The sequence below is a fragment of the Amblyomma maculatum genome, chromosome 3, assembly GCF_055883805.1.
Source record: "Amblyomma maculatum isolate TAMU_Amacu chromosome 3, ASM5588380v1, whole genome shotgun sequence".
NCBI lineage: Eukaryota > Metazoa > Arthropoda > Arachnida > Ixodida > Ixodidae > Amblyomma > Amblyomma maculatum.
Window position 1 is genome coordinate 218,325,275 of NC_139346.1, and position 144,179 is coordinate 218,469,453.

Consider the following 144,179-nt stretch of genomic DNA (forward strand, 5'->3'; position numbering starts at 1 on the left):
TATCAATGGACAGACCTCCTTCATTTATCCTGCAACCATTGGAGTTCCTCAAGGTTCTGTATTAGGCCCACTTCTCTTCTCCGTTTTTATTAATGACGTTTCCTCCGTGATCAAGAACTCCTCGTCTCTCCTTTATGCTGATGATATAAAAATATTCAAGGTAATACATTCTCTTGAAGGTTGCTTGTTGTTGCAATCGGACATATTTGCTTTTTCTGATTGGTGTGCGAAGAATCGACTTACCCTCAATTCTTCCAAAACTAGGGTTGTCTCATTTACCCGTAAAACACATAGCTTTCTCTACCATTATTCTGTGAATTCTGTGCCGTTCGACAGGGTTGATGAAATTATTGACCTTGGTGTACTTTTTGACCGCACCCTCAGCTTCTCCTCTCATACTAAACGCACTGCTCAGCGGGCTATGCGCACACTCGGGTTCGTTTGCAGACTTTCGAGAGAGTTCCGTACTCCATCTCCGTTCTTAAAACTGTACCTGTCCATATGCTTGCCGCTCTTGGAGTACGCGTCGGTTGTTTGGAATGGCACTTGCAAATCGAACTTGGACAAGGTTGACAGAATACCAAAAAAAAATTTTTACGGATATTTCATTATCGCTTTCCTTGCGCAACTTCCTCCTCTCGCTCCACCAGGAGCGCCCAATTGAATCTTCCTTCTCTTCACTGCCGTCGTATCAGAGTTGATATCACTTTTCTGTACAAACTCCTTCATGGCCACATTATGTGCCCTCAGCTCTTGTACATCCTACTGCGCGTTCCGCGAAAGAGCATGAGGGAATTCAGACCATTTCAAGTTTCTCCGTCTCTTCATTCCCATTCCCCTTTGGACAGAATGCAGTGGCACGGCCGCTCGATGGAAGCGCACTGGGTGCGGCCTGCTGCGTCGCGCCGCCGTCAATGGGCAAGCGCGTCCTTGGGGAGTTTACAGTTGCGCCCGCTATTTCTGCTGAGGGCGCCACTGTTCGGGGACACGTCGCCGCCGGGGTCGCCGGCTCTGAGCGCGCGGTTTGCTTCCTTTCTGAGCGCGTTTGCCTCGCGTCTGCGTGGTGAACGCAAACTTTTTTGTGCGCGCGTGTGCAAGCACGTTAACGTTGAGACTGGATGTATTTATTTTTTTAAGGCGAAAGCCGTTCTATGCCCATGGAACGAAAATCTATGCGCAGAAGCTGTGCCTGTTATCTGTGCGTCGCATCTGTGCACTGGTGTGCCAGTCGCAAAAGCGGACGTGCAAGGAGGGAGATTAATGGAAATGATTGATGGTGATAGGTAATCAATAAAAGTTATAGACATTGATAGAGATAATGACTAATGCTAATAACTAATTATGGGTAATAATGACTAAAATGATTTGTAACGACCAGTATATCAAACTACGACATGTAATGACCGCAATTGATTAGAAATGAGTAAAAGTGCTTAGCAATGTGTGGTAATGACTATAATAGCTAGGCATGACTCCTCATTACGGTTAATGACAACGAAATGATCAATATGTGAAACGACATGCAATGACCACTGCTGATTCTAAATGAGTAACCTGCTTAGTTATGAGTGATAAGGGCTACAATGACTACACAGGCAGACTCACCATGACTGAGAAACGACCAATATATCAAACGACGACTTGAAATGACGAACTGTGGCAAACGATGAGAGGCAAATGATAGGAGAAGAGTAGGCTTTCGCCGTCCTGCGCTTAAGAGACTTCTAAGAGACCCTCTAATTTTATCTGCTGAGCTCGTTTCAGGCAGACAGCAGCGAGGAGTGGAAATGCACTCACTTCCTCTGAAATGAAAGCGGCGTTGCGGTTAAAAAGTCCAGATGCTGAAGCATAATGCCCTATCAGCTGCCATTGAATTTGCTACAAGGGACAGCAGATTGGACTTGTTGGTGATTAATTATAGGTTAACCGTGCAAACAACGCGACGGGAACACAGGAGAAGAAGACGGCATAACCGCGCTAGTAGTGTCGTCCTCTTTTCCTGTGCTCTATTTAGTTACCAGGGAGCTGGCCAGTGAACTAGGATTTTTAACTATGCGTTGGGAAGCAGATGAACACGATGAGGTAGCACCAGAAGCTTTTCTCGCAGGTTATATTGCGAGGACATATCAGAAAAAGCTCCGAAGTTTTTTTTTTTTATATATATAAGCCTGCAATTTGTTCTAAATTTGGTCGCGCTAGTCTGAGTGGCCTTGCAAGTAAGGGAGCCTGTGCATACAACATTTGTTTATACTGTTGAGACTGTTTGAGCCGATGCGATAAAACGAAAAGCCACGTTCCACAGAAAATCCGGCGCCCGCTCTGTCGGTGGACAGTCGGAAAAAAACCTCTTTGGTAAGAGGCACTTTAGTTGGTGATATGGCCAGATACCTTTGGCGCAATGAGAACACATGACATGTTCGATGTGGCAGGAGCTGCCAAACCAGAGAGAGTCAATAAGATGTAAGGGTGAAATGGGAATTATTGAAAGCGGGAGGACCCTTAGATCCCAAGTCAGGCACACTATACTCCTATAGGGCACGTTTGTACGGCTGATGTAAAGAGGGGGTTTATATAGCTATGTGTAGGGTGCTATTTCACATAATGCGGTGGCTTAAGGCTGCATTCTAATGATATGAGACAGAGGCAGCAATTACGGGATACGGTGAATAAGCAGGTAGCAAAGTGCGGGCACTCTAACGAGGCTCCTCAAGAAGACTTAAGAACCCCAAGATTTGTTTATCACTACCAGGTTGTTGCTTAATTTATGCGATATTTGGTAATGATTTTGAGGCGACATGTCAGTCGAGCAAGAGCCTGTTGCAGGAAATATAGTCAACTGGACCAGTTACAGGTTAATGAAAACCAAGGACAATGGAGGCTTGATATACCCCGCAAAGGAAGTAATCAAGCTTTGTCAGCTTACGAGTACCTTCTTTAACAGGATGGTGGAGTCTGAAGAGGTCCGGTGAAGTAGCAAGCTGTGTAAACTTTTTTGTTTCATCATTGTTTTCTCACTGTATACAGTAACTGCAGCTAATCTATAAAAACAATGATCGTGCCCATGCCAAGGCGCTATGCAAGATATCTAAGTTGCTGCCCCCACTGATAGCGAGCTGGGCTGGAAATGTCAACTCAACAGTGGAGCGATGTGTATGGCTACGGCATAAACCTCTCTCAAGAAAGGTTTTCCGTCTGCGATTGGTAATTTTCTTCCTTTTTTTGCGTGGCCATTAAATAAGCGTACTTGGCTGCTTGCTGAATCTCGGCTGCAGTTGCGCTCTGACGCGTGAACATTCTTGTGATCACAGCTAATAGTTTCACAACAGCAACACTCGATGCGCGTTCTTCCATTGAAAATTACGAACCAGCAAAATTGTATGGGTTTGCGAGCAGCCAATAAAAATATTATTAAAAGCTTTCGGCGCATATATGTAGCACCTTGAGGCAGACCGGCTCTATCAAGCGCGCTTACTTTGTCCGGTCATGCAAAATGCGGGAAGCCATGACGGATAGCGTTCTGGCGTACAAAGTTTAAGGTCTCCAACTGAGTCGAAGATCCCAGGTTATCATCTAGATTTAACCTAATAAACATATTCATATTTGCACCGTAAAATTTGTCACAATGAGATAGAAAGGTTGGTTACATGTCGCATTTTCACAGAGGTTGCTCATAGTAGGACATTTTTTTATTGGATAGCGCTGGCAGCTTAGAACAGGTTGACATCAATGTGTGTATAAAAGCTGTATGCAGAAATGAGTAAATGGTGTGAAAATGACACACGGAATTCGCGACACCGTTAAGTGGTTATGCATTAGGCTACCATGGCAGCTGAACAGCTTCGAATTGTTCACAGCCGGGTCACATTTTCATGTGACGAGCAACTGGATCCGATGCAACATCACGGTAATGCGAGCTCTCCTTTCGAGTGGTCTTCAACCACCGTGACTAAGTTTTTCGGGGTACACTCCAGTGTACATCCTTGCTGAGCAAGCGCTAAGTGCTGACATGGTCCCACTAGACATGACAGTATATACTAATTCTTGTTGCCAAATTGTGTGAAGCGGAGCTTTTATATCCTTAAAATAAAGCGCTTCTACCACGCCTACGCCTCCCTCAAAGCGCAGCCAGGCGCAGCTCTCCGCGCGCGGCTGTCCCCGAACGGTGGCGCCGCGGCGGTGGCGACTGGAAGTAGGCGCCTCCCGCCGGTTTCGGGCGATGTAGCAGGCCGCACCTAGTGCGCTGCCATCAAGCGGCCGTGGCAGTGGTTATGTAATTCTTTTTGTCCTCACCTTGACATCTTCCAAAACTCGCTCTGTTCATTTATATTGGATGTTCGTAGCGTTGTACTCTAAATAGTATTTTATCACATATAACTCAAACTTTCTAGCCTAAAATATTGTATTTACTTCACTTTTTGCTTTTTCTCCTGTTCAATGCTGTCTGTATCTTGAACTGCTTTTTATCCGTTTCTTACTTATATTTCAACTTTGAACTTTATATTCGAATCTTACTGTCCCGGGTTCAATTCTATTTCTTTATTGTATTATTCTGTATTTCTAGCCTGTGTTTTAAGTACCACGCACTTGTTGCGCCTGGAATGGTTATTTATTTTATGTATATTTCTATATCACTATAATCAATGTCAGTTATTTGTTGTTGTTTTTTTCTCTCTCTATCTTCCGTTCTTTTTTTTTCTTTCGTGATGTGCTCAACAATTCTCTGACTGAGCATATAAGTAACGCTACTCATTGATTGCTTTCTTTCCGTGATAATTTTTGTCTCAATTTCATTTCATGTGTTATTTATTTCTTCTTTATGTTCTCTTTGTGTGTGTAAACATGTTTGTGCATTTTCATTTTTGTTTTTCTTTTTTTTTATTTGTGCTGCAGCACGAAGACCACAGGGTTGTTCCCGCGCACATTAAATAAAGATTGATTGATTGATTAAAAAGATTGATTGATTGATTAAAGAGATTGATTGATTGATTATTATTATTATTTGAAACTTTATTGCCGCCCATAAAGGAGGTTCCCCTACTGCCCCACCCAGGTACGCAGACCCGAATAGGGGGCTGGAACTCCGCGACTAGAATCGCGCAAGGATACATTGATTCTTCGCAGCCTCAGCCGCCTTTTGGGGTCTTTTTTTGCGTGTGAACTGCACGTCGCCTGCCGAATCGAGGAGCACCTTGGAGAGGTGCGGAAGATTAAAAGAAGAACGAGAAGAACCTTTTGACGTTTTACTGCCATCTTCCGATTTCCGGCGCCGTGGCCGTGAGACTGCACATGTGCAGCGCCTTAACCCGACCCGTCCCCTTAAATCGCCAGGATAGCTCCTTTTTTTCGGGGAGGGGGGGGGGGGGGGGGTGTATTGTGAGGAATATGGACCCCTTCGCTGGATGCTGACGAAGAAGAAGCAGTCTGTGGAATTGCTATCGCGCAGACCGTGCTGGTCCTGATCGCCCCGCCTCCTCGCCGGCCTCGACGCCGCCCTCGACGTGTCAATTAAAACTTCTACAACTCTAATAAAGATTTACTCGGTAACGAATATATATTATTTTTCTGTACCTTAACGCGAATTATAGCGACCTCCAGATAATTCACGGTGACGTGTCTATATTATTTGAAATGCTTTCGTATCGAAATAAGAGGCAGGTATAACAAGCGACTTGTTAACGGGACATGAACAGTGCCCTCTAGGTCGTATGTTTTACCGAGCTGGGATAAAGTAGATACAATCTCTAACGCATCTTTTAAAGCTTTCGCACATTTAACTAAGGAAAAACCATCGCTGGAGATGCCCTGTGGTTTGCGTCACAGTGCATTGGCAGCGAATGCTGTTTATGCAGCGATGCAACGCCGCGGTAAGACGAATTCTTGACGTGAAGACCGCATGGAAACACACGACTAGCAGACGATGCGGCTAACATCGCTCCTGGATTTACTTTTAACTCCGACAGCAATGGCTTAGCCGTCGCTTTGCAGATCCTGCAAATGCGAGGCGTGTACACAGTCTTTGTTACCGAAAACGGTGTCTTTGTGTTGAAAAATTGATGTGACCCACCTTCGGCAACGATGACATCGAGAAACCGTAGCGAACAAGTGTTCGTGGGACTGTGTTTTGTAGCACTCAATTTCCTCCCCATTCAGTTGAACCTCTCTAATTAAATGCGACTTGGTGGGACCTATAGAGCGGGAGATAACGCCATGCTGATCACGGTACTAGCGTGCCCCTGCTACCACCGTTTGCCTAGATCTCGCCCATGCTTTGTTTATGTAAATTCGACCCACCACGGTACGATTATTTGCACAAACACTGCAGCGCCACAGCTGAGGTTGCATGCACCGGCCGCACTAGGGTTATCTTATTGGCGTCGAACCAGCGGAGAGAGCAAGCACGACGACACATTTGACCAGCGTAAGAAATATTAGAAGTACTGTAGCACTGCACTTGTGATCAATTGCCACCCCTTGCCACTATCATCCCGAATGACGCCGCGGCCATATGAAATGTTCCCGTTCAAAACTCCGCTCCAGGTTATCTTAGTGGCATATGTTTAGAACATAGCAGGACATATAAGATGTAATACTGTGGTTAGTACTACGAACATAGGCAATATTTTAAGACATGTGCAAGGCATTATTTGAATATTATGGATATGTCTAAAGTCGTGGAAGAAAGCCAAGCACTCCACATCATGTGCATCTGCCGATGGAAGCTGGCTGTAACAAATTCGCAATCAAAGTTGCAGCTAAAGTATGTGTTACCACTAGTGCTTTCCCTGGACGGAGTAACCGCTGGCGTGTGCAGACTGCGCATGATGGCTGGATTCAGTAGTCATTGTTGTTAATCTGGGGATGTTTTAAAAGAAGAGGATGCATGGTCGCGAATTATATTGTCAATAAGTAGCGGCATCACTTTCGTCGACCAGGGGAAAGAGAATGGGGAGGGTATACGGATTGGTTACCAGGCTGGCAGCAAGCAAATCGTACGATACAGCCCGGCAGAGTGAGGACCCGCAGATAATCCAATGGCGTCAGGGCTGCTTGACGCGATGGCGCCGGTACTGCACAGCTCATATGTAGAGGCCGTGGGTGCGAGCAGAAGGCCGCCGAACACCGTGAAATGCAAAGGTGACCTTTGAAGTCAGGCAAGTCTTGAACTACGTTCCGGTGGGGCGCAGCGATGGCTGTTGTTTGCAAGTAGAGGCTTTCAGCAGGAAGCCGCGGCGGTAGTTACAGCGGTAGTTACGTTCGCGCCTCAAGATAATGATAAGGAGGAGGAGGCATCTTATGTGTTCCCGAAAAAAAATGCGACTGTCCCACATCAAGTAGCACACCAATCCATGATTCTTAGCGTGCCCATGGTGGTTGGAGTGCAGCGCTCCCCGCTTTCATCTAGATAAGAGTAAGAAACTATGCCAGTTCCCTCTCTGCATTTTGCCTTTTCTCCATCGAAGCTTCAAACGCCGCAGCCAAACCTGGACACTATCTGCGACAATTGACGTTCTTTGCTTGACCCGGCGACGAATAGTGCGGCTGGTCTGTTTCACAAATACGGGTATGACAAGCTTGTGTCCTGCACTTCGATGAACACAAAGCCAGGGTCAACCGACTGCTCTCGTCATAAATGCAGCTGGCATGCACTATGTTGTGTTCAACGGGCGTACTGTTATGTTCCACGCCTCTCTTACCAGAGGTCCATGGCACCGCAGCTATCGCCCATTTCGTGCTTAAATTTTACGTTCCGCGCACAGACGCGAAATTTCACAAAAATTGTCGCATCACTATATGCAGCGCACGGTATTCATTACACGTCCTGAATTCTTTAAACACTAGCGGAATTCGAGGAGCCAGGCTCGTCATATGTTTTCTAGCACTCGTGTTTGGTTCAGGGTGAACAGGAATGGACCAGCTCTGTTTTTTTTTTTAGTTTTGCCTGCAAATTTAGGTACAGGTAGTGAAATGCTTCTACCTTTTTACTTGCCTGAGATTTGAAACTTTTCGCTGCGCGCAAGAATATGGCAGAGCATGAAATCGGTAAAGCCTAAGACATCCGCATGACAATGAGGAAAAATATCCATGTGTGTTTTGTTCTTCGCGAGAATACTATGCTAGTGATCATCTTCTCTGGAGGGAATCAGAAGAAGATGAATATAGAGGCTGTTAGGGAGAGTAACAGGGAGCATGCGCGAAGGGAAAGACATTCTTGGGACAGTTGGTGAAAAAACCCACAGTCCAGTGTCAATTTGAATTCTAGAACATGCTCCTGATCCATACCATGTGGCTCGTACTGCATGCTCCTGAACGCAATATTTTTGGTGCTGCCTCTCCCCCTCACCCACACAAGTGGTACGACTTCCACGAAGGCCGAGGAGCCCCAATGCACTGTTTAGAAGCAAACCTCGTATGCTGCAAACGTTTGGCAAAATCTGCACATACATACAGGAAGGAGCCGTTCTTTTCTGTTCTGCGTTTACTTTGCAATACACGGATCTTCAAGCAACATGAAACTACGAGGTTAAGACTGCGCTTTACAAAAATATAATGCTTTGGTGTCATCGATAAACCCTATTACATATCCCGAAATAAATAAGTGACCATATCTTTGGAAACATACTGGTTTGTTAGGTGGATAAAATAAACCAATAAACGCATCCATTGCACTTGATTACGTGCGCAACCAAATTGACCTTCTTGTCTTTTAAATCTGATAAATTTCGGGCATGGTCCCCCAAAAGCTCGTTGATGCATCGGCCAGTTTGGCCGGCATAAAGCTTTCCACGCGTTAAGGGAATAAATAGCATAGGCCACTCCAACAGAACACTTCGTAAACGGAGAGTCGTGCTTTATCTGGCAACCCCCCTTTCTTGAGTTGCAGATTCGGGGACACAACTTTCCCAGCTTGGGAGCCGAAAAAAAGACACTCACGCCATGTCTCTTGGCTCCATCCTCTGGCGCCAGTATACGGCGCACAGTCCGACGCTGGGAGTTTTGTCAGTTTTGGTGCGACGCCATACGTTTCCCACCATACTTACGTCCTGGCCACTGTTTACCATACACTTTCTCTCTTCTCCGTCGCCGCTGTGCATGCCTTCTCCTCCACCGCCGCGGAAAAAGTAGCCATTGAGCTGGCCATTGCCGACACTCGGCCCGTTTCATATTCAGTGCCTCCAGGACTTTGCGAAGAGCCGAATCTCTTCCTCTGCGCTTATCATCATTGATCACTGCTCTCCCGTCTTATCAAAATCCTTTGGGTTCCGGCTACTCGGGGCAGCGTGGTAACCAGGCGACAAATTCCACCGCTCGCGAGACTAAGCTGGCCCTCTCCACTTCGGGAAGGACACACGTGACTTCTTCAGCAACTTCCATGACATCATCACCACAACAACCGCCTATCCTCCCCTTCAACAATTAATTACCAAGCATGTGACGTTTCTTACAGGTCTACACTTTCCGCAACTATGCTCTTTTTGCCCTAATTCACACCGCTACCTTCACACCCGAATGCCCGCGTTTCAGCCATCCACGAGGAGACTATGCTCACAATTTCTATTCATGTCCCAAACATTCCCTCCTGCCTCCTGGCACCTAACCACTCCACAGCTTTAGGAGGTTGCTTTGGCCAGCTCGTAGTCGGGTGTCCAACTACGGCATTTGACCTGCTCAGCGGAAGTTGCCGCCAGGCATGAACTGAAAACCGCGATCAGCAGCCGGAGCCACGGAATGACATCATAATTTTCTTTTCTTTTTCGGCCTTCAGTAAATAAAATTTTCACCATCAATAGGTAAAAGCGGAATTTTTTGTGAGACACGTCTTGGGAGGCTGAAGTAGCAAGGATGTAAGGTGGAAGGTTTTTGGTTAATTAGTTTATTATTGTATAGGGGTTAAATTTCGCGAGACAATGCAGCTATGAGAGACGCCGTAGTGGAGGGCTTCGGAAATTTCGGCCACCTGCATATGGTTTTCTTTTTTTTTTAACGGGTGGCTTGCTTTTCGCCTCCATCGGAAAGCGGTCTCGGCGAGCGGGATTTGGTTCCGCCTTCTTGGCTCTAGCAGTCGAGCGTCCGAACTGCGGTGCCAATGCAGCGAGAAAAAATTTTGATAGCTCCAATTATCCTTTAAGGCCGCAATTCCCGTATTTTATCAATCCCGTATTTTCATAAATTTTCGCACAATGTCAAGAGAATTGCGAAGAAAGGCGGCGTCAACATCGTTTTCTCCGCACCTTGCAAACCCTCGAAGGTGTGTGCGATGATGAAAGAGAATAGGAAGCCTCTTTGCACTGTCAAACATCAAAGGAAATTCACAGAATGTGCTTCTGGAGTAGTTTACCGCATTCCCCTAAGTTGTGGAAAAGTTTACATAGGCCAAACCGGCAGATGCTTTAATGAAAGAGCAAAAGAGCACAAGTTGAATGTGGAGAAAAATGAAAGAGGGTTTTTGGCCGAGCACTGTGCTGACTCCAAGAAAGAAAACAAACGGGAATGCGTGCCTTACTTTGAGAGGACGAAGTTTCTGGCCAGGTTGAAAGACAAATGGGAGCGCCTAGTAATTGAAACCTTCTACATCAGCACCACAAGCATTTGCGTCAGGAAGCCCTCTATTTCGTTGTCGGAAAAAGAATTTAAGTTTTTGGAAGGTCATGTATAGGCTCTGCTTTGGCCTTCTTTTATGTGTCTGCGTTGTGGGTTGCGTGTTGGTCGGATGTCATAGCTTCGCAACTTGTTGTTGTGGTTGGTATTAATGTTAGACAATTGGTTTTAGCCTGACTTGGTGCCTTTTTTCACTGCATTTATTGCTTCTGACGAGGCTTGTATATAGCTGCTTATGTGACCTGGTTTTTATACCTTGTTTCGTTGTCCAGCCTGAAGATGGTGGTATGATGTACTATGGGTTTTGTCTTGCATCACTGGGTTGTATTCGTGTATTACCATTTGATGGTTGTGCTGATAATCCGTTAGACTGGAAGATTTTGGTTTTGGTTTACTTAATGGGCCGGCCCTAGTTAAGTTTATCATATCTGCAGCAGAATTTGATATTTTGTGTTGATTTAGTGCACGTCACTCTTCGCTTGCTATTTTTTGTGATTAGATAGTAGCGGAGATCGCGTATATATGCCTTGGTTTTCTTCACGAAATAAAGTTGTCAGTCTGCGTTTGTGTGCGTCCTGCCTTTCCTTCGTCCGTGTCTTATTAGCGCAGCTTTTTATTGTTTGATAAGGTTCGGAATGGAGAAATTTATATTCGAACTCAAAATTATTGGCATAGATATACCTGACATTTTTGTAAATTGTAATGTTGCTTACCTCACTAATCGAACACAGTACTTTAAAATTAGTGAACACAGCTCGGCCATTCTCGTTAGAGGTGCCGAAAGGTAGCGTTCTGGGTCCCGTGGCTATTCCTGATATGCATCAATGACATCGTGAATGTTGTGGGTCCGGATGTTCAAATCAGACTGTTTGCTGATGGCTGTATTTTGCATAGAGATGTGACAACTCCACATGATCATATTGTCCTTCAAATAGGTTTAAAAGAATATTGAAGTGGTGCAGTGAATGGGGGATGTTGATAAGCGCTCACAAATCAGTATTCCTCCGTATTACTCGCGAAAAAGCACCGCTTATTTCTTTTTGTATTTCTTAGGTATACTTCACCCCTGCGCGGTACTAACAGCTACAAATACTTGGGTGTTACCTTAACTCCTACTCAGTCCTGGTACTTGCGTATTGATAACGCCTAAAAAATGCCCCTTCTTCTATAAAATTACTCTCTTACTTTTCAGTTATTACATCTAAGCTAGAGTATGCATGCATAGCATGGGATCCTCACACTAAGTGAAATATCAACCGCCTTGAAAAAAAAAATACAAAGAAAAGCAGTTCGATTTATATTTAATAAATTTGCGAGGTGTGACTCGCCCTCACAAATAATGATAGAAAATTCTATTCCCACACTTAAATCCCGCAGGAATCTGTCCTGATTAGTAACGAGCTTGCAATAAACCAGTCTCGTTATATATCCCCTGCAATGACACGCCACACAAGACATCATCATCCTGATTCACTGACACCCTATTATGCTCGAACTACACAGTGCTGGAGAAGCAACGAACTTTAAAAGCAAATTTTTGCTACGCATTGGAGGCTTATACTACTCCCATCATAGCAATATCTTACAATATCCCGCGATTGTTTCACAATTAGCAAGCGTCCTAGAAAGCTGGTGCTGGTGGCTGCCTGGGAACATAGAGCGCTGACACATGCTTAACGATTCCTCTTGCCTGCCGTTAAATGTAAACTCTCAGTTGGCACTCATGACGGCCACGATTTTCATTTTACCTCAAAGATCGTACCGGTGTTTCGTGGACGATATACCAGAGAGCGGCCCTCGAAACAGGAAGAGGCACTTTAATTATTACTGAATAGTTCATGCAGCCAAGTAGACACGAAAGACGAAACTCACGCCAAGTAAAAAAGAAATGTATCGGCACTCATTTTGTCGCAGCACAATCTCGCCGGAAGGAGACGAAAGGTTCGAACGCGAATTACTTCTGCATCGTAGTACAGACTGAAATTACACGTGATACCGTATCATGCAGCCAGCAGCACGACGACATAGGCATATGGCAGGTTCACGCACCGATCAAGTTTTGATAGGACGTTGATGTGGAAGACGTAGGGATTCCAGGAGCATAAACGCAGTTGATCATATATTTACTTGAGCCTGAGGGAAACTGCGCTCGACGAAAGGCATACAGGTAAGAAATTTCCATTGCATCTTCTCCCTTCCCCGTTCATGCCTCACTCAGTGTGAGCATATTTCCCATGTTGAGCGTGCATTTCAGGAGAGAAGCAAAGCGTCCATCAGGTCGACCTGTTTAGAAATGTCAGCTGCAGAGCATTCAGAGAATATTAGAAACAGAATTAGTCGTTATCACAAGTGAGGCTTAGAAAACAAAAGATAATGGTAATTCAGATTAACCCTTGGCTTTTTCAATGGACTTGCGATGAACAACACATTTCAAGTCGTGATGTATTAGCGTGGCAGATTAGGGGCTTTAAAATTGCCTCCGCTTATGAATGCGAGCTATCACAGCAATGTGTGGTACCATGTGAGATACATCTTGAAAAATCTCTCCGCCACCATTTCGTACATTTTTTTCCCGAGTCCCACTATTCGGCTTGGGGACAACAAACCTGCTCGAGGAAAAAAAAAACGATTCTTATTTCTAAACTTCTGTGTTACGTCGTGTCACTGAAACATTTCGTTAAGTACAAAACAGTTCGGTGCCGCCCGGTGCTATTATAAATTGCTCTCGAATACGAGCGTTTCTCTTGCTTGTGACCAATACAGATGAGTCTAGTACTGAGCAGACACAGCTTTTAAAAATGGACAGACTTACGAACAGCACGATAGCTATACATCTAAGCAGGCAGAGTCGTCCGCCCTGGCAGCCGAGTTTTGCGACGGCAGTGCAGTTTTGCTGACAGTGAAGACAGCCTAAGGAGCATTCCGAGAAGTACCAGTATACGCAGTGTGCAGGTCCCTTGCGACACCAACAACCATCCGGAAATAGGCTGCTCTTTTTCGGCTTCGCATATGTGGTCTTGTACATGTCCGTTGTGTTCTCCAGCTATGCATCAGAGGAACTGGCGGATCCACTCGATGAAGGCGGCCACCTTTGTGTAGCCGCCGAAGTGGTTGGGCGCCCCGCATCCACGAGGACCTCCCCAGCTGACGATGCCCTCGAGCACCCACACACGCCGGTCGCCCACCGACTCGTCGGCGAAAGCGAACGGGCCACCGCTGTCGCCCGTGCAGGCGTCCACGCGGCCTTTGACGTAGCCCCCGCAGAACATGTTGGACGTCACCGTCAACGGGAAACGGCCCTCGCGGTAGGCGCGCTCGCACTCGTGCGCCGAAACCACGGGGATGACGGCCTGGCGCAGCACGTCCGCGTAGCTTCGGTTCTCCGTCTGGCCCCAGCCAGTAGCCTAGGAAAAATCAGGGCGATGAGAACTGCTGTAAAAAAACTCCTCTATTTATTGAAATGCTGTGCAGGATCGCCCACTCTTAAAATGAACATGCAAGGATGTGGTCGCTCTCTTCGGAGTGTTGCTGCACGCAACACTGCCGCACATCACAGCAAATCGGCACAGAGACAGATAAACCTGGAGGTAGTCTTTGCATGTGTTGCCAGTTTGTTTCGAAGCACAGCTGGCTTGGACACAGTGACACCCTGAAGAAAACGGCCACGTGCTCGCATGTTCACCCTAAACGTGGACGACCCTGTAAGCTCAACCCCTCTCACCTTGCACCCCTTCCGGTAACACTCACTCACCATCACGTCTCATGCACAAAGGCCGCAGATATGTTTTCGATTGCGGCATAAAATGACTCCAACAATAATGCCGTTCATCCAGAAGAGGGAGGTCCTGTTGAAATTAGTTGGAAGACACTTTCTCATACATATATGTCAAAACAATATGGGCCAATATCTTCTTTGGGTCAGTTTTGATAGTATATATATATATATATATATATATATATATATATATATATATATATTGTAGTGTGGTAAACTTCGTCTTCATAGCCACTGCCATGCATCGCGTGCTGGCGCTCTCGAGGACGAAGAAGTTGGTCGCTGCCTTTCTGTTTCGCCACGCCGGACGCTCCGCTGCGAGTTCCTCCTGAGCGGCTATATCCATCTGAATAAACACACCCCTGCAATTGGTGCAGGTGCTGCGGGGTACATTCCCATCCACCCTGGAACTCAGAAGCCGCACATCGCCCTCTGCTTCCACCATGCCGGACGAGACCACCTCGACATCGCCGCCCATACCAGCCACGGTACTGTGTTCTGGCGTTCTACGGCAGCGTGATCCATGCCTCTTCAGTGGCACGGCTGACCAAGACGTTGATGACTGGTTGTCGGCGTATGAACGTGTCAGCAGTTACAATAGATGGGACGACACTATCAAGCTAAGCAACGTAATCTTTTACCTGACCGACGTGGCGAACCTCTGGTTTCGCAACCATGAGGCAGACCTGCCATCTTGGTCTGAATTTAAGAAGAATTTTGCGGAAGTGTTCGGCCGTCCTGCAGTTCGCAAGCTCCGAGCAGAACAACGCTTGCGTGAGCGCACTCAGCATGCCGAAGAGTCATTCACAAGTTATATAGAGGACATCGTTGACCTGTGCAAACGTGTCGACCCCCTAATGTCCGAAGCGGCTAAGATCGGACACATCTTGAAAGGTATCTCCGAGGACGCGTGTCAGATGCTCTGGGTGAAAAATCCTGCCTCCGTCAGTGATGTGATTAAACTTTGCCAGAGCTACGACGAGTTTCGAAAGCAGCGCGCTTCTACTCGGCTCTCCGGTGTTAGAGACGACACCATCTCTACACTAGCACTGGGCGGTTCTACTTCATCAGAGGACAGCCCTTTGATTCAACAGATCAAAGCCTTCGTTCGCGAAGAGGTCGCCCGCCAACTATCCCTGGTCCCTCAATTACAAGACACTGGTCGCCTTGTTCCGGACATGGCTCCATCCTTGGCCCCTACCATACGGCGTGTCGTGCAAGACCATATCGCCGATGTCCTTCCGCCCAGCCCCGTGCTGCCGCCCAGCCCTGTTCAGGCGCAAGTAACGGCACCATTGACGTACGCCCAAGTTACAGCCAGGCCGCTAATGACAACCGCACCTGTTTCCTACCAGGCCACCCCTTCCAACCATCCTTCGCCTTCGCCTGAGTCGGCGTTCCATGTCCCTATTCCAAGGGTACGCCAACGCCCTACGAACCCTTAACGCACCGCGGACAACCGGCCAATCTGCTACTCATGCGGGCTGCCGGGCCATGTAGCCCGTCTTTGCCGCCAACGCTTTCCACCTTCTCGCCCTGACCCCTGGAACTACTCGTACGACGCCGACCAGCCCTCGCCCAGAACTGAACCCGGTTCCGACTTCGTTTCTCGGGACAATCAAACGTATACCTCTCGCCGATCATTTTCCCCTCGTCGCCGTTCACCATCCCCGCTTCCCCGACGTACTACCGGCGCTGTTGAGGGAAACTAACAGTCGCAGTTCCCGGGGCAAGAACTGCGCTTGGTTCGAACTCTTCAAGTCCTCCGTCTTCTCCAACTAGCGTAATACAAGTGTTCGTCGACGGTGTCGCAATACTCGCTCTTGTTGACACGGGCGCTGCCGTATCTGTCATCAGTGAATCTCTTTGCCGTCGTCTTCGCAAGGTGACCACCGCACTACCCGACTTTTCGGTTCGCACCGCTTCATCCCAGCGCATTCATCCCTCAGCAGCGTGCACGGCCCGTGTTCTCATCGAAGACGTCTTATACACCATCCAGTTTATTGTACTGGCTCACTGCTCACACGACATCATCCTGGGTTACGATTTCCTTTCCACTCATCGCGCCGTTATTGACTGCGCCCACGCGGAAGTTGCCTTTTTTCCTGTGTGTGATACTGTTTTGTGTGATCTCCCTACCCGGTCTGCAAAACTCCTTGTCGCCAATGACACAGACATTCCTCATTTTCTGCTGCCCTCGTTCCACTCTCCTGTGAAAGTGTTACTACTTCGACTGCCTTCTTCACACCGTCCGATGCCGCTTCACGCCATCCGTACCTCCTGCTTCCATTTGCTGTTCTCAAGTTCGAAGAAGGTCTTAGTGCAATGTATGTATCGAATCCATTTTCGTGCCCATCCGTCCTGCTACGCGGTGAGTGTCTCGGTTGTATTGAAGAACTTGATCCCGTGCGTGTAAATACTCTTCCTGCCACGCCTACTTCATTAGACGTTAATATTCTCAGCTCTTGCGATATAGCGACCGCTTCGACACTACCCGATGTTCTTCAACAAGCTATTGACGCAGATCTTCCACCCGCGCAACGCGATCAGCTCTCTGCCTTTCTACGGAGCTTCACTTCTGCCTTCGACCTTCCTCACACTGCTCTGGGTCGCACGTCTGTCGTTACGCACACAATCGACACTGGTACAAATGCACCTTTACGACAGCGTCCTTATCGCGTGTCGGCCTCTGAGCGCCAAGTCATTGCTGATAACGTGGACGATATGCTTCGCCGGGGCGTCATACAGCCATCAAACAGTCCATGGGCTTCTCCGGTTGTTTTGGTCACCAAGAAAGATGGTTCCATCCGGTTTTGCGTCGATTACCGTAGGCTAAACAAGATCACGCGCAAAGACGTCTATCCTCTGCCACGAATCGACGACGCCTTGGACTGTTTAAAGGGAGCTGAGTATTTCTCCTCTTTGGATTTGCGCTCTGGCTACTGGCAGGTGCCGATGGCTGACGATGACCGCTCGAAAACTGCCTTTATAACACCTGATGGCTTATACGAGTTCAACGTTATGCCCTTTGGCCTTTGCAATGCCCCAGCTACTTTCGAGCGCCTGATGGACACTGTTCTTCATGGACTCAAGTGGCAGACCTGTCTGTTATCTGGATGACATTGTAGTTTTTTCTACCGACTTTTCTTCTCACCTTCTCCGCTTAAAGCATGTCCTCACGTGTCTCGCCAACGCTGGGCTTTAGTTGAATTTGAAGAAGTGCCACTTTGCCGCTCGAAAACTCACAATTTTAGGCCACGTAGTTTCTAAGGACGGCATTCTTCCCGACCCCACCAAACTTCGCGCAGTTGCAGAGTTTCCGAAGCCAACCTCTCTGAAGCAGCTTCGGAGCTTTATCGGCCTCTGCTCCTACTTTCGACGTTTCATCTTGAACTTCGCCTCTATCATCGCTCCGCTGACCCAGCTCCTTGCCGGCAGCTCCGACCTTTCAGCCTGGACTCCGGCCTGCGATAAAGCCTTCGACACTTTACGCCGCCTTTTGGTTTCGCCTCTCATTCTACGCCACTTTGATCCGACTGCGCCTACGGAGATTCACACTGACGCCAGCGGTATTGGGCTTGGTGCCGTCCTTACCCAACATAAGCCTGGTTACAGCGAGTATGTTGTGGCATACGCCAGCCGAACATTGACGAAAGTAGAGTCCAATTATTCAGTCACAGAAAGGGAATGTTTGGCCATTATTTGGGCTATCGGAAAATTTTGTCCCTATGTGTATGGCCGACCGTTTTATGTTGTGACCGATCACCACGCTTTGTGCTGGCTGGCCTCTCTGAAAGACTCATCCGGTCGCCTTGCTCGCTGGGCTCTCCGTCTCCATGAGTATGACATCCATGTCATTTATCGATCAGGCCTGAAGCATACGGACGCGGATGCTCTTTCCCGCTCGCCATTGCCTAGTGATACCTCGTCTGAGCACGTCTGTGCTTACGATTTGTCGACTCTTTCCATTGTCGACATGGTTACCGAGCAGCGGAATGATCCGTGGATCAGTGCACTTTTGCATCTTCTTTCAAGTCCTACTCCCGGTCATTCATCCAAAGCGCTCGTCCGGCAAGCCCACCACTTCTCCATTCGTGACGGTCTTCTCTATCGCCGCAATTATTTGCTTGATCGACGGAAGTGGCTTCTAGTCATCCCGCGTCATCTCCGCACCGACATTTGTGCTGCGTACCATGGTGACCCACAATGTGCTCACGGTGGCGTATTGAAAACCTACACGCGCCTACGTCTGCGATTTTATTGGCGTGGAATGTACCGCTTTGTACGACATTTTGTGCGCGCTTGCGAATCTTGCCAACGTCGAAAAACTCCACAGAAGTCCCCTGTTTCGTTGCAGCCGTTACCCTGCCCTGCTCGTCCGTTTGACCGCGTTGGCATAGATCTCTATGGCCCTCTTCCTACTACTTCCGCTGGAAACCGGTCGATTATCGTGGTAGTAGACCATCTTACTCGCTACACTGAAACATCACCGTTACCCTCTGCCTCCGCAAGAGAAGTTGCTTTGTTCCTTCTCAACAACTTGATTCTTCGCCGCGGGACTCCGAAGGAACTGCTTAGTGACCGCGGACACGTTTTCTTGTCCGACGCTCTTGAGGCCATACTAAAAGAATGCCGCATCACTCATCGCACCGCTACTGCTTACCACCCTCAGACGAATGGCCTGACCGAGCGCTTCAACCGTACTCTGAGTGACATGCTGGCCATGTACGTCAACGACGCTCATTCCAACTGGGACCAAGTTCTTCCCTTCGTAACCTACGCGTACAATACTGCGATACAGACCACCACTGGATTCTCTCCCTTCTTTCTTCTTTACGGGCACGAGCCAACCTGTACAATGGACGCTCTCTTTCCCTACCGCCTTGGTGTCTGAATCGACGCCACTCTCGGACGCCGCCCAGTACGCAGAAGAATGCCGTCAGCTCGCCCGTTCGCTTACAACGGAAAACCAGTGGCAACAAAAACGCCACCGCGACACCGGCGAGCCTTCTACATATGCACCTAACTGCCTGGTATGGCTCTGGGTCCCTGGCACAACCACCGGCCTTTCAAAGAAGCTTCTTGCTCGATACCATGGTCCATACCGAGTCCTCCAACAAACATCTCCTGTCAACTACGTAGTTGAGCCAGTTACGCCCTCTGCGAACATGCGTCGCCGCGGACGCGAAACAGTTCATGTGAACCGAATCAAGCCATACTACGATCCGCCTGTTCTGTCGGCTCTATAAGTCGCCAGGATGGCTCCTTCTTTACCCGGGGGGGAAATGTAGTGTGGTAAACTTCGTCTTCATAGCCACTGCCATGCATCGCGTGCTGGCGCGCTCGAGGACGAAGTTGGTCGCTGCCTTTGTTTCGCCACGCCGGACGCTCCGCTGCGAGTTCCTCCTGAGCGGCTATATCCATCTGAATAAACACATACCTACAATATATATATATACAAAGCACGTCTCACCGATGACGATTGTCATCATCACAGTCTAACTGCGACCAAAACGAAACGCCTCCTTTAATTATACACGAAACCCCGCCCTGCAGCTGCGAACTCCATATGCCTGAAAATTTGCCTAATTTTTTGCCCTGTCGTCTCCTGTTATTCCTCCTCTAAGAACCCAGTCCGCTACTGCAACATGTATATCGCCTTGCGTGCAGTACACAAAGCGAGCAGACACCAACCACGCCCAGGTGGCCGTCGACGATGTTGGCCTGCGAGGTCCTTTCAGTAGGCAGGCAGATAGGCTGTACACGGCTGGTCAACTCGATCGGTCGATCCAGCAGCACCATCGCGATGTCGGCGTCGTACTTCAGCGGGTCATAGTCGTCGTGCACGTGGATCTCTTGGGGCTAGGCAGAATGAAAGAAGGCTAGAACTCTGAGCGCACTTCGGGCGTACCTGAATGAAAGCCTGCTTACCGTTCGCACTTGCACGAAGGCGTCGTCGAGGGCGTCATCGCGGTAGTACTTTCCCACATAGAGCCGCAGGTCCTTGGGCGCGTGCAGGTTTCCGCGACGGTCCCTGGCCACGCAGTGGGCCGCTGTGACGACCCAGCTCTCGGAGAGCAGCGTGCCGCCGCACTGCAGATCCCAGGCCTTCTCGGCAGGTGACCACATGGACAATGCCACTTGCCAGGGCCATTGGCCCACTTCGCTCGCGTTACCGTGATAGATGAACGGCGAGCGTGGGGAGTCCGAGCGGCCGCACACTGCATTCAGACACTATCAGCTAGCATTCATGGTTGCCGCACATAGCACTAGTGTTTTCCTAATAGAGTAAAAAACAAACAGGAATTGGCAGAACGAAAAGATTGTTCGTATCTGTTCTGCGCTTTTTTCGTTGCTAAACCGTGGAGAAAGGCCTTCGTGCGACTGTGATCGCATACTCACCGGGGATGCAGGTGGCGGTCCTTCCAGTCCAGGTTCCATCCGGCAAGCATCTACGTACCTCGGAGCCCACCAGCGAGTAGAAGCGGTTCGTGCACGAGAAGGTAGCCCTGGTGCCCACGTGGAAGTGACCCCTGGGCAGCACGGCCCCGCGAGAAGGGTCCACGGACATCAGCGAGAGCCGAAGCCTCTGCCGGCCCGTCCTACATATAGGCGGAATGGTTGCAGTGCGAGATGTGTGCACGAGGCGTCAAACCAGAGATAGATGGATTTATTGATAGGAAAAGGCAGAGAGGTTGGCCCGAATAATTCAAATCTGGCCTGCTACTCTGCACTGGGGAAGGGGAAGGAGAGAAGAAAGAAGGTCATGATGGGTGACGATGTGGGAGAAGGCATATGAAATATATATACAGACACAGCAGCTTGCTTTACAAACGTGAATCAAGTCCACTGGCGCTCAAATAACGGCAAAGAGCGCGCACTGCCTGGATGCCCTTCCCCTTGTCCTGCCAAGCGCCCAGCAGCAGTTCCTCCGACAGAGGCCTCTTGTCTAAATGCTTCAAGGAAGCAGCTAGCACATTTCTTTCGTTCGCATACTCTGGGCACACCAATAATACATGGTCCACAGTCTCTGGGATGCCACAAGTTAAACATTCCGGTGAGTCCATCTGTCCAATTAAATGTAAGTACTTGCGCGTGAAAGCCACGTTTAAACGAAGTCGATGTATCAAGCATGCCTGATGACGCGGAATATCACGCGGAACAGTAAATTTAAATGTTCGATCAAGCTTTCTTAGACGCATGTGTCGGGCGTCTGGTTGAGCCCAGTAAGTCGCTGTAGCAATATTCATACAACTCTTTAGAAGACACGTCGTATCCGCTCTTGAAAAAGGCACAGCTGTTTGGAAGCCATTGATGAGAGCGCTTTTCGCTTCAACATCGGCCTGCTCATTCCCATGGAGGCCGCAGTGGGCAGGAATCCATTGAAACATTATCATGTGGCCTTGCAGCTGGGCAGATGTGATGAGCTCCGTAATGTTTAGTGCCAGGGACTGATAGGCAGTGTGGCGTAAGAAGTTTTCCGAAATTTGTAATGCAGTCTTCGAGTCCGTGAATATGCACCATTTTTGAGGTGGTTCCCCACATATATAGCGAATAGATTCCCGAATGGCTACAAGTTCGGCAGCGGTTGATGTAGAGTTATGTCCCAAAAGGAAATGCAGAGTCGTTTTCTGAGCTGGTATGACCACAGCTGCAGCGGATGCCTGTGCTGACACAGATCCATCGGTGTATACGTGAATATAACTGGGATATTCTGACCAGATGTGTGCCAGAGTAAGTTGTTTGAGTCCACTAATTGGTACCATAGATTTTTTTAGTATTCCGGGAACACGAAGGTGCACCAAAGGTTTATCCATCGTCCATGGTGGTTGGGTGGGACGATATGGGAGGGCATATCCTGTCGGTACTTGCGACTGATGGCAGCGGAGTGCAGTTGTAAAACTGCAGTCCGGCCTCTCATCCAGAATCTTGCTGAGTGGGTGAAAACGGTGTCTTGTAAGTGCTCGTAAATATACACGAAGTGGTTCGTGTGACAAGTATATGGACATTGGGCGAGCGTGTGCCTCTTCAATTGTGCCTTTGTTAGAGGTGCATCTGGGCAGTCCAAGACATATTTTCAATGCCTGCGCTTGCACGCTCTCTAAAGTCCGCAAGCAGGAAATGCTCATACTAGAAAGTACTGGGAGACTGTACCGGATGTAGCCAACAAACAGAGCCTCGTAAAGCCGTATTAAGGAGCGCTCAGTTGGACCCCATTTGATGCCAGCTATGTAACGAAGTACATGGCAAAAATTAATTAGCCTCTTCTTCACCATAGCAATATGTTTCGACCAAGATAGTCGGTGGTCAATAATTACTCCCTAGAATCTGTGCCTGGAGACGTATGGTATTACTACTCCATGAAGGGTAATCGGGTAGCGGCTGACACATTTTCCCGTAAACGCGATCACTGCACACTTTTCTGCCGCTAAAAATAAACCTTGACGCCGTAAGTACATCGATGTTGATGACACAGCTCGTCACACGAACCAGAGCCAGAACAACCAGAGCCGAAAGCAGACTTAGCGTGAAAAGTGACCCAAGCTAGCAGCCTCACATTCTCCTAATCTGGACGCGAATACTTAAAGCTTTGATGGAGGTTAACCTTTGCTGTTTATCAGCTTGTCACATCAGAAATAAGATGCAATAAAAAGTTGATATTCCGAAATTTGTCTCATGACCCTTTTAAGAATAATGCATTAAAGTTAAAAAAGGCACTTATATACGGATTGTGAGACGTCTATGAGTACGTTTTAATGTGACTTATGCGGCACAATCAAGTGTTACAAAACAATGAAGCCATTAAACGTCTTCTCGCTACCTATGGAACACAGTTCAGCTTCAGGGTAGAACGTTGCATTTGCCGACACGGCCAAAGCAAGCACGAATATGCTTCCTTCCTCAAGCACTCGAAAGTGCAACCTAACAGCGAAACGTGTATAGCTGGCAGATGAGTAAGTGTTTTACGCAAACCGTTACGCAAAAATACAAATCGAGTTAATCGCTCAGCGTATAGCTAAAGCTTAAAACACCAATTATGCCTCCCAGACAGTTGGCGATGTTTTCGCTTGAGTCCAGCATGCTAATAAGCAACGCACCAGATTTAAGCCTTTGATGCTGCCAACAAAGTAAAACCTATGCAACACAGTTTCTTAAACACTACGGTTTTCTGGCCTTGCAGTGGGTTCGTCAATTTTCAGAAATATCAGCGCCGTCCACCGTGTACTAGTGGCAACTCACTTCAAACCATTTCCGCTTTCTTGGACGTATTCCACTTCTCCGTAGGGTGGCACCGGAGGCTCTAGACAAGTTGTCACTGTGCATGGGAACAAAAATAACGCATATGTTCATTTTCTTTCTATACTTTCGCGCAATTAACAGGTTCATTCCGCGGTTTTAGATAATCCGGAAGGGTACGTATAGGCAACAGCGATGTTGCGTCTGTCTGTTTGCACTGACGGGAGTGCGCTTCGATGGCGAAAGATGTATGCACAGTCCTTAACTTCAATATTCGCTAGTCGGGAGAAAATGCAAATAGTACGCGACATTTATATTACGAGAAACAGCACAATGTCTGTTGTATGCAGACTATACCCTGTCAAATTCACTCGAACAAATACAACAATAAAAGTTCGCACTTTTTAGGTGGCTCTAAGTAACTGGTATATAAAAGGTGTCCGTGACTTGCACCTACCTGATAAACTGTAGGTTGGACATTAAGGGACACAAGAGAACAGTAGTTTAAACCTATTTCGCTCTGCGAACCCTGCTGGAAAGAATACGAGCTGGAATATGCCAACCACAAAGCGACAGCGTCGGAGCAATCTCTCAGTTCGCTTTCCGTCCTTTAAATAAGCTTCCTTTATAGCTCTCGTCCTACCCCCCCCCCCCCTTCCCCCCCCCCCCCCCCCCCCCCGCCCCCCGTCCTTAATTTCTCTTACCATGGGCTACGTCCCCTCTTCGTTATCATTAGTTTCACCCTCGCCTCTTTCTTCTCACTTGACAATCTCCCTTCTGTCACGGCATCGCACAATGAATAACCATTAGGAAGCTTCGGCCCCATTAATGTTGAGCATTTATTTAGGAAATGCAAGAAGCGCGGATAACGCGAAAATGTCTTCCCAGTCAGTCTCACGTTTCATGCATCGCGGCTTGGGCGCCGTCCACGTTCTGTTCCTCAGGCAGGTGATGCGGCGCTCGCCGACCAGGTAGTGCAGCTGTGCACAGCGATACTCGATCTGAGTGCCCTCAAGCATGCGGCCGGCGACCACCTGGTGCATCACCTCGGCCGTCCCGTTCTCCAGGGGTCCCGGGTCAGCACAGGTGGCTGCGTGGGCAAATTGAGAGAGGGATCTCATGCACTTCCCTCCAGTGAGGAAGGCAGGCAATGGCAAAAGCAGAAAAGATGAACTTGACATGTTTCTATTTCTTTTTTTTTTGTAGCTGCCATCGCAGTTTATCGATAACACGCACCCAGGATTCTAGGACATTCTTCAATTAAGAGGCAATTGCGAGAAGTCGCAAGACACTGTTATGCACATGCTGATGGAAATGGCCTAAGCTTCTAATAAGTGGTAAAATCCTGTTTCTAAAGTTTTTTTTTTTTTTTTTTTTTTTTTTGCGCTCGCATGGAGTAGTAAAACCTGCCCCATAAAACAAATGGGCTGCCTTATTTAAAACAACGGGGATACAGCTGTCGATTATTGTAAAATATTCTAGCATCTAGTTGGGCCTAGCTGTAATGAGAAGTTTAACCTGGTCCGTGCGGCGAACAGGAAGTAAAATTTCGTGGACCCTTAAGCTGCGCCGTTGACGGTATATAGGGCAGTAGCGTTAATAGGTCTCGTCAGCGGCTTCCCTTTCCGAGGCGAACATTCCTCTTTCGTAATAACACGATGCTCGTCCCTTCGTCAAAGCATAGTCATTACGCATATTCCCTTCTCAATGTATATTGCCGTTCGCGCATACGCTCACTCCTCACTCACATGCACACCACTACTCCCATAATCAGTATAATGCCTCAATTGATGCCTCTGTAATCAGTATATTTCTCTAATTAACGCTTCTGTAATCGCACACATACTCAATGCCCTACAGTTATAAGCTAGCACATCATGTGAGACGATCACACGCCATTCATACAATACTAGTTTTTGTAAAGCCTTGCACAAGAGTCTGCGTTGCCTTGGTGTTGCATCCCTGACTTGCAAACCGACTATCAGGGGTTCGATGCTAATTATCCCAATCTCCTTTTCGGTAGAATTCATTTTCTTTAGATATCCTAGTGACTTTTGAGTAATGTTCTACTAATCATCAGATTTCTCATTTTAATCACTTTTCATTCTACAGCTCCCCGTGTGACGTCACGACCCTCTCGACCAAACCGGATAACCTCGATACGCCGACTGGTCCTCCGTTGAATAGAACCCTTAGCACTCTCTAGTTAATAATTAGCAAATAAGGTAACGAGCCGACAGCGATATTGCCCCGCCGGGGTGGTGCAGTGGTAAGACGCCCGACTACTGTGCCGGAGTTCCCGGGATCGAATCCCGGCCTCGGCGGCTGCGTTTCGATGGAGGCGAAACGAAGTGGTGTCCGTGTGCTGTGCGATGTCAGCGCACGTTAAAGATCCCCAGGTGGTCGAAATTACTCCGTAGCCCTCCACTACGGCTCCTCTTTCTCTCTTTCCACTTTCATTCCCACCTCCCTCCCTTCCCTTACGGCGCGGTTCGGGTGTCCACAGAGCAAGTGTGACAGTTACTGCGCCTTTCCCTTCCTGTGAACCAATTTATTATTATTAGCCGACAGCGATAAACAAAATATACTGTTGGAAAACATATGCACGACAAATGACTGCAGCAAGAAGATAGTAATAGTAGAACAATCAATATAAAAGCACCCTGGAATTGTCCCATGTCCATTTCGCAGACGACGCCGCGTATTCCCTCACAGGGGCTCCAGCGTACGGCGTTCGCCTTCACCTCGGACGCGGCATCCACGATGTAGCAGTCGTCTCCGCCAGACCGACGTCGCCGACGATTCTGGCTACCATCGTCCGTGGTGTTCTGCACCCAGGGCAGGCCGATATCTGCGCCTAAATAACTATGTATTATCAGACCGTCAAACCAGCTCAGGTACAAGCGTTAAAAACGATGTGCGACCTCTGAAGACGTCGGCATCGAACACTGCTGACGTTGCTTAACGTTAGCGGTCGCTGATTTATTCAGCCTCAATCCATTGGACATAAAATAGCTTAAGGAAACAATGCGGAATAGGGACAGTTTACCGTTAGTCTAGAGACACTAAGCCTCAATAAAAGCTCCTTGTCTGGAACAACTTTAGTTTAGACGTCCAGCTGCGATATCTTAGCGGTTATCGCGTTCTGCTGCCCTCGAAGTTGTGAAATCGACCTGAAGCGCTCCATCTACGTGTATTCCGATAGAAGCCAAATTCAAAGCAAGGTTGTCGGTGTTTTGAAAATTAAGTGATTGAAAATTGTCCAGGAGACACTAAGACTTCTCGTAGCCCATGGGTTGCTTCGCGCCGTTAAACCTAACATAACATGCGGTGCTATTGTGTTACTGATGCAATGTTTTCGAGGAATCAGGCAATGCGAAAGACCTTTAATAAGAGAGTGATTACTCATTAACATCCACTCATACGTATCCACACTGGCATATAAAGGAAAGTTATACAGCCTCACCAGAAATGTAGTTGAAGGAAAATTCGTCTTGGTTTGCAAACCTACACGACTGGTGGAGCTCTCTGCCTCGCCCAAACAGCTATTTCGTTTTCGCTGATGGAAATTTTTATTAATCTTCCTCTCGTAAATACTAAAAGCCGCGTTCACATGTTTACGGGTACTCACTGGAAGCCCTGAGGAAACTAAGAACGGGATCTGGAAAGCCATCTTCTCTGAACTGCAGCAACTTGGAGCCGGAGTTTGCACAGTAGTTCTTGGCCCGTGAATAGCTCAGCTTGTGGCGAGTACCTAAGAGACAAGTGTCGCCAATCGAGGTCCACCCTGGCTGGCAGCCTGGTTGAAGATAAGAATTACGTGCAGGCGTATGAGCGCCGAGAGCTGACGTAGCACTCCGAGCTGCTCGTACCCGATACCGGACAAAATATTTGATGTGTAAGCGCCTTGGTGTAAACGCTCAACACTAACAACAACCACGACAGTTTCCCAACGTTCAAGCACTGAGTCTGCGAGATGTGTGATCTAAAGGCACGAACTTATTGGCAGAGAAATGTGCGAGAACGAGACGCCATACTCTTGGATATTTATATTTTTGTAATTGCGCGAAACGACATAGATCAATGCGCAATGCACCACAAGCTGAACACCGCGTTCGTCTTCATTTTCCCCCTTTTTCTCACGCATATACTTTCGTTTTTTCTCTATTCAATTTACTTACTTGAGCCCACAACTTGATTCTAAGCGTATTTAGCCTGTCCTTTCAGAAAATAGCACCAGTTGCAAGGATGCTTCACTTTAAACGAGTACATATATTCAGACCTGCGCAGGTAGTATACCGGTACCATCTGCTCGCGCTACTGTACGTGAAGTGAGAAGACCGGTTACCTTTCTCAATCCTGGCAAGGCGATCTTCAACGAATGTGAAACCTGGAGCAGCTTCTTGCAACCTGTAGGTGCAAAACAATTACAGGCGATCAATGCTAATCATGCGGCATATTATGCCTTAGCATCAGTGTTCCCATTTATGGAGAAACCGCTGCCCAGACCAAGCGAGCGGAGGACATGATCAAGTCCATCACTCACCGTGTGACATGTCACACTCCCTCTCCACTCTATCTACCCCGCGACTATAATTGACGACGGCGTTTCTTCTCCCTTCGCCCATTGCCTCCCGCCCTCGTCTCTTAAAGTTTAGCGTCTTTAACCTCCTCTCCTCCAGGGAAGAAGGGTACTTCACTCTCGCTAAATCACCTCCATCCCACTGAGACTTCGCTTGCCGCCGCCGCGTCAACGCCGGACACTTTTGTTGCGAAGGCAACACTACGACAGCCAAAGCGAGACCTCGGGTGACCGCAGCTACGTCGTGAAGAGGCGAAGCTACGTGAAGAAGAAGAAGAAGACGAAGAAGAAGAAAAAGAGCAACAACAACAACAACACTCGGTCATCCGCAGCTAATGCCTTTGCTCCACATTCGGCTCAGCAGTGTTGAACTGTTCTAAATTGTTTTTGCTGTTGTGAGCGCTCTTTAATGCTGACCTGTTGAAGTAAATGATGCCTTGAAGTTCAGTGCTGTGACTAACTATTTGCCTTATATATTTCATCAGCTTATAAGACTAAGCTACTCTCTTAGCAGAAGGAATATATCAGACGAAACATGGAAAACGTAGACCATTTGTAGTTCAGAAGGCACATGCTAGCTGTGCCGCCCGCCTCCTTGCTCAGTGGCATCTAGCACAGACATGCCGAGGCACCACACCACTAACGTTTTGTCCCAGTCATATTCGATATTTTTTTTTACAGATTCTCACAGTTTAACTCAGGCTAATAGCGAGTCAGCGGATGCCCATCTTTGTGTTTAAACTGAATGGATCTTATCATCTCCCTTGCATTACTCGCGATGTGAGTCGACGTTTAATTTTGACTCCTACGAGGCAGAGAAAGCACCGAAGCGGTTGTAAGCAGCATGCGGTGTGCAGTTTTCCCCCGCATGTGAAGGAACGGGTAATCTTTGGAGTGATCCATAACCGCAGCTCCCGACTGCTCCAACGACAGTAACACTGTGTCCATTCAATACAACAGCTTGTCGAAGACGAGACATGCACGTAATGAATGAACCGAAGTCGCTGCTGGTGTACCTTGCTATACTCCCGTGCGAATAAACGAGTACCGAAAGGTTGCTGCATTATGTTCCCTAGGAACCAGCCTATACATCAGAGTCGGGAACCAAAAACTGACTTGCCCTAATGTTCACCATACGCTTGTTTCAATTAAACCTTCCGGGGGCTTTTTTTAATGTCCTGCAATTTTCAAGCGAAATAGCGGAGGGGCAACCGCAAATTTCCTCTATCCGGTGCAGTGCAAGCTTCCCTGCCGGTCTTACCCGACGCTATCTACGCCGTTGGCTTTGGAGGCCCCGAAGTCGGCGAAGTTTCCACTGGCCACCAGCGACACCGTGCCGCCGGCGTTGTTGAGTCGGCCCGCGTGCACAGCCGCCCGGCACAGCGCTGACAGCTGGTGGTAGACCACGCTGCCAATCACCGTGCCGCTCTCAGCACAGCCCGGCGGGCAGTACACCCTGCGGGAACGCTACGTTAGCGTGTACGCCACGCCTTGCGCGCTCGCAAGGTCACAACTTGAAGAAACAAAAATGCGAAGATCATCTTATTAGTTCAAGACTTCATACGTAAAGTGACGCGTACCTTCTTGATGCATACTAAGCCAAATTACCGTTTACAGGTAGCGCTTGCCTTGTCTACTATTTCGCTGCGTTCACTGCTGGCTGCGTACAAGCGTGCCACCTGAGAGTGATAGGTATTATAAGTACGAGAAATTAAAGCATCAATCCTCTATTTCCAGTCGAATACACCGGCGCTGTATGCGGCCTGGTCATTTTATATTATAACAAAAAAGAGAAAAGCATGAAATGAAAGTTATTTGCTCTCAGCATCACTATCTGAAGGGCACTATTCCAGAGACTGAACCAGCGTTTGCATTTCTCGCTTGATTGTTCATGTTAACATTGGCATACCTGACAGGAGCAGTGTACGATGACAAAATGTCCAATGCTTTGGTCTCGCAGCTGACGTGGTTTTCGGAAACTGTAAGGGTAACAGGGCGCGCCACTGTTAGTTGCACAAGGGTTAAAGAACAGATAAAAGACACAGTGAAAGCATGCATGCCTCAGAGTGAAGTGTTGGTGATGCGGACGTTAACCACGCTAAAGGAGTAGGCTGCCAAGATAGACGAGGGAAATGGAACCTTGAAGAGGTTATGTGGTATCCAGGAAGTTATTGCAGCAGGACGACATAATGTGCCTTGCTAAGGGACAAGCATGTTTTCTTTCTGGAGGAATAAGACAAACGGAGGTGCACGGTAAAAAGTTGAGCTCGGAAGTGGCCGCCGCTTTTCAATTTCCTTCTCCAGCAGACATCAATTAAGGGCCCCGTTTAACATAAGCGTACGAACGTACCTGCATGGCATAGGAGTGCGCGTCTGACATGGGCCGGTTCCAAAGGTAGATCGATCGCCAACTCGCTCTTCTATATGGAGGGAGCTGGCAGATATTTCCAGCTGGACCATCCCATGGGGGCTTGTGAAGTCACATATCCCGCCGACCAATCAGTGTGCGGCAGTGTCAACTGTCAGAATGCATGCTCGTGGTTAATCGAGTCTGCGAGACTTCAAACGGTTTACGCCGCCAACGTCGCACATTTTTTTTTCGACATGAGCGCATTTATGCTCAAGCCTAGAAAATCTTTATAAGGTATTGAGACTGAAGAACAAGCGAAAAGCGAGATAATCAAATGCAATGCAGGTGCGAGTACTGCTTGCCCCTGCTATACTTTAAGGGACTGCACACGAACATGCGTTCCGGCGCGGGGCTGAACACAAATTTATTCACGATGCGGCGAGCCGCGAGGAGCAGAGGTCTAGGGAACACAGAGCGTATGGATGCAGCTTCTGTGCGTAAACGTTGCGGGTTGAAGGACGGGAGAGCGAGACCGAATTTGAGGACGCGCAAGCGAAACGTGACTCCTGAGTCCGGACACGCGCTTGTGCAGCATTACCTGCATACAGCTCCAATGGCCGCAAATGTGATACGCGCCACTCTCTCATTGGCTGCAGCTGTGCGCCCGCTCCACCTCCTTATTGCCTAAGCGGCGTGATGCGCGTGTCTTTTCTTCTCATTCGCTCTCCAAGTTCACGGCGAGCGAGAAAAAGGTGAAAGGGGGGGGGGGGGGGGGGGTTCGGACAGACATGGGCGAAATCCATGACTGCGGCTTGTAGTGCTGCGCATTAAAGCAACAAAATGTAGCCCTCAAGAAGGTCGCACCTGTAGTGTTGAACAGGATGCGCACTGTTTTTCTACTTTCAATGATTTCCCAAGGCGCAGAATAAGTGCTGCATGTACTGCTACACAAGTATCGAATACTTTGTGACGCCTTCCTTACCATGCCTTAATTATTGCAGCACCAATGAAAGTGAAATATAATCGTATTACTGCCGCTTCTGACTCAGCACGTCCATGCTATGCTGCAGTTGGATACAACCCAAAGCTGCAGGTGTGCCTTGAAGGAGGCAGCCGAGTGCACTGACCGAGTGTCATGAGTAATTCGGTTAATACATGTTTATCCCCTTACATCTGCCACCACATGGATTGTCACGCGAGCAGGTTCAAAACTATTGCTATGACATCGCGACAATATGCCGACGTCGTTAGCTGGAGGGAGATCTCTCAGGGGCAGTTGCTTTTTTGCTCTCGTGTTGTAGCCTACAGGACGAGAGCGGTAGAACGTGGTGAGGGCACTTGGCTAGATGATGAAATACATGTACAGGGTCAATCACACTTAGCGTGAACATACTCTGCGTCGACATGCACGACCTTTTCGCCATTGCACATGACCTGGTCATGAATCAATGCATTGTGAAGCCCGCTGCGGGGACCTCGAAGTGGGGCTTCGTGTCGTCGGCGATTTTGCGGAAATTAGCCAATAGTTTGGGCGCAACGATCGCTTCCACTCGCAGCTGTGATCCCGCTAAGTGTGATTTATCCTGCACTTCCAGCTACGCGCCGACACGCACCCTTGACGCAGGTGGGCAGGCTGGCCGACCAGGTTCCGTCGTCCCTGCAGCGGAGTAGGGGCTCCCCGACCAGGTCGTAATGGTCGTCGCACACCACCTCGACGGAGCTGCCGTTGGTGTAGCTCTCGCTGCCAAGAGGCGACGACCGGCGGCGCAACTTGAGCCGCCCGTTCACCACGTGGCCCAGGTCCGGGCAGAAGGAGAGCCTCTCTGCGCAGACGCCAATAAAGGCGTGGTCAGTGTCCAGTGGTTGGGCAAATTCTGCCTAGCGTCTTCCGGAGGGCAGACACAGCTACGATCAATTGCTACTTCTGCGTGTAAACTGAAAGGCATCACAGAGAGCACGCTTCGAGAGCATTTGCGACTTACTGCTCGCTTCCTTACTACGCAATAGAGGCGCCGGTAGCGGAGCCATGTCGTGTATCGCAGACCACGCTTTGTTTACCGTTATGCGACAGCATATGAACCTCGCCGGCAAAAAAAAGAACGGCCTGCATCATTACGCTTGGGCGAAAAAAGGCAACGGATGGAAAACGACGTGTCAGGCGTAACGAAGGAATAAAATGCATCTTGTCCGGTTATGTCAAATTAATTCCAATTTCGGTCCAAATCGCGAGAAAGTGGCAGCTGTATGATGACCCATGGAGCCTCCCTATCACAGCTGGCACTGGCAAACCTGGTGGGCAAGATTCTGCTCGGCATCCCACAATCCCCCCATGGTCATCTGGAACACGGACGCCCCGGCAGTCATGCAATTGGCTGCCTTTGGATACTGAGGATGCGCTAGCAGGTCCTGCCTGTAAGGGAGAAGCTTGAGTGTACCCGGGATAGGATGCCTCGGGTGGCCACCCTATTGCAAGTGGCAAAGGACAGCCTGGGATGCTAGATTCCGCTCAACGTCGGGAAACCTCCCATAGTCACACGGAACGTTGACGTCTCAGACAGTTTCGAGAACGGCAGCGTACGGATCCTACCCGTTAAGCTATCATGCTCAGCCCTTAAAAGCGAGGCTTCCGCCCCTTTAAATTTGGTTGCACATACAGAAAGATATCCGATAGAGCAGTGCTAGAAAGAGGGAAAAAATAACTTATGTGCGATACTTAAGCTTTGTATAGGCGGCCAGCCCACATACAAAGCCCCGCTTTAACCAAGCCGTATGAAAGTGCCTGCGTAACCTAAGGGTAACGAGAATACAAGAGTCCTGGCAGGCTGATTCGGATATCGAAGGGTCGAGAGCCCCGAGTCGGCAGATCCTGCAAACGTAATGGCCGGCAACCTATAGAGGGTATGCACTGGGGCCTGATCCCCGAGATGGCGCCACCGTCATTCCGGCTTGCGCGCCATGCTTACGGTCATTCCGTTCCAGTTATCCGGCAAGATGGCCGTCCGGATAAGTTAGCTGTGTTTTTGGAGCCCGCGGATTCATCATTCAACCTGTCTTAGCGTGCACGCATCCGTCAATGTGAGCAACGTGTTCGCAGTGCTGCCGTCTTTGGTTGTTACGAGTGTCAAAACTATCATTGCATGTTCACGAGTACCTGCGGTGCCGGCGTGTTGCACACGCGAGAATGGTGAACTGCGTTGTGTTTGGCTGCAGCAACCACACAAAAAAGAAGCCCGGCGACCAAAATGTCGCACAGGTGGGCTTCTTTTCCATACCTAAGGTTGTAAAAAACCAGTGCCGGAAGACCGAAGAGACGACTGCTCGTAGGAGGGCAGAGTGGTTTCGCCGGATCAACCGCAAGGACTTGAACCACTCAACAAATCACTACCGAGTCTGCGGCAAGCACTTCATCTCAGGTGAGCGAATTAAGATGCCTAGATGAGTTATTGCCAGTTCAATGTACATTTAACGATGACCAGCGCAGCTCAGCAGTACCGTCTCGTGGGTGGCAAGGGTCAGCGACAGTCGCTACTAAAACCTAGCATCCGCGCGACGACCTCGACACGGCACTTTCGTCCAATTTATTGATGTTAGCGCTTGAATGATTGCTGTGTTTTGTACATTGTTTCAAAAAGGAATAAGCTCTGTGCCGAATGTAGCAAACGTTGTTATTATGCCTGAATTGAGTAGAGCTGTGCGGACGTGTACACATATGCACGGTAGAAGGAGAAACGCGTTCCGATTAATTTTGGCAGGAGATCGGACTGCGTCCTTCTGAACCAGCGCTGTAGATTTGTCGGTTCTACTGATGACCCGTGCGTCTCGCGTTTTCCGCGACTGCACTTCCGCGAACACGTATGAGCACAACTCGAAAAAGTGCAGAACTCGATAGAGAGACCTAGAGCAGTAGAATAAGCTTGACCTCTCTCTACTTTATTGTAGTTTTCGTATGTAAAATTCCAGCATACATGGAACACTCTGATGAATGCAGTTGTTTAAAGGTTGACAGTTTATTTTTTGCAGGCCGACCAGCATATGCAATGGCCGAGGCAGACCCAGACTGGGCACCATCTCTTCACTTAGGGCATGGCAAACATGTGGACTCTGGAAGTTTGGCTTCCAGGTAGGTGTTCTTATTTCTCCAGGTGCCAGTTACCCTACAAAAATATTCCTATGTTCAAGTGATTTATGCCTTCAGCACAAAATTATTGAGGACTTCACTAATTTTGGTGGCTCATGCATGTTTCACTGACGATAAGAATTCTAGGGTTGTATGTAGCCTCCTTTGCACAAAGAATGTGTAAGCAGGCCAAGTTCTGGGGGTGGCCCACCTAAATATGGAAGTCAGTGGACTTACTTGATTTAGGTTAGACATCAGTGTTGGTCATATTATGACCAACACTTCAATACCTAGTCATATGACGAGGAGAAATTTTGGCTGTCCAGGGGGCAAATTCTGCGGGTGGGGTCAGACCACCCAAATTTTGAGATTATCACTAATACTAAAATTAGGTTGGACACTTAATTTGATCAAATCAAATTTTGTGTGTCCTGAAGGCCAGTTTTGCGGTTGCGGCCAGACATTTCCTGCACTCTTCTTTGCCGAGGGCTCCAGTGCAGTCTTCTGGCTATGGGACCCTTGCCTATTTTTATGCACTGTGTAAATATGTTCAAGGTCATTAACTTTCACTTTCAAAAAAAAAAATGTTGGGCTAGTTGGTTCATCGAGAGGAAGGGCTTGCCCTTACAAAAATGAGTTTTGAAACTCTATTGTTGGACTATTGACCGCCTTTTGAATTTACTGAATTTCGATAGACATTCAACCCCAGCTGAATGCAATCTTTACAGGGCCAACAGAATTTTCATTGTGTTCTACCCAATATACTTTTTGTGCAATTTTTTCTATGTGCTTTTTGTTGTCAGTTTTCAACGTTCACGAACAATTAGCGTGTACTGTTCATGCTGACCCATGTCTTTAAGTAGTTTTAGGCACAAATGATAAGAGCATGATGTGACAATTTCGTTATGAATTTTTGGTCTCACTTGTAATCAACTATTGGCCACATTCTGCAAAGGGAAATATAAGAGCAGCATGCAGTTGCGTGCTCGTTCATGTTATATAAAAGCACATATTAACGGTGCACACTTAGCTCAAGCTTCGCAACACAGTGAAAATATGCCCTAAAAACTTCATGATGGCAAAGCCTCCACTAATAATGCAAATACATCGTTGAATGTCAACCAGAATCCGTAATGGATCAGCTTCTGTATGTCGCAGAAGGTAACTTTAGTGGTAGGACATATTTTATATTGATCATAAAACAAGTTCAGTGAGTCATCATACTAACAAACAGGATCCTAGATTGAACCTACCATGTAGGGCAAGACAGAGCTTTTTTAAACCAGTTCCAAAGTTCACTATATATATGCTTCAGGGTCTGACATTCTGCCCTAGCAAAAGCTACGGGTCTGATATTTGCCCGTAGCTTTTTGCCGCAAAATGAGGTGCAATCTGTATTGGAATCCTCCACCGCTGTATGTCTTTGGAGAATTTTACTGTTATTTTTTTCTTTTCCTTCCTTTCTTAGTGGACACCATGCTAAAATGAAGTCACTTTAAACATTGAGGGGTTCTAATCATTACGGATTGATCCCACGCATACTATAGAGTTAACACGCATAGCAAAAACATTCGCGTATGAAAAAAAAAAGAAAAAAAAACAAGATTGCATGCGTCTTCTAACGGCGACTCTTCTTTTCAAACAAGCATTCGGCCGCCGCCTTGCTTCTGTCCGCATCCCACTACCCCGTGCCCCGCGAACGGCGCCAGCATGTCCGGAGAGGTCGAGGGTCGCTTCCTGTCGGCTGGGGGGGAAAAAGGGGGAGGAAGGAGGGGTTGCTCCCGCTTGGTCTCCGCTCTCTGCCTTCACCGTGGTTTGTTTTCACGGAGATGACCTTGGCTTCAGCAGTCGCGCAGCGGGGGTGGCGGCTTTTCACCGAAGCTGTTCTTCTGCGCCCCGTTTTCTTTGCACGCAGACGCGGGTACGCTGAGTGCGGCGATGTGCCAGTTCAGTTGGCGTTTTCCCGCCACCGTGGTCGCATCTTGCACTGTGAACGAAGCACCGTATGTAGGTTTTTCGCTGGTGATTATCACGAAGATCGTTTTGTTCAAATTGGAGCGCGAACGTACGAATTTAAGTCTTCGGAGGACTCCGCTCTTGGGCGGCAGCTTCTGCGCAAGGAGGACGTGTTTAAGAAGTTCAACAGTCGCAGGCATTTTGGATTCTAGGCGAAAAGCCGGCGCGGGCGGAGGGAGCGTCTGCACTTTGGTGAGTGTTTTACTTTTTCCTATTCGTGTTTGTGCCAGTCTTGTACAGTGTGTGCTACAAGGTGAAGCCCGCATGTAAATATTTCTAACAGACAAACCAGCCTCGTCGGAAAAAAAGGAGGGGGAGAGAGAGAGAGAGAACGAGGCTTGTCTCTACGCGGACGCTGGGGCCGATGGAACGCCAGCTGGAATGGCGACATTTTCTTTCTTTTTTTAACAGGTGACCGTTTTTGACGGATTGTTCGGCACAGTGCTGTACTCTTTCGATACGCTACTCGCGCTGAGACGGACACATTATCGAGATCATAATATGCCTCTGTCACACATTGTGGATTATTGAATCTGTGCAGCTCCGCCATTTTTGCAGTGTTTGTTTTTGTTTCCACTCATTTTAGTGCCTATAGTTGGTAATTTTGCTTCAAGTTTTCTGGGTAGTAATGCTTATGACCTGCGCTTTGCTATTTATATTCACATGGGATCTTTGACGGCAGCATATATTGTTTATCAGGGAGAAATGAACGATGTGGTAGTGCTGCCGAGCTGTGGAGGCGGCGGTCGATGCCGTCTAAGCAGTGAAAGACAGTGACAACTCATTTTAGACAAGAAATTTCTTGAGCTATGACGTGGAGCAGCGCACAAATGCCTTTGCTCTATTTTTAGGTTAGTATATACCGCAACTTATTTATGATTTATATTGTTTATTTCAGCATCACATGCGAGGAGTTCCGGGACGTATCAGCCTTTTACGCAAAGAACAGCCTGGCGTCATACCTTGCACATGAATTGAAATAAAGCAAATAAACAACCCAGCTCATGTTGTGGGTTCACCAAAGATGCATATTTTTTCTTTCTCATTAACGCGCATTTTTTATTCTGCGTTCCCTTTCCGCTGCGGATTAACAGAAAATGCTGCGTGATCAACGGTTAGCCAGGAGCAGGCACGAGGTGGTTTACATTAATGCAAAAGTAGCACAGCACATATCCTTGCTGCGGTCAGTCAACACATTCTATGTTCTGCTCGACCAATCAACAATTTAGTCAGTTTAGCGTAGGTTAATGAGTGAGTAAGTATAATGGGGCTTAAAAGATCAAGATCTGTTTTGTTCTTTTATGCCTCACTATGCTTATCATTAACCAGCACTGATCAGACAGGATTGTTGATTGGTCGGGCAGAACATAGAATGTGGTGACTTATCGCAGCTAGGAGATGTACTGTACTACTTTTGCATTAATGAAAATCACCCCGTGTCTGCTCCTGGCAAACCGATGGTCGTGTACTATTTTCTGTTGTTCAGGAGTGGAAAGGTAGCAGAAAATCAAAAAGCGTCACTTGCAGAGTTTCTGAAGCATTTGAGCCTGAAATCAACAGAATTTCAGTTGCGCGAATTCCAAAAGCGCTCTTAAGAAACACATGGGCCACTATTTCATAAGCGCTCAACAAGAGGTCAACACTGCATCATTCAAGATGTTGCCGATTATCGACAGACTTTCAACAGCGTGTATTGACACAACGCTTTCGAATTTCTATAGAAACCCTACATGCATTTTTGTAAGGGTGTGTAGCAGCACTGTTTTCAGTCACCATGAGTCTGTTCATGCTTATGCGTTAATATTTCCAGGTACAAGAGAAAGCAAAGACGCTCAGAAAGAAGATCCAGTCCCCTCAGAGAATGTCAAGTGAGCCCGAACACAATGACGGATAATGTTCTTTCCGAGGACACAGTTTCATCTGCCGAGGATGAAGAATCGGCTCAGCCGCCGGTTTCTATGGAAGTCTGTGAAAGTACAGGTAATAAGTAATACAAGTTTTGTTCTGTATATCAATTCAATTCACTCTATTCCGTTTGGAAATAGTGGTACAAGAACGGGTGACAAAAGCCCCTGCGACCTTAGCAAGCTGCTAGTTTGGGACCATGCAATAAATGCACAGAATTGCGTACCCATGTGTCAATAACGAAAAATTGTGTAGCCTTTTACAAGCATAAAGATAAGTACCATAAAAATAAGTCAGTTGATGAATGCATCCTGATATGTGAGCAATGAAAAAAAAAAAACAGGCAATAGTGAACAATGTGTACACATTCAAATAATATAGAATTACGTCAACAGGAATAAAGGTTTCAACAAGATCCTATTGCAGCAACAAATACAAACATGTTTATAGTAGCACTGTATTTTGGCAAACTCTGAATCGATAGTTACATATGTTCAAGTAATGGCATGAAATGTATTCTGTTTGGAAGAAATTCCTGGTACTATGATCATGCTTATCTGCATTTTTTCAGGGAAGGCTGACTTCAGTCAAGTCACCGAGTTAACGATGGCTAACCTAGGACAGCTCGAGGAAGAAAACAGGCATCTCCTCTCGGAGCTTGCATCCACAAAAGAGAAGCTTGGCATGCACATTTTATCAGAAGACATCCTAGAAACAAGAGAGGACATGGTCCAGTTTTACACTGGACTGCCCGACTTTACAATACTGCTTGCCTTCTTCAACGTACTAAAGGAAGGTGTGATGCACTCAAGCCGGAACAGTTTAACGGCATTCCAAGAATTTTTCATTTTTCTAATCCGCCTTCGGCTCAACACTCCTCTTCAAGATTTGGCCTACAGGTATAACCTTGTTATTTGCTTTCTTGTGATGCAAGTTGCTGACAGCCTTTATATTTTCAGGTTCCATGTGTCACAATCCACAGTATCAAGGATTTTCAACAAGTGGCTGGACATGGCCTACGTGCGGCTTTCCCGTACTGTGCACTGGCCTGAACGCGAGACACTTCGGACAACCATGCCCATGACATTTCGCAAGTCATTTGGTGTGGAAGTGGCTGTTGTCCTCGACTGCTTTGAGATATTCATTGAGCGGCCTTCATCTATGTTACCCCGATCGCATACTTATTCACACTACAAAAGCCACAATACTGTAAAATATCTCATTGGTATCGCACCACAAGGTGTTGTCACATTTATATCTAGAGGATGGTGCGGCCGGACTAGCGATAAAGTTATTGCAGAGACATGTGGTGTTCTCAACAACCTTTTACCAGGGGATATAGTTCTAGCTGATCGGGGATTCACAATTGCCGACAGTGTAGGTTTACATTGTGCAAAGTTGGCCATGCCTGCTTTCACTAGAGGTAAGCAGCAACTATCTGCTGTTGATGTAGAAAAGACTCGAAAAATAGCAAACGTGAGGATCCATGTCGAAAGAGTGATTGGACTTGTGCGTAACAAGTATAAAATCTTAAAGCACACACTCCCTGTAGAAGTACTCGCTGCGGAAGAAAATGGGCCAACAGTACTCGACAAGATTGTTTTTGTTTGTGCAGCACTGTGCAATATGAACAACTCAACTGTGCCATTTGGGTGAAATCACACACCATTGTTTCACATAAGCAGTCATTTGAAGGACAAAAAGCACACGAAACAGTGCATTTCTCCCAAGAGTGAGCTAGGATAAAATGTGTCCCATCATTCTCTCTGCATGGATTCTGATTGATTTAATCTGTGCGACACAGATTACAAGTTCGAAGAATTTATGGCCTTGCTATGTGCCATTGTTTGTATTATGTATGACAATGTCCCACCGAGCAATGGTGGGACATTTATTTCTTAAGTGATGCAAGTACACTTAGAAAATGGCTGTAAATAAAGGTGTTCTCAATTTTTTTTTGTTACTTTCCCTGCGAAAAGGCAGAGGGAATCGCACTCAGCAGTGAAACTGATGCACACTGCAGATACCACACTGTTTATTTCCTTCACATGTTCTCCACGTGCATCTCACTTTTACACAAAGATGAAAGTTTGTCAGTTGCTACAAACAAATTAGGCCTTCTTACATTGCTCTGTGCACTCGGGGCAGTACCATTTTTTCCCCTTAGGTGCCCTGTTCAGACCAACACATTGATAGTGGAACCAAACACGTTTGCACGTCTTGCTGTCACACATGACCATTCTGCCTGATTCGGGACCGCTACATACACAGTACACCTCATCTTGTGGTGCCGAGTCTTCATCACTAACCTCTTGTGGCTGTATACAAAGTTTTTCAGTCCAATAGCGGTAGCATAATTCTGGCAAAATGACCAGCTTAAAGTAAAGCGCACAACGTTGCAGCATTCTACTGCAAAACTGTGTGTCTTCATAGATTCGAAGAACAGTATAATCCTTCAGTGTCCAAACAACAAAATCGCAGTATCTCACCTTGCACACAAAAATCTGCATTTGAACCTGGTAGCAGTAACTGTGGTCTGTTTTCAGCATCACTTTGTCATTTTCAATGGAAAGACATGATGAGTCAGACATTGCATAACTCCTGACTGACTCTTCTCTACTGTTATATGGGCATTTCACCTCAAGCACTCCCTGGCCACAACAGTCACAGCTGACCATGCCATCGGGCGTTGCAGCAAGAAATGGTCTTTCTTTGCAGATATGCAGACCTGACTGGCTGAACTTAAAGTTGACATGAATATTCTTTGATGCAGCAACATAAGCTTGTGTGGCCTTTTGTTCGTGTTCCTTTCCCCATGCTGTTTGTGGGCTTGAAAATTGAGCATCTTCGGGATAGCACAGCCTCTTTAGTAGAGACAACGAGGGGTTTGTCGTTGAAGTCCTGCACACAGCCTTGGCATTTGAAGCTGTGATACGGCCAGCTCTAAAGGCAAACCACTTGGAGCTCCTTGCCTGCTCTCTGGTTTCTTTTTCAATCAACTCAGCAACCTGAAAGACAGTGAAGATAAGCAGCAATGTTTTTCAATGACAATACTACGCATTCACAGTACATAAGGAGACTTAAGCGTCCCCAGTAATTTTTGATATTGCAGGGTAGTACAGCTGCAGGAAAACAGCTACACTAAGAGTAAGAAACATGCTGACTGGAGCTACTGTACCTCATGCTCAATTGACAGGCCTTCAGCCAGGGAAAAGCATTTCTCTCTTGTCTCACTCCACGTGCCCGGGACGTCCTCTTCCTGTAAATTTGTAAGGATGACTTGGGGAAACCTCACTGCTACAGGAATATAATGATGTGCGTAATTGGGTTCCAATGAGAGAAGTGCCGGCCGTCTTCCGCTGCTATGACAGGCTTGAAGAAACTCTGCCCATTCTGCATCTGTGGTCTCCTTGACAGCTCTTCTTTGCTTCTTCTTGCGAAGAGGCTCTTCCCCATCCATTAGCCTTTTCCTCATTGTTAATGACGAAAAATTTACATTCGAAACCTTTTTTGGCTCTACGGATCGCACTGTTGGAGGCAGCCATGAGTTTTCCTTATCCGTACATACTTGCCCGTCCCGTCTCTTGACAACAGCATCAATGTAAAAACGTACTGCTGCAACATGAGAGCAGGCTTCTCCGAGGCCTGCCTTGCATGTACAATGCGCAGCTTGCACTTCACCGTCTTCCTTGATGATAAGCCAAGGTGTCAATGGCTTGTCACTGACTGACTGGGAATGCCGGACCTGCATAAAGGATGGAAATGTGCTGAATGCCACAGAACAAACTACTCCTAGAAACACCAGTTACAATAGAGACTGAAATAAAAAAAAAAAAATGTCCGAAACGTTATTGCATATTTTTAACCTTTTCTCTAAAATCGCAGCGTTAGTGAAAACTCCTTATTGAATGTTTCCTTTGCTGTTTTAACCAACTGTAATTTGCAGAGGGCTTTTGATTAACAGGCTCATGGTGCTAAATGCTCGCACCCCCAGAATTGGCTCTCCGAACCCCGCAATTTGATTTGATGAAATTTGGCGTGCAAACTAATTCAAGTATGGCAAACTCAATGGTGTCCTTCACAACTGAAGGGAGCCAATCCCAAAATTTGACCCAACCGACATCCAAAATTTGACATATTACCTTACTGGTGTTCAACCTAATTTCACTATGATCATCTTAGTTGTGCCTTCAAAATTCAGGTGGGCCAGTCATAAATTTCGCAAGCTTACGCAGTCTCCGCGCGTGAGACTACATACACCCTTGAAAATTTTTTATCCATTGTGCACCTGAACGTTTAGACAGACAAGCAAAGCGAACTAGGAACGATACATGAACTCGTTTACACACTTTTGGCTTTTCTATCACTGAAACGTGTACTGCAGTAACGATGCCGTGATCCTAACGAGAAAGCAAGAAAAGCCAAAAGCAAAGTATGCATGACGAAAACGATGAGGTAAAACGGGGTAAATAGCAAAAATCGCAAAAAGCCGAGCCGTGTGACGGCCAGGCGTGTGATAACAGGTTGTGCTCTACGCGCGCTGCATTAGCAAACTGTGTGCAATCAGTCACAATGCCTCTTAGATTTAAGCTTTGCTGTTCACCCCGCTCTCGCCACGTGTAAGCTTCACAGCGGAAAACGCGCATCGTACAAGCATTTTGCAGGCGTCGGGACTAAGAAAGGCAATCCGCTTACCTGACAAACGATGACGACGCGGCCGTCGGACAGCACCTTCAGGCACGGCTGCTGGACCCAACCGCTGGTCAGGAAGTTATGACCCTCCATTGCCTTGTAAGCTTTGAATTCCTCTCGCGTCACAAAGCTTGTGGTGTGAACAAGGTAGTCTTTGATATCGGTGAAATCGACGCGCGGGTAGAGAGCGACATCGCGACAAAGTTCTTCGCCTCGAAGGTCCAGCGGATCGACGCCGTCACAAAGACGCACCTTTTGCAAGTAGCGAGTTTTTTCTGCATCACACAGCTCGCGTGCGTAGGCACTTAAGCGCATTTTGTGCAAAATCCACAATTCCACTCACGGAGGGTAACAAGCGCGGGACGAAGGCACAAGCGTCGCGTCTGCGCGCGTCTCACTGCAAGCAGCACTGCGCCACCACGTCACGACCGCAAAAATGGCCGCAGTTGCCACCGACACTAGCGCCCCTTGTGCCTGACGTCATGTGCATAGCCCCTATACGTCCAGTTAGTGCTCGGCCACGTCAGCTGCCAGCACCGCGATTTTTCGCTCACAACGCCAACGCCGGCTGCCGATACCGAATTTGCGGTGAACGGGGCTTTTACCCCTATTGCGTTGAAACAGCACATGTGGATTTGAGCTACCACGCACGTCCAAAACCCAGAGCTGTGCCCAGATATTGTGCCCCAGATATAGATAAGGACCGCGTTTTTTTTTTATTTAAGAACATACTGCCAGCCTGAGTGTCAGGCTTTTAGGCAGAAGCAGGCATACAATGCTTTGCAAAACATACAATTTACACAATGAATACATAGTGTCAATACACGGAGCCGTAACTACTCATCATAAATACAAGTCAGCGTTAGACCAGCAAGCTATAACACAGAGTGTAAAATAGAAAAAGTATGTGAAATGAAACGTGTTGAAAAAAAAAAAAGAAGTCAAAGGATATTCAACCCGACTCCACGATGTGAATACAATACAACAAATGTGTCAATGTATTCAGGTCAGCGCGTGACAGAATGAAGATACACTTGTGCATTGGACAGCATCAGCAGGTTAGGTATTGCACTGGCGAGTCGTTCTAGGAAAGTGATTCTTTACAAATGTTTGTTTTGAGGAGTATTCTTTAACTTTTTTAGGGTACTAGGAACGTGCGTGGGTTAGCGGTTTCAATATAAAGCGTTTTATCAATTCCTAATTCGTCATGATAAAGCAAGTAAAAAAGCTTCATTCTTTCCCGGTAACGTCTTGATGCTAAGCTTTCCAGGTTGGCATCTAGTAACAGTTGGGTTGGAGATGTGCGCCAGTTATATGCGTTATAAATGAATCTTACTGATTTACGTTGTACGCTTTCAAGTTTGATGATGTTGGTTTGTGTGTAGGGGTCCCAAATAGCGGTAGCGTATTCCAATATCGGTCTGATGTACGTTTTGTAAGCCAAAAGTTTTATGTCGCGTGTTGATTTTCCCAGTGTTCTTCTCAGATAACCGAGCCCTTTAATTGCCTTTTTTTTTTTTCAACGTATCCTACGTGTTGGTTCCATCTGAGATCGCTTGTGATTATTAATCCAAGATATTTAAAACTTGATACTGTAGCTAAGACATGGTTTCCAATACAATATTTTAAGTACAATGGTTGTTTTTTACGAGTGATTGTTATAGCGACTGTTTTTTGTTATTTATGTAGGGCACCATTCTTGTATTTTGGCCAGAGATGTGTTTAAGTCTACCTGATCTTCAAAACTACGGATTTCATGGTAAATCACGCAGTCATCTGCGAAAAGTTTGATTTTCACTGGGATTTCACAAGCGATGTCGGTAATAAAAATCAAGAAGAAGAGTGGTCCGAGTACCGATCCCTGAGGGATTCCTGACTCAACTAAAACAGGTCTGGAGGACACATTACCAACCTTAACACTCTGATGACGAAAGGACAGATAAGCTTCTATCCATGCAAGCAAGGTGTCATTTTTCAGTAAACATTTTAGCTTCAACATTAGTTTACTATGAGATACGCGATCGAAGGCTTTTTCGAAGTCTAAAAAAATAATGTTAATCTGATTATGATTATCTAAGGCTGCAGCGAGGTTGTGAATTGTTTCAAGTAGCTGAGTTACAGTAGATAGCCCTTTACGAAAACCGTGCTGACGCTTATCAATTATGCTATGATTGTTAAGAAAAACAGAGATGTGTTTGGCAATGATATGCTCCAGGGCTTAATCACAAGTGCACAACAGTGAAATGGGCCTAAAAATTTGGGTAGCGACTCGTCAGAAGTTTTTAGAATAGGAGTGATTTGGGCATACTTCCAGTCAGCTGGACGTTCGGCGCATGTCAAAGATTTGTTAAATATGGGGGTCAGGTATTTCGCGCACCATTCAGCATACCTAATTAGAAAATGTTCGGTATCCCATCTACACCAGAGGACTCCTTAGCGTCTAAGTTCAGTAATAGCGAAAGTACACCTTCCTCTTTAGCGTATACATCACCAATTGTCGGGACTTCATCACAGAGGTTGAAATTGGGTCTTAAGCCGTCATCACGTGTAAAAACAGAGTAAAAATAATCGTTATGGGCATTTGCAATTTCAGATTTGTCGGTTGCAACGACATTGTTCAAGCACATGCTTTGAAAGAATTTCCTTTTTGGTGCAATGTGGCGCCAAAAGTTTCCTGGGGACGAAGATAGAAAATTTCTGAGAGACAAATTTTGATAATGAGCTTTCGCCTTCTTGATGCCATCTTTCAGCATTGCGAGCAGATTGTCCATTTTGATTGCGCTGGCCGCGGACGAGTGCCGCTTATGTTGCTTCCTTGCGTTTTTCATCTTTCGCCGAACGATTTCTTTATTATTCCAAGGGCTAATATCTTTCCCTGAAAGGGCACGAAGTCGTTCATGCATTTCAACACCAAATCCTTGAAAAAGCGCCATAGCTGGTCAACAGAACTCTGGTTTGAATTGCAAAGGGAAACAAAACCGGTAAATGAGCTATCCATTGCATCTAATATATCGTCGTCACTTGCGCGAGAAAAGACAGGAACAACTCGTTCTTGCGTTTTTTGCCGTGATAGGGTATTGACCTGCATTGAAAAGCATACCATTTTATGACCCGAAATGCCTTCAAAATTATGGATTTCCGGGTTTCGACGAAGAATTGCTTTGCCGACAAGAAACAAGTCCAGTACAGATGACGAGCTGCATTGAATCCGGGTTGGTTGCTTTACTAATTGAGTTAAGTCATGAAATGAGATGAGATCAACAAAAATTTATTCAAGTGCCTAAAAAAAGTGTTATCGGTGCTTGGTGGTCGATAGAAGCCCCCACTCACTATGTTCATTTTTTCCAGGAATACCTTGATGATAACAGATTCTACTTCGGCAATATCTGGTAATCTTGTCACTCGCAGTGACTCTTGAAATTGCTACGCCGCCACCGCGGCTGTCTGTCATTCCGATATATGCTGCAACCAGGCGGGCTTATTTCAGAGTCGCTAATGCTAAGGTTTAACCAAGTTTCTGTGATTACCAGTATGTGTGGTTCATGGGCAATAATGATGCTTTCCAAGTCGGCTGTTTTATTAATTACACTGCGGGCGTTAACGTTAAGGCATCGAAATGTTTTTGGTGTTTTGCTATTAGTTCATTCCGGCCGTTTCGGATCAACTACAGGAATCCTTTTGTTGTGCATGCTGTCCCATTCAAACACTTCGTCATCTATCTTAATCTTGTCATAAAGAAGCTTGACTTTGCTACCCGCCAGCCTTTGTTGAGCAGCACTGTCCCAGAGGTGCTTTCTAATTTGTCTTGTTGCTAGTGAATAGTCTTCCGAGACACAGATAGATTTTCCTTTTAGCTTGTAGCAGTTTTGCAAGACTTTTATTTTTTCGCGGTGGTCAGTGAGCTTGAGTATTACAGGGCGCGATTTGTCCTCTTGTTTGCGTCCCATCTTATGAATGCGTTCAACTGACGATACATGAACGCCTAATGTTCCCTGAAACGTTTCTTCAACTATAGTTTTTGTAAGTGACTCTGTTGTTTCGTTCGTTTCCTCTTGGACACCAAATATGATAAGGTTATTGCGCCTTCCTCTGTTCTCTAAGTCCGTAAGTTTCTTTTGCATGTTCATGACGGCTTGTTCCAGACTATCGAACTTGATTCCCAGTTTCTTAACTTTTGCTGCTGACTCCTCTAACCCTTCCAGTTTTGTTTCAATTGCATTAAGTCTTTCCTGTATAGCTTTTTGACCATTCAGAAGATCAGTAAACAATTGCTCAGTTCTGGGACCGGGATTAGCTTCTACATGGCCGCAAACCAACAGGTCGACAGGAGAACAAAGAACACAAGCAATACGATATTTCAAGCACAGTGGGCAAGGCAGCAGCAACAAAAACAATTTCGCTTTTGTTCGTTCTCATATAATTTCTCCGACTTTCCGCTAACTTTTTCTGCTCATCCCGATAGATGCGGAAACATCGTTATAAATCGTCCTCGTGAAATTTATCCCGTCTGACGTTGCTCACCCGTAAGGACTATGTGCTGTACCGTTGATAGAACAAATTCATGTCTCTCGGTCACGCTGCTGACGAAGACGACGACATGCTTTTTTTTGCGATATATAATTGAAAGAAAGATTGCAACATGGTGGAGCCCTGACCACATATTCGCAATAATCATCGCCTCACAGAAAGTGGTAGAAAAACTGCAAGCAACTCAGCATGTGGTGTCTCTGTGAAGAAATAGTATTATCTTCAACGAACTGCGTGAAGGGAAATTCTTCGTAAAATCAAGACGCCCGCCACGCCAGGGTCTAGTTTTTGCAAATAAGCAGGTTAACGATTCGAGGGACAATACCTTGTGGCTAACCTGCGAAAAAAAGAAGCAAATATCAGAACCACATGACTGACTGAATGAGTGGTGTTGAGTGATGCGAATCAGTGGTAGAGCGCTCGCTTTGTATATTAGAGGCCCTGGGTTCGAATCTCGGCGCCTCCAAAGTGGCATTTTTTTTTAGATGAAAGCTTTCTTAGATCATGCGCGACGTGTACAGATAGTGTGATCCGAAATTGTCTATGGCAATTAAAGAAGTAAATCTTTGATGTCCACCGGGTTTTGAACCATTATCCCTCCAATCCTCAGTCAAGAGCGCAAACCACTACTCCATGCCGGGCTCGTGAGAAACAGATCATAATTCTCCTGTCTAGTGCAAGGATGATAGTCGCAATGATATGTGACTCTGGAATTACTGATAATGATGAAGATAACTGCAGCGATGACAGTGACGGTCCATTTAGTTGTAAACCCCATAAACCAAACAATTGATATGATGGCAGTAGCGATGACAATAGCGGTGCATTTACTTGAAATTATAATGATGTTAGTAGCGGCAGTGATGGAGACAATGACGATTCAGTTATGAAAGCCTTCCTGTAAAATGGCTTTCGCCATTTCTGCTCCCAAACAGACTTAAGCGCAGTCTCCAACCTTTCGAAATTCCTTAGCCAGACCTGAGAACTAGCATGCTCAGATATTTGTCTATGAATTGCGTGTGCAGCGTTTGCAGGGTAGAGATTCGAGGGGCCATAAATTCTGGCTAACATACGACAAAAGTTGCGATCATCAAAACCACCCGACAGACTGAATCGAAATTGGCGCCAAGAGATCCTGTCTGAAGTTATTTTTCACAATTCGTATAGACAACTAATCCTACTAAATGTCTAGACGTGCCACTTCATTGTTTCAAGTCTGTCGAAAATTCGAGCAGGCTAAACAACGACGTCTCGTACATCGCTTTGAGCGCCTTCCGAACATGGCAGCTACATCATCCTGCGATGACCTGGCCCCTTTGCAACAGCCTTCTCAGCCCACAAACACGACTCGGATCGTCCGGAGAGATCTCGAGGCCTTAGCTCCTGCACCACTCATGTCTCCGCTACCCGACACCATGGCCATGATACAGGCCGTAGTTCGCCAAGAACTTGCCAACGTCGGCCTCTCCTCCAGCCCCGTGTCGCCCACGCCACCATCCCATCCTATTCCTGTATTGGCTGCTGCTACTGCCAGCCCACCCTCCACACGTCGCTACCTTAGTCGCTGTCCTTCAGAGTGGCGCATCTCAGACGACAGGCCAATTTGCTTCATTTGCTGTTGCGCTGGTCACACATCGCGTTATTGCCGTAGCCGTACCTTCTTCGCTCCTCGCACCTATTACAACGCCGACCGTCGATACTACCAAGGCCCTCGACGCTTCCCTGCCTAACCAGATGAGCTCCGCCCCGCCTACGATAGGCCTGGACATTATTATTCTCAACAAGATGAGCCTCGCAACGAAACCGTCCCCACTGCCCGTCGCTCCAGCCGATCTCAATCCCCACTGGCTCATCGATCCCGTTCACCGGTATCTCGCCGCAACTCCTCCCCATCATACGCCGGCACCTACACGGGAAACCAGCGAGTGCAGCGTCCTGAAGTGACGCTGCCTTACCGACCCGGACTGTCAACTCGGAACTGACTACCGCACCCAGACGTAACCTCATTGATATTATTGTGGACGGAGTCTCAGTTTCTGCCCTTATTGACACTGGCGCCCACATTTCTGTTCTCAGTTCCTCGCTCCGTCGACGCATCAACAAAGTCCTCTCACCTTCTTTCTCGCCTACCGTTCGTGTTGCTGATGGCAACACAGCTACTGCCATTGGTACGCGTAAGTTACCATTGCCAACCGCACATCCTAGTGCTATTTACAGTCCTCACTAGCTGCCCTCAAGGCGTTATATTAGGGCTCGACTTTTTAACAGAACACTCCGCTCTCATTGACTGTTCTTCTCGACTGATTCATCTAGACCTGCCACTCTGCCCTGACAGCAAAGCTCCTGAAACTTCAACGCTCTGTCTCCGCTCCACTACATTTAGTCGCCTACCACCAGAAGCCGCAGTGCATGTGCTCATGTCGCCTTTTCCCCCGTTGCGGATGGCGACTACGTTGTTTGCCCCATAACCGACGTGACACTTTAGCGTAGCATCGCTCTACCTCACAATATAGTGCATGTAGCGAATAACAGCACTTGTATTCCAGTCCTGAACTTCAGCTCTTTTGTGCAAGTTCTTCCTGAGGGCATTTCTCTCACCGAACTCACCCCATTGTCAGAGTTTAATGCAGCTGCTCTTTTACGCGACCCCACTGCTGGAGTGCCGACACGACCTGCACCGTTCCCACCTCAGGAGGTCCGCATATCCGGCATGGTTGCTCCTGACTTGCGCCCTGATCGTGCTAAAGCACTTACGACCCTTCTGACATTGTACAGTGATATTTTTGATATTGGTGACCTACCCTTGGGTCAAACGTCCCTCGTTAGACATCGCATCGATACCGGAGACGCCAGCCCAATTCACAAACGACCTTACCGAGTCGCCATTTCTAAATGTCGCCTCATACAAGATGAAGTCGACAAGATGTTGGCAAGGAACATTATAGAGCCTTCTAGCAGTCCCTGGGCATCACCTGTCGTGCTTGTTCAAACGAAGGACAATACCTGGAGGTTCTGCTTTGATTACCGACACCTCAACAAAATTACAAAGAAGCACGTTTACCCGCTCCCGAGGATAGATGATGCCCTTGACTGCTTGCACGGTTTCAGCTATTTTTCTTCGATTGATCTTCGTTCCGGTTATTGGCAGATCGTACCGCCTTCGTCACACCCGATTGCCTGTACCAATTCAAGGTGATGCATTTTGGTCTGTGTAATGCGCCCGCAACATTCGAGCGCGTAATGGACAGTCGAGAGCCATCGCCATCGCCTTGATGCCATTCTTGGAGTCTTCCGAAGATCTGGCCTTCAGCTTAACTCGAAGAAGTGTAGCTTCGGCCGACGTGAACTCAAGGTGCTCGGTCACGTGGGCGACGCACGTGGCGTTCAACCCACCAAGACAAAACACGTGCTGTAAGTGCCTTTCCTACACCCCGCTGTACCAGTGACGTGCGTAGTTTTCTAGGCCTATGCTCCTACTTTCGGCGGTTTGTCCCTAACTTTGCGGATACGGCTCGTCCACTGACCAATCGTCTGAAGAATGACGCTCCGTTTTGCTGGGACCAAGAACAATCTCAAGCCTTTTCTGCGCTCATTGCGGCCCTCACCAACCCACCCATCCTGGCACACTTCAATCCCTCGGCACCAACGGAAGTGTTCACAGTATTGGTGCCATTCTCACCCAACAGGAGATGCGTCCCATTCGCGTCATTGCTTATGCCAGTCGCCTCCTTTCTGCGGCTGAGCGGAATTACTCGATCACAGAGCGTGAGTGCTTAGCCCTCGTGTGGGCCATTACAAAGTGTCGCCCTTACTTGTTTGGCCACCCGTTCTCCGTCATCACCGACCTTATATTGGCTTTCTAAGCGTAAGGACCCTGTCAGTTCAGTCGTTCAGTCGTGTCCGACTCTTCGTGACTCTATGGACCATATCAGGCCACGCTTTCCGGTCTCTCAATATCTTCCTAACATCACATAACTTCATCTACAGCGCCTCGAGGATGCCATCTAACCATCGCGTTCACTGCCTACCCCTTCTCCAGTGACCCTCAACCTTTCCCAACATCAAATCTTTCTCAAGCGACTCCTCTCTTTTCATCAGATGACCAAAGTCGCTGAGCTTTAACTTTAGAATTTGACCCTCCAAAGAGCAGTAGGGTTTATGGTCGACAATATCGACTGATTTGATCTTCTGGCAGTGCAAGGAACGCTGAAAAGTCTCCGCCAGCACCACAATTCAAACGCGTCAATTCTTCGGCGGTCAGCCTGCTTCACAGTCCAACTCTCGCATCCATACATCACAACTGGAAAGACCATAGCACGGGCTATACGGATCTTGGTTGGCAATTTAATGTCCCTGCTCTTTACTAGGCGGTCAAGGCTAGCCATGGCTCTCTTTTCCAAAAGCAGGCATCTCATAATTTCATGGGTGCAGTCTCTTTCCGTGGTAATCTTGGAGCACAAGAAGAGAAAATCTGTCACAGCTCCAATTCTTGTCCCTTGATGCTCCAGGACTTGATAGGGCAAGACGTCATGATCATTGTCTTTTTAATGTTCAGTTTAAGCCCGAACTTCTCACTTTCTTCTTGTATGCGCATCAGAAGTCTCTTGAATTTCATTTCACTTTCTTCCATTAGAGTGGTATCATCCGCATATCTAAGGTTGATACGTTTTCCAGCAATCTTCACTCCAGCTGAAGACTCGTCCAGACCGGCCTTCCTCATGATGCACTCAGCATATAGGTTAAATAGGCAGGGCGACAGTATGCAGCCTTGTCTCACTCCTTTCTCAATCGGAAACCAATTAGTAAGACCATGCCCAGTTCTGACTGTGGACTCTTGCCCTTCATACAGGTTCCTGAGGAGACAGATGAGGTGAATTGGAACTCCCATCTCTTGGAGAGCTTGCAACAATCTGCTGTGATCTACGCAGTCAAACGTTTTCGCATAATCAATAAAGCAGAAGTAGATGGGTTTCTGGAACTCTCTTGCTTTTTCCATGATGCAACGAAGGTTCGCAATCTGGTTTCTAGTTCCTCTGCCCTTACGAAACCCAGCTTGCACGTCCGGAAGCTCCCGATCCACATACTGCTGCAGCCTACCTTGGAGGATTTTCAACATCACCTTGCTAGCATGTGAAATAAGCGCGATCGTACGGTAGTTGGAACAATCTTTGGCACTGCCTTTCTTTGGAATGGGGATGTAAAGTGACCTCCTCCAATCCTGTGGCCACTGCAGGGTTGTCCAAATTTGCTGACATAATGTATACAGAATGTAACAGCGTCATGGTTGAGGTTTTGAAGTAACTTAGCTGGAATACCAGCAATTCCACTAGCTTTGTTCTTAGCAAGGCTGGCTAAGGCCCATTCAACTTCACTCTTCAGGATGCCCGGTTCCAGATCAGTAAACACAACAGTCTTATGTTGGGTTTGCACATCCGGGTCCTTCTTGTACAGTTCTTCTGTGTATTCCTGCCACCCCTTTATCTCTGAGGCTTCAGTGAGGTCCCTGCCTCGTTTGTCCTTTATCACGCCCAGCTTAGCACAGAAGCTTCCTTTGATATCTTTGATTGTCTTATACAGAGCTCTTGTGTTCCTCAATTGGCTGTTGTCCTCAACTGCTTGACACTGTATGTTCAGGAAGGCATCCTTATCTCTCCTTGCTATTTTCTGAAAATCCGCATTGAGAACCTTGTATCTTTCTCTTTCCCCCATAACCTTTGCCATCCTCCTTTCCTCAGCTATTTGCAAAGCCTCTTCAGATAACCAGTTTGCTTTCTTGCATTTCTTTTGCTTTGGAACTACCTTAATAGCAACTTCTTGTATTATATCACGAACGTCAGTCCACATCTCTTCAGGCTCTCTGTCTTCTAGATCTAATTCTTGAAATTATTCCTCTCTTCAACAGCATATTCTGATGGAATTTGATCCAGATCATACCTGAAAGGCCTTCTAGTTTTCTGCGTTTTCCTCAATCGAAGCTTAAATTTGGCGACAAGAAGCTGATGATCGGTGCTACAATCGGCTTCGGCTTTGTTTTTACTGCTTGTATAGCGCTTCTTTGTCTCTGCCGGCAAAGAATAATCAATCTGATTCCTGTACAGACCGTCCGGTGAAGCCCATGTGAACAGGCGCCTCTTGTGCTGTTGAAAATGAGTATTTGCTATGGTCAGGTTGTTTTCTTGACAAAACTCTAGTAGCCTCTGCCCAGCTTCATTTGGCTCACCGAGACCGAACTTGCCTGTAATTCTGGATATTTCTTCACTCCCCACCTTAGCATTCCAGTCTCCTTATGAGAAAAACGACGTCTGATGATGGAGTGCGGTTTAAAAGGCATTGCAGGGCAGCATAAAATCTCTCAAAGTCATCTTCAGCAGTTGTGCCTGAAGATGACGTTGCATATATGTTACATATATGCCCTGCCACACTGGACGTTGAAGAAGACGACGATCAACAGTAGTGACACGGAAGGAAGACGAAGCTGAAGCAACGGTAGCTGGTGCTACGAGAAGGTTGGCACCTGCCCGAAAATTCACTTAAGTTATCAGCCGTTGCGTTCTCGAGCTAACCTTCTTGCCACGTATCAATATGTTCATTTCGCGTGTTAATATGCAGAGGACGCACCATGTTTTCGCTGTTTCCATTTGGAGTTCAGGCTGGGAGACGTAGTTGCACACGTGTTTTCCCGGTCGGTCAGGAGCGGGTGTCTCGATCTATCTCATTTGTTTGCTCGGCAAATTGTTTCTAGTTTCCCATTCTTGCGCGATCAGAAAGTATTTTTTTTTTTTTGCGCGCAGTCATACAAGTGTGTCTGAAAGACGTTTTGCTGGAGTTCATTGCTTCCTGCAGCAATGCTGTACCAGGAGCTGTGAAAGGACATTTGTCGGAGTTGTGATTTCATTCCGCATGGTTAAGGTAGGTTTCTTAAAACTATTTAAGCAGTGTGTAACAAATTATACGGTGACTAGCTAACTGATATCTTGATGCCGGTCCCTCTATTCGGGATGGCTTACAGTTATATGCTGGTACAAGATGTCGTAAAAGGGTTGAAGAAAATGCCAGTAAAACCCTTCCTAACGTCTTTACGACTTAAATTGTTTTACCCTCACAGTATGTAGAAAACGAGAATGCCTATTAGACACGCTGACGTGTACGCTCGGTCAGCGAGGGAGTATTTCATTGAAAGTGTTTATGGGTAAAGAGGGTACGCCTCAGTTCGCAGGTTGAGCCAACGTTTCGACAAATGGACTTGTCTTCGTCTGCTTGTCCTGTCTTCGTCCCAGACGAATACAAGTCCATTTGTCGAAACGTTGGCTCGACCTGCGAACAGAGGCGTACTCCCTTTACACTTGTTCAGTGCTCCTTCATACCGTATAAGCCATCTTCTTCCTCTCATTCAAATTGAAAGTGTTTTTTGTTACCTGAAAACAAGTCGTAATGTCCAGACTTAGAAACCTTAATGGATGCCAGTTTTGATCAAGCTGGCTAACAGGAAACGTTTCTGAAACACGGTGCAGCCTTACTTTTACTACGCTGTAATTTTCATTATTAAGAGTAAATAAAGGGGGGGGGAGACTGTTCAGTATGTGTTTTGTGGTTGGAGTTTTATATTTGGCTGTCCTACAGTGAATTTTGCAAAAATATTTTCCTTTAAACCCACAGCGGATTCGGTTCTTTGCTGTAGAAAATGATGATGGTATTCCTATGATATGATAATGCTATTAGGCTTCCATAGCAGTGGGGAAACGCCGAATGACCCTTCGCCATGCAGATCTTCAAATCGGGCCTATCCGAGAATATTTTGGGGATTCTACACGGGAGATAGGTGATTTTTTTTGAAACTCAGTCATGTGTACCTGAGTTTATCAATGTATTAGGAAAAGTGACAAATGTTAACGTTTTATAATTACAGGTATTTGATGTAAATCGGCTGACTTCTGAAAAATTGGCCAACCTGCAGTGTTTGTGAAATAAAGGCAATAAAGACAAAAAGAAAGGGGGGGGGGGGGTATACATTAAAGTCAGATCGCTCGCCTTGTTTTTGAGAGACCAAATGTTTGAATCCCGGCACCTCCATGTGGTAGTGATTTTATTTTTATTTTTTTTTTTCGAACTTTTCGGGACAGACCTCAGAAGTAGCATGCTCAGATGTTGTTTTTTTTACGGATTGCATGTGTATAATTTACAGAAGCTAATTCTCCTCGTTTTTGTTTTTGCTTGATTCAACATAATGCTGGGGAAATCGAGTCCTATGTAGCAGAGCCTCTCCATATTTCATTCCCAGCAGATTGCAGGCTAAACAAAAGCTTTCACTTCGGTGTAACTTAAAGCAGTATCACCGCAGGATCGAAGCTTTTATTGGCGATGCAAACAAGCTCTGCTGCTATAGCAGCCCACTAACACTTTCACTAACCGGCACCTCATGGAGGGAGAAAGTTCGTTCCATTACCGCATTGGGGAGAGGGTTCGCTCCAGGTGCCGTTGCCCAAGCAGGTGGCAGTGCTGGAGCCGATGAGATGGAAGCCCTGCTCACACGTGAAGTATGCCACCGTCGGTGTCTCCGGGTGGTCCAGCGTCACCTGCACGCTGGGCGTGATCCGAGGTGGCCTGCATCCTGTGACAGACAGAAATATAGAGAATAGACCGCGGCTTCAGGCCATGTTGTAACTTGAAATGCCGACTGGGTCGGACAGCGATTTGGGCGATTTGGCGTTTGAACAATTTTTTTTTTTTTCTGCGCTCTTCTCCCCAGAAAGTAGGTTTCAGGCTGATTTCGCCAGGCGTATTATTCAGCGTCGTAAGATGGTTTGAAACATTGTTTGAAACAAAAAAAAATGGTACAGAGTTATTATCAAGGGCACAGCTTTCCTTCACTTATCTTAAATCAGCTCACATTTACGACAAAGAAAGGCATTCAAAGGCAAGCTCAACAGATGAACGCCATAGAGTAATGTGTTACTGAGTGTAGCGGAGCCGACAGTATGCGGATTGGTTACAACTCATCGGGCTCACGCGCGTAAACGTTAGCCACGCTGCAGCGGCAGTGATTAGTGGTAATACTGATTCCTGACAGTGAGGCCTACCTTGGCTTTCTGCCTGCCAGTCCCGCATGCAAGCCATTGTGTCTTCATATCTATTGCATAACAAGGTCTATCGCTTTGGCAGTCCGTAGCAGAGTAGCTAGTCGTCAGCTTGAGGCATATATAACAACTCTTTGTAGGCACTTAGGTATCTCTTAAGTGCACTAAGGTGAAAGCCGTTTGCGACTATTTGCACGCCTATATGAAATTCTTTTAGTAATTACTAACTTGGTGTCTTCTAATTTGTTAATAATTACTAATTAGACACTAATTAGTTATTATTTAAACATTCTAGTGAAGAACACTGCTTCGACGGCTTCCGTTTGTTCTGACGTCATCATCCTTGATTCCTCATTTATGACAAATTTTGTTCTAAATTATAGGTTCCTCAGTGTTCGTAAGAATTAGTTACTTTTAATACATACCTTTTAATCTAATTTAACACAAACCCGGCGTTTTTACGCTGTTTCCGTGACATTTTCACACTGCTTCGACGACTTCCAGCTGATGTGACGTCACTAGTTTCTCGCTTTTTTTTTATCCAAACTGTTTTTTTTTTCGGTAATATTAAGAATTAATGAATCTTAATGACACGTTCCTAACATAATTCGACACAAACTCGGCGGTTCTAATCACACTTTGACGTTTTCTCCACTTTTCTGACATCCACGCTGTTTGCACGTCCCCGTGGCTACATATATATATCAACGTTCACTCAATTTCAACGCAAATTTGACATTTTTGATCCTAATTAATTAACTAATCACTCTTCACTCATCAAACTTTGGTTCTGGGATCACGTTTTTCTCCTCTATCTGACACAATCAGTTCCGGCGCTGCAAGGGGTGGACCGGGTTTTGAGACCGCAAGCTTTCTGCGCGCACCCATAAGCCTATAACTCCGGACAACTTTTTTTGGCTATGCAGCCAAAGCTATAGAGCCGAAGCACATCAGCTCACTGCGCTGCAAAATATAGACACTTCATAAATTTCTCAGATCATGCTCTGGAATATTCTACCTGCTGTGATCGTGTCTTTCTATCCATCCTGGAATAGTTTCGGTTTCGTCCTGTTTCGGTTTCTGTTCTGCGGATTGTGAGTGTACTTGTGTTTTTGGCTACGGATTGTGTCGTCATCTGTGAAGTAGACTGTATCCTATAAATATCCGGCACCTCGTGAATAAAGTGGTTTCCCAACATGAACGGCTGACGCGTGAGCCTCATCTCTCCTTCTTCTGGTCAACTCGCCGTGACGCAACACTATCATTATGGAAATATCTACGTTATCATTTTACACGTTTTACTACAACACAAGCGTGTACAACGTTAGTATAGTGCATTTTGAAATCGATAAATACGCCGAGCAAACTAGGGTGCCTTGATGCGCGCGCAGCGGAGGGGAGGGCGCGCATAGAGGCACCCTAGAGCAAACCGACGTTACTAGTAATGTTGCAGCAAAGTATAGACTAAACTAAAGCCCCTAGAGAAAACGGGACGGCTGCGGCATCTATCGGGAATCTTCCGTGTATCAGGCGCCTGTTCCTGACATGCGCGCTGCGGTCGGCCCGTTATCACATGGTCGGCTATGTAAACACGCTTCCCAATAAACTTGCGTACTTGTGATGGCTATCAGGCTGTTGTCACGTCCTTCGTGGCTCATATATATAGTGTCAGAAGTGACTACGATGCTCTAGCTTCGACAGCTATGTTATGTTATGTTATATGAGGTTTTATGGCGCAAGAGTGACTATGGCTATATTGTGCCAAACACAAGGTTAGATGATTTGTTATACGAAGTGCTTGGAGTTCATCATCATCATCATCATCAGCCTGACTATGCCCGCTGCAGGGGGAAGGCCTCTCTCATATTTCTCCAATTAACCCGGTTCTGTGCTAGCGGCATCCACTTTACCCCTGCGAACTTCTTAACCTCATCCGCCCACCTAACTTTCTGCCGCCCCTGGCTACACTTTCCTTCCCTTGGAATCCAGCTTGTTACCCTAAGCGACCATCGGTTATCCTCTCTTCGCACTACATGTCCTGCCCATGCCCATTTCTTCTTCTTAATTTCCACTAGAATGTCAGTAACTTCAGTTGTTTCTCTGACCCACTCTGCACGCTTCCTATCTCTTAATGTTACCCCTACCATTTTTCGTTCCATAGCCCTCTAAGTTGTCCTCAGCTTAAGTAGAACCCTCTTGGTTAGCCTCCACGTTTCAGCCCCGTAGGTGAGTACAGGTAAGATACAACTGTTGCATACTTTCCTCTTGAGCGATGCCGGTAAGCTGTTTGTCATAATCTGCGAGTGCTTGCCAAATGCGCTCCATCCAAATCTTATTCTTCTTGTTGTTTCCTTTTCATGGTCCAGATCTGCGGTTACCACCTGTCCTAAGTAGACATATTCGCCTACTACTTCCAGTGCCTCGCTGCCTAACGTAAACTGCTGTTCCTCCCCGAGGCTGTTGAACATTACCTTAGTCTTCTATATATTGTCACAGAATCCATTGAAACTGGTTCAGCAGGTTTACTCACAGCTAAGTAAAAGCACCGGCAAGATAAGGCACGGAACCGACTGGCGGGCGAGCACCGAGAGCGAAGAAGACGAGCGCGTGCCAGTCTCCCGAGCTCGCCACATGGCGGCGTCAGTAAGATAACATTGCGGCATTGCCCCTCCCGGTGGAAAAGGCATCGTCCCGATGCCGAGTGGCGAGGTCGAGGATAACGATAGTCGGCGAGGATGCCGCGTTCACATAAAGCAGGTAAAGGAAGCAAAAAGAAAAAACACATGCAGCTTGACCTAGCGGGAGTAGAAGGGCTTCATCCTGGCGACATGTACGACTTCCGATTGTGCTTGCCGTCGGGACGAGCGAACAGTTCCTTGCGGGATCACTTCGTTTGCGTTGTACTTCGTACGTGCCGAAGTAGCGGCGCAGAAGCTTCTCGGAGCGACCCCGCTGGCGAACAGGTGTCCACACCCAAACCTGATCGCCAGGGTTGTAAATTGCCTGCCTGTGACGAAGGTTATAACGTCAAGCGTCTTTAACTTGCTGTGTCCCGACTCTCAGTCTAGCCAGCTGGAGAGCGGCCTCGTCATGCTGCACGAATTGGTCGGCACCGGCAAACGATGGGTGGGCAACATCTGGCAGTAGTATTGCGTCCAGCATGGTGACAGCCTCGCTACCGTACACCAAGCGAAACGGTGTGAAGCGGGTCGTTTCCTGGACTGCGATGTTATACGCAAATGTTGCATACGGTAGTATCTGGTCCCAGTTCTTATGGTCTTCGTCGACGTACATAGAAGCATATCGGCGATGGTCTTACTGTGTCGCTCAGTAAGGCCATTCGTTTGAGTGTGGTAAGCTGTTGTTCTGCGATGAGAAGTGCCACTGAGCCGCATCACTTCCTGGGTTAGAACAGAAGTAAATGCCGTGCCTCCGTCAGTTAAAACGATCGCAGGGGCACCATGACGAAGGACTAGAATAAAGATGAAATAGTTCGCAATATCAGTAGACGTGCCGCTGGGAAGAGCTTTCGTCTCACAATAGCGGGTTAGATAATCTGTGGCGACTATAATGTACCGGTTGCCCAATGATGACGTAGGAAATGGGCCGAGCAAGTCCATACCGACTTGGTGAAAAGGTACTCGCGGAGGAACAATAGGCTGCAGCAGGCCGGCCGGCTTGACAGATGGTATCTTCCGACGTTGGTAATCACGGCACGTCCTAACATACCGCTGAACCATAGCGGCAAGCTTGGGCCAGTAGTACTTTTGTCGTACTCGTGCCAAGGTGCGAGAAAAACCGAGATGTCCGGCAGAAAGCTCGTCGTGACATGCCTGCAAAACGTCGGTACGGAGCGGCGTTGGGACAACCAGCAGATACTGAGTGTCTGTGGAAGCGTAGTTTTTTTCGTAGAGGACGCCGTCACGCAAGCAGAACGACCACAGGCCACGCGTGAAAAAGCGAGGCGGAGATTAGGCGGTTCCTTCGAGGTAATCGATGAGGGGCCGCAGTTCGGTGTCTTCTCGCTGCTGTTGAGCGAGATCTGGCGTCGTGAGAGCGCCGAGAAAAACGGAGTCATCTGCTTCAATTGAAGAACACGGGATAGGCAGTCAGCGTCACTGTGCTTCTAGCCGGACTTGTACACAATAGTGACGTTGAACTCCTGTAAGCGGAGACTCCAGCGGGCTAACCGGCCTGAAGGATCTTTAAGGTTCGCTAACCAACAGAGTGAGTGGTGGTCGCTGACCACTCTACACGGCCGACCATACAAATACGGCCGAAATTTTGTTACCGCCCACACAACTGCAAGGCACTCCTTTTCGGTAGTAGAATAATTCGCTTCGGAACGAGACAGGGTGCGGCTGGCGTAAGCAAACACCCGCTCAACGCCTTCTTGCCACTGAATGAGAACTGCACCGAGGCCAACGTTACTGGCGTCGGTATGCAATTCTGTGTCGGCCTCCTCGTCGAAGTGGCCAAGTACGGCGTTGTTTGAAGGCGCTTGCGAAGCTCCTCGAAGGCCCTTTGCTGCTCGTCGGCCCAGATGAAAGGCTGGTCGTCCTTTGTTAGACGAGTCAATGATTCCGCTATTCGGGAGAAGTCATGCACAAATCTCCTGTAATATGCACAGAGGCCCCAAAACAGACGCACGAAACTTTTATCAGTGGGGGTCGGGAAAGCAGCTACGGCAGCCGTCTTCTCTGGATTAGGGCTAATTCCCTCAGCACTCAGGACGTGACCCAGAAACTTGATCTGTTGGAATGCAAAGTGGCATTTTTCTGGCTTTAGTGAGAGTTCGGCCCCGCGGATGGCATTTAGCACGGCCGTCAATCGTTTGAGGTGCTCCTCGTAGGTCGCGGAGAAAATGACAACGTCGTCAAGGTGGACGAGGCACGTCTGCCATTTCAGGCCGGCTAGGACAGTGTCCATCATTCTTTGAAAGGTTGCGGGAGCGGAACGCAAACTGAAGGGAAGCACCTTAAATTCGTACAGTCCGTCAGGAGTAATGAATGCGGTCTTCTCTCGATCACGTTCGTCGACTTCGATCTGCCAGTACCCCCTGCGTAGATTGAGCGATGAAAAGTATCGGGCGTGGCGGAGTCGGTCGAACGAGTCATCGATTCGAGGCAATGGGTAGACGTCCTTTTTCGTAATTTTGTTAAGCCTCCTATAGTCGACGCAAAATCTGAGTTTTCTGTCCTTTTTAGCGACCAGCACAACTGGTGAGGCCCATGGGCTTGTGGACGGCTGGATCACATCATCGCGGAGCATTTCATCAAGCTGCGCCCGAATAGCCTCTCGTTCTTTCGCCGATACTCGGTAAGGGTGTTGGCGGATAGGGCGTTCGGTGGGATCAACTATAATTCGATGTTTGGCTACTGACGTCTGTTTCACTTTGGAAGCGACGGCAAAGCAGTCACGGTAAGTGTCCAGAATTGCTTGAAGGCGGCATTTCTGGGTAAGAGACAAGGCAGGAGTCATGTCAGTTTTAACAGTATGTCCAGTGCTCTCGGGAGGGTTCTCGTTGGATAGCGAAAGGGCGCAATGGGCGGAGGGCGCATTGACTTCGTCAAAATAAGCGATGGCTGTACCTTGCGGTAAATGGCGGTATTCGGCACTAAAGTTCGTTAAACGCAGTTCAGTTCGTTTATTACTCAAGGCAAAGGCCACCCGAGCGACGCAGACTTGTAGGCTCAACAATAAATTCACGTTCGTTTCCGCGAGGCCTTGAAGAGCGGGAGGGTTGGCGCACTGCACTGTAACAAACAAGCTGGTGCATGGATGTAGTGACATGGTCGTCGCAGGCTCGGAAAACTGGCCTGCCTGCGTAGTCGTCGCTGCGCTGTGTGTACTCGTCGGAAATTGCGCGGTGAGTGGAAAAAGACACCATGAAGTCTCGAAGAAACCATCGATCCGCAAGAATAGCACTTGAAAAAACAGTTCAGTCAATTGGACAACAAGAGGCGCCATGTCGCATAAGGCTCAATTGCATCTGATGCTATAGTACAATATTCGTAACACATTTTCGTCGCTTTCTCACTTTTGATCGCTGCATCTAGAAGTGCAGGCGATAAATTCTTGACAACACACAAGAGTAATATAACTAGAGTGCGCGTTTACACTACGCTTTAATACTCGCTTCTTATATTCATACCCATTTTCTTCCGCGCTGTACGCGCGGTGCTTTGCAGTAAACTGTGGATGATTTTATTCAATTATGCCGGGCGTCACAGCTAACCTCGACTTCCGAGATAATTGCGTGAAATATTGTTTCAGTTGGTGCCTTTTTAACTTCATTTTTTAATGCTCGTATCGAAAGCATCTTGCAATGTATTGTCGCGAATAACTCTTTTATTAATAGAATAGTTCAATATGTTTTCGCTGATTGCGAACAATAATGTTATTGGAGTAAGCATTATTTCTGCTGCGGTTTAATACATGGTTGCTTTAATTATACTCATTTGTTTTGGCGTAGTACGCGCGGCGTTTGTATCGTTGCCGAAGCTGAGATGAAAACGCGTTCTAGCACCAAACTGCTGCTAGAGCATGTGAGACAGCACGGTTCTTTTTTCTTTTTTTTTTTTTTTCATATAGACGCGAAGTACACGACTTCAACCGCTGCAGGGAAGGCAGCCGCCACCTCCGCATTTTTTTTTTTTATTTGCAGGAGAGAAAAATAGGCGCTCTGACATAGAGTCACGTAGGAGCGGCGAGGCTCCGCCCGAACAGGTTTGTCGGTGTCCGGCGCTCCTTTCTGTTTGAACACCGCGCCGCTCCATCCATCGTGCGGTGACCCCCGCCGCTGCCGCCGCGACAGAGAGGAGCACCGGCTGTGAGAATGGGACAGCAGACGTGCACGCGCGGTGATCCTTGGGCCTCGGCTCCGAGCCACTTGCCGCGCCGTGAAGCAGCTTGTGCTTATCTCCGCGTCTAAGCAGTGGTACACTTCGCATTTGATTAATTATGCAAATCGGCCGTAATTTTTTTACTTGGCGCCAATATATATATAGTAGCAGACGATTGTGCTTTCTTTCTATCACTTTATTTCTCGTTTTCTTCAGAATGCGTAATCCGATTGTGTGGTTACGTAACCTGGCACCGTCCTACTGCACACGTGCGTCACTATTTGGACAAAATAGCGAATTGTCGAAGATATGGTCCCAGGATAAGATAATCAGGCTTGCTGTAGTTCGGTTTTGAGGAAGTGAGATGCGTTACCTAGAAACATTTCGCAGTGGGCGCCTGTGAAGGAGGACGGGCAGGCGCACGCTCCCGTTTTGGAGTCGCAGGTTCCTCCGTTCTGGCACTGGCAGCCTGCAAGCAGAAGCGAGCCTTTTCAGCCAAATGGTAAGTGTCTGTGAGCTGCTGACCAAACACACTTATTACTATATTTGATTGGGAAATGTGAGAGTTGTTGTTGTTGTGTTGGGTTTTTTGGCTCATAAGCAACTGAGGCTATCATGCGCCAAGAGCAAATGTGAGAGTGACATCGTAACTGAACTAGGAAAACTGAAGATGCTGTTTTAAGATTTATTAGAATTCAACGCGCTGCTACTTTTTCAAGTCCAGCGAACCTTAAATGGCGTCAGGTCAGATTACTTTTGTTCGACAAGCATTGTATACTAGCAAAGCCGGAAATAAATATGCTGGGATGCATCTGATTTCGCAACTGTCCACTGCAAAATGAAAATGCAAAAAGAAAGTTGGAAGACTACCAGGAAATAGTACCGCCTCTAAAACAAAAAGGAGACAGCGATAGCTAGCTCTCACAGGTTGAGCACTCTCGGCAGCACCACGCACTAATTCACATATATCTATCTGGTTGAGGGTCGCTTGGTCAACGATCTTTTCAGTCACCATGTTGGCAAGTTAGTAACGTCATTTAATCCTCAGAATGTGCCGTAAAGCAGGTACAGCCGTAAGACAAGCCTGTTTATTCATTGCTTTTTTGGTCCCGTACGTGTTGAAGGCAGTATGTATTTCAGAAAAAAAGAACCTGGTTCGAGACGAAAAGGAAATAGCTGGTGAATGAAAGAGTTTCCAAATGTGTACAGCACACACACAGGACGCCACTCACGTTCCTCGCACCAGTGTCCATAGCGGCCAGGTGGACACGAGGCACATCCTTTGGCGTCACTGTCGCACTCCCTGCAGTGCTTGAGCATGGGACACACCTCCTGTGGTTTGCGATTGTTGCACGGCCGGCACTTGAACTCCCAGCGGTGCACGTAGCTGCACCTGCGAGTGGTTTTCACGTGAGCCGGCCTGCGTGTTACTCCTCCTGCGAACTGATCTGGACACACTTCACTACAGAAACGAAAAAAAAAAGGAATTGCATACATGGCGCTACCCTTTCAAAGAATGAAGAAACGGCGCCAGATGTACCGCAGCTTGCGAAGCCCGCTTTCATAAGTGCTGCTTCTTTCAAAGACACTCTCGTGCAGGCGGACCAAGGAAGCAGAGGTGGTAGCCTCGGAAGTGTCCCAGGCCCCATGTCCCTTACTACAGAGGCCAAGTATAACCAGCGCTGCATCTGAGCAGCTCGCGAACGAAATAGAGTTGTCGCGGGCATCAAACTACGAAGCCCGGGCAGATTACCGCGCAGAAAAAGTCCTTCCCGGATGTCACCCATTAATAATTAGAAGGATTATTAATGATGCGCCCTTAACGGTGCGCACACTCCCAGACACCCTTAGAGTGAGTGGGGGTAGCTGTTCCGGTCGCAAAGGAGATACCCTCGACTTGCGTGGCAAGCTCAGCCGGAATTCAACTACCTTGTAGTGACAGAAGGGGGTGGCCGTTTGGTGCCCAATTGTCGCCGGTTCAAACCAGAGTAAGGGTCGGAGTCAGATGTAACAAGCAAAACAAACTTTATACACAGCAAGAGACGATACAGAGGAATACACAAGAACACTTGAAATGCACAGACGAGAGGCTCACAGAAAACAAACGCTAAGCATGCAACTACAGAGGTATTCAATAACACAGAGGCTTTACAACACAGACCAAACACGAGAGAGTCACATAAACAAACACCAAATTGTTCACCGGGTACTGTTGCAGTCCGACGCCTCGAGAGTCACGATGTGGCCGCCGTACAAGACGAGCGCCGTTCCCTCGCAGGTCCGTGGGCTTGCCAGCAGCGGGTGATCCTCGGGAGTCCAGTTGTCGCACTCGCGAACACACCGCAATCACTGACTGACTGACTGACTGACTGACTGACTGACTGACTGACTGACTGACTGACTGACTGACTGACTGACTGACTGACTGACTGACTGACTGACTGACTGACTGACTGACTGACTGACTGACTGACTGACTGACTGACTGACTGACTGACTGACTGACTGACTGACTGACTGACTGACTGACTGACTGACTGACTGACTGACTGACTGACTGACTGACTGACTGACTGACTGACTGACTGACTGACTGACTGACTGACTGACTGACTGACTGACTGACTGACTGACTGACTGACTGACTGACTGACTGACTGACTGACTGACTGACTGACTGACTGACTGACTGACTGACTGACTGACTGACTGACTGACTGACTGACTGACTGACTGACTGACTGACTGACTGACTGACTGACTGACTGACTGACTGACTGACTGACTGACTGACTGACTGACTGACTGACTGACTGACTGACTGACTGACTGACTGACTGACTGACTGACTGACTGACTGACTGACTGACTGACTGACTGACTGACTGACTGACTGACTGACTGACTGACTGACTGACTGACTGACTGACTGACTGACTGACTGACTGACTGACTGACTGACTGACTGACTGACTGACTGACTGACTGACTGACTGACTGACTGACTGACTGACTGACTGACTGACTGACTGACTGACTGACTGACTGACTGACTGACTGACTGACTGACTGACTGACTGACTGACTGACTGACTGACTGACTGACTGACTGACTGACTGACTGACTGACTGACTGACTGACTGACTGACTGACTGACTGACTGACTGACTGACTGACTGACTGACTGACTGACTGACTGACTGACTGACTGACTGACTGACTGACTGACTGACTGACTGACTGACTGACTGACTGACTGACTGACTGACTGACTGACTGACTGACTGACTGACTGACTGACTGACTGACTGACTGACTGACTGACTGACTGACTGACTGACTGACTGACTGACTGACTGACTGACTGACTGACTGACTGACTGACTGACTGACTGACTGACTGACTGACTGACTGACTGACTGACTGACTGACTGACTGACTGACTGACTGACTGACTGACTGACTGACTGACTGACTGACTGACTGACTGACTGACTGACTGACTGACTGACTGACTGACTGACTGACTGACTGACTGACTGACTGACTGACTGACTGACTGACTGACTGACTGACTGACTGACTGACTGACTGACTGACTGACTGACTGACTGACTGACTGACTGACTGACTGACTGACTGACTGACTGACTGACTGACTGACTGACTGACTGACTGACTGACTGACTGACTGACTGACTGACTGACTGACTGACTGACTGACTGACTGACTGACTGACTGACTGACTGACTGACTGACTGACTGACTGACTGACTGACTGACTGACTGACTGACTGACTGACTGACTGACTGACTGACTGACTGACTGACTGACTGACTGACTGACTGACTGACTGACTGACTGACTGACTGACTGACTGACTGACTGACTGACTGACTGACTGACTGACTGACTGACTGACTGACTGACTGACTGACTGACTGACTGACTGACTGACTGACTGACTGACTGACTGACTGACTGACTGACTGACTGACTGACTGACTGACTGACTGACTGACTGACTGACTGACTGACTGACTGACTGACTGACTGACTGACTGACTGACTGACTGACTGACTGACTGACTGACTGACTGACTGACTGACTGACTGACTGACTGACTGACTGACTGACTGACTGACTGACTGACTGACTGACTGACTGACTGACTGACTGACTGACTGACTGACTGACTGACTGACTGACTGACTGACTGACTGACTGACTGACTGACTGACTGACTGACTGACTGACTGACTGACTACACAAGCGGCGCGGCCTCCATAAATAGGGCGCGCCGCGTCTCTCTGTTAAGGCGCGTCAAGGCTAGCGCGCACACACACTTAGCTTCGCTGGTTAGAGCGCTCCATTTTCCTCCAGTCGAGCCGCGCGTCGTCATTGGCTAGGTCCCATAGAATTTTCCGGAGACATCTTGAATTTTCCGGAATGATGAATCACCGTCGTCGCCGGGTGATGAGAAACAGGGTGACGGCGACGCCTACGAAGCTACGCGCTCTCTCGCGCGGGGAAGGAGGTTTTTCTAGAACCTTGTGGAAGTTTAGATGCGGTGACGGGCGGGCCTCGCGCCGCGCTGGCTTAGTAAAAATGTGCGCCGATTTCGTGACAACGGAGTTATCGCTGTGACGACTCTGTGCGACCACCAGGTCAGTCAGCATCGCCTCTTTAGCAAATAAACATTTTGTTTTTCGTCTTCTCCTTCGTATCTTCTGTGTAAAGCGTTTGTGGCACCACTTCACAAGGAACAAAATCTTTTCTGCTTTTATTGGTTGTAGGCAGCAAAGAGTGAAACCAAACACCACTAATTCACAGTGTTTAACAGACGTTCGTCGATATCGCGCGAGCAGCGTGATACAACTGCACCGGCGAATGAGCAGGAATTTGAATATAACCACTCTTTGTGCGTCGAGGTCAACTTGCCAAGAACTCACCCATTTTTTTTTACGCCCTCGTGTCCTTTGAAAACATGAAATAATCGAAATGAAATGAAATAGCCAAAGGGTGTAAGTACTAGGCCAGCACTGCGATGGCCTATAGTACATGGCTAACACGGTTAACAAACCCGTCTGGTGTGGAGGAGATGCTGGGTGGCTAGACGTGGAAAGTGTTGGATGGAAAGTGCGGGGCTCGTGTGTTAGAGTAGCATTCTTAAAGAAATGTGGGACCAGATGTCGCGAAATCGGCGCACATTTTTATTAAGCCGGCACAGCGCGAGGCCCACGCGGCGTCGAATGGAAAGCTCGAGCAAAGCCTCCTTCCCCGCGCGAGAGAGCGCGTAGCTTTGTACGCGTCGCCGCCGCCCTCTTTCCCATCACCCGGCGATCACGCGGACTCATCAAGCTGGAATATGCCAGAAAACTCCAGAACCTTCTATGGGACCTAGCCAATGACGACGCGCGGCTCGACGGGAGGAGAAGGGAGCGCTCTAACCAGCGAAACTAAGTGTGTGTGCGCGCTAGCTTTGGCGCGTTTTAACAGACAGACGCGGCGCGCCCTATTTAAAGAGTCCGCGTCGCTTGTGTAGTCAGTCAGTCAGTCAGTCAGTGTTTGCGACGTGTTCGCTTGTGCTTCGGCTGGACTCCCGGGGATCACCCGCTGCTGGCAAGCCCACGGACCTGCGAGGGATCTTGTATGGCGGCCACATCGTGACTCTCGAGGCGTCGGACTGCAACAAAGCCCGGTGAACAATTTGGCGTTTGTTTTTGTGACTCTCACGTGTTTGGTCTGTGTTGTAAAGCCTCTGTGTTATTGAATACCTCTGTAATTGCATGCTTAGCGTTTGTTTTTCTGTGAACCTCTCGTCTATGCCATTTTAGTGTTCGTGTATTCCTCTGTATCGTCTCTTGCTGTGCATAAATTGTATTTTGTTTGTTACTTCTGACTCTGACCCTTACTCTGGTTTGAACCGGCGACAGCTGGGTACCAAACGGCCACCCCTTCTGTCACTACAAGGTAGTGGAATTCCGGCCGAGCTTGCCACGCAGTTCGAGGGCATCTCCTTTGCGACCGGAACAGCTACCCCCACTCACTCTAAGGGTGTCTGGGAGTGTGCGCACCGTTAAGAGCGCATCGTTAATAATCCCTCATAATTATTAACGGGTGACACCAGAGATGAATATGCCAATGGCATAATACTAAAAAACAAAGGTATGAGCAGCTAGTGCTGAAATACTGATTTTATTTTTGTTTCGACGAGGTCCCGGTTAGAAACATAACGGCCTCCTCTTGTAGCGTACAGCGATACTGTAAAGCGGAGGCGCCAAGATCGGCGTTCCAAGCCGGCGAAAGAAGAAAATAAAGTTGGACAACGCGTGCTCGGTGCGCGCGGTTCGGGCTGTTCGGTTCGAGAAGCCTGCCACTCCGGTCGTTTTGTTTGGGTGCTCTGTTTTGACCCGAGTGGTGACTGCGGCCTATGAGATGACCGACCCCAGCAACCTGCCGCCCTCAGGCGACCTTGCGCCCACGGAAAGTCGCAGCTGTCTAGCTCCGCCTGCCGACATTCTGGCCTAAGAATCCACAGATCTTCCATCTGCACCACGTCATCTCGGAGGCATCTCGGTTTCGTCACTTACTTTCCAACCTGCCTGCTGAGGTGGCTCAAGAGGTGGCGGCTCTCATCCTTAGGCACTTTGGCCTTACTCCGTACCAGCGACATAAGTCCATAAGCAGTGAATTCTGGACCACGGTATCTGAGACTGCGCGCATCCAGCAGCTGCGAAAAGCTTGGAGACCACCGTGCCTCCCAGCTACTCACTAGCATGCGGCAGCTCCTGGGCAAAAACAACGCCGATTCGAAAGGCACACTGTTGAGAGAGCTCTTGCCGCAGTCCACCCACCTCATCTTGGCTGCTGCGGGGGACTTGACCCTTGACCACCTCGCCCAGCTAGCTGATCGAGTCCATGACGCGACTTCTCATTCCGTAGCCGCCCTCTCCTCTCCATCAAAGTTATCTGCCATTCTCAATTAGAGACCCGGATCGATCAGCTGGCCACTCCCTTGATGCATTTTGGACGTCCTCTCATGCCGAGCCCCGGTCCTCCTCAAGTCCTGGCCGCCATTCGTCTTCGCTGAGAGGTCCGCGCTCTTCCAGTCCCCGCAGTCAGAGTATTTGCTGGTATCACCGCACTTTTCAACACCGCGTCCGCCAATGCGCTCCACCATACAGCTGGTCGGGAAACGCGCTGCGAGATCACTGACGGCGACATGTCACCTAGCCCTTCATCATAGCTGCCTTTTCGTAGTCATGGACCGCATTACCGGCCTGCGCTTCCTCGTCAACACTGGTGTCGAAGTCAGCATTCTGCGTCTACCAAGGATGAGTGTACTTCCAAGTCACCTAGACTTACTCTCCGTGCGACCAACTAAACCTCCATCGTCACGTACGGTCTCCGGTCCCTCACTCTGGACCTTGGCACGCGGCGCACGTTTCGATGGGTCTTCATCTTCACCGACATCCATCAACCCATCTTCGGATCCGACTTCGTGACGCATTTTGATCTGGACGTCCGCATGCGTCGCCATATCGTCTCTTCGACAGCACGACGCGCCTTTCCATCACTGGCGTTATATCGGCTGTCGCTTCTACTGGCATCCGCACGCTGATCCAGTCATGCCCGTATGCCCAAGTCTTCGCCGACTTTCCCGAGGTCACGAGGCCTTGTAATCTCCACCAGCCACCCAAGCATGGTATAACCCACCACATTGGCACGCGTGGTCCACCTGTCACCACTAGTCCGCGCCGCCTCTTTGGTGAGCGTCTGGCGGTTGCTAAACGGGAATTCGACCACATGCTCCAGCTGGGTATCATTAGCCCTTCGTCCAGCACTTCGGCGCCGCCGCTTCATCTGCTGTCCAAGAAAGAAACAGGTGACTGGCATCCGTGCGGCGAATGCAGGGTTCTCAACGCTCACGCGGTCTATGACAGCTATCCCCTTCCACACATCCAAGACTTCACTGGACACTTGGACGGATGCAAGACCTTTAGTAAAGTGAACCCTGTAAAAGCGTACCATCAAATTCCTGTTGAACCGGCTGATATCCCGAACATGGTCATCACTACATCCTTCGGCCTGTTTGATTACGTCCGCATGCCATTTGGGCTACGCAATGCAGATCAAACTTCTTAGCAATTTATTGCTGAAGTGACGCGCTAACTCTAGGCTGTGTTTGCCTATATCGAAGACATCCTTGTCGCAAGTCATACTCCACAAGATCCCGAGCGTCACCTCCGGGATCTCTTCTAATCACACCTCGGCGCAGGGAATTCATCCATTGCCGTCTCACGTCCTCATTGTTAACGACTTCCCAGCACCCACTACCCTACGCAATCTCCACGAGTTCCTGGGCCTAGTGATTTTTTCCTGACGCTTTATCCCACAATGCTCCGTACTTCACCTCGTATTCGACCTTCGTCGCACAACCAAATCCTCCTCCTCCGCGAGTTCCTGGTTTCCCGAAGCGCAGACTGCTTTGAGGGCTGCAAAACAAGCCCTCGCCGATTCGATCCTTCTCATCCACCATAGGCCTTCCGCAACCACTCGTATCGTGGTGGGTGCTTCGAGCGTAGCCATTGGTGCTTTCTCCAGCAGAAAATCGACTCCTAGTGGCACTCATTGAGTTTCTTCTCTCGGAAGCTCCAACATGCCGAAACTCGCTACAGCGTATTTGGCCGCGAGCTGCTCGCCATCGACTCCACCATCCAACATTTCCACTACTTCGTGGAGGGCCAGCCATTTTACATTCTTGCGGATCATAAGCATCTGGTTTCATCATCATCAGCATCATCATCAGCCTGATTATACCCACAGCAGGGCGAAGGCCTCTCCCATATTACTCCCATTAACCCGTTCCTGTGCTAGCTGCATCCACTTGACCCCTGCGAACTCCTTAACCTCATTCGCCCATTAACTTTCTGCCGCCCCCTGCTATGCTTTCCTTCCCTTGAAATCCAGTTTGTTACTCTAAGCTACCATCACTTATCCTCTCTTCGCACTACATGTATGCCCACACCCATTTTTTCTTGATTTCCACTAGAATATCAGAAACTTGCGTCCTTCTGACCCACTCTGCACTCCGCACAAGACACAACAAACAACCCCTCTAGTTCTCAGCCTAAGGCAGTGAAACGTAACAAGAAGATCAGCGACAAGCAGCAAAGCGGAAGCACCGAACAATAAATCACATACCTTCTGATCCCTATACTGTTTGCCGCATCAAGACTTCTTCGCGCTAACCCCTCGTCTCGAGGACTCCCAGAAGTAAAGGCTGTCCTAGCAATGGAACCGTTCTTGTCGGCCTCTAACGCTTCTCAGGGGTGTAATATCAAACACCTGTAATCTTCGCCTTCAAAGGAAGAGCTTCACCATAGTTGACCATCCACAACATCTTTCGCACATGCACCATTTCCAGTGGAACTCTCGTGGTTTATGCTCGAAACTCTAATTTTCGGCCCCTTGTGCTAGTGTACCACTGCCTTATCATAGTCATCTCTGAATCACGCGTGGGGGGAACTTTCAGACTAAACGGATACTATTTTCATCATTCCCAATGACCAGATGACGTCAGCAGATTGTTGATAGGCTTTCGCAAAGATATCCCGGCCTCCTTGGTTGAAGTCCCGCCTCACAATGATAACGAATATGTGTGCGCCATAACAGTAATTGGGAGACAAGAGTACACTCTTATTGGAGTATACCTTGCACCAGGCAGGCCTTTCGATGCTTCGAGGCTTGAAAACGTGATTATAAGGACGCCCAGTCCACATATTTGCGGAGACTTCAATGCTCACAACGAAATTTGGGGAAGCTCACACACATGTACCCGAGGTGCCAAGAATACAGCACTTCTCGTCAAACATTCAATTGAACCACTAAATGACGGCAGCATAACCTATCTCCGAGGCCTGACGACTGCCAACAGCATTGAAGGGACCTTTGTAACAAGTTCAGCTGCATGCCCACAACTTTGGCTGGTCTGGAAACACGTGGAAGTGATCCAGTCCTCACATCAGCTGTCTGTGCGCAGAGGGGACAAAAGAATCTACAGACTGGGATGCATACAAAGACGCTGCAAGCAGAGGAATTACTGCTGCAACTCGAAACAAGGAACTAATATCGACAATGGCTTATTGCCTGCGAGAAAGCACACGAATCACAGCTAAAAACGATAGCTTACCCTCAAATGAAGAGACATTTCAAAGGCTCCGCGCTGTTCGCAGGCGAGCTGAAAGGAAGGCTTTGCGCACAAAAAACCTTGAAGACCTTCGCGCCTGCCGACGGGCACAACGTCACATTCGACGGTACCTGGATAAGGTTAGTCGGCAGAGATGGCGTGACTTTTGTTCAACGCTGGATGTGCGCCAACCAGTAGCCAAAATTTGGCGCATAGTTCGCGGTATGCGCTCGCCCCTCCAACAGCTTCATCCTTTCACAGCACTATCTCTGCATGAACAAAAATCCATTAAAGAAGCCTCAGAAGAATACTGCAAACTACTATCAACGGGGTCAGGGCCTTCCGCACACTCCACAGATGGTCTGTCAGACATTCCCCAGGCGGCAGTGCCAGAGATGGACCTACCTTTCACATTTGAAGAGCTATTCTCAGCTATCGGAATTAAACAGACGGACGTCTCCGGGTAATGATCAAGTGACCTATGACGCAATCGCAAATCTACCGCCTTCGACTTCTGGAATATTACAATTCTTCCTGGATGTCTGGTGAGGTCCCCACGGAATGGAAGCTGGCGAAAATTGTGCCTGTTTTGAAATCTTCTAAACAACCAACAAGTTACGCATCCTTCCGACCCATCACACAACTGAGTAGCGTAGGTAAGCTTATGGAGCAATTGATCTGCAAACGCGTCACCTGGTTCCTCGAGAGCCGAAAAACGTATCCTCAAGAAATGAACGGGTTTCGTCAAAATATATCTGCGACTGATAATGTCATCGCAGTTGTCTCATTACTTGAAGGATACCTTCACGCTGGGTACATCCCAACAGCCGTTTTCCTTGACATCAAGGTTGCTTTTGACTGTGTTTCATCATGCTATTCTCGCAGCATTGGCCAGCCTTGGCCTCGGTGGAAAGCTTTACAACTGGATTGGACACTATTCACAAGAGCGGCAAATTTTTATGACCACTCCACATGGTCCAGCTCACTTTCACGCAGTGAAGAGGGGCGTACCTCAGGGAGCTGTGCTAAGCCCTCTCCTGTTCAATGTTGTCCTTATACATATAACAAGAAACCTTCCACGGGGAGTACGCATAACAATTTTCGCAGATGATATTTGCATCTAGAGTGCGTCACGTTCGCGTTATACTACGCAACAACGAATTCAGAGCGTTATTGCACATCTCAATGTACCTGGCTCCCCGTGGTCTTCATCTCTCATCAGAAATGAGTGTGGCTATGGCTATCACAAGAAAAAGAATGACTCGATACCCGCTCCTTTCGGGTGGACGGTCACTATCGTATGTACGATCACACCGATTCCTAGGTGTCATTATTGACAGTAACCTCTCTTGGGCACCTCAGATTAAAAAACTCCGCGAGAGAATTACTGCAGCGATACAGGTTTTCAGATTCATGGCGGGAATACGATGGAGCAGCAACTACTGGTAGATGGTACTGCTTGAGAAGACCTACATTGAAGGAGCGTTGCGCTACAATTTGCCGATGCTTGAAAGATTACATCCAACATGCCAGAAAATTATTGAAGCCGCGCGGAACAATTACTGCTTGTGAATATGCCTTGGCCTCCCAAAGGGATACTCCACATCAGGAACACTTGCAGAAGCAGGATATCTTTCGATAGAATTGATTGTCGCTCAAGAAACTATGCGCACCCGTCTCCGACATGTCCTTCAAGGGAAGAAGCACTTCTTAAACCGTGTCCACATAACTCAATGTAACTGTGGCTATGGTCAAGCTGTACAGCTACTGCCCCTCCCTACTATTACTCAGATACCAAAATCTATTACCACTCACCTTTCCCCTATGGACATTATCGTCACTAAAGATGAATATGTATGTTCCTGGCGTGGATGCGAAGAGCCGCATGCCACAGGCAGCACTTCAGCTAGCCGCTCTCGCTTACTTAGCCAAGGAATATACACAGTATACAGCCACATATTCACAGATGGTTCAACTATTCAAGACACTTTTTCCTATGGCATTTATGTGCCCGCAACAAACCATGTACTGTCTTACCGGCTGCAGCGGAAGACATCATCTACGACAGCTGAGTTCCATGGCATCAAAGAAGCTGTTTCCTATATCCTACGCCAGACCCCCGGCCGATGGGTTATCTTCACGAATTCCAGAGCACCTCTGCAAATCATCTTTAATCTGTTGAAGAAAACCAATCATCAGCCTGTTTTTCTTGACATCGGGTATCCTCATCATTTGGCTACTGCTACAGGCCACTGCATATAATTTCAGTGGGTACCAGCCCACTGTGGCGTTAAAGCCAATGAAAAAGCCGATGAAGCGGCTCGTAAAGGCCACCAACATCAAAGATACTTTCGGACCTACTTCACGAACTCTGATGCATCCCAACTGGCTAAAACATTTGCTACCGAAGCACAGTATCGACTTTGAAGCTTCCCGACAAATCACTATCAATTTCTTTACTCGATTGACCCACATCTAAGGTCAAGACTCCCACCGAAATTTCCTCGCCAACTAGAAACTCTTTACCACCAACTCCGCCTGAACTGTGCATATACAAATAGCTTGCGATACCGTTTTGGTCAAATGAAATGTCCGCTTTGTGACAACTGTGGTTCGGTTGAAACTGTGCAACATATCCTACTTGAGTGTCCTGCGTACGCTGACGAGCGTGCGTACTACGAACATAGCATGAAAAAGCTTACCTCAGTGCCTTTAACAATGAAAATTGTTTTAGATCCCTTAGCCTGGTCTAGGCAAAAGAAAGAGACTCGCGATGAACTTTTTTATTTACGTATTTAAAAGACATTGGACATTTAGACAAACTTTAAGTTCACCTTGAATGTTACCCTTCGGCATTTTTCACGCTGTGAACTCTATAAGCACATTTATCGGACTATGCATTTCATCATTTCATTTTATACCGTTACTCCACGATGATGCACCTTATAACACATTTAATGGCCGTATTTTATCTCCCCCTTCATTTCTTTCATTCTCCTCACCATTCTGTTTCAATTTTTTCCTCCCCAATTCCCCTTCCTACACAGAGTAGCCTGTCAGCGAAATTTAAACGCCGGCTAAAATTTCTGTTCTTCATTAAAGGGTCTCTATCTCTCTCTGTCTCTTAATGTTACCCCTAGCATATTTCGTTCCATAGTCCTCTACGTTGTCCTCAACTTAAGTAGAACCCTCTTAGCCTCCACGTTTAAGCCCCATAGGTGAGTACAGGTAAGATGCACCTGTTGTATACTTTCCTCTTGAGCGATGCCGGTAAGCTGCTAGTCATAATCTGTGAGTGCTTGCCAAATGCGCTCCATCCCAATCTTATTCTCCTTGTTATTTCCCTTTCATGCTCCGGATCTGCGGTTACTACCTGTCCTAAGTAAACATATTCGCCTACTACTCCAGAGCTTCGCTACCTAACGTAAACTGCTGTTCCCTTCCGAGGCTGTTGAACAATACCTTAGTCTTCTGCATATAGATTTTCAAGCCTACACTGCTACTTTTCCTGTATGTAGATTATCAATCATTTTTAGCAATTCATCCCCTGAGTTAGCAAGGCAATGTCATCAGAAAATCGCAGATTACTGAGATATTCTCCATCTACCCTTATTCGTAACTGCTCCCATTCCAAGGCTGCGAATACTTCCTCTAAGCAAGCTGTGAGTAGTACTGGGGAGATCCGGTCTCCTTGCCTAACACCTTTCTTTATAAGAATTTTATTACTTTCGTTGTTCAGAACTGTGGTCGCTGTGCAGCCACTATATTTATCTTCCAGCAATTTCACGTACGGCTCGTCTACACCCTGATTTCGCAATGCCTGAATGACTGCCGAGGATTGTATTGAATTAAATGCTTTTTTTGTAATCAAAGAATGCCATGTATAAGGGCTGGTTGGTGGTATGAAAATAATCGACAGTATACCCTTTGCGAAAACCTGCTTGATCTTTTGCTTGGTTGCAGTCTAATGTTGTCCTGATTCCATTAGCGATTTCCTTTGTAAATACCTTATACTTAACAGACAGTAAGCTTACTGACCTGTAATTTTTCAAGTCCTTAGCGTCACCTTTCATATGAATTAAGATAATGTTTGCGTTCTTCCATGGTTCCGGTACCGTCGATGACACCAGGCACTGCGTATACAGGGTATAGCCAGTGTTTCTAGCACGGTGTCCCCCCGTCCTTTAATAAATCTACAGTTGTGACAGATACTGCGCCTTTTCTTTCCTGTAAACCAATCTGAAACGCCGCTGATGGTTACTGTACTGCGTCTGCTTCTGTATGCTACGTGGTGCGGCGTTTGAGGAAGCGGCAAATGAAAGGCTGAAAGACGTCGCACGGACGCCTGGATCGGACGACCGGTGGGTTAGCTTAGGATGTATCACCTGAACGATACTATTATCAAGCTAATTTACCTCATGCGGCAGCATATCAGACTGTAAACAAAACTGCGTGATTTGCTATAAGAGCCTTTTGGGGGTGTCCGGATTCAAACTTAGATTATTCGAGGAGTTTTGAAAGTCAACTTCCTCCACAATGACGCAGAATACTTTGTCACACACTTCTTCAAAGCGCTGACCAACGTTTAACGACCCGCACCACTTATAGCGCTTTGCGAAACGAGAAAAATGTTGCGGTAAGTTGTGTATACATGTGTTTCTATGGGTAGCCCTCCCAACTCGCACCCCAATACGTTTCGCGGTGTTTTAAAAATACGCCGCTTCGGTAATGATATCATACTTTCACGATCTGATCTAGGATGTTCACGGCTACTCTGCACCAAATAACGACATCATAGGTGCCCCATAATATGAGAAAACTGCTTTTAATTTTTTCGGTTTCATGTATTCCTATGGGCGCTAACCCTACTTTTCACCCCCAGCCAGCAGCGGCACCGCCAGCGCCCCCTTTGTAAACACGGTGCTGGTCTATATGAGTGAGTGAGGGAGTGTGTGAGTGAGTGGGTGAGTGAGACAGTGAGTGAGTGAGGGAGTGAGTGAGTGAGACAGTGAGTGAGTGAATGAGTGCCTTGCATCTCCCCCCACCTTGTAGATTCACCTCTGAGTAAAGGTCGGTATGTAGTAAAAAGGCACAGAAGAAAGAAAAGTTGACCAGCACTGACCGGGTACCGCGTTACAATCACAAAGTAACGTAGCACCGAAACCAACACTTCTGAAAGCTAGAAAAACACAGGAGACCAAGAAGCGAACAGAAGCAAGTGATCGCCGTCACCAGCCGATTCGGCAATAAATTGCCTGCATCGACAGCAAGGATCTCGGAGGCTATACGCTACACCGCCACCCATTTCAAAAAGACGCCAGCCCTTGTCGGTGAAGATAGCGCAAATTTGAGTCGACTGACGGAAAGATTGTTAAATCTAATTTTCTCGGCGATTATTGCGTTTTTCTTTTTCGCCTGAAAACGGTCACTATAGACAGACAGAGATTCCATTTTTAACGAGTAAGATAATTGGATGAGGTTGCCCCAATTGCCCCGAGGCCTGTCTTGACTACGATGTGCGCCATTGTTTGTAAACACTGTGCTGGTCTATATGAGTGAGTGAGTGAGTGAGTGAGTGAGTGAGTGAGTGAGTGAGTGAGTGAGTGAGTGAGTGAGTGAGTGAGTGAGTGAGTGAGTGAGTGAGTGAGTGAGTCAGTCAGTCAGTCAGTCAGTCAGTCAGTCAGTCAGTGAGTGAGTGAGTGAGTGAGTGAGTGAGTGAGTGAGTGAGTGAGTGAGTGAGTGAGTGAGTGAGTGAGTGAGTGAGTGAGTGAGTGAGTGAGTGAGTGAGTGAGTGAGTGAGGACTTTATTTTCCACCAGAATGGAGGCTATACTCTACTCACCGCCCCTGCACGCAGGCCTAGGGAACGGGGATTGGGACCCCTGCGACTATAGGCAGGCAGAGGTCTTGATTCCTCGCGGCCTCTTCCGTGAATCGCCTGGTGACGTCATGATCGGCTGTGATGTCATCATACATCATTTCCGTTTCTTAGACATGGTCGGATGTGATGATGATGAAGTCATAGTCACCTCTGTCATCACCATCATCACTGCCACTATCACTACCTACCACTACCTAGCGGCGGTGGTCTCCATGGCATGACGTTAGACAAGGAAAACTGAGATACGTTTCTCACGTGCCCGGCGGGGCTGTGAGGATGATTGACAGCTATAGTGTGACCGAACGAACGAGAGTACGAGCCATTGAAGAGTTTCGCTTTAAAAATGTTACGGTAAGTTGTGTTTACATATATGTTTCTATGGTTCACTCTCTTAACTCAAACCCCCATACGTTTCGCAATGTTTTAAAAGAACTTGCCTTTGAAATGGTTTTTCATGCTTTAACACCCTTTTCTAGGATGTTCGGAATGGAAATCAGCCAAGGTAACTTTCATACCAAAACCTAATAAATCTTTAGACCTTAAGAATCTGAGACCAATCTCTCTCACCTCCTGCACAGGTAAAGTCACGGAGCACGTAATCCTAAATCGACTTAACCGATACATGGAGCAAACCCAGCTCTTCCCCACCACCATGCTTGGCTTCCTAGCGGGCCTGTCAACTCAAGACGTCATGTTACAACTTAAGGAGGATGTGCCCAATCACGTTTTCCTCACATCACCAGAGCTATCCTTGCATTGGACCTGACGAAGGCCTTTGATAATGTTGCCCACTCCTCCATTTTACAATCACTGAGCGACCTAAACGTGGGCTCTCGCACGCATGACTATGTTGCTGCCTTTCTCAGCAAACCGATCCGTCTGCCTACAATTAGGCACAGTAAAAACTTGCCCTTTCACGCTAGGCAGTAAGGGAACGCCCCAGGGAGCAGTTTTGTCCTCATTTCTTTTTAACATTACTCTTATCCCGTTAGCGAGGGATCTTGACAAAATTCATTCCATCTACCACTCCTTGTATGCGGATGACATCACCATCTGGGTCAATACCGACAACCATGGCGAAATAGAATCCAAACTTCAGCTGGCCGCTGCCACTGTTGCTACGCATGCAAGCAGCATTGGTCTAAGCTGCTCGGCAGCTAAATCTGAGCTCATAGTCATGGGCCTAAAAGAACGGAACCCCCCTAATATTCAGGTCACATTAAACGACACCCCCATCCGCAGGGTCAATAGAATCAAAATTTTAGGTCTCAGTATTTCTGGCAACGGCTCCAACGCCGAGACAATAAAATTAATTCGTGCTGCCATTTTGAATACAGCCTCACTAATTAAGCGTATCGCCAATCGCCATCGCGGCGTGAGGGAAGCAGACACACGTCGCCTCATTCAAGCATTTTGCCTATGCAGGATCACCTACTCCATCCCTTACCTCTACCACACCCACGGAGACCGAGCAACTCAACAGACTTCTCCGCACAGCTTACAAAAGCGCTCTCCTCCTCCCTAAATCAACGCCTACTGAAAAACTACTTCAACTAGAGGTTCACAACACCTTAGGAGAGCTGGTAGAAGCTCACCTCATTAGTCAGTACCCCAGACTCTCACATACCAAAACCGGCCAAATTCTTCTGCGCCGAATTGGGATAAACCTACCCGGTCATACCTCGGCCACGTGCAATCCTCCCACCGCTGTTAGCAACAATCTTTACATTCCGCCTCTTCCCAAAAATACCCACCCGGAGCATAATCGTGAGAGACGGAAAGCTAGAGCCAAGGCTTTGCACAAGCACTACCCTCCAGGCGCTCCGGCAGTTTACGTAGACGCGGCCGAATATTCAAACCGACCAGCTTTCGCATTAGCCGTCGTGGATGGATTCCACAACACGATAGTCAGTGCGTCCATTCCAAATTTGCAGGATTCCCTGCAAGCTGAAGAAGCAGCAATTGCCCTAGCAATCACACACTCCTCTGCTGAGTATATCTTCTCAGACTCCAAAACAGCAATTAGTAATTATGCCCATCGCAAAATCCACTCCCCAGCCGCAAACATTCTAGCATCATCCCCTCCACCGAATCACCTCATCACCCTCATCTGGGTCCCTGCGCACAGCGAACACCCAGGCAACACGGCCGCTCACTCCCAAGCCCTAGCACTCGTCAACCTGGCTGAGAGCGACCTGGTGCCTTCGTCTCGCAGTGCCAGAGATCGGCTTCTTAACTACCACACCTCACCGTATATTATAGAAATTCCCGCCTGCTGTACCCTCCTCCGCATAAATCTCTTCCCAAAAGCGACCAGTCTTTCTGGCGCAGACTTCAGACGGCCACAGTCATGACCCCTTTCCTTCTCTCTATTATAAACCGTGGCGAAACCTCTCCTCACTGCCACCTGTGTCCTAGCACCAGAGCCGACTTTACTCACGTCTTCCTGAACTGCCCGAACAAACCCAAACCCCGTGGCAAGGGCCAAGACATCAGGAGCGATGGGAGGCTGCTCTGCGCAGCTCGCTGCCGGAGGTACAGCTTCTGACAGTGAGCTGGGCCCGAGGGGTCGCCGAAGGTCAAAAGTGCCCGGCCATCTAGAGCGGCCTGAGGGCCCATCGTCGTCCTGCTCCCTCACTTCCCTTTACCCCCCCTCACTTGGTTCTTTTTTGAATCATTAAAGTTGCTACCTACCTACCTCACTGTTGCTCTGTTGTTGTTGTTGTCGCTGTAGGAAGAAGGAAAAGAAAATGCACGGGCCTGCTACTGGCTCTGTAGCTGAGCCATCTCCGCTGCCTCGTGCAGACCGAAGTGAGAGAAAGTAGAGAAAACAGAAAAAGAAAAGGGAGAGAAAGACACGCGCTGCAACAGCCGCCGTCCACCACCTAAGCGGTGGCGGGTGCAATGACGGCCTACAACAGATAAAAATTGGTGACTGGCTAGCCCCCGCCGCAAGCGGCGTTGACCTACCGTCCCCTTCACCACCTGCCCACCTGTGCCCCGTGAAATTAGAAAGCTACTTTAAAAACTTTCGCTCCCATGTATCTCTACGGGTGATAAGCCTCACCCCAGCCTTCTGCGGGGTCGCGAGCGCCCCATTTGTTTGTAAACACGGTGTTGACCTCGGGGCATTGCTTATCGGCCAAAAATTGTTCCAGCTGATGTCCAGACACAACAACGACATCCGAGTTTGGAGCACCACTTACTGTTTGACGGTCACATGCAGCGCGTAGCCGGGTGTGCCGCATTGACAGCTGAAGAAGGTTTTGCTGCACAGTCCGAGGTTGTAGTCCTTCCCGTGGACAGCCAGCCACGACGCTGCCAGCACGATCAGCAGCAGTATCGGCATCACTTCTGCGGTGCGAGAGGAATTCTTGCCATTCCTCTTGTGAACTCGGAGAAATACTCAGTGTTACGAGAGATGCCTATTAGTAATGGGGGGCTTCGGCTAAACATCAACCGCTTAGCGTATCAGCAGTCGAACGACGCCGCCAGTGGGTCACCTACGTGTGACATCTGCCGAGTGCGTGGAAACATTCAGCAAACTGCCGCGCAAGTCGTGTTACACTTAAGCCGTTGCCCAGATATGAGACATCGACTAATACAGACCTTTAATCTCTCTTAGCCTCTCACGCACAATCTTGCACAAAGTCCTCATAAATCAATGGATTTGAAACTGTGGAATCCTGTTCACAGCACGCATGGCATTTTCTGCTGTGTAACAAAGAAAACGTGCCAGCACCTCAGCTTGCTTATCATGAAGCAACAAAAACTGTCAAGTAAATTCTACATACTATAAATTTAAAAAATTGGGCTTGAGAGAGCTCAGATGCTTATCCATCAGGGAGCCCAGTAAAACTCTCGAACAGTCTGACGAACATTTTCAACCGCCTAAACTGTTACAAAACAGTTCCTTCTCCTCATCACTGCCTAATTTCTCTCCATTTTTAACAAGCACTCTGAACTTCGTTATGCTCGAGGTCAGCTCGAGAAATACGGCCGGCACTCTCAGAACACGTGGTTCTCGCAAGGTTCTGCCGCAAAGAGAAAAAAGACTCGCCTCGAGAAGCGTCGCTGGACACGCCGCTCGACTATCGGCAGAGCTGCCTGTAGACACACACCGAAGAGGAAACCGGACTTGGCGGCGTAGGAGGAGCCGGATGTCGCTTGACAAGGCGCCTTCGTTTGTGCCCATCACGCGGTTGTTGCTGCTCGTGCACGTCACGACAAACGGCGGTCGCGCGCAGGCGGGCTTTTCCCGCGATGATTTTTCAGTCGTTCTGCGTGAAAAGCGAGAGGCCGAAGAAGATGCGGTGTCAAGTGCCCGAGCAGGCCTTCCTCGTCTTGGCCCGCTCGGCAAGAAAGAGAGCGAAAAAAAAAAGTGCGAACGAAGACTTACTGCCGAGACTTTGCCAGTCCCGTTTTCATACGCACGGAAGCGGGCCATGCGAGGGTGAGCGCTTTATCGTCGTCTTGCACTCGCGTTTCGGCGATAGCAAGGTCGACGCGAAAGCGGAGGCTTCCAAAGCGTGGTGGCAATCAGCTGCACGTGCCGGCCGTGCTGTTCCTCCGCCCGAGGTGGCGTCACTGTATAAACCGCTCGCCTCCTGAGCGATGGCGCATTGTTTCCACTCCTCGTAAGCGTGCCTGCACCGCCGAAACCTCGTGGCGTTAAGTAATAAGAGCGCACTGCTGATGTCACACCAAACGCTTGCAGCTATTGCGAAAATGAATTACCGCTTGATTGCCGACGAAGTTATACATGCACACTATAGACGAGTCGAAGTACGTGCTATGCACACACGCGTCCCTACTGTTAAAATACGGGTCGGAACCGTTGCGATAGCCGAAACTGATGGTCCTCTGGCACTCATCGCGACTGAACCCCTCCCTGGACATCAAGGAGTTCACCACAACAAGGAATATAGACCGCGCAGCACAGTACAAACGGACAAACAATTCAACAAAAAGTCTGGCAAGAAGCACCACATACTCGTAGGAATCGTGCACACTAAGAAGGCAGGCTCATCCACGCCACAGCTCTATTGAGGAGTCGTGCACTTGCCGCTCCCGCCTGCCAGGACTCCCAGACGAATGATCGCCCACGCACTCGCCTGCGCGCAGCAGAATGAGGTGTTCTCACACCCGCCTAGCTGTTCAGCGCAGACTTCGAGACATCTTCTGAAAGCTCATTTCTCATACGCAATATGCGGCCGTAGTAAGGACCACGGTGTGTTCTATCGCGCTCAGTATGGGCTGCATCATACTAGCGCTTGTGGAAACTCTAGCATGGCGTAGTGCACATTGAGCGCTATATATTACTCCCAACCTTACCGCACACAATCGAGAGGAGGCTTTCATACATTGGCAGCTACAGCCAGGCACCGTCTCCTAAAAACACCGCTCGTCAACGCACCGACACTCCTGCAATGTGCAGTTATGAACCGGTCCACCGACACTCTACCACGTAATGCGGGAACGTGTCAACGATCCCGAACCTGCCATATGTAAAATGCTCAAGGCACCCGTGATAAAAACGGCTGTTCCTACCCTTTTCTGAGTCCTGACCACCAGCTTTTCCCTATTCCGCCTCTGTTCTTTTATTTTTGGAGGCTTAATGCCCTACGGCATATTTTTTTTTTCCATGTTCATTGAAGTTTTCTCTCATCTATTATTTCTTCCCCTTCTCTGTGCAACGTTTATAGATAAACGTTGTCTCTGTGTGTGTGCGTGTGCGTGTGCGTGTGCGTGTGCGTGTGCGTGTGTGTGTGTGTGTGTGTGTGCGTGTGTGTGTGTGTGTGTGTGTGTGTGTGTGTGTGTGTGTGTGTGTGTGTGTGTGTGTGTGTGTGTGTGTGTGTGTGTGTGTGTGTGTGTGTGTGTGTGTGTGTGTGTGTGTGTGTGTGTGTGTGTGTGTGTGTGTTTCACCCCAGAAGAGCCGAACAGAAGGCCGGGGATCGTAACGATACCCTTCATTGAGCGGCTTACCTGAAAGCCTTGCGTTGAGCACACCGGGGCCTCGTCTCGGCGGAAGTATCCCGCGAGCCTCAGGAGTTACATCCTCGTTGACTGGGATCAACAGGATCCTCCCTTTCCGTTCAGTGCAGCTCCCTTTCAGGGGGAACGATCCCACAGCAAGCATAACCAAAAGGCAACCTTGTTAATGTTTTGTTTAAACGGCAGTGTCCATATCGGCGTTAAAAAAAATGGTACATTGGTATGGAAGGCAACCAGCGACTACCGTAAATTTCGAGCAAGAACCCCCCCCCCCCCCCCCCCCCCCCGTTCAAGCTACCTGCTTCCCCCCTCCCCCCTCCTGACTTCAATGCTAATTTCACATTTCCGCGCTTTTCTGGGAAAGCGTCCCAAAAACGACGACTTGCCCGGATATGCGTGGTGTTGGTTTACCACCGCCAGCAAGGCATCCGATGTGAGCGCGCCAAAGAGCTGTGTAGACGGTAGCATATCCTAAACAAAAAATAGATCAACACCTTGTTTGCAATCAAAAGGGGCGCTCGCGACGCCGCATGGAGTATGGCTTAATGCCAATAGGAAGAGATGCAAACTAAAGTTTTCGAATCAGCTTTTTTAATTGCATGGGGTACCTATGATGTAGCTATTCAGTACGGAGCAACCATGAACATTCTATAACAGATTTTCAAAGCATGAAACGACATTACACCGCGAAATTTATGGGGATGAGAGTTGGGAGAGCGACCTATAGAAAGTTAGAAACACATTGTAAACACAACTTACCGCCACATTTCTCTCGTTTCGCAGAGCACCTGGAGTGGGCTACGTCCCAGGAGTGCTATAAAGTATGCTAAGTCATTCCAGAAGCAATCTATGCTTAAAACGCCGCTAAATATAGGTATTGTGAGGTCACACACACCGCCGACCTGCTTGATCTCCGCTGGGTGTTTCTACAATTCTCGCAAGCTTGTCTTGTAGCCTGCCATATGAATTTAATTTGCTTGCTAACAACACTCTTTCAAGGTATGCACCCTAGGCAACAGATGAAACAAAAAGCTTTCCTCAAGCGTCAAAACAAAGGAACGAAGTAGAACGGCCTCCACTGTACGGCGGCGCAGACGGCGCTCTATTCGTTCGCGGACGGCGCCAGCGTCCGCGTACACTATAGCAGACGGGACATTTTGGTCGTCTGCTGCTGCGCGCTACTTGTTGTTTTAAACGTTTGTATTATTGGAACGGCAGTATTAAAGAGGGAATGCAGCCATGGGTGGCAGCACATCGGACAACACGAAGAGCTGTCGAGGTTGCGAGAAGCAGCCAGCGGAAAGCTAGTTAGTCAGCCGAATTTCGCGTGGTCAGCCAGAACTGCGCGGTTAACGTGGCCGTTCCGCAGGTGTATCGCTGCCGCTACGGACGCATAAAAGCCCTGAGGGTATGCACTTTGCTAGCGAGATGCTCCCGAAGAATTTGACGCGCGCAGAATCTTCTCCAAAGCTGCTTTGGACGACCCAGAAATTGTTCCTTGGCGTGACGAGGCCCGTCCCAGCAACATTTTAATCATAAGAATAAACTTGCGCTTTACACACATACCGATATGGAAATGTCCCTTTAATAGCCTATCTGGTAGAGCTTAACCAAAGCAAGACCAAGCTAAACATATATACTCACGATACGCATATCCTAGCCTAACTGAACTAAGCCACCGACAAATTTTAACGCGGTAGCGTTAAGGAGCTCGTGTCGCAGAAAAGCTGGTGTCGGCGGCGGCGTTGGCCGTGAGCGATAAATCCCGGCATGCACTTCATAAATAAAAAGCAACTTCCAAGATGGGCTGGGTGGGAATCGAACCAGGGTCTCCGGAGTGTGAGACGGAGACGCTACCACTCAGTCACGAGTTCGATGCTTGAAAGCGGTACAAAAGTGCTTCTAGTGAATGCGGTGTTGCCTTAGAAACGTGCCGTAGAACGTTATATTGCGGTGTATATCGGTAATTATGAGCATGTTACTTACAGAAGTCGCAGTTACGCGAGTAGCGAAGCACGTTTTCGCTACATTTCTTCTGCGCTCTGCGCACATGCAGAGCCATCTTGCGGCAAACGCAGAAGAACCCCTCCTCGCAATGTGCGGCGCTGCCCCGACACGTGGCGCGCCACTCGCCCCTGACGTTTCGCCGTGCACACTCACGGGTTGTAGAATCAAGCGTCTTTCCTTTCTTTAGATCACTATCTTCGCTCACCCGCTTCTCCCCTTAGGGCCGCGCGGGTACCGGTGCGAGGATGCCCCAATACCCTTGCGTTTAATAAGTTTTCTCGCTCTCTCCCCTTCCAACATCCAGCGTGCGTCACTCGAACAGTGGTGTTTAGGCGACGCGGCTCCTCTTTCCGCTCACAGCGCGATTGCTAGGTGCAGCGTCTGATGCCGGACGCCTCTGACGTGATCGCTGCGCCGTAGCGCTTCTGCTGGGAAAGCGTCCCTTGCGATGTGTGCCGAGCTGCTTCCGAGGAATCATGCTTCTGTGTGGTGCTTCCAAGCGAGATAGAGGACGATCCCATCAAGGCGTCAGCCCCATGATCGCGTCCGCCTTCATGGCGCGTTGCTGCCCGGCTTTCTGCCTCCGAGACACCGAGTTCTTTGGTCTCAGGCGCACGTTTCGTTGCCGCGCCGAACGCTGAGTTGCTCGGCGCTCACCGCGTGATTCGTGAGTGCAAAGTCCGACGCGGGGCCCCTCATCAGTGATTGCTGCGCCGTAGCGCATCGTCTTACACTCCTTGGCAGGTCGACGGGTGTTGTATTGCAGGGCCTTGCGCGCTTGCTCTTGAGACGCATGTGATGGAAGCGGCGCCGTCTACCAGTGCCGGTAGCGCTGGGCGGTGCGAACGAGGTGCAATAACGCTATCGCGTTCCGCTCTTGAAGGCGAAGCTTAAGCGTCCTCCAAATTTTTCACGGGTATGCCGGTCTTTACAATGCGCATTTATTAGCATCTAAATGACGAACCATTCTTTGTCACACTTTTCTAGCGCAGCTCTTTGGCGCCCGTTCCCGGGTTCCGCGGCGTCGGCGTTATCCCTCGTAACCAGGTCCACTTTCAATCCCACCTTCCTTCCTTCCTTCCTTCCCTTACGGCACGATTCAGATGCCCACAGAAACAAGTGTTACAGATACTGCGCCTTTCCATTGTAACCAGCTCCACTTTCACTCCCACTTTTCTTTTTTCTCTTACTGCATGATTCAGGTGTCTACAGAAGCAAGTGTGACAGATACTGCGCCTTACTGCCGGCACTGCGGTGACGGGACGCAGGCCACTCAAGACCATATACTGTGGGAATGCGCCAGCAATCCCCCTCCAAAGACACTCTTGCCAGCTCTCTCAGCGGAGGAATGGGACAAGCTGTTGTCCAACCCAAGAAAAACTACGCAACTGGCCCTCGTCACGCGAGCTCAAGAGGTCGCTCCCGACTGGAGGCCACCCTAGACCCGCCCCAGCCCGAAATAATTTCTTTCATTTTGTGGCAATAAAAGTTGTTACCACCACCACCCACACCGAACTGCAGGGAAGCATATGTTGATTGATTGATTTATAGGAAGGGAAAGGCGCGGTAACTGTCTCACTTGTTTTCTGTGGACACCTCAACCGTGACGTAAGGGAAGGAAGGTGGGTGGGAGTGAAAGTGGAAAGAGAGAAAGAGGAGCCGTAGTGGAGGGCCGCGGAGTAATTTCGACCACCTGGGAATCTTTACCGTACGCTGACATCGCACAGCACACGGACGCCTCTTCGTGTCGCCTCCATCGAAACGCAGCCGCCGAGGTCGGGTTCGAACCCGGGTACTCCGGCACAGAAGTCGGGCGTCTTACCACTGCACCACCCTGGCGGGGCGGGCAGCATATGTGCAGTAACCGAGAATGCACTGTGTGATAATCCCACCGGCACAACAGCACACACTCACAGAGAAAACCATCACATTTTGATGTCGAGTCCGGATCTCAAGCCGATCGTCCCTTGGCTTTCGAGGAAGGCCTGGCCCGGATCTAACCCATCCTCATTTTCCTTTAAAACATACATTGCTAGAAATTAGATGAGATACTTCCTAACTTTAGCTACAGCGTTTTCAAGTCAGTTTAAGATATCTGCGAAGGTTCTTTCTTCTCGTCTGCAGCTTGTGGCATTAGTCGCTTCGCCGCGCAACGTTTCTATAGGCCCACGCGCTGCCTCCCCACAAGCTCCCGATAACTTAATTGCTCTCTTCATTTCTCCCACCACAAAGCTTCCTTGAAGACAGTCAAGAACTGCTACTGGAGCGCTTCTTGAAGGAATATGTGTGAAAAATAAAATAGTTGTCTGTAATAGTACATACATGTCTTGGTCGAAATATTTGCCTCAATCTATCGAAAAAGGTGAAACAGCTGACGAGCTGAGCTCAAATTTTGCATTAGAAAGTAACGTAATCATCGGCAATTTTTTTTCTTCAAGACATTCGCTAACTGTTAAGCATCTGCCTTGTTTGGTTGTGCTCTCCGAAACCGGAAGAATTATTTCGTGAGTTTCTTGCTTGCATTTGTTTCTATGTGCCGCGCTCCCGACTTGTATCTTCCTACGTTGCATCATCATCATCATCAGCCTGACTATACCCACTGCAGGGCGAATGTCTTTCTCATATTACTCCAATTAACTCCGTCCTGTGCTAGCTACATGCGCTTGACCCCTGCGAACTTTACCTCATCCGCCCATCTATCTTTCTGCCGCCTCCTGCTATGCTTTCCATCGCTTCGGGTCCAATTTGTTACCCGCAGTGACCATCGGTTCGTACTCTTCGTACTTCATGTCCAGCCCATTTCTTCTTCTTGATTTCTACTAGAATCTCATTACCTCGGGATATTTCTCTGATTCACTCTGCACGCTTCCCATCTACCATTTTCCGTTCCACAGATCTGCGTTATCCTCAGCCTAAGCAGAGCCACATATGTGTGTACAGGTAAGATGCTACTGCTATAGGGAGCTTGCACGAACGCTGAAAACGCTATGCATCATGATCTTGGAAGTGCACCATTTTCCTCTACAGTGCAGCAGCCGAACGTGGAGCGGGCCGCTCAAATAGTGCCAAAGCGATGGTTTACTGTGCGGTCGTGGGCTGTAACAGCCAAGCGCAGATTAAAGCGCGAAGTCCAGACAAGTCGACTGCGGGTTTTCAAAATATTGTTACGTGGTGGCATGACAAGCGATGGAACACTGCGACACAACAGAAACAGAACGACGTGATGACATGACGATGAAATATGCTTTAATGGCCAGCGGGCCTGGCGCGAGCGCTCCGCCCCGCACCACTGCCCGCTTCGTCATCTTCGTAGCACTACCCGGGGCCACCGAGCGATCATCCCGATCGATTGCTAGAAATCCAGAGCATGAAGCGACGATGAACAGAGACACAGGATTAGGACATGAAACGCTGGACACCACAATGAATGCGAAGATATGGGATGAATGCTTGCCCCGCAGCATCAGGTCCAATCTTCACCGTTTGCCTGAAGCCAAGGCCGATGGACACGCCGAACGGCCTAGGCGGGGGTGCTGTCTTCGCTCAAGTGGTCGTGAGGTCGCTTCGTAGTGGGGTTGGTCGGGTCAACTTTGGGCTCTTCCTGGTCGTCTTGTGTTGTGGTCAGGGCTGGGGACGGGGCTGGGGAGTGCGGCTGGTCGGGTCTGAGCACAAAGGGCAAAGCTGGGCGGCAATCTCCACGGGCTCTCGGCCGATGAACCCAGCATACGGTTGGCTTCGATGGTACAAGGCGAGGATGGGGATGAACCGCAACTCCAACCAAATGTTACGTGGTGGCATGACAAGCGATGGAACACGGCGACACAACAGAAACTGAACGACGTGATGACATGACGATGAAATATGCTTTAATGGCCAGCGGGCCTGGCGCAAGCGCTCCGCCCAGCGCCACTGCCCGCTTCGTCATCTTCGTAGCAATATTAAAGGTATACGCTTGCACAAATGTGACAAGACCAGGACCGATCGGAACGTCGCAGACGAGAGTGACTTGTACGCATCAACGGACGTGGCATTCACAGCAGTCCGGATGAATACCAAGTGTGTGCACGTCATTTCATGTCAGGTACGTAAACAAGTATTGATGTACAGCGGCCCGTCCGTCGCGCTGGTCAATTTGTTCACTTTTTCGCAGCTGCGCGTCTTACGGTTTAAGTCAAGAGCGGCTCCACGGTTGCTTTGTTTTTATGCGTGCACGTCAGGTGCAACGATGGGGCCCAATCAGGATTGGAGTCATCGAAAGGTTTAGACGGCCGACCTGCAAAATGAACACGTGAAACTAGAATGGTAAGCTCCTGCAGCAATTCATGCCTCATATGTACAGCATTCGAGATGCTTTGGCACTATTTGCGCGGCCCGCTCCACGCTCGACTGCTGCACTGTACAGGAAAATGGCGCTCTCAGCGTTTCGTGCAAGCTCCCTATACTCTCTCTTCTTGAGCGTACCGGTAAGCTGCTAGTCATAATCTGTGGGTACTTGTCAAATGCGCCCCTAAATGGTGCTTCATATATACGCCGCCTCGGTAATGAGGTTTCATAGCTTCAAAATGGGTTCTACGATGTTCATATAGTTACTCCGCACCGAATGACGACATCATAGGCGCTCTTTGAAAAAAAAAAAAAAACGGATATGAAATATTTTGGTTCCATGTATTTCTGTGGGCGCTAAGCCTTCTTTTCACATCCAGTCGGCCTAGCCTGACGACAGCAGCGCCACCGCATCTTTCTTACGTCACAGATTGGTGTTGGTCAATAAGATGATTGCTAATGTATTTACATTGCGTGCTGACAGAAAATGGCGAAGCGCACCGACGTCTCGGTGGACACCCCTAAACCACATCAGACTGATCAGAGAAAAATAATTGTAATCCATGTGCACTCCGTTTTCTTTTTTGTTATCTGGATGTAAAGTTTTGTCGCCGGCACCTTGAATTTCGCTGCCTTTCCGGGATAGTGTCTCCGCCCTACATTGTCTGCTGGTGATTTCGACTTCCGCAGCGGGGCGCTTGCGTAATATTTGCTAATCTATCAAAACCACATCAAAGTTCCGTCAACGCCCTAAAAGAATTTAAAACTGATTAGCGCCAACGTTGCTAGTAGCTGTGCGAGGCATACCCACGCTTCGGTGAAAACATATTATCGATGTAGAGCGGGGGCGATAGTATGGTTCATTTTTGAAGGTGACATTTGAGGATGAGGAAGGGGGAGAGGGGGAGGGGCACCTATTTTGTATCGTTTAATTCTTATAATTTTAACTCGAAAAAGAAGCCCAGGCTCAGCATAATTTTCTCTCGTAAAATTGACCTCCTCTCCGTTGTAGCTCTTGCCCACTCATCTGAACCCCGCACTTGATTAATTAAACTCGAGGACACTTTTTCTTGGCAATGGAGCCAAAGCTACGGAACCGAAACGCGTGATCTTCCTCAGTTCAGTTCAGTTCAGGCGTTCAGTCGTGTCCGACTCTTCGTGACCCTATGGACCATGTCACGCCACGCTTTCCTGTCTCTCACTATCTTTCTAACATCACATAACTTCATCTTCAGCGCCTCGAAGATGCCATCTAACCATCGCGTTCGCTGCCTACCCCTTCTCCGGCGACCCTCAACCTTTCCCAACATCAAATCTTTCTCCAGCGACTCCTCTCTTCTCATCAGATGACCAAAGTAGCTGAGCTTTAACTTTAGAATTTGACCCTCCAATGAGCAGTCAGGGTTTATGGTCGACAATATCGATCTTCCTACACAGCTTAATATAGTCTCTAGTTACATGAGCAATTTCTGCAAAACAAATTGAAATCATAGGGCTAGTTATTTATGGTATATTTTTTATCATATAACCGATTTTCTGAAATGAAGCTGTTATGCCTAAAACACTTTTTTTGGTTCCACCAGGTTTTCTCGTCTGATGTCTGTTGCGGGTTTTCGAGACGCCCCGACTTTGCATACAAGATAGCGACAGCCGCCTGTTCGGGTCGCTCCGGTTGTTCTGGTTCGTTAAATCCGCAAGGATTGTACGAGTTTTCACCAGACAAGATTCGAGTCAAGTTCAAGAGACGCTGGCTGTCGAACAATCGGAGATGATCTGCAACGTCTATGCGGTCGAACGACATGGCGGAGTGACACGTTTAAAGACGGCCCCGCCTCCCTACCCTTGCGCCCATTGCCAAGAAAAAGTGTCCCCGAGTTATAGCATATGCACTTCATCTGCCAGCCAAACAGATGAGCTTGGTATGCCGATTAATAGTGGAGGTGTCCGTGAACAGCATGCGTAGCAAAGTTTCGGTGTTCAGCAAAGAATACATTAAACAGTAACGCATTATTGGCTTAACGCGCACTACGAAGGACGAAATAGTGCGAAAGAAAAAATTAAAGCCCGAACTTTAAAAAATATGGTGAAATGGACAGCAATCAGCAATTTGAGAAACAGGGGATAGAATCCAACTGCACACGTGTCCAGTTATTGGTATGTTAAAGTGTTAATAGCTATATATCTAGCTAGTCATAAATTCAAATGGGATTTGTTATCACGTCTGAGTAACGGTTATTGCGCTTCTGGGGCAATAATTCATCACACATGCATTTAGAAACAAGTAGATAAGTTTGAATGGTGTTATATCAGAACACATAAATTTATAGTAATGTAAGCATCTATAAATAAATTGAAATGCATTATCTCAAACAGAGTCTTCTTTCTCAGCTTTATTTGCTTAAATTTCCACGCTCTCCTAGACGACAGCATATATCCTCCTCACCTGAGCTGGAAAGGGCTGCTGGCGTACACGCGTATCATGAACGCGCCGGGGCAATGCGGGTCAAAGGTGGCCGGGATGATGACGTAGTGGCCCGGCCGCAGTTCGAAGCGGCCGAATACCTCGCGGTAGTTAATGTATGCCCCAGAGTTGGCCACATCCGGGGTGCGCGCGAAGTGCTCCAGCGGCAGCCGCCGGAACTGGTCCTGTGCCTGCAGTGAGGCGACGTCGCGGCTCGCTCGTCTTTCACAAGCGAAGCATTGTTTGACTATACAGAATCACTGCTAACCCAAGGAACAGCGCAGAAGCAGGGCACTATTTTGTAAATTATTTTAGGCACAATCATCGTGACGCGAGCCAAGCAAATTCGTATACTACAACTGTGTGCATGCGGAAAGATGTTGGGACGGCTCTCCGCGTGTATAGTTCCGTTCACTGGGTTGGTTTTCAAGCAAAGGTGTGGGAGGAGAGAGTAGATCTAAGATGAAGAGCAAAGGTACTAATCTGACATAATATGTTTTAGTGTTAAACTTCACTAGGCAAAAAAAGAGCAAGGGGTTCTGTGAAAGGGTATTCACGGGTGGCGTAGTGACTACAATGTGCTTGGCTGCTCTACAGAAACAACATGAAGCCTCTAGTGCATATTATTGTCACGTGGTAGTGTCAGGGTCGTAGGCAACAATAAAAGCGACTTGAATTTCACTGAAATGAACTCGTTACTGGTCTGGCCTGCGCCAGCAAAAGATAGGCGATTCGGCAGCGGTGATAACAGCCAGAGTACTTGGCGATTGTCGAACTGCGAATACCCGTCGCCTTCGGCACTGCTTAATTTGAAGATAAACCAACCAAGGATTACTAAATAAGTCCAGAATAATGCGGAAACAGTTATGCTTGCGTACGATCATCCCTGGCTGATCTCTGCGCATTTCGAACTACAAAGGAAGTGACAAAGGCCCGTTAACTGATACCGAGCATGAACAAAGAGCCCAAGATCGGCTCGTGCGCTACGGTCACAGCGATGAGGCTGACGGCTGTTGGTAACAAAAAATAAAGATTTCAGTGGTTCGCAGCACTATAGACAAAACCCAAAATTCGTAACTGCTGTATACTTAGGCCGGTATGGTCTCCCTAACACAAGAATCTTTTTCGAGATGCTCCGCTATTCATGGTGCCCCTCCGTTGCGAGCACGAAGTACAATGCATCTTATGTAAAACAGCATGAACAATGATCGATTGCAACAATGCAAGGAAGCGCAGCGTTCGCGCTCCTCTTCTGTCTGCGGCCTTGAAATGCTCATTTCTGTAATATATACTTATTTTTAATTTTGTATCGCTAATCACCACTCCTGTCTGTAACGCCTCAACGGCCCTGATAGTAGCCAAATAATTAAATATACTTCCACCGGTCTCTTCTATGGTTGCCTATTCATCGCAACGTGCATTCGTATTCCAAGTGAACGCAGATTAGAGCACTGAATAAATCTCCGAATAAATGGCTCTCTACAGCCCTATAAGGAAGGTTCTTTCAACGGCGCAGCGTATATCATGAAATTAATTAATATTTTGAGATGAAGTGTTTCGCGCTGCCACCAAGATAGCTCAAATCGGAAAAAAACTTACCGATAAATTTCAGTTTCGACAAATGCCGGCAGGCACTCACGTGGTATATGACGAAGCCAATTTGGTGCATGCGAAGGCGGTTTCGTGTGATGAACGCGTTGTGCGGCGGGTGCACCTGCATGAGCGCCACCACCACGCTCACCGTGGACTCCTCCGCCACGGCTGCATCACCTGCAGCAACGCAGGAAGTCAGCACTCGCATAAATAAGATCTTTTCAGAAACGGTTAAAAATTAAACCTTACTACATAGAAGACGTGGCCTGTTCTTCAGCATGTTGTTTCACTACAAAATACACTTTAAAAAACTCGCCCTAATCATTAGCCATCGATTAGTTTCGATCCATTCAAGGTGAAACTTGTAATGACCACTGATTGAAAATGTCGAGAAAGAGTAAATCCTACGATTTTATCAGTAATGACCCCCTCATTTAAGAAAAGTAAAAATATAAAAGATTTGCTGCTAAAATACGGCAAAATCGCAATCAAGTTTCGCGAATTGCAATGATTTGTAAATGTTTAAAGACAATGAAACTTTCCGCAAAAGGCAGGCGGAACAGTAAATCAAGAGAAAACATCAAAACTGCTCTATTATCAGCCAATGCAGCAATGCCAATACCGAATTTTAGGCCATTTTTCTGGTATTGTTACCTCTCACATAAATTAGCGTTTACTAACAGACTTTACTTCAAGTGTAAAAGCAACTGCATGCAGTTTTCCGAGCGAAAACTAAAATTATTCACATTTTAAAACTTTGTATTAAACGCGATACGATAGGTATTATATAGTCAAAACGGCTATATCCCTCATCTAGGCTGGGCTGTCTTGAACCCACAATACTTATTTGATATCTCTTACAGCCTGCATTACAGTGTATTCCGCGTAACATCAACAAAATCCCAGAAATCTGCTTAGTCAGTACTCACCCAATTCCAATCATTCATGGACTTTTAAATACACCTCACATAAACTGACGGATGTTTACAGGTTGTTTAGCAAACTATTAAATGAGTATCAAGTGCTGCGCTTTTAAACGCAGATAGTTTAAGAGCTATAGTTCAATGAAGGGCCTTCTCAGGTGTGATATTCAGTGTGTGGTTATACAGTAGACAGAGGTCAGTATAGATAGAAATTTGGACAAGCACAAAAGGTCTGGAGAGAAGTCTCAGTACACTAAAATATTGACAAAATTGTCTTCTCCTGGGCATAGGCGAGGACAAGTCCTATTGTTCATACGCTATATGTTAGTGGAACATGGGGTTCCCTCGTACCACTTGTTGATATTGTGCTATCTTTTCCTATGTGGCAGAGGTGCTCTCATGAGGTGAGGATAGGATGCATTGAAATTGTCGGACGTTAAAGAGGGCAAAAAAAGTTTAAAGTCTTCTTCATCAAAACGTTTCGGTCTTGCAAGCTCACACGATGCGAAAATTGCTCGTTGAGTTTGTCTTTTGTTTTCCTTTTATATGAATGCATGTATTAAGTTCACTGCAGAAGACCGGTTCTCGACGCCGCGCCAAGTCAGGTCAGGTCAGCATCTCCAGCAAACATACTATATGCCAAGCGGCAAGAGACACTTCGCTCACCCTGACCATCCAGAGCGGGCCTAATGGAGAGGAGGTACTGTGGATTCGTGCTGAACGAACTCAGGTTGTTCCTGGATCCCCCGGAATTCACCCCGTCCACCCAGACGCCGCGAATGGCGCGCACCTGTAAGCAAAGCCGATAGAAGTGTGAAGAACCATTCGACTTCTCAGTACAAATAGAAGGCAGAGTGAACACATGCCGCACTAGACTGTTATGCGGAAAGCTGTCAATGTTTATTCGCGAAAATTGTTTCAGGCTTATGCTTAAAGTAGGGACAAACTGTGTAGACATATTTAAACCTCTAAATTACTAGACATTCCGGACAAGTACAGCTTCTCAGCGGGGAGGATTCCCTGAGCGCCATATTTTCGCACAGCTTAGGACAGCACCCTAACAATCATTGGTGGCCACAACACGGTCTAAACCACCCGTCTTCTCGCCGATGATCATCTGCGTGATGCAGCATTTTGCGGTGACCACGAGTGAACGTGCGCAGTGCAAATCAATGCAAAGGTGTTGAAATCCGGGTGTTCCAGCATTTTTTTTGTTCATTTTTCTTGCAATCACTTTCCGAAGGAACCATTCCGGGCGACTGGAAAGTGGGGAAGGTCGTTATCGTCTAGAAAACAGGTAGTATTGATTCATCGTCCAATTTCATTAGCAAGCGTACCGCGCAAACTGATGGAACATGTCATTTTCTCCCAAATCATGCAATTTCGGATTCAAAAATTTTCTTCCATTCATCACAGCGTGGTTTCTCCAGCAAAACTCAACTAGCCATTTTTCTACATAATGTTCACGCCAACCTTGATATTAACCTACAAACTGACTTCATGTTCAAAGATTTCGCTAAGGCATTCGATGAAGTACCTCACCAACGCTTGCTCTTTTAAACTTTCCCTGTTCAACCTGCATCCCAGCACAATTGCAAGGATTAAAGCATTCCTCACGCATCCTCCGTTCTCATTTTGACTATAGGAAAATTTGAAACAGCCCTAACACAAGCGCTTGTGTCTCGGTCTCGTCCTTTGTGTACTTTTGTGGTTGTGTATGTTAGCGCTGTTTCAAATTTTCTTATAGTCAAAATGGACCAACCCGCCCAAAAAGAAGTATTATTGAAGTACCTCAGTCGATAGTCATTAATAACCAACCCGCTTCCATTCACCTCCGACGTCTCACAAGGTTCTGTTCTCGGTCTTTCGTTATTCCTCATTAACAACTTACCCCAGCATGTTTCTTGCCACATCCGCTTGTTCGTCGATGATTGTGTCATTTATCGTTCAATGACTAACTATTCTAACCAAGAATCCCTTCGGACAGACCTGCACCATGTGCAATACTGGTGCTTGCAGTGGATGATGACGCTCAACTCTACCAAATGTAAGTGCATGTCCTTTCACTGCCATCGCAATCCTCTTGTTTTCTAGTACACAGTCTCCGACCTACCAGTTCACCTCGCTCAGTCATATAAATACTTAGGTGTCACCATTTACAATGACTTATCTTGCCGTTTGCACTTGAGTAACCTGATAATATCGGCTAATAAAACACTGCGTCTCTTGAAACGTCACCTGCGGGAAGCCCCACAACACGTAAGACTACAAGCATACACTCGCTATCACTAAACTGGAATACGCATCACCCATCTGGAACCCTCATCAGGCATATTTAACAAACACTATCGAAGCTGTTCAAAACAGGGCCACCAGATACATTCATTCCAAATACTCGTACGACATGAGCATATCATCACTAAGATCGCAATCAGGTCTACCTCACCTTTCTACTCGCCGTCGTATAGCTAGTCTTGTCTTGCTTCACAAATTATTTTATTCACCACAAAAACAAGAACACCCACAACGCAGATCCCATCGCATAGGTCATTCTCTTCGCATTTTGCGCCAACATACCACCGTATTTGCAAGCTCTTTTTTATTTTTATTTTTCATGCAGCAGCTGACTTGAACGACCGTCCCCACAATATTGCTGCCATAACATGTTCATCAACATTTTCAAACACTGTAGATTCCTTTATTTTGTGAAACCCATCCCTTATGTAACACCCCCAAAAGGGGCCTTTAAGGAAAATAAAGTGACGTGATGAATCATCAACATATCTGGAGGTCGCCTCTTCGCACGCTTAAAGTGAGTGTTGTTTTTTCCTGTCACAAACGTAGCCCATTAGTTTTCCATGGCATGTTCGGTGTGAGTGCAGAAAAAAACTTCAAAAGCAAGATTTTGCTACAGTTTAGAAGGTTAGAGCACAAAGGTAGTATATTCACAACAGCACTGTACAGTTACCTCGAAACGAAAGCGATGACCAAGCAAGCTGGACTAGCAGATGTCTATTATGTCTTTCAGGGGTTAAGGGCAACCGCACGGTGCGTTCGACTCTCAGTGGTGTACGCAGTGTCTTTCTACGACTCAAGTGCTGGTCCAACGCTACTTATACTTCATATCAGGCATTGTCACTGCCGTCAGTCCAGTTCAAAACACTTAAGCATTTCATGTGGCATGGCATGAACATCTTTGGCAGTAATTTCCCAATCACGTTGGATGGCTTCCTCACACAAGCCAAGCCCGAAGCTCTGGCAGCACGACGCGAGGCCTTTCCAAGCGAGAGCACAGCGCCGCGCACATTACTACCTCTCCGGGCTTCTCGGGTATGCCATCGCCGTCAAAGTCCGGCCCCAGCGTGCAGATGGAGACCTCCTCGAACTCGCGGCAGAAATCTTCGTACTTCATCCAGAATTCGCCGTCACCGTGCTGGCGCCACTCCATCTGTTTCTTGGTCTCCGCGTCAACCAGCGACCACTGGGGATCCCTGCGGGCCCCAAGTGATTGTGTAGTTAGGATGCACGAGCATGTGGCAGTTGGGCCCTCTTACGAGCCACTGGTTGTTACATACTGCGAAATTATTCACAATCCCTTGATGCGCACTGATCGGGGAGGGTTTCTGTGTGCCTATGAGCGAAGGAAAGCTGATTTAGAGCTTTTTTTTTTTTTCAGACAGAGTGAAAATTTACAAAATGCTTCCTTCCGTCAAGGAAGAGGAGGGGTGTATTCAGAGATGTAAAGAGGTAAGCGCTTGTACGAAGTCAGGAAAGTAAAGAAAGAATATGAAAAAAATAAATTACAGGATAAATTACAGGAGGAAAATGCACACTGATCCAGCTGTCAAATTAGCTTGGGTACTTGATATTTAGCGCAGTCTAGAGCGCGGGTAAATACCTGCTGCGCACTTACTACAAACTTCAAGTTAGCTGCTTCCGGCACCACCAGTATAGGGTATATCTCTGAGAGGCGGCCGTTGCAAGCTGTCCCAGGTGCACATGAAGCGCAAGTACCAGCTATCTGGTGTAGGCGCTCTTTAATGGCAGTCGGAGCAATTAGTTTCACGACAGGAATGACATGCTACTCAAGATGACGAATAAATGCCGCTCAAAAGCAGAGCAAAAATGCGATACAAGGCACAGGCTAAATATGGACCATACGTGCCTTCCTTAAATGCATCTACTAGCGTTTGCAGTGCGCTGTCAAATATAGAGCAGTGCTGAGTGATATATAGCCGTACGCGTCGCTCCAGTCTCCGGTCCACTCGATGCCGTTTCCCCAGGGGTTCCGCACTCGCAGCAGGCAAGCTTCGTGGCCGTTGCTGAGCAGCACACGGCGCACCGCGCTGACGGTGTAGGCGTGACCCGACACCAGACCGTTAGGGTCGGCCGCTGTGGCAAGCCACCAGTCACCCTGCATGCGCGTGTATACAACGCCATGTTCATCTCGCATGCACTCAGTGTCCTCTACAGCTAATTGAGAAATACTGTTTGATAAGACTGTAGGTGCAGGTGTGGACAGAAAACTGAACGAAAGAGGAAACCCCGTCTACGAAGAAAATAAACAGAAAACTCTCGTTTTAAATCATATATCGATGTGTTTTCAGGTTAAGCTAATTAGATATTGGTGAAGAAAACAAATTAGACGAGCGCGAGCTAGTTTGGACGTTCAAGGTCATATATTTCCCACCTTGCCGTCGACGCCAAAAGCTAAACCACGCCATCTGCAAGGCGAAGATTTTTACCATCTCTCTCCGGCTTTGTTTCAGGAGATTTAGTTTTTCCAAGGCCCGAACTTTGATATATCTTTTAGCTACTACCCACACTGCCCATTTCTCATGTGTGTTCTGTCAACAGAATAAGAGCTCGACATGGCCAGCGCTTGGTGCTTTCTAAACATCCGTCTTTCACTTTCGAATCAACCGCAAGTGCAACTCGTCCCTTTGTTGCGCCGTTCAACGACACCTGCTGCAGCACTCGCCTTTCGCGAGCAGGTGATGAAGGCGCCATGTTCTGAGGCCTTGAGCAGAAATCCAAACAAGTTATCCGGCGCGTCCTGGAGGTCGTACCGCTCGGCCAGACCACTGGTCAGGTCCACCATGGCATCCATAGCCTGGCCGCCTTCTAAGGCCTCGTAGCTGCCATGCAGCCTGCAACAAGAACGGAAATGCGTGCACTGTTCGAGGGCGAAAAGGTCCTAATGGAGGGCACGTACTGCGAATAAAGCATGCTATTTTATGACAGCGAGTTAGGTGGGTGAGCAGCTTTCGTGGTTGGCTTCGCACTCAAGCAACACACGTAAAATGTGACATGCCAATATGGAAGCTTTAAAGCTAGCGAGCGGCTGTTTCCAAATACAGCGGCGGCGACATTAAAGCCGCTTGTTGCAGACTTCAGTGTCTTCTAAATACACGAGATGTAAACGCTAGTGGCGCACAAGGTTCGTTATTTTACTGAGAGACTTGCTTTTCAAATCACAGCGTTGTTTTTAACATGGCTAATCAATGTTTGATTCATGAGCAAGTGCGTCCCACGAAGGTGCACATGTGCTCGGCTAGGAGACTAAGACGGAACTGAGCTACGTTTATATGTACACTGCACTGGGGTCAAAGAGACGTGGCACATATGCCGGCTCACTTGGCGTAGGCCTTCTCTAGCAGCGCCACCCAGAACTCGCGAGGGTCACTGCAGCGCGAGTATATGAGCCGGTCCTCGCTGGTGGGCAGCAGGTCGTCCACGTACACCACCACCCAGCGGCCGAAGCGCCACAGGTTGAAGCGCACGGCGCCTTTGTACTCCGAGCCGTACAACTGCTGCTCCTGGGGCACCACCTGGGCACGCGTATAGGCAGTGCTCACGTGAATGATTTTCAGCACTGCATGTGAACACTACGCGCGCAAATACAGGTTTAAGGATTAAGCGTGCTAAATTACGTCTGTTCTGAATGGTTTTACGCCTCTTATCAAGCACAAGTACACAAACAAAAGACAACAAGTGCATGTGGGCCCAACATATAAAAGACTTTCCTAGCGGGCGAGTTCAGCTCCACGTGTAGCCCTCTCTCGCGGAATCTCTTCTTACCGCTCGCAATTTAAGCTTCCAGCGACAGTAAATTATTTGGCCTCTAATGTGTGATAAACAGGAAAATGTCTAGAAGACGGAATTACAGTATTTACTCGCGCAATGGATGCGCTCGCATAATGAACGAATTCGTGTGTTTTGACTGTCGAAAACAGCAGTATATTCCCCTCGCCTAATAATAGGCACACCCTTTGACCTCGAGCGTAGTCTGCTGATAACGCAGCCAATGCTAGCAGGAGCCTTTTCAACGCCGAAACAGCGCTATTATAAAGCGCTATTTTGCAAATGTGCAAAGCTTATTGTGCCTCACATACTGGTAAGACTTTTCAGCCAGGAATCCGAGAACCAATGTAAAATACGCCCGCAAAGTGTCGCTCTGTTAGACCTATCGTATTAAGTGTTGCAATAATTTTACAGTTGGGCATAGTGCTTGGGGTCTTGTGATGTGCTAATATGAGCTCTAGTTGTGTTCTGTTTGCAGAGAATTATGGGCCGCTGTGCTTAGGTTGAAAATGAGAAGATTTCGGTTATTCTCTTGAGCACGAAAATATGCTAACCGTAATATCCCGAGTAGTCGCCATCCTTGAGTCACAGTCAACCCCTCGCTTAAGCAAAATATTGATTATTTCAAAACCACCGAGCCATCACTCATCCCTAGAAAACAATCTGGAGGCCTTCCAATCTGCGAAAAATACTCCCTCCGAAAGTCTCGAGCACAATAACAGAGGAAGAAACGACACAGCGGCCAAAAAGCAACTTTTGTTCGCATCCTTCCAAATTTTCGCGACCCGAAACGTCAAACAAAGGTCATGTAGAAGGAAAACGATTTAAACTACAATGGCAGCCATTCTTTTCTTCGCAATGGAATTCCTAATGATATGAAGGCTAAAAGTTTGTTTCCTCCTCGACCAGTAGAAATGCTATGTGAATTGCTGCAGTTTTCTTTGTGCTGTCTATAGTTATTTATGAATCGTTGCTGTTTCGTCTGCTTTTATTCGTAACTTGTATTGGACCCAACACTAACCCTCTGGTTATGGGTCCAAACAATTCTTGAGTATTGTTTGTGCATTACTTGCATAATAAACGAAAAAAAAAGCGCACGAAAGTGTGCGTTCGATACGGAACTAGAAGCCGCCAACTTAAGTCGATTGCCAGGTGGCATAACGATGTCGAACTAGTTACAATTGTGAGGAGCTGCCCTCACGCGACGCAAGCAGCAGATATTTCGGACAGTATATGGTTTCTTTTTTTTATTTTTTATTTTTTATTTATATATGCATCTACATTCGCCCGCAGGGGCATTACAGTATAGAAGGTATACCACAGCATTCTTCATACATTAGCGCAGAGAAAAACATAAAAACTTACAAACAATAAAAGAGGGCAATGGAAGTAGTCCGGTAAGACATAGCTAGAGGATGCGAACAGAATATCAACGTAAATGAACGCTGGGACTGAAATAGAAATACATGGTAATGTCGCACACATTAGGAATTTGCGAAGTTTTAAACATGGTAAAGAGAACGAATGTTGTGGAAAAACATTTTGACATACAGAGAATTAGCGCAACAGAAAATTGTGAATCGTATGTAGCGCAGCTATACCACAGGGAAGATTATCCCATGAACTGATTGTGAGTGGAAAAAATGAATGTGAAAAATATTGAGGTACGCGCTGATATTTCTTTATTCTTATGCGCGTGATAACGACGCTGATAAATGTACGTAGTTGGTAAAAGATAAGCATTTTTGGTCAGTACGGTTTGACGATGAAATATGTCTCGTAAAAACGCGAGACGAAAAAAATTCCCGACGTGAGGAAAGAATAGGTCATTCTAAGCTTTTTTTTTTATTTTATTATGTTAGTGATACTGCTGCGACGCGAATAGTTGTGGGAAACCAAACGGGCGGCTCGGTTCTGAATTTTTTCCAATTTGTCATTAAGAACTTGTGTGTACCATACGACACAAGCACATTCCACGATTGGGCGCACACTTGTGACATGCAACAGTCTTTTCACATTTTGTGGAGCATATTTAAAGTTTCGTTTTATAAAATTTAAAGTGCGGGAAGCCGTCAGAGTTGAAGTGTCTACATGGCGATTCCGTGTCAAGTCGGAGCGAAATGTTTTCGAGTAAAACATGCTTGCATTTAAACAGATTTAGATTCATAAAGCGACACCAAGATGAATTACCGTTGAGCCCATTTTGAATTTGTAGCCTGTCGGAAGCTTGCTTTATATCTCAGTATAAAACGCAATCATCAGCGTACAATCGAATTTTGGAGGTTATACTGCTGCCGATGTAATTCACGTAGATCAGAAACAATAGTGGGCCAAGAACCGACCCCAGGGGCACATCCGATACCGCAGAAACAACTGTCGATTGGGAGCCATGAAAAGACCTTTTGACTGCGTCCTGTCAAAGAATTTTAGATCCAGCAAAGTATATTATATGGCAAGCCAAAAAAGGATAACTTGTGGAGAAGAAGAATGTGAGAAACAGCATCGAACGCCTTTTGGAAATCAATAATAAGCAATCCGTCTGTAGGCCCTGATCATAGGGTGCGAAAATGTCATGCGAGAATTCGATTAACATCCTAACACAAGACCGGCCAGAATGAAACCCATGCTTGTAGTTATCAAAAAAAGTTGTTATTTAGATATTATTATTATTATTATTATTATTATTATTATTATTATTATTATTATTATTATTATTATTATTATTATTATTATTATTATTATTATTATTATTATTATTATTATTATTATTATTATTATTATTATTATTATTATTATTTAGCATTAAATTGGAGTAGACGGCATGTTCCAAACTCTTACAGCAAATGCTAGTTAAGGATATCGGCCTATAGTTTACCACTTGGTTCCAAAGTGCACCCTTGTGAATAAGCACAACGTTACCCATCTTCCAGTCTGCTGGCAAATCACAGTTAATAAGAGACAAGTTAAATATTATAGCTAAATATTCGGAAACAATTGTTGCGCATGATTTAAGAACGAAGTTCGGAATAACATTAAGGGTCTGAAGCTGATTTCGGGCATATTTTTACAAGCAATTTGTATGTTCCGAACTTGGCAATAAATATGTTAGGCATAGGGTCACAAATACACCTTGAGCAAACCGGCAATCGGCTAGGTAAGTTCCTTGCAAGAACAGATTAGAAATATTCAATAAAGCAATTTGCATTATCGGTATTAATTTTAATAGTGGTATTATTGAAGGTAATTGTGGGAATGCCGACGTCGTCCTTGCAGTTTGACTTAACCCACTTCCAAAGTTCTTTAGGGTCCTTCTGCATATTTGAACCAAGTTTGCAAAATTAATTCTTTTTGGACGCCTTGATTTGAACTGCAATTTCATCACCCAAGTCCTGCACCAATTTATATAAGCGTTTATCTGGATTTCGCATGCATTGTTTAAATTTACGTTTTCTCTTGTTGAAAGCGACTCGACACTGTTTGTGAGCGATGGTTTATTATGACCTAATCTTGGAGTAAGAATCTTGTACGGGTTATACTGCTCAGCAAGAAGCAAGAGCTTCTGTTTGAATAGCAACTATAAATCAGTGACGTTAGACTCAGTGCTGCTAAAGGTAAATGATTCAAAGTATTTTTCTAATCCAGTGAAATTTCGACGTAATTTCCGAGCTCAAGAGAAAAATAAATTTTACGTAGTTTTTTACTGAAGTATGCGGCCAAGGACAATCAGCTCGCGCAAGTATACCGTGTAGCGATCGCTTACGACGGGAAAAGGGTAAACAGAGTTAACCAAGGAACTTGAATTTGAAAATAAAAGGTCGAGAGTACTAGAAGAGCTGCCATCGTCGAGTGGGAGTATCAACAAACTGGAATAAACCATTAGTGGTGATAAGGTCACTAAACGTCAGAGATAAAGATCCCTGTGCTAAAAATACAGGCAGTTTGTTAACCCAGCGAACATCGGGCAAATCAAAATCTCCTCGGAGCAAGAAATAATTTGTTGTCACTTTATCTAAAATATCAGAAAGAGAAGCAAACGAATGACTGGTAGTATCGCTGGGTGAACGGTAAAATGCTCCAATCGTTAGGTGTTCCCTATTCTGAAGCCCAACTTATCACCAAACAGCTTCACAGTCGGAGCCACTGAAGTCGAGCATGAAGCTCGCAATAAGCTTCTTTACGAGTAGAAAGACGCCTCCGTCAAGTGTATTTCTGTCATAATCAGCAGGAAACACTTCGGAACACATAGCAGCGTCATCCAGCCAAGACTCAGTTCCGATGACAATATCCGAATTTAAGATTGATAACAGTGCTGCTAGTTCTTCAGTTTTACTTTTAACGCTGCGGAAGTTGATAAGCATTGCATTAAATCTGTGGGGGTTCACAATCACCTGCCTCCATTATAACGACCGTGCGTGGTTAACACGCGTGATTACGCGCGGTGTTACGGACGTTGGCGGAGGAGAGGGCACACTGGCCACCCCAGTAATCCGCGGCGATGCTGCCACTGGCTTCCCTCTTTCCTCCCGGCGTTACCCGGAGACCTCCTCTCCCGTTCCGAGTCGGCGAGCGCGTCTGTCGCATCTCGCTTGGGGTCTTTCGGCGGTTGAGCACGCGCACAGTTCAGCACTTTCCGTCGGGGAGACCGCCGCCTTCACCCTCTGCTCCCAGTTCAGCGCGCACTTACCGCCGCGGGCCATGAGCACGAAGCCGCACCAGATGAGCAGACTACATCTCACTCCTTGTGCGTGCTTCCCCCTAGGTAGTTTGATTTCACCCCCGTACACGGCGTTCGCTCGCTACACGGCGGTTGTACTTGAGTGCATTTTCCTTGCCGTTACTAGAACATAATAAACTGTTAGAGTAAGTAACTCGGTGTCTGCCGCCTCTGGCTTGAACCCGCCGCAGTAGCACCGCGGGTTGGGGGTCACAGCTCTGTCAGTTAGGGCTGCACGTCCGGGCTAGAAGGCGACTGTGGCGTCTAGCTCCCCCCTTGGCGCCTCCCTGCGAGAATAACCCCCATAACTCCAGGAACAGCTGTCGGCCATAGACAAATATTGCTGACTGAGCTTCGGCAAACAGTTACACGCTGTGTAGAAATTAGTTTTTTTTTTATTTCTTGACAGCATCAACTTCGGAGTCATAAAAGTATGTACAACCACCAATAGTCAACCTGTCATGCCGTAACCTAAATACTGAATCTTGTCGACCGAATTCGGACAGTTCTCTGCGAGCAGTACGAAAAGAATGTTAAATACCTCGCGAATATAGAACTCGCAAGACATCTAACAGCATCACAGTGCGCTTAGCCACTCTTGTGGACGCACGCAAAATGTACAAAGTGACACAGATTCCTAGTATCTACCAGTACAGACTTACTTTACGTCACGTCTAAATATTTTGCGATGTGTCGTCTATATGACTTAGACTTGCATGATCCAACGGAGAAGGTGGCAAGAGTCATCATATCAGGAACACGTACTGTGTTGGCCGCACGTCGAAAGGGGAACAGAGGCACATTTCTGATCCCATTACAGGGACCAGATTCACTTCCGAATAAAGTCTACTACAACGGCTGCATAATGCGCCCTAAAACGTACAAACCTAATCCGGTGTTCTGTTACAGGTGCTACGAAGAAGGACATTTGCAAAAATTCTGCCCAAACCCAGTTAATCCAGACTGCGTAAATGAATCAGGCGAGTCAAATTTCAAGTGCGAATAATGCATATCTAATGATTATGATATCACTTCCTCTCAGTTCCCGACAAAAAAAGCGGAAGATCGAGCTAGCAAGGGCAGGCCGACGGAAACAGTTTGCACAAGCAGTGGTTCAAACAGATTTGCTACTCTGTCGCAAGAGTTGCTTGATGATGGGACTGAAGAAGAGCCTGTTACATCGGATGAACAGGACTTTGCATTATTTGCTTCAGCACTGAAGGCGACGCACAAAACGCAGGGCAGCACTGGCATTCACTGGTGATGAATTTCCAGAACTTGAGAAGTGCACAAGTCAGCAGGATTCAGTAGATAAAAAAATTGAAATGCTTGCAGCAAGAATTGAACAGCTGTGTCAAAAGAAAGCACGTATAGTCGAACGTCGAAAGGAAAGCTCACAAAAACAGAACGGCAGCAAAGGATGCGCCGCCGAAATGTAAGCCTGTCGCTAGCATAGCAATATGGGAAGCGGTACTAGACACTAATATGCAACTGACACATCTCAAAGTAGTATATATCATGGATAGTAATAACAAAATGAAATCGTAGGGGCCTCTCTAATAAGGTTCGGAAATTAAAACAAAATTATTATACGGCAAGCTACATTCCTGGGCGTTCTTGATACAGGAACATAATCGGTTCTGTCTAATCACAAGGTACATAAAGTACCAATGCCCTTCCATTCCTGATAAAAGAACAAGAGCCGAGACGGAATCTCGTTTGGGAAATGGTATAACATTCCCCAAACGCCCCTTGACTTGAACAAATTGTGAAACACTCAGCAGGAAGTAGCTGCGGTACTCGCACGCCCAAACAAAACGCCCTTGATACTAGTGTCCGTGTACGCTCGTCCCATAAACACAGTTATTAATATCGCATGGGTAACACATATCTGACATTTATACCCTGGAGCTCGAGTACTAATAGATGGAGATTTGAATGCTCCGCGCAATGCTTGGGGATATGATTATGATTCCAAAAGGGGAGATCACGAGCACACTGCCTTCACAGAAATGCAGCTAACAATACTAAATCATCCAGGGGTCGCAACCCTTCCTGCAACACGAACACACTCTCCAGACTTGACGTGGTGGAGAGGCCATGGTGCACCGCACTGGCAGGCAGAATTAGATGCGTAGGGTAGTGACCATGCCCCCATTAGCATAGGTTTTAATTTGGGACACATGAAGAAAATTCGAAGGAAAGTTACTGTTACACATTGGGACGGTGTAGGGGACGATACTAGAACTCATGCTGTTAGCCCGAATTTACTTGTGGCTACTCTTGAAGCGGTACTTACGGATCACAAACAACGACAGTGAATGAAGATTAGCCAGCTCCCAACCTACACCTTCTAAAACTCTGGGCACGCCGAAAACAGGCTGCCCAAGGTCGAAATCCTGAAGACGTGCAAAGAAAAATTGAGGTGAACCGAGTGATGGCGCAGGCACAACGTTATGAAACGCAGCTGGCTCATAAAGAGGTGGGACGACTGGTGTAGTCGTTTGGGCTCAGGGACGACCAACAGGGCACTCTGGAGGACTTTTCGTAGCATGGAAAAGGGACGACAGATCAAAGATCATGCAGAAAATATTAGACTAGCATTACAACTCACACCAGAAGAATTTGCAGATCAGGCTGCAGTTCTTTTCTTCCCGAGTCATGCTCAGTGTCCCACTCGTCCCCAGACGAAAGACGTGGTTGATAAAACGGCGATAACAACACCATTTACCAAATTGGAGTTATTGGCTGCTATCGAAGAAGCAAATGGCAAAACTGCGCCTGAGCATGATAATGTTCCTTACGAGATATTTAACAATTTAAAAGGATAAGCAATTGACGGCGTGCTGTATGTGATAAATGGGGTATGGCAAGGAGCTGAAATTCCAGTCGGATGGAAACACTCGACGGTGGTCCCAATACCAAAGCCTAAAAAAACCTCCTAGAAGTCTGCAATTTTTGCGGCCAATATCGCTAATGCCCACAATTTGCAAGCGATATGGAAAATATTATAGCCACCCTTCCGTCATGGTGGTTGGAAAGTCAGCAAAAACACTATGCTCGGCAAATTGGATTCCGTACAAGCCTTGGCACAGAATCTGGGTTGTCCATACTAGTCGAAGAGGTCGTACATGTGTCGCCTCATAGCCACCTTGTACGCACCGTGGTGGCTACCGACGTGGCAAAGGCATACGATAAGATGTTACATGCCAAGATATCTAGTAACACGGAAAGTATGGGCATTCCACTACAGGTCATAAAAGCGGGGCATAACCTGCTTAATGACAGGTCGTTCGTTTTCTGTCCGGATAAATGGACAACAAATTGACAGTTACACATCAAACAGAGGCCGCAAGGGTCCGTCTCAGCACCTTTGTTATTTAGTATCACATTCACCCCTTTGGCATGGAAATTGGCTGAAATACCAGATGTACCGTTCATTATTTACGCAGACGATGTCACACTATGATCTACTCATAAACGCCTTGAGACACAAAATCTTTATTTGCAAGAGGCCCTAAATACACTAGGTGAGTACGTCCGCGACGCAGGTCTGGAGCTGTCCCCCCAAACGTCCAGATACATTCATGCTGCAAATAAAAATGGAAGAAAACAATTGGCAACGAAAAACGTTACGCTAAAGACTGGAAATCAGGGATTACAGGAGGTGGACGAGTTGAGAGATATCGGCCTAGATATCCATAAATCTGACAAAGGAACGCAATGGCTTCATAGGATGAAAAACGTAGCTGTGACTTCCTTGCACTTGATAAAACGTATTTCGTCGAGGGGAGGAGGAGTCCGAACGGAGATGGCAAGACGTCTTGTACAATCAGTGCTTCAGCCCAGGATAATATACCAGCTCAGTGCCAAAGACGCATGAGACGACAGTGGGCAGAGTTGGAAACAAGAAATAGGAACGCAATGCGTACAATCACTGCTTTACCAAAACTTACTCCCATCCCTATTCTTCAGGAATATGCGCCGCTCAACCCACTGACAGAACTCATTGAACAACAAGAGGCAACAAGGAATATGAAACGAAAATATGTTATACATATTACATCCTTGAGCAATGCGGTGACAAGGCAAACACCGACAATGGCTGACCCCCTTCCATGGGAGTTCACGACTATTACGACGAATAAAACGACTAAGCTATGTCGTAAAGATAAGCAGGCGTCTCGCCCGCTGGTTGATTTACTCCCAGGAACCTGTATTACATATAAAGGCGCGTCGATTATAGAAAACGGCGGCAGAACAGCAGGTACCAGCCCAACTAACGAAGAGTTAAACATACATAATAAGTACAAAACCGAACATCCGGACCCGCTTATGATGGAACTTTATGTAATCCGCGATGCAATGAATGCCATAAATAAAATAGGGTCCATAACAGAAGCCCACATCTATACAGACTCTTTAGCTGCTATAAAACAACTCAAAACAGTTACAAAGACACTACATGTAACACAGGAGATCCATGCCCTTAATAAAGGAACAAAAATACGGTACCAGATACACTGGACACAAGATAATGCTGAGAACGCTGAGCAGAGAAAAGTTGAAAACCTCACACATCAAATTTCAAACAGTAATGCACCACCCACCAAGCTACATTTTGATGCCCGTTTCGTTGTCCCCATCCTAGCATCCTCTCTGCGGAAAAGTACACGTGCCCTCATCCCGCCGTGCACTTACTTACCCCCTCCCTAATAATTTAACTAGACTGCAGGAGGTATCCCTAGACGGGTAAGGGCTGAGGCGGCCCTTACCCGTCGGTCAAGTGTCGGTGGGACTCAAAAGACATGACCGACCACCTGCCCGAAATATTCTACATCGGCTACAGAGGTGGACGTTCGCTACCTGCTGTGGACGTATGCAGGGACGAGGGCGTCAAGGACATGGATTCTCCAGGAAGTAGGACTGTCAGCGACGGGGGAGGAGGATTTCCCCATGTGGCTAGTGGACAACTCTAAAAGCAAAAGCCTTCCTCAATTTCTGGCAGAAAACGGTTTGCGTGACTTTCTATGTATGTCTTGTGACAAGTTAGAGAAATAAAAAGAAATAGAGAACTCAGTTAATTTCAATTTGTTACACGCTGCCAGTACTGCTTCCCTCTCCTTAAACCTTGAAAACCATGTGACAATTGGACGGTTTTATTGCGAAAGCAGTACTACTCTAGGTTTCGAGCCTTCAGCGTAGCGCGGCGCGGTATACCACGTACGTCTTACCCACGTGACGCTGTGACGTCACACCCCACGTGACACTAGGGTGTGGGCTGACAGGAGCTGCCAACTTGGGTCTCTCGTTTCACATCGAACGGTTATGTCAGAATCAGCCTGCTAGGACCCTAGCATTCACGTTACCCCTATAGGCCACTAAGGCACGTTCATACGGCTTGGTTAAAGCAGGGCTTTATATGTGAGCTGAGGAAGAAGAAAAAGAGAAGAAGAAGAACGCTCGGTCACCCGCAGCTAATGCTTTCGCTCAATATTTGATTCAGCAGGGTTGAACCCTTGTAATTTTTTTTTTTTTTTGCTTGGGTGAAAAGTACGTAGTCTATGAGCAAACTCGATGTTTATCGGGTCGATCGATGTGCCTAGCTTGCAAAGCATAATGAAACGGCAGGGGCTTCCGATTCTTTCCATGTTTCAGACTGCTTATTGGGAAAACCAAAGAAAAGCAAGTTGTTCCGTCGACGTTAATGAAAAACAGCGCGAAAACGAAGACGAGACCACACAACACAGCGCCCGCTGTTTTTCATTGACTTCTATTATGCATCAACAAGCCCGTCAACATGCTCTCTTGTTCCGTCGAAGTTTGCTTTCGAAATCAAAGCATTATGAGCCTTGCGAGCATGATTACATCCCACCCCTGTGTGCATCTGTTCTCAAGCCAAGCTAATTGGAAACAAAAAGTGCATAATTTCTAGCTTTTTTTTATTTATTTTTTGTTCGGCCCCCCAGACATCTATGCATTTCAAATGGTGGAAGGGTGGGCGATGGCTCGGAATAGTGTGGTAAGGACGTGTTTTGTTTATATGAGTAAGGTGAGTCGTAGTGGATTAAAGCATTTATTCCACGAGCCTACTTTTAGTCCCTTTTTAGCGCTTCAATGTTCTTTTTAATATACTGCTCCCAGAATGAAACACATATCCGCAATTTCCACAGATATTGTTTAGATAAAAATGTATACGTCATTACTGGAGTAAATACGGAAGCGTAAAGTTGACAGCGAAAGATACTGCTCTGTTCTGTATGTATAGTATGAAAGACTACTTTTCCCGCACTGATCATTCGTCAACCATTTAAGACGGAATCATTTCAAAGTGTATGCACCTTTATACAAGTCATCAGAGCATTGTTCTCCACGCTCTCGGCTCGAAAGAACATGGGCGCTCCGCGAAATCTCTTTTCAAATTATCCAAAGAGATTTTTAGTGAAAGGAAAAGAACAGTCGCAATACATGGTGGTCATTTTGCGTCACTCGACGAAAACGTTGACCGCGCCGCTGTGTCCAGGATGCAAATGGCGGAACTTCGCACACACCTCTGGATGCGGTCGCTGCCTTACCCGGTGCATGAGGTCTGGCCGCTGGGCCACGGCCGCACAAGAGGAGAGGAACCAGCAGTCTCCCAGGGCTCCTTGGACGATGTCGTTGCGGCTCACGCCGTTTACCAGAAGCTGAGGCTCGGAAACCATCTCCTGCAAAGGGATCCATTCTATTGCGACAACAGAAAAATATTTTGTTTAGTTCTTCCGTCTTGGTGGTTTAAATAAATGATTGACTTTTGAAGCCCGAGATGGAGCGCCTTCTCACTCCGGACAGCCCGCGTGAGAGAGGACGTCCTTGCACTTCAGAGCTCTAATCTCAATTGCCCGCGAAAGATAGTGGTCGTCGCCCGCTCTATGTCAAAGCACCTAATCCAACGATAATGCTCTGATTCGCTCGGAGGGCACGCTTTCAAGCACACAAGGCAGTGTAGGTTACCCGTAGAAGTGCTCGGGCCGCAGCCGCGGGAATAAGGAGACGCAAGCCGAGATCATTGTAACATATCGACATTGATATGCATGCACATACCATTGACATTACATTTGGTCGCAAACGTTAGCTGCGCGATTAAATTGGTCGATGACCTAATATTGTTTTATACCGCTTTATTTTTAGTGGGTTTTTTATCGCGCGCAATATAAGAAAAGCCTCCCTGTGTACAGCTCAACATACCCGTAAAATTGAATTTGCCTCACGGTATTGCCGTTTATTGGGAGAAGCGTCATATACAGTGTAGATGTCATAATAAATACCAACATGCGAGCACATGGCACCAAGTTTAATTATTGAGAGATATTTGCCATATCGCTCTGTGAAGCAGACGCCAGGGAGAAGCTGACACAAGCGCGTAACGGGCCCATATCTCCATTTATTTAAATTCGTATTGCTTGGACCTGCACGGGCAATAAGTGCAAATGCGTCGGATGCACGTTTGATGCCAAAGGAAGCATAAGGGCCGAGTGTCACGGCCACTGGAGATTGAGTGGCCGTGAAAGCTCTTTGGCGGAATATAGGTAAGGTGTGGACGCACGTGCGGCCTGAGCCAGGTGATCCTCCCGGGCACGGGTCGCCGGTGCGTGAAAAGCGAGGACTCGGCCGGCGGGAAGTGGCTGTCCACGAACAGCTCCGTCAGAGGCAGGTTCCGAATGGCCTGCTCGTCCTCCAGCGCCGTCCTCTGCGCTCATGAAAGTGTGCGCACGCCGACAGCTCAGGGCCACCGCTACAAAGTCTGAGGGCACTAGAATGAGTGTTCATGCATGCAAGATGCGTCATTCATTTCGAAGGTGGGCGCCCCAAGGATACGTTCGATTAGAAATATTTGAGTGGACGCATGCAATTCCATATAACGGAAACACGGCACCACTTCAGTTTCTCCTCAGTTGAGCCCGAGCATTGAATTTTGGTAGGACGGTCACAAGTAGCAAGTATGCGGAGACATTAGATGGAAGTGTGGAACATGGCCAGCAAAATCAGATTGCTTTACTCATTTTGGCAGTGACCTTTTTTTTTTTTACTTATATTTGTAGGGGTTTTGTGTAATTGTGACTACGGAAGCACACAAGCTTTTGCGCGATGCTAACGTTTAAAACCTCAAAATTTGGGACGCAAGCTTGTGTAACAAACTAAGGACACTGAAACTTGATCTCTTGCACGTTAATTTCAGGCGAGTTTAATTTTCGGGCGCGTACATATGCATCATCAACTCGTCTCTATACTAGATGTAATTAGAAGTAGCCTAACAGTATTCTGAGCACTCTATGCTCACTTCATTCTCCTCACCTTTGTACCACTGACTGTCATTGCTCTGTGTCGTTTTCGTCAGCGCGCGGTTCATGCTTCCCGTTAAGGTAAATCACACTGCTGAATGTTTGCTTTACAAGACGTGGAAGTCCTGCGAGAGTGGCAATAAGGGGGCTGCGGGGTGCACCTCCGCCATTCGTGGATGATTAGCTGGTTTTATTCCAACAGTACACCAAATAGAACACGGCGCTTTAACTCCTGTACGCGCAGACAGGGTAAAAACGTGAACACGCGTGCCTCAGCAAGCATTGGATGTTGCTTGTACGAACCACAGTACCAAAATCTAGCTCTTTCATTTCATTAGTGCAGTCGAAAAGCAAGAGTCTCTAAATGATTTCCTATAAGTTATCCGACTCTTCTAACTCAGAAACTGTAATGCATATAGGTTTCATTTTGAACTGTGAACTCTTTATTTATTTATTTATTTATTTATTTATTTATTTATTTATTTATTTATTTATTTATTTATTTATTTATTTATTTATTTGGTGCTACGGATTGGACATGGTCTAAGCAGGAGAAATACTATCTGGAACAAAAGTCTCTGGACCGCACGTCTAAAGATCTTGGACTAGAAGCACAGTGTAAACGAATTATCACCTTACATCTTTAGGCACATATTAAACAATTAAATTCCAACTTCTACATCGGCAAGTACGGCCTGAGACTACTGGCCGACAAGAAGGTTATGCGCTTTGGTTGTAGTTTGCATGGTCCACAGACTTCTGTTCCTAATAGTACATTACAAAATAAAGAATAAAAAAAAATGCAATTCTAAGCAGCAGAAACGAACAGGCAGGTGTAGGGATTGTATTTAGGTGCATACGTCGAAGAACGCGTATTTGCGTGGTAGTGAGGGATTTATTCGGAAGATAAAGTGCTCGAAGAGTTTCTCTAATGTTGTCGTAGTGCAGATTGACTTTGTTTTTTGTTTTGTTTTTGTTTTTCTTTTTTGTAGTAAAGAGTAGCGTCCCACATAAAGTAAGCAAAACACCGCATTAGCGACAGCGTCGACTAATGGTTTGGTCATTCATCCGGAACAAACAGTTAGAAATCACACGGCAGTGTGTTCCAGTCCGAGATCGTGTCAGAACCGAATGAAAGGACTCAATTAGCGTCCAGATCTTTGACGTAAGCTGAAACGCCCTCCTTTATTCCTGTGCACTGTCAAATGGAGCCAGCCCATTTTATTATGAACCTACCGAACCTGTTTCTGCCTTCTCTTACTGTGCAGACGCAGGGCAGAGCCATGTTCCTTCTGCCAATACGTCAGTACTCTTCCTCTTTTCAGGCAAAAGCCGTTTCTAGGCTCATGGCGAAATGGGAAATGTTCGCATGATATTTTCGCTGGAAATGTGCTCGTGAGCTCGTACCAAGGAAAATTTTCTAGAGGACACTTTGGACCACTAAAGTGCGATGAGGTGAAGGCCATTTTAGCGCGGTGGACCGTAGCCATACACTACGGCACCTCTCTCTCCCTTTCTTCTTTCACTCACACCTTCATCCGTTCCTTTACGGCGTGGTACATGCTTCTGCGGAGAATTGTGACAGACATTGAGCTTTTCTATCCTGTAAACCAATTTGAAATGCCGCTGATGCCTGCTGTACTGACGCCTCCTAAACATCTGGTTGGTTGGTTCATAGGAAGGGAAAGGCGCAGTATCTGTCACACTTGCTCTGTGGACACCTGAACCGCGCCGTAATGGAAGGAATGAAGGTGAGAGTGAGGGTGGATAAAGAGAAAGAGAAGCCGTAATGGAAGGCTACGAAGTAATTTCGACCACCTGGGGATCTTTAACGTGCGCTGACATCGCACAGCACACGTCTGGGTCTGCTTCCGTTTGCTGTGTGATGCGGCGTTCGAGGAAGCGCCAAATGAAAGACGCCACACGGGCGCCTGGATCGGACGCCCGGCGGGGTCAGCTTCGGTTTGGTTTGGTTTGTGGGGTTTAGCGTCCCAAAGCGACTCAGGCTATGAGAGACGCCGTAGTGGAGGACTCCGGAAATTTCGACCGCCTGGGGATTTTTAACGTGCTCTGACATCGCGCAGCATACGGGCGCCTTCCTTTTCGCCTCCATCGAAAAGCGGCCTCGTCTACGCATGAATCGCCTGGGGACGTCGTGACCAGTCGTGAAGGTAAATGCTGCGCCCCTTGTCGAACACAACCAGCATTCCATTGAACGCATCAAAGTTCACCGACGTTCTATTATTCGTTTACAGGAAAGGGAAGGCGCAGTGTCTGTCACTCGCGAAATTCCGCTATCATCCTCACGAAGGGAAATCATGAGGAGCATTTCACGATCTGGGGCGTGGCGCGAATAGTGTAGTTGCATGACATGAGGCCCCTGTATCAATGAGTCCTGAGTCATCTATAACACGCGACAACACTTCACCACTTTTGTCTCTGTGTACACTAGGCCCAGCACGATCATTCAGGTAACATGCACAATTAAAGTCTCCCATTAGCACAACATTCTTATCAGTCACAATCTAGGAGGTTAGCCATGGCTTCAAACATATCAACACGCTCAGCTGCACTATTGAACGCAAAAATATTGTTGTCTCCATTGCTTCCTGTGGAGCAAAAAATCACAGCTTATTAGCCGCCCTTCAGGGTCAGTATAGTAAGATAACGCAGAATAAGGGAGAGCCTTTCACAGAAACAAGAAGCAACCCACCGAAAAACCAATAGCATGCGTCACAATAACATTGTAATCAGACAAAAAGGGTCCTAGTGCCCTCTCTCTATCCTGCTCACTCTCAATCTTCGTTTCCTGGACGGCGACAAAATCAAGCCACCTGCTGCTGAAAAGTCGACGAAGTCGCACCTGCTTCTGATGAGACCTAAGGCCTCTCACATTCAGCGTTGCAAACACTAGCTCCTCAGGGGTCGCCATGGTGACCACACAAGTGCTAACTAGGCTTCACGCTTACCAGATCATCATCTTCACTAGAGTCAGATGCGCATTGTGCCCGGCGCTTATTCACGCATATCCAGGGGAGGTCCCACGCGCGCCTAGACAGGATTTATGTTTCTTCCACGCTGATTTCCCGTGATTTGTTGTGTGAAACTGTACCGGTTTCCTTTTCAGATCATTGTATGGTGGTTTCTCGGCTCGGGCGAACTTACTGTTCAAAAATTAGGCCGAAATAGGAGCTTTTGAAGCTAAATTCTTCACCTGTAAATGATCAGGAGTTTGCCTTTCGGATACTCTCCGAGCTACAAGTGTGTTTGACAGGTGCCATGCCAATATTTGCTGCATGGGCGTTGTTTAAACAGGAGGTGCGAGCAATAGCTATTGAAATTGGGTCTGTAATTAGGTCATTTTACAGGAACTTTCAAGAGAGGACAATTCATAAGAGTTTGTATAACCTCTATGAATTAGAATGTGAGGCACCTGGACCATATTTAGACGAAATTGCTAGGGTAAAGTGCGACCTACAAAAACAAGACGCTGAAAGATACAGGGGCGCCAGAGTTCGATCTCGTACAAATCGTGCTTTGCTCTCTGAAAACCCTGCGCGACAAACTCTACTTGTTGAGCACCGTATGCTACTTCCAAACTGATACCGGGAATGATGTCCAATGGTAACCTAGTAACGAAAACGTGTGACATCATCTCTGTGTTTGTGAGCTATTACACGACACAGTTCAGTGACACTTCTGCTACTACTAATTCGGATTTACTTGGTAACTTCAAAGCTCTTATAACGCCTTTATCAGATAATGACTGTGCTCTTATCAATGGTCCTTTCACGTCGGAAGAAATAGAACACGCAATTGACCAATTACCCCTCTCTAAAACACCTGGCCTTGATGGTATATCTGGCATATTGTCGCGAAACCTTCAAAACAGTATTTGTTGTTTTTTAACAGCCGCCGGCATACAGGCTTATCACTCTGATTCTGGACCGCGTATCAGTTCCGTAATCTTTGTTTGTTAATGCTCAATGCCGCGAGTCACACCTTTATCAGTTTTGTTGTAGCACAAGATGCACCGAGATCTGTCTCGAAGGTTCCGGCCACTCGGGTGTCTTTCCACAATGTTCCAGCCCGTGCTGGTAGCTGCTTGCGACGTTATCTAGATTGTTCTGTGCAGCCTTTAAATTGAGCGTTGCCGAGTGGGATGGGTATTCTTTGTTCGACGATCGACGAGCACGTTTGTTTCTATCGCCGCCGCCGAGTTGCTTAGTTATTTTGCGGGCGCAAGTCAGCCCAAAGAAAGAGTTGCTTTAGTGCAATCATCGACCCTTCATTTGTGTCGTCGACCTCGTCACCACTACGTGACATCTGGTGGAGGTGCTGGCTTTGTTCCTTCAAGCGAAGACCCAAGCCGTGTTCCTGTCGCCCTGGAAGACCTTCCTACAGGTCACCGAGCCAGCCGCCGACTTCAAGGCCTACAACCCGAACACGGTCTGCTGCCTGACCCCACTCGATCTCGGAAGGCATCGACGCTGACAATGGCCCAGCCTACAGCACCGTGAGCCCCCCTGCTTCCATGGACGACCGGATGAAGATGAAGATGCTGGAGACTGGATGGACCTTTTCGACCTTGTGGCAGAATTCAATGGCTGGAATGACGCCGAGAAACTTAGGCAAGTCTACTTTGTTCTTCAAGGACATGCCCAAGTTTGGTTCGAAAATCATGAGGCAAATATGAAGGATTGGGAGACTTTCAAGGAAGCGTTTCTGACTGCCTTTTCAAGCGCCGTCCGAAAGGAAAGAGCCCAGGCCCTCCTTCAGTAAAGACTTCAACTCCCTAACGAGCCTGTCTTGGCGTATGTTGAGGAGATGAAGCGCCTCTTTCGCCGCGCCGACCCTAATATGACCGAAGGTGAGCAAGTCAAACTTCTATTGCGAGGCGTTAAAGAGTCGCTCTTTGCGGGTCTTGTGCGAAATCCGCCAAGAACTGTGGCGGAATTTGAAACGGAGGCGTCTACTATTGAGAAGACGTTGGCCACCCGAACGCGCCACTACGAGCGACCACTTCAGCCGGACTGCTCAATCCACTACCCCAGCGCATCTACAAGCGGAGAGAACCTTCGGGACCTCATCCGGGAGATCGTGCGAGAGGAGCTCCGCCGACTGATGCCATCATCGCAACAACCGCAGGTGGCGACGCTCGCGGACGTCGTCCGTGACGAAGTTCAGCAGGCGCTCGGCGTTCCTAAAGCCTCCGACGGCTCCAGAGCATGAATCAGCAGCGATGGACTATGCAGCTGCATTATGTCGTCCTGCACCCCGACGCGACCTCCCAAGCTCTCGTCGCTACCACCCTGCTTCCGAAAGCCGCCCCTTGGTCCCCGCCCGCCAAGCCTACCAACGACCCCCAAGCCCCAGAAAGTGCGACGCCTGGAGGACAGCAAACAACCGACCGCTCTGCTTCCATTGTGGTGAGGCAGGACACATCCTCCGTAACTGCCCGTACAGGCGGATCGGCCTCCGTGGTTTCGCTGTCGACGCCCCACGACCCCGTCCCGGCGAGCGAACACAGGAAATCAACGACTTCCTGCGCAGCGGAGAGCACTCGTCGCCAAGGCGTCTGTCACGCTCCCCACCACCGTACAATGCCCTATTTGCTTCGCCGGGCCGCGGTTACGTGCAAGGACGGTCTCCTAGCCCCCGTAGGGGAAACTAAAGGCAGCAAACTTTGAAGATGAGGTTGCTCAACGGCGAAAAGACGAAGATCCTCCGCCGCCGACGACCACTAAAGACGACGCAACCATTTCATCGCCGCTCCATACGACGACATCGACGACAACAAGACCGGAGTGGAAGCGGACGTCGCAGCCTACCTGCAGCGTGCAGAGGAAGCCCGACGAGGAAGCGCACCGACAGCCGACGATACAATTTACGACGACGCCACGCAGAGTACAATCCAGGAGACCAAGTGTGGGTTTGGACACCTGTTCGCCGTCGCGAATTAAGTGAAAAGTTGTTGCGTCGATACTTTGGGCCGTGCAAAATCATTCGCCGCGTCGGCCCACTGGACTTTGAAGTCATTCCCGACGGAATGTCAGCATCACAACGGCGACGCGCACGCCCAGAAATTGTACATGTTGTACGACTGACGCCATATTACGCGCGTTAAAGAATGTGTGGTGTTTAAAATTTGCAGTGCTTATGTTTAAGTTGCTTTGTTTTGGAACATCGAGGCGATGTTTTTTTTTTTTTTAAGGGGGGAGTAATGCCGCGAAACCTTCAAAACAGTATTTGTTGTTTTTTAACAGCCGCCGGCATACAGGTTTATCACTCTGATTCTGGACCGCGTATCAGTTCCGTAATCTTTGTTTGTTAATGCTCGATGCCGCGAGTCACACCTTTATCAGTTTTGTTGTAGCACAAGATGCACCGAGATCTGTCTCGAAGGTTCCAGCCACTCGGGTGTCTTTCCACAATGTTCCAGCCCGTGCTGGTAGCTGCTTGCGACGTTATCTAGATTGTTCTGTGCAGCCTTTAAATTGAGCGTTGCCGAGTGGGATGGGTATTCTTTGTTCGACGATCGACGAGCACGTTTTTTTCTATCGCCGCCGCCGAGTTGCTTAGTTATTTTGCGGGCGCAAGTCAGCCCAAAGAAAGAGTTGCTTTAGTGCAATCATCGACCCTTCATTTGTGTCGTCGACCTCGTCACCACTACGTGACAATATCATTGCGAGTTTTACAAAACTTTTAAATTTTTGCCGAGCTCTGTCTTGCAGCAAATTTTCGCTTTAAGTTTTGATGTGGGGGTCCTTCCTCAGTCCTTTACTATGAATCACACAGTCTTAATTCCAAAGAGTACGGATAAAGAAAAATGGCTGTCAGTGGATGGCTACAGGCCAATCACGTTGGCAGATGTGGACTACAAAGTTTTTGCGAAAGTACAATCAAATCGTTTACAGTATGCCATGACGATTCTCATTGGCCCTCATCAGACGTGTGGCTTGAGGGGACGCTCCATACAAAATAACATACATATTGCACGTACAATTCTCGAATCTTGTTCTGGCTCTTATGAGCAGCTTGCTCTACTCCAGATTGACCTTGCTAAGGCACTTGATCGTGTCCGGCATTCGTTTCTATTTTCTCTTCCCGAGCGTGCAAATGTTGGATCAACTGTACTAGAAGGGGTGCAACTTTGTTGCGACAACTGTTCCACTCGCTTGATTGTTAATGGTCACCTCTCAGAGCCTGTGCTAATTCGATCATTCGTGAAGCAAGGCTGTCTCCTATGTCACCGCAACTCTTTGCCCTCTACCTAGAGCCACTTTGTTTGAGTGTACTGCAAAACCACAATATCCGTGGTTATGTTGCCTTCAGTAATGAAGTCAAAGTGCTTGCGTACGCCGACGATTTGACGTTTTTCTGCACAGACAAACCCAGCATTGACAAAATTATAACCACCATTGAGCAGTTTGGTATTGTATCTGGCGCTCAAATGAATAAGTCTAAAAGTTCGGGTCTGTGGTTCGGTTCATGGGGAGCAATCCCGACTCATTATGCTGGAATGGAATGGTCTCGTGTTCCCCCTAAATACCTTTGAGTTCCCCTTCATACATTCAAGTTTAGTGTTCGTTACTGAAAAGAGCGGTTCAAGGCACTCCAAAGCTATGCTCAGACTTTTGTTCCGCACCGCCTATCAATTTTTGGCCGAGCACAGGCATGTAACATGTTTCTGACTACAAAACTTTATTATGTTTTACAGGTACTCCATTGCGCGAGGAATTACATCCAAAGCTTTCACCGAACGTTTGCGACGTTCATGTGGTCGTGCAGTTTTGAGCCCATGCTGCGCGATAATTATTCAGGCCTGTTTCTGCTGGCGGACTAGGTTTGACACATCTTTATGTCAGACAGTTAGTTGCTCGTTTCTTCTTTTTCCGTAATGGCTCCCATCCAATTACCAGAGCATCCCTGCAAACTAACCTTGTGAACCTTCTTCCAAACTTAGTGGTCAATTTCAATTTTACCGATCGGCCCTTAATATTTGGTGTTATGAAAGAAGTTTACGATTCAGTGCGTTTTCTGGCAGCTCGCTTCTCTTACGAGTACTTATTCTCTGTTTCACGAAACAATTTATACCAAGAATGTCTCTTCACTTGTGTTTGTGTTTGTTGCGCCACATTTATGGATATTCTATGTTGTTCCCGCCTCCCTTATATCGTTCACTCTATTTTAATTGCATGGGGCATGATGTGTTAATCATGCCGAGGTTTTGCCTGTTAAAGTGTGGTTTCAGAAAAAAAAAATATTTTCGTTTCTTCAGTTAACTGTCGGTTATGTGATACACCTGAAACCATCGAACACTGTTTTAGTGCCTGCAAAGATGCAATATTATTTTGGAACGTTCTGCAAAGAACATTGAAGAAATACTTTATTTTGAATTCCCACAGTGTGCGTTACTTGATAACCACCGAACATGACCACGAACCCTTTGACATGATTTTCCTCCTTGGACTGCATACCCTGAGGAAAACGCGTATGTTGGGTCGGAATGCTAAGCCTCTCGTCTCCCCGCTACTCATTTCGGACAGATGGTGCACCTGCTTAGAGACACTTACGAAGATAGTGACTATCAACCGAACTGGCTGCCATTGTTGATGTGTTGTCTTTCTTTGCCACCGTTTTAGTGAAGTTGTGCTAAGTCGTATTCTAGTTGTGTGGTGTTGTGTTGCATGTTTCAATTGGACTTTTCGCCTACAGGCTGACTACTCTGTCAATAACGTATATAGCTCTACGCTGAATTTAAAAGCATGTAATAAATACCATGCTGAAAAAAAAATCTGAGGCGTGGCACAGTTGGTAAAGCGCTGGGCTGGGGATCCAAGGGATGGATGTTCGATTCCCGGTGGAGAGAAGGTTTATTAATTTATTTTTAACTCTCGCTCTCGAAAGCGTGCCACCTCTGCTGACTACCTTCTGTCGACAACGATGAGGCATTAAAGGCTTTTGCCTTGAAAAATATGTCTCCGCCGGGAGTGAAACCACTGTCCCTCCGATCCACAGTCTAGCGAACAGACCACTATAGGTAGTCACACCAAGACCAAAGTAAACCGATCTTAATTGTGCTTGTCTAGCTCGAGGATAACAGTAGCGATGACAACGATGATGTAGTAAATTGGTGATAATGATGATAGTATCGATGACAGTGACGACAGCACCAATAGTTTTGAGTATGATAGTATGATAGTAGGGATGTAATGCCAAGGCAGTTATTGAAACCGTCCTGTAAAGTGGTTTTCGCCATTTGCGCTCTTAAGAAGACTTAAGCGCAGTCGTGTAATTTTTCTCTTCATTCTTTTCTCCTTCGTTTTTACGCCAAGTTTTTCCTTGCTATGTTCGGACCAGAATGGTTCGGAATATAGTTCAGGTAAGTGTCGTTGTGCGCTGGATATTTTGTTGCATTCACGCCCCGAGTAATATTGTCAGTAAGCATGACATTCAAGGCTCAGCCATTCATTGCGGGTGAAGTAAAATACTCATCCCTTTGAGAGTCATTACTAAGTAGTAATCACTAGTAACGTAGAAAACTCCACAAAGCGGTGGGCGAGGGTATAGGTGCGCTTTTTTTTCTTCCCACCAATTCTTTCATTTCAAGAAACCTGCGCATTTTCTTCCTTGAGAGGCAGTCAGGCAGTAAAGGCTGACTTCATGATAGGGTTTAGAGTTCATTGTTAAACTGTTTCTGCCCTCAACAAAGGAGGGCATGCATCCACCGACCTGGTGACCTATAAACGTTGATGCATTACAAAGACCGGGCATCAACGAATCGAGTCAGTTGTATCGTGGTCTTCTCCATCACTTCCAGCACAATGTGATCCCCCGTGCTGATGAGAGCTGTCAGAACCGGTCGTCTGCTGCCCGAGAGTAATGAATGTCCTTGTAAGAGTCAGGCCAACGGGCCACGCGGACGTGATCGGCAGCCCAACATGCTCGATCCAGCCAACCTTTTTCCCACTTTTACCACGCGCTCCTCGACGCCACATACACACACAGCCGAAGCGTGACACGGGGGTGACCGCAGGACCGTGACAGTGGCCTCAAACAGGGCTGCGCCGCATTGCGAAACCGGTTCAGGGACGATCACCAAGCTACGCACTACACGCCCATATGCCTCGGGCTGAAGTTTCCGTATATCGCCGAAGCCCTGTATCGGTAACGAAGTATCTTTCCGTAGACCCATTGCAGAAAAATGACCCGCACATACGGTTAAGTTGGATGTGAGAAACAAAACGGCTGCAAAGTGTAGAGTTTGAGCGTTCATGGGGCATGGTGTCCTGACCCTGGGCTTCATGAGAGCATGACAGCGGACATCCACTTTTTTGTTTTTTCTTTGTTGCTTGGCTCCGTGAGTGAACAGAATTCAGTGAGCTGCATTGTTATGTCAAATAAAAAAGCGGTTCATTGCTGAAACCTATGCTCACCTAAACACGCAGAGTTCTTGGTGGGCGAAGCTCGAAAGCACTTGTGCGGAAGCACTACTTCGCGGGGCGGATCAGAAAGGCCAGATGTGCGTTCTTCGACCTTTGAGGCAGGCGGAGGGAGTTGGCACATGAAATGACCTGGCATTTACTGGTCGGTGGTTTCTATGACGTCGTCGGCCTTAAGGTTACTTGTCTTTGTGTTTGCATACATTAAACATGTGCGACGTCAGCAGTGGCGTTTGTGTCACGTGATTTACCCATATTTTCCACAAGGACGGATCTCAGAGGAGGCCAAAAATATTCTTCTCGCAAATCCCATTATCAGAACCATATCCATCATATGGATGCCAGCACACGAGTCTGTCCCTGGCAACGAAGATGCGCACCTGCTGGCCCGAGATCTCTACCACCGGGCAGTAGTAGAACAGCCCGAATGCAAAGGAATTATAGATTGCACTATCACATACAATGAGATCACTGAATTTCACAAACAATAGATCGAAAAGTCTACCCTCCCCCAGATCGGCCTCTCAGTAACAATGAAGCCCGCATCTGGAGGCGATTACAAGCCGGTAACTACATCTGCCCGGACTGAGTTTTCTTAACACAGACCGGGGAGGAAGAAGATTCTAAATGTAAAAATTCCTGTAAATTCTTTCCTGTAAATCAATTTGAAACGCCGCTGATGCCTGCTGTACGATACTAGGGCAACTTAAGCTCCGTCTTTAAGGGCGTAAGCTAGCTATAGCGTAAACTATGCCAGCCAACATATAAGGCCTCGATTTATAAGAGAGCCATATGAACGTGCCTACGTGGCCTAGGAATAACGTGAGTACGAGGGTCCCGGGAGGCTGATTCTGACATCACCCTTCCAAATAAAAGATGTCCGAGTTGGCAGCTCCAGACGTAATGTCAGGAGGCCCTACGTCCAGTTAGTGCTCGGCCACGCCAGCTGCCAGCTACCGCATCCCACGTAACGACAGCGTTATGGACGGACGGGCGGACTGACGGACACGATCGTGGCCACGCACGAGCATGAGTCATTAAAGGCTTTCGCCCTAAAAAAACTTGTTCGTAGAAAGTGGGTTGGACCTAACCCACGCTAAAGGGCGCACACATGGGTACGGTCTTCTACGATAGCCGTTCAGAGGACGGTTTCAAACGTAAACATTTTAACTGGTACTTCATCGGAAAACGTTCTGCCTACAGGACGCCGTGGTTTGCATCATATTCGCATGCAGTAACCCAATGGCAAGCTGGACAAACCATCCACAAAGCAAGAAAAGGTTGCATTCAACAGGGCTAAGGAGCGTTGCAACTGTGCTCATTCGCGCCTCGAAATTCCATTACAAACCGCTTTGTTAAGAAGTGATTCCGTGTTTAATATTTTCGCACCCATTCTAAATCGGAACAGTTGTTTGGGAGCTGTATCCTGCTTGAAGCGAAAACCAACGCTAATAAAACGATGGCAAATAAAAGTATGAAAGTATGTACTGAATGAATCAGCCTCCATTCGTTGAGCCACTTTGTCAAAACTAATAAACCAAGTGATCACACGAGACAAACCCGCGGCACAATTTGAATCTATCCGCCTCGATGAAAGTTTAAATATAAAACTAAGGTATGAACATGACGGTTGTACAGGCCTATGCACCTACATGTAGTTATGATGACCAGGCAGTTGAAAGCTTCTACGAAGATGTAGAATCGGCAATGCGAATGGTAAAGACGCAGTATACTGTACTAATGGGCGACTTCAATGCCAAGGTAGGGAAAAAGCAGGCAGGAGAACAGGCAGTAGCTGACAATGACGTTGGTTATAGGAATAGCAGGGGGGAGTTACTAGTTGAGTTTGCAGAGCGCAGTAACTTAAGAATCATATACCTTCTTCAACAAACGGAAGAACCGGAAATGGACATGGAAAAGTCCTAACGGGGAGACTAAAAATGAAATTGACTTCATAATGTGTTCAACCCCCGCCATTATGCAAGATGTAGAGGTAATCGGGAAAGTGCGATGCAGTGACCACAGGATGGTGAGGTCCCGAATTAGCCTAAATCTGAAGAAGGAACGCAACAGATTAGTAAGAAAGAAACCCATCAACGAATTAGCGGTGAGGGGGAGGGCAGAAGAGTTCGGGATCTCGCTACAGAATAGATATTCAGCTCTAACCGAGGATAGCGACATTACCCTAGAAGCAATGAACCATAATTTCAGAGATATCATTACTGAGTGTGCGGTAGAAGTGGGCGGTAAGATAGTTAGAGAGGATACCGGTAAGCTGTCTAAAGAGACAAAAGGTTTGATTAAAAAACGCCAGAGTATAAAAGCTTCCAATCCAACAGACCAGAGCGAATTGGCCAAGATATCAAAGTTAATCAATAAGCGCAAGGTGGCCGATATAAGGAAGTATAACATGGAGAAAATTGAGCATGCTATAAAGAACAGGGGAAGCCTTAAAGCGGTAAAGAAAAAATTGAACATAGGCAAAAACCAGATGTATGCGATAAAGGACAAGGCGGGCAACGTCATCACTAATATGGAAAATATAGTCAAAGTAGCCGAGGAGTTCTATAAAGATCTCTACAGTAGCCAAAGTAGTCAGGACCGTAATGAGACTGGCGGTAGGGAAAAACAGTCAGACGTTCCACCAGGGACGAAGGACGAGAAGAAAGCACTAGAAACTATGAAAAGGGGGAAATCAGCTGGAGAGGATCAGATAACTACAGATTTGCTGAAGGACGGGGGGGATATCGTGCTAGAAAACCTGGCCACCCTGTATACGCAGTGCCTGGTGTCATCGACGGTACCGGAACCATGGAAGAATGCAAACATTATCCTCATTCACAAGAAAGGGGACTCTAAGGACCTTAAAAATTACGGACCAATCAGCTCTGTCTCTTACGTATAAGGTATTTACTAAGGTAATCGCTAATATTTATTTATTTATTTGTCTTTACCCTCAGGGCCGTACAGGCATTTCAGAGGGGAGTGGGCAAAAAGGAATACAGGAAAAAAAGAAACACTGCAAAAATCGGGTACATAAATAATACATCCTATATATTCAATATTAGCAATGAAATCAGGACAACCTTAGACTGCAGTCAAGCAAAGGATCAAGCAGGTTTTCGGAAACGGTACTCTACTATCGATGATATCCATACCATCAATCAGGTGATAGAAAAATGCACGGAATATAACCAGCCCTTATACTTAGCATTCATTGATTACGAAAAAGCATTTAACTCAGTTGGAACCTCGGCGGTGATGCAGGCATTGCGAAATCAGGGGGTAGACGAGCCGTACGTGAAAGTGCTGGAAGATATATATAGTGGCTGCACATCAACCATAGTTCTGCATAGAGAAAGTAACAAAATTCCCATAAAGAAAGGTGTTAGCCAAGGAGACACAATCTCCCAGTACTATTCACAGCTTGCTTAGAGGAGGTATTCAGAGACTTGGAATGGGAGAAGTTAGGGAAATCTCAGTAATCTGCGATTTGCTGATGACATTGCCTTGCTAAGCAACTCGGGGGATGAACTGCAAATAATTATTGGTGACCTAGACAGGAAAGGTAGAAAGGTAGGCTTGAAAATCAATATGCAGAAGACTAAGGTAATGTTGAACAGTCTCGGGAAAGAACAGCAGTTTACATTAGGTAGCGAAGTACTGGAAGTAATAGGCGAATATGTCTACTTAGGACAGGTAATAAGCGCAGATCCGGACCATGAAAAGAAAATAACAACAAGAATAAGATTGGGATGGAGCGCATTTGGCAAGCACTCGCAGAATATGACTAGCAGCTTACCGGTATCGCTCTAGAGGAAAGTATACAACAGAATTGCATCTTACCTGGGCTCACCTATGGGGCTGAAACGTGGTGGCTAACCAAGAGAGTTCTACTTAAGTTGAGGACAACCCAGAGGACTAAAGTACGAAAAATGGTAGGGGTAGCATTAAGAGATAGGAAGCGTGCAGAGTGGGTCAGAGAAATAACTCAAGTTACAGACATTGTAGTGGAAATTAAGAAGAAGAAATGGGAATGGGCAGGACATGTAGTGCGAAGAGAGGATAACCGATGGTCGCTTAGTGTAACAAACTAGATTCCAAGGGAAGGAAAGCGTAGTAGGGGGCGGCAGAAAGTTGGGTGGGCGGATGAAGTTAAGAAGTTCGCAGGGTTCAAGTGGATGCAGCTAGCACAGAACCGAGTTAATTGGAGACATATGGGAGAGGCCTTCGCCCTGCAGTGGGTTTAGTCAGGCTGATGATGATGATGATGACGATGATGATGATGAACATGAATTCACCGTCGAAGTGGAGAACAATAGCACAATCCAAGAAATTTCAAAACCGAATGGATCCTAAACATCCATATAGAGAATGAAATGAGTGAATCAAAATAAGCTAGAACCGCTGAAAAGCAACGATGATTTTGAAATAAGCTTTCAGCAGATCTGGTAGAGAGCCGACACAATAAGTATATTGTTCTCTGCCGTAGTTTTGTTTCATGTGTACCCATTATCTCTATTTTCTTAGTCAGCATTACCCACCCTCCTGTATGTGATATTTACTTCTTCTGCACATGGTTACTACAAAATCAAATTTGCACTAATCTTTCCAGTCTGCAACGTTTCCTTTCATGAATTTTCGCTACTGGTGTAGCGAACCGGCGGAACACGTCACAGGGGCGTCTGAAGTGTGAAGGCGTGTTGTAATGAAATTACACTACCCAGCATAAACCTGTCCGACCTACAAAAAATGCTTTCCATAAATGCTTTTCAGTAACTGCTTCAATTCTCAATTTACACCTCAACCACGGCATGAGAAATGAACGGAGCGAGAAAAATAAGTGCTCCGGGCAAATTTAGACCACCTGGAGTCATTTACCAAGAAATAATACATTGCACAGCACATGGGAGCTTTTTTGCGTTTCGTCGCTATCGATATGTAGCCGACGAGACCGGCACTCAACAACCAGTGGAGCTGCAAAAGTACGCGTGGTATGCACCTGCAGCTCTCTCCCTTCTCTCTCTCTCTCTCTCTCTGATTTCTACGCCTCGATTCCTTATACTCATATGGAGGGATTCTGCAGTGTCCGCAAAGAGTTAGCCACCACGGCTTTGCTTTTGTTGTTTTCATCGCATGGCATCCTCTCCTTATGCTCATAAAGAAACAAAAGCGCGGTCCTGTATTATACAACTGATTAAAGCAGAGCCGTTGACCAGACGGTCACATCAGCTATCAATTGCGCATGCTTTCGTGACGTAGCGTCCAACTACAATTACACTCGTGAGTTACCCACTGCCGTTGCCAAGCCCTCGAAACTCACCGTGACCCTGAGCGGGTGGAGCGAGTGGACGTCCGGCAGTTCGAAGGCCACCGAACTGGCCTCGTACGCCGAGTCCGGCCGGGCGGCCGTGTCGTCGGCGTGGCAGCAGCTGTCCTGAGCTAGGCCCTGCGATGACCGGTACCCGGAGGCGTCGGGACCAACCCGCGCCGCTGGGCGGATGGGCCACACGCGGACCGCCCGTGGGCTGCGGCCTCCCGGGAAGCGCTCGTGCGCCGAGCCCTCGGGGTGCCAGGTCGTCACCGAGCACGACAGACCGCAGCCCATCCTCCGCCCCCTCCACCTCCTCCTCCCCGTGTGGTCAGCCTGTAGTGAGAAAGGCACACAATGCTTGGCATTAGGTGAGCTAATTAAGGACGTTTGTTGGGGAAAGGCGATCGTTTGATTCGAGCTTGTTATTGTTAGGTTATTACCTCCACATCCACTTCATTTTTTTGCTGTTTAGCCAGAAAAAAAACATCGGAGGTAGAACCTCTGAATGTCCAGATATAGACCGGCATATACGAACGCTTGACCAAGGGGTAATCACCGAAAGAATTAACACCTTGTATTCGAAGACGACTGATCATTAATGCAGTGCGCTCAGTCGCAAATTGCTTTTTTTTTTTTACTATTGCCGTCGCCCAGTAATGTTTCTGTATTTTTTTAATATTTATTTGTTTTGTAAAGAAGAAGGTGAGCTCCGGCAGCAGTTCACCGCGAGCGCATGGCGCGAGATCAAGCTGTTGAAGGAGACGATGCGGCGTTTATGAATAAGTTAGTAAAAACGTACGTTGCAGACAACCAGCGTTCCCCCCTCCCGAGCTACGGTGGCACGCCCAAAGCGGCGCTTGACGCCCCCATCACGGAGGCAGAGGTAAGGGCGGAAATTGTAAGACTAAAACTAAATCAGCCCCGGGCCCCGATGGGATCACCAATAAAATGCTAAGGAATCTGGACGATGACTCTATTAGTCTTCTAACGGAATTCGTTGGAAAAGTTTGGGAAACGAGCCAGTTGCCAGATTAATGGAAAACGGCAAGCATAATACTAATACCCAAACTGGGAAAACCCTCGCAATTGGAAAACTTAAGACCAATTTCCCTAACCTCATGCGTAGGGAAGTTGCTGGAGCACGTAATACAGACGAGATTAACGTGCTTCATGGGGCAAAACAACCTGTGACCGCACGAAATGGTCGGTTTCTGACCACACTTGTGCACGTAGGACGTAATGCTCAGACTAAAGCATGATATCACAGACTCGCGATCGAGAGACGCCAAAGTGATCCTGTGCCTAGACCTCACCACGGCATTCGACAATGTACGGCACGAGGCTATTCTCGAAGGGCTCGAAGTGCTCGGAGTAGGGGAGAGAACGTACAACTACATAAAAGACTTCTTATCGGGCAGAAAAGCCTGCATGATATTTGAAAATTTAGAATGTCCTACGATAGATTTAGGAAGCAAAGGCACGTTGCATGGCTCAGTGCTATCGCCTTTCCTATTCAACGTGGCAATGAGAGGCCTCCCGAGTAAACTTAACCAAATCAAGGGACTAAATTTTAGCATGTATGCGGACGATATCAACCTCTGGATTAACCATGGGAGCGATGCGAGTACGGAGGAACGCCTGCAGGCAGCGACCGACATCATTGTCGATTACGCGACTAAAAGGAGACTTTCGTGCTCCCCGCATAAATCTGAGATGTTTGTTTATAACCCAAAGTACCTCCGCTGCAAGAATAGCGGGAAGTTTCATAATCAGGTGGAGGGCAAATCGGTGCCAAAAGTAGATCAGATCAGAATTTTGGGGATGGTCATCCAATCTCCCGGCCATAATGGAAAGGTCATGAAAAAATTAGAAAGTTACGCGATGCAAACCCTCGGGCTCTTGAGGAGGGTCGCCACTGAAGGAAGAGGCCTCAAGGAGAGAAATTCACTGAAACTAATCCAGGCGCACGCAATAAGCAGAGTCAGTTACGCCACGCCCTACCTGGACATCAAGGCCGGCGAAAAAGAGAAGTTAGACTGCCTGATTCGAAGATGCGTTAAGAAGGCGCTAGGGCTGCTCATGGGTACCTCGAGCGAACGACTGCTCGAACTCGGGGTGCATAACACGTGGGCAGAATTGGCGGAGGCAGTGCGAGTCTCTCAATTAGAGAGACTAAGCACGACCGAGACAGGCAGAGTAATCCTTGCAAAAGTAGATCTCAATCCAGACAGAGGAGTTCAAAAAAAAGTCACAATTAATAGTGAAATCAGGAATGCCTTGGTAGTCCCCCCCTTCCCTAGAAATATGCATCCAGAATTTAATGTCGAAAGAAGGGCCAAACGAGCCGAAGCTCTAGAGCGATTGTTCAAAAACATGGGAGCGAAGAAAGTAGTCTATGTTGATGCGGCAAGTGGCAGAACAGGTGCGGCGGTAGCTTCGGTAGTCGATGGCCGAGGGGCGCCGGTATCCGCGGCAGCCATCAGAGGCCGCAACGTAGAGACTGCGGAGGAAGTTGCGATAGCGCTAGCTTGCGTAGGAACGGAAGCCAAGTTCATAATTAGCGACAGCAAAACTGTCATTCAAAATTTTGGGAAGGGGAGGATATCGCCGGAGGCGGCCGAAATCCTCACCGAAAGAATGCTGAATAGAAAAATTCAGTTAATTTGGACACCCGCTCACGCTGCCGCCCCTGGTAACGAGGCGGCTCACGAGATAGCCCGAGCTCTCTACTTCCGGGTAGCCGTCGAGCCCCCCGAACACTGGGCATACGACGAACATCTGCAAAATTACGGGGAAATCATCGACTATTATAAATTGGGACGTAGACTGGTACCTCAGCCAAATGTTAGACTAAATAATAGAGAATCTGTCGCGTGGAGGCGGCTACAAACTAATACGTTCATGAACCCAGTCTGGGCATTTCACGCGCTACCAGACCTTAGGGAGAATGATCTGTGCAAACACTGTGGGGCGAAAGGGACCCTCGATCACATAATTTTGGAGTGCCCACAATCTCCAGAGATAGGACAAAATATTACAAGTAGAGTAGCCTGGGATACCCTGCGGCATAGCGCGGACCCGGCGATCCAGCACCGCACCGTCCATCTGGCGGAAGAGGCCGCAACACGCCAAGGGCTACCTGCCAGCCTCTAATCCGCGGGCGCACGACTCTGCCGGGGGCGGGGAAGAAGACGCCCATTTCCGATGGAATTAAAAGTTGTGCAACCAACCAACCCATGAAGTTAAAACCTAGGACGGTCGGTTTCCGAGGTCTCTCTCGGGTCCTCTTTCTTCGCTGCTAGAAACCCCATTATAACTTTTAGGAGGTCGAGTTCGACCCCTCGGCTACCATCCTAGAGCTACGAAGCCGAACTACCGCACCAACTAGGACCACCGACGTGAGCCAGACCTCTGCTTTTCGCCTACCCCTGCCGTTTGCCCAGGCGTTCTCCGACAACGGGACCCGGCCATTTTCATTGGGACCAACGATCACGATGTGGAAGATTGGCTTGCCTCCTACGAGCGGGTCAGCAGCCACAACTGATGGGAAGACGCCATGAAGCTGAACAACGTCGAGCTCTACCTTACAGACAATGCCAGCTTGTGGTACCGAAACCCCCAGGCAGACTTTACCACCTGGTCTGCCTTTACACGGGCCATTTCTGACATATTTCGCCACCCTGCTGTTCGAAAGCTGCGCACCGAGCAGCACCTGCGATCTAAAACCCAGCTGCACGGCGAATCTTTCACAAGCTGCATAAGTTGTGAGCCTGTGCACCCGTGTAGACGCGTCCATGCCAGAGGAGGATCGCACTAAATACGTTTTTTAAAAGCACCGAGCCAGACGCATTCCAGATGCTTGTTGTCCAGAACCCCACCATCGTTGCCGAGATCTTCACGCTTTGTCAGAGCTAAGATGATCTCCGCAAACAGCCCATTCTCGTACCACCACCATCCATGCAGCTTGATTCAATATCCAGCCTGGCTGTGTCAGCGACCAGCAGCTCGTTGCTTGACCACATTAAGGACTCTGCGCGAGGAGATCGCACGCCAACTGTCCTTTCTTCACAGCATTCAGGGCACTCCATCTAACTTGGCCCTGACTCTTTAGGCTGTGATTCACGAGATGCTACCAACCGTTTCTCAGCAGACCCTTATCGCAGTACTGCCCATGTACGCCGACGTCCTCAGGCACCGCCTGTACGACTCGTTTATCCCGTTCCGCCCTCCACCGCAGCCAGCCGCTTTCAATCCCCCTCGGCCGACCCTTCTTCGAGCGAGCCGCTGGTGCACTCGGGACAATCTACCGATTTGTTATGAGTGGTGCGTCCTTGGTCACATTATGTGTTACTGTCGTCGCCGCATCGTGCCGCCTGAGGATTACTCACGCTCCTACATCTACGTGCCTCCTGAACCCACGCCACGTCTATCCTATTCTGCCGACCGACCGCCTGCTCGCAGCCATTCTCCATCACCGCGGCGCTCAGTTTCACCGCTGCGCCGATACACCAATGCACCTCAGGAAAACCAGTTACCGCAGTTCCCGAGGCAAGCACTGCGAGTACGTCGACCAATGTAAGGACTTGTATTGACCCTGCGAATGTTTTTGACGTTGTTGTGGAGGGCCTGGCTGCCTTCATCTCTGTCGATACTGGCTCGATACTGTCGATCTATGTTGATACTGTGTCTGTGATGAGTCGGAAACTGTACTGCAAGCTGCGAAAAGTGATGACGCCTTTATCGGACCTTTCGCTTCACACCGATAATGCGCAGCGTGTCTTGCCTTTGGTGACCTGCGCAGGCAGGGTTGTCATTCACGGTCGTCGTGCTCACATGCTCTCATTTTAGTTTGCGACTTTCTCTGCAACCATGACGCCATCATCAACTGCGCTCACGCCGAAATCGAACTTCTCCCAGCGCTGGCCGCTTCTGGCACGCATTTGTTTCCTGCGCTCAGTGACTTGAGTGAAAACAGCGCGAAAGAAGCCTGAAGGCGAAGCGAAGAAGGGACAGGAAAGAGTGCTCAGTGAACTGACTGCGGCTGCCGACATCAAGGTCCCCCCATGATCATCTATCACCAGTCTTGTTTCTTGCCTCTCTGCTTCTGATGGCACCGTCATTTTTACACTGCCCTACAGCTTCGCATGTCGCAATGGCCTACTTCTACCCTTCGCTGTGCTCACTGTCCAAGACTGCCGCCGGATAATTGAGGTCTCTAACCCTTTTCTGAGCCCCTCCACTTTTCTTTGGGATGTGTACCTCGATTATGTCCAGCTCATCAATGCCTTAATCGTCCCGGACCGTAGCGCTGACTCCTCCCCTCTTCCTGCCCAATCTTTTAATCTGGATGAGTCTACTGCTTCCGCTGCAGCCAAAATCTTTTCGGATTCTGTCGATACAAGCTTCGCCATACCGCAGCGCGCCCAGCTTCTTCCATTACTGAGCAAGTATCGCTGCTCGTTCGATATTTCAAAAAGCCTACTCGGTCGCTAGCCTACCGTCACCCACGAGATTGATACCGGTACCCACAGGCGACTGCGTCAAAGCCGATACCATGTCTCGGCAGCTGAACGACATATTACTGAAGGCCAAGTGGACTGAAGACCAAGTGGACGACGTGCATCAGCGGGTTGTAATTCAACCTTCCAGTAATTCGTGGACCTCGCCAGTCGTCCTTGTAAAAAAAAAGGGTGGCACTATACGGTTTTGCATCGATTATTAGCACCTTAATAACATCACCCGCAAAGACGTTTATCCGCTGCCTAGAATTGATATGCCATCGACTGCTTACAAGGAGCTGAATTCTTTTCGTCGTTAGACCTGCGATCAGGATATTGGCAAGTACCTCTAGCGGATTCCGCACGCGCCAAGACTGCTTTTGTAACACCTGATGACCTATACGAATTCAACGTTATACCCTTCGGACTTTGTAATGCGCCAGCCACTTTTGAACGCATGATGGATTCGGTTCTACATGGCTTGAAGTGGAAAACATCTATCTGCTATTTAAATGACATTGTCGTCTTCTCTTCTGATTTTGAGACCCGCCTTCTCCGTTTGGAGTGCGTGTTGAAGTTTTTAACCCAAGCCGGGCTCCAACTTAATTTGAAGAAGTGTCGCTTTGGCACCCGCAAACACGATTTTAAGCCACGTCGTCTCTAGGACGGCTTGCTTTCTGATCCTGTCATTTTGCGTCGATGGTGTGTTCCCGAAGCCGTCAATTATGAAGGAAGTTCACAGCTTTCCCGGTCTATGCTCCTAATGAAGGTGCAGGTCTTCAAACGTTGCTCCTCGAGTCCCGACCAAAGTTGATGAGTGCTCGGTGCCCAAAGAAGGAAAGGGCTAAAAAAATAAAGGAGAATTTTAAATCAACCTAAGCAATTACCAGCGGAAAGGATTATTCAAAGCAAACATTGTGGAAGGCGCAATTGTTGTTACTCTAAACCTTCTTCTGCCTTCTATGCCTTCTATGCAAATGATTGCGAACCGATTTAATGCTTCCTGCCGAGTTGCAAAGGTACTACAGTGCATGATTTGCCAATCAACAAAGATAACACGTGTGTACGCCATTGCAACAGGACGAATGATAACACGTAACTTCAACTTTGCAGCGCGTAATAGAAAAAAGCACGTCTTCATCTAGCTTCTTACTAACTTGCGTTGAAGCCAGTTTACTTCCTTAACGACATCTCAAACACTTGCCGAAATGCGCAACTCTGACCAGTAATCTAAGCCTGAGTCCAACCTAAGACAGCAGTCAGTAAAATCACGTTTCACATATTAGGGCGCACACACCAGGAAACTAGAGCAATAGTTCAAGCATCTCCTTTTTTTTTTTTTAATGGAGTATGCACTCTAGCATGCAGTGACCGCAAATGCGAGTTCAGAGGTATTGCGCTGCTGCCCCTTTTTCCTATTTTCTTGGAGAGCCACTTTTCACATCCATAGTTCCTCCTTATTACGGCAAAGACTTCCCCCGTCTTGCAAAGACCCTCTTAATGCGAAAGCATTAATGGCTATGTTGTGGCGCCAAAACCTGAGGCAAAAACGTGTCTAGAAAAACTGAAGCCAAATTATGTTGATGGTAGTTGTTATGATAAGATAATTAATGAAAGCGAAATAACTAAGAGAATAACATTGAGTAGGAGCGCATTTGAAAGGTACTCAAATATTATGACAAGCAGCTTACCGGTGTCCCTCAAGAGGAAAGTGTGTTGCATCCTACCGGTATTGACCTATGGGGCTGAAAAATGGAGGTTAACGAAAAGGGTTCTGCTTCAGTTGAGGACAACGCAGAGGGCCATGGAACAAAAAATGGTAGGGGTAACATTAAAAGATAGGAAGCGTGCAGAGTGGGTCAGAGAAATAACTCAAGTTACCGACATTCTAGTGGAAATTAAGAAGAAGAAATAGGCATGGGCGGGATACCTAGTTCGAAGAGAGGATAACCGATGGTCTCTAAAAGTAACCAATTGGATTACAAAGTAAGGTAAGCGTAGCAGGGAACGGCAGAAAATTAAGTGTGTTAATGAGATTAAGAAGTTTGCAGGGGTCAAGTGGATGCAGCTAGCACAGGACCGGATTAATTGGAAGAAAATGGGAGAGGCCTTCGCCCTGCAGTGGGTATATAGTCCGGTTGATGATGAATTAGCTGACGAAAATGAAAGCACAAGAGGTCATAACAAGATTAGTAATAATTAATTAGTAAAATGAATGAGTGATAAGAAACATAATGATAAGGAACTTAGTGATAAGAAAATTAGTGGTAATAAGTGAGTGAAAAGGAAAACAGTAATAAGAAAATAAGTGACAAGAAGTTAGTGATTAGTAAATTTGTAATACGGACCATATCTTAGCGATAGAACACAGTTTGTTGACATTGAGGGTGGTTTATCTGCTGTACTGCGCATTTCTTCTGGTGTCCCACAGGGCAGCGTATTAGGCCCGCTTTTGTTTTTAACTTATATTATTGATTTGGTTGATGTACTGAAAAAAGATGTGTCTGTCAGATTATCGCTGATGATTATGTTGTTATTAAAGAAGCTTTATCCACGGATGACCATGCTCTATTGCAAAATGCACTTGTTGAGATTGCAATTGGTGCAAGATATATGGGGCATGGAACTTAACGCGGAGAAAAGAGTGCTATTACGGATTACTAGAAAAAAGACGCCCAGCCATTTTCTTATAGGATTGAGGACAGTTTAGTTAAGGGAGTTAAGTTCTATAAGTATCTCTCCCGTGTTACTCTCCCGAACAATCGTTCATGGTCCAGTCACGTACCAGACATCTGCAGTTTTTCATTAAGGAAAGTTTGATTTATCAAGCGGAAACTCAAAACGGCCCCGATTGAAACAAAGTTGCTTGCCTATAATGCATTTATTAGGACAAAGTTCGAATATGCGGCGGTAATTTGGCACCCTCAAAACACACACAAAAAAAAACATAAATCAGTTGCAGCGGGTACAGAGAAAAGCTATTCGCTTTGTTCGCTCTGTATTTAGCAAATACAAAAGGCTAGCTTCCCAAACACTTCTGATGAAGCAACGCGGTATCCCTCTATTACAGACTCGTAGAAAAGTTAATAGGTTAATATGTTTGCACAAAATTCTTACAGGTAGGGTAAGTATAGAATCGCATAATTGCATAAAGCGATAGACAGCGCGAAAAAACAGACATAGCCACAATAATTCCTTAGTCCCATTGTTTGCGCGCACGGAAGCATTCAAACACAGTTTTTTTTTTCTTCCAAGAACCATTGCAGGTTGGAATTCTTTGAAAGTAAAAATACCTGAATCAAATAATTTTGCTAAGCAGCTCTAAGATTATCTCATGTAATTTTTCTAATATGTATTCTTATTATCAATCGTTCACCAAGGTTTTCTCCTAGATTTGTTTGTATGTTTTGTGTGTTTTTTGGTCTTGACCAATGTGTCCCATGTATCAAGCTGGCAGCTAGTTTTTGTGTATTGTGCCACTCTCCCACGGGCTGCAATGGCTTACAGTATTTGCAAATAAATAAATAAAAATTAGTAATAATGAAATAAGTGATAAAAAAATTAGTAATACAAAAATTAGTGATAAGTAAATCAATGATGACAAAATTAGTGATAAGGAGGTTAATGATAATAAAATATGGATAAGGATGCTATCGAATTTCTCTAAAGTGGGCAACCGTAGTGACCACAAAGTTTGGTTTTTGTTTTTTGTTTATTGTCTTTTTGTTTTGACGACGACGAATAAACACGCTTTGCCCGCGAACATATTCATATCAACCGCTAGCCCTGTAGTAGCGCTTTAAAATGCATCGGCAGATCTTCAAATCGTATGTTTATAGCGTCCAGCTTGGCGCGGCGGTGCAAGCTATTCTGTTTCACTAAGAAAGAAGACAGGAACTGACTAACGAATCTCTAATTGGTATCATTCTATCAGTGTCAGGCGGTATCTGTGGTTAAAACAAAAATGCCGTTCCAGTGCTGTCGTTCATTAGCAGCCGCAACATTGAGTGAATGTTTTCGCTACATAAGGACAAAGACGTGTCGAGAATTGACGCGAAAATGTTGGACCTGAGCATATGCGCCAGACGAAATAATAATTATTGGCGAAAACAGTTTCTTGGTGCAACATACCTCTCCTGAATTGTTCACAAAAATAATAAGCAACTGACAAAGCATTTAACATCATGCACAAAACACGAGCCTATATGTTAATTGTTTTTGTGAAAAATTTAATTAGCCGTGCGAAACCTGAACACTTTTCTCGAATGACCTGATTTGCACCAGACTTTGCCCTAAAAGAACAGCCAATCCTATTATTCCCTAATTTAAACAAAGACAGAACGCGAGTCTCTATCGTAATATATTAGCAAAGAGAAAACAGGAAAAGAAACAGTTCAGGTGATAGACACAGAACCTCAGAAAATGGTTCCTATCATAATTTGTTTCTTTCCGTTTAATTTTAGTCGCTTGGTTTCCCCGCAAGTAATCGGAAACGAATGCAACAAATTGTGTGAAACAGTTAAGCGATGACGCGAGAACTTTTACTGGCTGAAAAAACTTTCAATGGGTGTGGGTTTGTGGGGTCTATAATCCGGGACACCGGTGGCTGCCGCTTCTGTGTTCGTGTTACAAGGGCCCTCTTGTCCCTGAGTTTAGAGCTGGACAGGGCAGCCATCCAACCCCAAAAATAGTTGGCACTGCGTTTGGATCGTCAGGCGAATCATTTGGGCCGTTCCACAACATGTGGGGCAGGCCTGCTTTTTATCGTGCAGAGTTTGCACTTGCAGTGGCAGGACCCAGGCAGTATCATTAGAAAACTTGCGGGTAAGCCATACTGTTCTTGTTTGTAGTCATCGCCATCTAACCTTCTCCCCTTTGGAGAACCCCATGGCTTGGGGAGAGAATTTTCTGCGAGAGAGTTTGAACTGTTGCAGCCTCTCCTCGTATGTCGCCATGAGGCGCAGGGCGGGGCGGGGGACGAATGGCTCGAGTCACGAGGGACATGACCTGGGGCACTCATTACGTCTCATGCCTTGCCGTTGTCCAGACAATATATTTTTGTGTGTCAGGTGGCCATGATTTTGCAACACTCTGGCGGCCAGTTCATCTTTTGATGTAATTGGCATTCATAAAGAGTACATGATTATACGTGCCGTTAGGCGTCGCTAGGTGGCATACACAGAGGTACAAAGCAATGGTCACCTCTTTCGACGTTTCTATACTGTCCGCGCAGGCGATGAGCTCATCAACTAGTTGTCGGTGTATCACTACCGCCACCGTGTACCGGACCGCTGACTTAGCTTCGTCCATACTTAGTAAAAGTCCAAAGATATTGCCAGTATTTTTTCCGGACGTATTTGGCCCGCGTATGCAGCTTGCCTCAGCGGAACAGATGATGCATACTTCGGGCTGAGGGATTGGATATGAACGATTCTGACCACACAGGCAGTACAACTTGCTTTTGGATGATACCTTGCGGGCTAGTCAGATTAAGGTCCATGAGTTACCAGTGCGGCTTGCTGCAGTCAAATGATTTGGGTAAAGCGTTGGACTGCTAGGAGAACTTCGGCAGTATTGTTTAACTCCAGTTTCAATCTGTGCTTTGGGGTAGGCCCAGCGCATTTCTGACCACGCTTCGCACCTAGGCGTCTATTCTCTTTTATCTCCCGTGTTTAGATGGTTCCCGTCTGTTCAAATATTGGGCGGAGTGCATCTTCTGTTCGAGATGAATGCTTGGAATGTTGGAGCGTTAAAGGTGAATGAATAAAACGACTCAGCCACGTCGTAAAGATACGCTTCGATTATAGAAAATGTCAGCAGAACAGCCGCTACTAGCTCGACACACACACACACACACACACACACACACACACACACACACACACACACACACACACACACACACACACACACACACACACACACACACACACACACACACACACACACACACACACACACACACACACACACACACACACACACACACACACACACACACACACACACACACACACACACACACACACACACACACACACACACACACACACACACACACACACACACACACACACACACACACACACACACACACACACACACACACACACACACAAACACACACACACACACACACACACACACACACACACACACACACACACACACACACACACACACACACACACACACACACACACACACACACATATATATATATATATATATATATATATATATAGCTAAACATACGTACGTACATAATGAATATGAATATGAACATCTAGACCCGCTTGTGATGGAACTTTATGCAGTCCGCGACTCTATGAAGGCCATAAATAAAATAGAGTGCATAACAGAAGCGTACATTTATACAGACTCCTTAGTCGCCATAACACAAGTTGACACTTCTGGGGTAGGTGTGCGTTGGCAGGAGCCGAGGAGCAAGTGAGGCTGCATTTAGCGGCGTAGGCGTGCACAATATTTTCTGCCTCTAGAAGCCGGTCATCGATTTCCGCGGCGGAATAGCTAGCAGTCCAGACTGTGGTGTCATCAGCTTAAAAAGCGTATTTAAGATGGTTTGGTTTATGGGGTTTAACATCCCGAAGCGACTCAGGCTATGGAGAGACGCTGCTGTTGAGGGCTTCGGGCCTCTGGAAATTAAGGCCATCTGGTATTCAACATGCACTGACATCGCACAGCACAC

At 47.3% G+C, this 144,179-nt stretch overlaps 4 protein-coding genes across 7 annotated transcripts; 1 reads left to right on the forward strand and 3 right to left on the reverse strand.

The window, feature by feature from the left end:
- Nucleotides 1-12,393: 12,393 nt before the first annotated feature.
- LOC146197722 (limulus clotting factor C-like) lies at nucleotides 12,394-84,323 on the reverse strand. Of its 3 annotated transcripts, XM_084599637.1 has the most exons (18): nucleotides 84,193-84,323; nucleotides 83,854-84,073; nucleotides 83,000-83,147; nucleotides 64,949-65,109; nucleotides 64,090-64,185; nucleotides 56,241-56,405; nucleotides 32,154-32,363; nucleotides 30,100-30,169; nucleotides 29,452-29,646; nucleotides 27,957-28,018; nucleotides 27,240-27,407; nucleotides 26,271-26,465; nucleotides 24,507-24,698; nucleotides 23,612-23,687; nucleotides 20,774-20,973; nucleotides 20,303-20,592; nucleotides 20,066-20,233; nucleotides 12,394-14,000 (listed from the first exon to the last, which is right to left on the reverse strand). In XM_084599637.1, exons 3-18 carry the CDS (start codon nucleotides 83,140-83,142, stop codon nucleotides 13,647-13,649), a joined length of 2,745 nt encoding a protein of 914 aa, XP_084455763.1. In that variant the 5' UTR covers nucleotides 83,143-83,147; nucleotides 83,854-84,073; nucleotides 84,193-84,323; the 3' UTR covers nucleotides 12,394-13,646. The 3 variants fall into 3 exon arrangements, with proteins under 3 accessions (XP_084455763.1, XP_084455764.1, XP_084455762.1); XM_084599638.1 differs by lacking the exon at nucleotides 84,193-84,323 and having other exon boundaries at nucleotides 26,271-26,459; nucleotides 83,854-84,169; XM_084599636.1 differs by lacking the exon at nucleotides 84,193-84,323 and having other exon boundaries at nucleotides 83,854-84,169.
- On the forward strand, nucleotides 33,469-40,234 carry LOC146197723 (uncharacterized). Its single transcript, XM_084595987.1, has 6 exons — nucleotides 33,469-33,953; nucleotides 34,561-34,660; nucleotides 34,846-34,880; nucleotides 38,453-38,653; nucleotides 39,150-39,477; nucleotides 39,538-40,234. The coding sequence occupies exons 1-6, from the start codon at nucleotides 33,722-33,724 to the stop codon at nucleotides 40,232-40,234; spliced, it is 1,593 nt and encodes a 530-aa protein (XP_084452113.1). The 5' UTR covers nucleotides 33,469-33,721.
- On the reverse strand, nucleotides 40,478-43,900 carry LOC146197724 (uncharacterized). 2 transcript variants are annotated; one of them, XM_084599639.1, is made up of 3 exons: nucleotides 43,274-43,695; nucleotides 41,757-42,323; nucleotides 40,478-41,586 (listed from the first exon to the last, which is right to left on the reverse strand). In XM_084599639.1, exons 1-3 carry the CDS (start codon nucleotides 43,583-43,585, stop codon nucleotides 40,690-40,692), a joined length of 1,776 nt encoding a protein of 591 aa, XP_084455765.1. In that variant the 5' UTR covers nucleotides 43,586-43,695; the 3' UTR covers nucleotides 40,478-40,689. The 2 variants fall into 2 exon arrangements, with proteins under 2 accessions (XP_084455765.1, XP_084455766.1); XM_084599640.1 differs by having other exon boundaries at nucleotides 41,485-42,323; nucleotides 43,274-43,900.
- A 10,233-nt stretch (nucleotides 84,324-94,556) lies between the features above and the next one.
- Nucleotides 94,557-132,288, reverse strand: LOC146197725 (calpain-B-like). The gene is made up of 10 exons (XM_084597229.1): nucleotides 131,982-132,288; nucleotides 115,478-115,621; nucleotides 114,444-114,599; nucleotides 102,732-102,925; nucleotides 102,076-102,244; nucleotides 101,336-101,508; nucleotides 100,408-100,585; nucleotides 97,761-97,884; nucleotides 96,218-96,348; nucleotides 94,557-94,769 (listed from the first exon to the last, which is right to left on the reverse strand). Exons 1-10 carry the CDS (start codon nucleotides 132,264-132,266, stop codon nucleotides 94,557-94,559), a joined length of 1,767 nt encoding a protein of 588 aa, XP_084453355.1. The 5' UTR covers nucleotides 132,267-132,288.
- Between the last annotated feature and the right edge of the window lie 11,891 nt (nucleotides 132,289-144,179).

Excerpts from the sequence above, each read along its gene's own strand:
- LOC146197723 (XM_084595987.1), top strand. The coding sequence starts at position 33,722 with ATGGTGAACTGCGTTGTGTTTGGCTGCAGCAACCACACAAAAAAGAAG. Across the intron at positions 38,654-39,149 it reads GGAAGTCTGTGAAAGTACAG|GGAAGGCTGACTTCAGTCAA; the intron begins GTAATAAGTAAT and ends GCATTTTTTCAG. Across the intron at positions 39,478-39,537 it reads CTTCAAGATTTGGCCTACAG|GTTCCATGTGTCACAATCCA; the intron begins GTATAACCTTGT and ends TTATATTTTCAG.
- LOC146197724 (XM_084599639.1), bottom strand. The coding sequence starts at position 43,585 with ATGCGCTTAAGTGCCTACGCACGCGAGCTGTGTGATGCAGAAAAAACT. Across the intron at positions 42,324-43,273 it reads GCGTCGTCATCGTTTGTCAG|GTCCGGCATTCCCAGTCAGT; the intron begins GTAAGCGGATTG and ends TCCTTTATGCAG. Across the intron at positions 41,587-41,756 it reads GCCTGTCAATTGAGCATGAG|GTTGCTGAGTTGATTGAAAA; the intron begins GTACAGTAGCTC and ends ACTGTCTTTCAG.
- LOC146197722 (XM_084599637.1), bottom strand. The coding sequence starts at position 83,142 with ATGCCGATACTGCTGCTGATCGTGCTGGCAGCGTCGTGGCTGGCTGTC. Across the intron at positions 65,110-82,999 it reads CTGCATGTGACCGTCAAACA|GTGCAGCTACGTGCACCGCT; the intron begins GTAAGTGGTGCT and ends AACCACTCGCAG. Across the intron at positions 23,688-24,506 it reads CAAGCCGCGATGCATGAAAC|TGACAACTTGTCTAGAGCCT; the intron begins GTGAGACTGACT and ends TCCCATGCACAG.
- LOC146197725 (XM_084597229.1), bottom strand. The coding sequence starts at position 132,266 with ATGGGCTGCGGTCTGTCGTGCTCGGTGACGACCTGGCACCCCGAGGGC. Across the intron at positions 114,600-115,477 it reads TCACCTGGCTCAGGCCGCAC|GAGATGGTTTCCGAGCCTCA; the intron begins GTGCGTCCACAC and ends ATCCCTTTGCAG. Across the intron at positions 102,245-102,731 it reads CTAGAGAAGGCCTACGCCAA|GCTGCATGGCAGCTACGAGG; the intron begins GTGAGCCGGCAT and ends TTCTTGTTGCAG.